Genomic DNA, 142503 nt, shown 5'->3' on the forward strand with positions numbered 1-142503 from the left:
TTATACTTTAAAAGATACAAATACCATTTCTACATTGAGGGAATTCTTCTCCCTTACCAAGAAAATACAAACTGTACAAAATCCAGAACCTGTGGCACCATGAATGCTTTAAAATAGAGTGGCAATAATTACTCAATTCATCAGCGAGTCAATTGACAGAAAATCAACCAGAAACACTTTTTTAATGGTCATTTTTACATTTATTTTCTTGAGCAAAAAAGCTAAACAATCTGTTGCTACAGCCTATCCAATGCAAACATTTTCTATCTTTGGATTTTGGAGATAGTTGAGACATCACTTTGGACTCTATTGTTACTATTATCATACTCTGCTATTTTCCAACTTTTTAGTCAATACAATATTTGGCAGTTCAATTGAAAACTTGTTAGTTGCAGCCCTGATTTGAAGTCTCCAACACACCAACAGTTATTTTCAACAGTGATGAAGCTGCTCCACTGCCGGAGTATTGCTTACTTTTAGACTTACTTTCTGTTGCTGACCTTTTGTTACTGCAGGTGCTTAGATGTTCGCTGCAAGCCAGCAATGTCGTTTTTTATGACTCGCCAGGCAGGCAGAACTAGTAAGTTTAGGCAGCTGCTCCTCAGGTTGTTACTTCACCCTCCACTCATTGGCCACCCTCTCCATCTGCCCGGCCTGTGTCGACTTGGCAAATGTCCAACGAGCTGTGGGTAACCCCTCCTTTAGCTGCCGCTGCATCCACATTGGGAATGAAATACCTACAGTGGTGCTTTTATAGTTTTCTAAGGCGCTGAATACCCCAACTGGCTCTCTGGATGAGAGGTTATGAGTGTGGTGATGCACAAAGACCCAGCTTCCCTTGTACTGAAATGTCGGACAAGTTAAACTCACCTCTTTTGACCATAGTAGCCTCTGTGCAGTCCTCAGCCCGCTTTCACTGTGACAGCTAAGTCCCATCCCAATTGAGCTGACAGGCCTTGCTAGCATCAGGTTGTGATCCCTTTGACGAGGGAGCTTTAACCTACCTCGCTCAAAGACACGTCGGACTCCAGATAAGTTGCAGAAGGCAGCTCAGCCCCCATCTTTTTCATTGTGCTGCAGAGGTGTGAATTCCCTCAAGGTAGCTTGGACTGCTGCCCCATCCAGTACAGCAAGCACACTGATTGTGCTTACTCCCAGCCCCTGTAGCTTCACTCTTTGTTGAACTCTGCAAAATTTCAACTTCACCCATAAGCGGAAACTACTGTTACTCCGAGTTCCAGCTATATTTCTTGCCCTTTCAATTCATGGAGTTGGATTTATTGGGTAGTCATTTTACAAAGCTGTCAAGTCACCCCCCCTGCTTTGCACACCGAGGGGAAGATATATGCTACTTGCATAGACACCTGTGTGACTGAAGCGATCACAAGCATCTGATTTAATCTTCAAATGCACTGTATTTAAGATCGTTATATGTTGTCTGTGTCAAAACTTAATCTGAAAAGTGATGTAGTTGTCAGATCAATGCAGTGGAAATAGAAATTAGCATAATGTAGAAAAAATACGCAAGTATTGTACAAGTACCTAAAATTGTAACCCTAAGTACATGTACTTCATTACTTTCACTCGCTTATTTGATAGTTTTATGATACTGAATTTACACGATATCATGTATCAAATGTTCTGCAGAACTATTCAAATCTTATTGCCAACACAAATTAATATATATTGTATTAAAAGCAAGATTTCAAAACAGGGCAAGACATTCAGCAGAAACCATTTATAGAAATATTAAGTCCCAGATAAGTTCAAATTGATCTAATTTGTTATGATCCATTATTATAATCTTTTTTTAGCTTATCTATATTTTTAATTACTATTCCCTGTAAGGCTATGCCTGACTACTACTGTAGCACCAACCACTTGCCTATTAAATTCCAAACAACAGGGCTATAATTTGCCCACTTGTTTACATACAATTACTAACTTTATATCAGTGAATAATTGATCTAAAGTTATGCTTCCCGGGCCTTGTCCTATCTGCCATCACAGTTTATTCAGCTGCTGTCTGTGTTTACTTCATTGGTATTGATGGATTGTCACCCAGGGCACACCCTGGATGAAAGACACACATTGGTCGACACCAGTTCACTGTTATCATACTCTCTTGGGATCTGTCCTTATTGGTAGATGCACAATATGAGCCCCTTTTTGAACTGCTTGATTCAGCAGGTCTGTTCGTGGTATCTTAAACTGACTTCTGACTGTTCTTGGCTCTGCTTTGCCAAGATACTATTTGACTTTCATGCACTGTCGGCTCGTGCCTTCTGTACCAGAGCACAGCCAGAGTAACTGTTACACTATATCCTATAATTTGTGTGTACTCATCAGGCTCTTAGCTTGTCTTAAAAAGCTGTTGCTTTTGATTTGGATGTCTTTTTCTCCTCCTGCGTTTGAAAAGAGCAAAGGAGACCGACTGCCTTGTGCATACATGACACATATTTGAGGCACATACTGGCCCTTAGCTCATGCAATCAGCTGTTTGCTTGCTTTGTAAATCCAGCTCAGGGCAAACACAGTTGGAAACGCTCTTTGTCCCTTTGGAGCGTGCATATTATTACCACTGCCTTCACTGCTAGGGGGGCTGATTGCCTGGCAGCTCTCACATTCACTCTCACACAAGTAAAAGCGCATCTTGGAATTATTTAAATGACTTTCATTGAGAGATGCCATTGATGATAACTGTGTTTCACCTTAACACATTAATTAGCTACTAGCATGTGAGTGTGAGAGGTTTCCATTAACCTTCCTTCTTCTCTTTGCTGAGCTGCCAGGGTTTGTCAGAGTATTATACCCTTTTATATCCTTCACACAATCACTGTTACACCGAATGAACTGACCAAAGTGGAACGCGAGCTTATCTACATAACCCCACTTTCTGGAGAGAGAGAAGTGAGACGCAACAGTTGGCCCTCCAATAGCCCTCAGGACTTGGTGAAGTGCAGAAATAAACTCTGAAAGTAGGCAAGTTACATGAAATAATGATTCACAGCAAAAAAGGCAGGACCTTCTGCTGACACTCAAGTACTTATCGGTCCTTAGGATGCACCCTCACCCACACTGAACTTAAATCATCTGGAACACAAAAACCCCAGATGATTTAACTTGCAGCTGTCCTACAGCAAGCTGGTGCTGTGCTACTTTATGCTGTAAATAACCTCATGGTATTTATGTAGTTACAGTAAAAGAAAGATATCTTGTACAAGCAAGAATGTAAAATGATAGATGAATTGCGTCAAAGTAGCTCTGTAACATAAAATAGATAAAACCATAAGGTAGTTTCTGGCCCATTCCAAAGCATTTATTTGGCACTGAAGCACAGTAGTCAGGTTGTCCCAGGTTTCAAGGATTATTAGGTGAGTTTGTGCTGTCAGGGACGGCCTGTACTAAGGCTGTTATAAATGGTGTGTTTCACTCAGGGACCTGTATCCTATCAATCTAACACTTTAGAGTATCATCAGTACTTTAGACCTTGGTGTGCTCTGCAGCTCACAAGAATTGGCTTTCTTTTCCACAAGCTAAATCATAATAATGCGTCTCGTTTTTTATTACTTCACCATCAGTTAAATGTATTTCGGACCCTGTGCTGTGTTGCTTTCTCGTGTGTTTTCCCGTCCCACTGCAGCCACTGCTGAATACCTCTAATTTTACACCAGCACAATGCTTAATATCTTCATTTATGCTTGGTGATATCTGTGTTGCTGTTCAGAGAAACTAAACATGCGTGCTTACTGCTGTAGAATCTGTTTAGTGTTGCATCTCAAAATAAATATTTCCTTTGAAATGCAAATCATGGCATGCACAAAAGATTAAAAAAAAACATGTATGACTGTGTTTTATGCTACTCCCTGTTGTGCGTACCCTGATCTTGAACACGGGTTGGTGAGGATGCTGTTATCATTTATGATGTCAGGCTGCTTGCGAGTGGGAAATGCTATCTGAAAGAGTATCTAATGAATTTGTCCAGCATTTGTCTGACCACTACCTCAAAAAGCAGCATTTGCATCATTATTGCAAGTGTGAATAATGAATATATTATGCTCAGTGGTACAGTAAACAAATGCAAAAGTGTGTTTATAGTTGTATAAAATGGGTCCAGAGTGGCCCCTGCATTGATTTATTTATTTATTTATATTATTGAGACTTCTGATCTTCCAGCTGAGCTTTGCGGTAGTACCTCTTTGTACAATGACACTTCAGAAACTATTCATCCTCTCTGCCAGCAGTTTCTGATGCTTTTTTGAGTATTATAGAAGATGTCCTTTAAGCGTTAATCAGAGGAGCAACTGATCAATTGTGAGAGATGTGTTATAAAACATATATAAATGTGGTAAGAGGGTCCTCACATTGGCTGCTGCACTTTTGCACCTCCCCTCTGATTGATTTCTGTGCTGAGCGGCAGCGGAGTCACCTAAATATGTAATAGGCTGGCTATCTTCACAAGCTCAGGAAATTACAAATGGATATTTAATGAACTGCTTGGACTTCGATATATCACTTCAACATGTGCACATATGTGGGAGGAAGAAATGGATGTAGAAGGCAAATCCTGTTGGTCAAGAAATTAATGTGCTTTATCTCATCATCCAGGTCTTAAATTAGACTATTGAGTCTATAATGTCAACTCCTACGAAAGAATTTTATGCAAACTCTAAGTACTTTACGTTTTATCAAGCATTACCATGGAGGGTGAAATCAATGCGATGGTACTGCAAGTATCCAGAGATACAACGATAAGATTGCTCTACTTATTGTGGAATATTAGTCGTGTATGTGCTCTAAATGGTATTAGTCTGAAAATATTAAAGAAACAACCCATTTAAACCCATTTTTCACATACTGCAGCCTAAATTTAGATATCTCTAGTTGTAGCTTGAGGCAAAAGAGTTGAGATTCTCTTGAAAATGTCAGTAAGACAACTCTGAGGACTGCTAGCAACAGTGACAGCTGATAATGAATGGGTGGCTGACATTGTGCACAAACACCAGTATCACATATTGTGGTGATGCAAAATGAAATAAAGAAACTATGATTCATCACCGTAAATCTCCATTTCACTGGTTAGTGCTCTAATTTTGTCTCCCAGTGATGTGGCACATCAGCGCCTCGAGGTTTTAGTGTCTTGCAGCACGTTCATACACATGCTGATTTCTTGTTTGAGATTACAGCTACAACACATTTTTTGCTTTAGCACAGCAATAAGTTAAGCTGCATTACTGTAGTTGAATGGATGGTAAAATTAGGGGTGTTGAAAGCAAGTCTATGTTAAGGAATGACATCAAACAAGCACCACTTTGCCAGGACGGAGGATTGATGCTTCTGGCTCATGTACATATAATGTACATTTCACTCAGTGCTGGACATGAAGAAAATATCCTGCTTTACGTAACACTAAGCCTGATTGATTTTGTCATATGATGCCCCCAGATGCTGTAACTCCCCATAGATGCACTTCTGCTATAATCACGACGGTCCGTGGACTGCACTCCTTTACTGGCAGGGGTGCAATAGAAAACAAAAATATCAAAGACAGACCGAGGCGTTTTGTGAATTCCTCCTCCACACTCAAGTGCTTTCCCTTGTTGCTGAATAGAAATGCTTTTGATCTCAAACTTGAGGCCTTTGTGTTCTCAGATGACAATGAATATTACATGGAAACAGCCTTGAGATGCAATTTGGCTTCCTGTCCTCTGCAATGATGTAGCGTTTGTCAACAGGAGCCTAGACCACAAGCAGGACCGGAGAAAAAAAAAAAAAGCCAGAGACTCTCTGCAGACTTAAACAGGATTAGTATCGCAAATAGTTTAACTAGCCTTCGTGACAGCTGCTGTCAGCTAATTGAATTCTGTAATTCATCATTCATTCGTGTTTACTGCCAGCACAACAGGTGACAGGCTGATGAGACATCTCCGAAGAATTAAATGATGAATGAAACCTACTGCTACTCACAGTGTGTGTCGAGGGCTCCCCACCTACCAAACGACAGGATGTCTGTGTATTCGGTTACATCAAAGTCAAAAAGCTGGATTCAGGTAAAATTACACACATCTTCTGAACCTGGTAAACACCCTATCATTCGCTTTCTCTGCAGACCTCCATTTTCTGCTGTGTGGCAAAAGAAAAGGGGAAGGAGGAAGAAAAAAACATTATGAAATGCAATTACAAGTTGCTCAGGGGTCCGAACACCCACGTTGTGCATCACGTTGGGCCAAATTTTCTTTAGCCACGGTGAGTGGCTGCTCATACATATTGCACTAAGGAGAGATTATGTCACTTTACTTCCACAAGGCTTTGACATCGTTTCGCAGCAAAAACTGATGCATCTGGATTTCAGCCAAATCCCAAAAGGAAAAAAGAATTCAAACAATAACTTAATAGTTCAGGATTTCCTTTGAGTTCATCTTAACATTTAAGCAATAATACATGAGAGGGAGTGTTGTACATAATGTTTTCACAGAGAAGTACAAAGCTATGAAGCTGGTAAGTTTGTGTTGCCTAGCTGCCAGCTGTTGATTGGTTGCTAGGTTACAGATACGGATAAGTTGGAGTGACACTTATGCATCACTGTATATTGGCACTTATTCAAAGGGCTGTGACAGATGGGCCCGCTGTGCTGTGATCAGTCTTTTAAGGAACAATGACAGCATGAGTAGTTGTAAACAATGTATCTAAGGGCTGAATTTCCACCTTAGATTCTCAACCCAGTCTCACCATTAACATCCACCCTGTTCGGGCTTTCTATCTGTTTTTCTCTAAAGCTAGGAAGATACAGTTCCAGCATCTTGAAAGTGTCTGCAGATGCAGTGGCACCTGATTACTTTCATCAGCTCTTCATTAGTTATGCCTTAATCACAGATCATAGCAGCTGAGGCACCTGGGAGTGAAATGGTCTTAATATGGCTGCTGGCAGAGATGAGCTCTCCAGCTGTTTGCTGCCCTCCAAAGCTGTCAGCCCTCATTTGAGCCAATTGCCCTGTGGAACTCAATAATCAAACCTGTAATAACCTCACACAACCTCGAATGCACCGGTGTGCAGGGACAGCCGCTGCACATTCCATTTCTCTCTCCTCCTCTCTCTGTTGCTTCTTTGGCCCAAATCTGACTGTTTTGCAGGTCTGTGTGCAAATGGCAAACCGAGTATGATTAATTTCAGACTTTTGGGCTTCCGAATATGCCCAACTGAGACTACATTTTTCAAGTTAGTTCACATGGCTTGGCATGTAGTGGAGTGTGTCTTTCCGTGTCTTAGAATTAAGCGAACACGAACACTCCTAGACGGTTTGAATTTTTGTTTCATCTCAGGCCAGTTACCCTTTAGCTAACTCGCTTTGGTGGATAATAAATAAATTATTTTGAAAAAAAATTTAACATTAACTTGGATCTTAAACACTGGCGTTATTTACAACGGCAGTGAGAGAGCGGAACTCTTTTGTATGCTGACTTGCATGCCTGTACTGAAAATACCTTTTGTAAATCGAGCATTAAAGACGTTTGATTATGTTCGGAATGGTTTTCCAGTAAAACTTTACCCATCAGCCTCAGAGCAGATGTTTTAACGGGTGTTTTTTCAAGCAATAAATTTGACTGGTTCGTCTGTCAGTGATGTGAGCTGTAAAAAAAAAACGAACAAAGCATTTTCCTTGGATAAGAATGAGAGTTTACTACTCTGGAGGAATAAAATGTCATAGTGTGGAAGGGAGGTGTCGTGCAGGGACTGTTTTGAAAAGTGTTTACTTAATTACATCCAACATAGAAGAGTCTGACTTTGAAGATCCCACATCTCATTATATCTAAAGGATACAGTCATTAATGCACCCGACCTTTGTGTCACTTTAATGCAACGGTAGTCTACTTCAAATACGAGCATTTCACAGGGGTATTGCTTTAGATGCCTATTGTGGTTAATATGTTTCATCCTTGATGAGTGCATATTATAATGCAGTCGGTTGCTTTCAGAGAGCCGCGGTCTCCTTCGTCACATGACTTTACAACACGGAGGCGCCGCCTGCCTTGTCCTGTAGTGTTCTTAATGAAAAGAGTTTAATGCTTGAACTTTTCTGGACAGCTTCCCTTTTCTACTTTGCCTAACAAGGTAGGTATTCCATTTCGCTTGGGAGCTTTCAGATACGTTTTAGTCTCCGTGGTGTGATGAGGTGCCAAAACTACCGGGGGAAGGCAACTCTGTGAAGAGTCTGTCAGTGTGCTAAGGATCAAAGCCATTTGCAAAGAGCACACACACATCAAACATCGCCGTGCAACGTGTTACCTAGCAACCTCAGACCAGGTGTTGCAGAGAGTAGGAAATATTAAAGCCCACATTCTTCCTGTTTTCTGCAAATACAATTTTAAAGGAAATCGATAAAGCCGTGAATGTGTACTGCATGCGAGAGAAGTGGAGGGGCTTTTTTTCTTTTTTTTCTTCTGCACTACGGCAGACAACAGGGGTGCCAAGAAGATAAGAGTGTAATATCAAAACCTGAGGCGGGAGGAAAGAAAATATGAAAGAGTGACGCATATCCTCTGATGGATCACACAAATAATGCCCATATCCTGTCCATATAAGGAAATGCACTCTGAAGTGAGCACCAAGAAATCGTGACAGACACACACACCTCACCAAAGACAGGAGTGTCATATGTGAAGCTAGAAAGGCTCAATTCCACTGAGTGGCCATGTCAGAATGGAGTTAGGCAATTATGTGTGATGCAGCAGAGTACTGAAAGGGAGCGACGCTTTGAGCGCTAAGGTGAGGCCGCTGGGTCCTTATGCATCACAGGCAGCCCTTTATCATGATTAGAACACAGCTGTCATATTAGTAGGAAATTAAGCAGTGCTTTAGTCCTACAGTTGAACAAGGCTGAGCAGCGGGCATCCATGCCTGCTGTTACTGGCAACAACTGTATCAAACCTCTGGCAGTGTATGAAGTCAAGTCAACCATAAGGGATGACAAAGCCGTAATGTTGTTTGAAATGCACCACTACCGCCGAGATGCAGGTGAACGTTGCATCAATAACGGCCGCGTCCTCGTTTGTTTGCTCCTGGTCACGCCGGGGCAAGTTAGCTCTGTTTACCCATAAATGGTGATGGTCATTGCGGGGAGCTAATATGATAAGCATCAGGAACAATATGTGTGTGTAGCCCCCTTAGGAACACTTGAGAGCGCAGAGAGTGATGTGGTGCCGCAGCCGTCCCAGCTTGTCTGTCTTAGCCAGCGGAAACAGGTGTAAGCTGTGAAAGTGCTTGATGAATGTTCTCTTTAGTGCCGGTGACTGACTGCCCTTATTCAAACAGCAGACAGCTCCTCTGGCTAAGTACTCTGTGAGCAGATACTGTACATGGCTCACACAGGCAGATAGTGCAACCAGGCACACACACACACACACACACACACACAGATACGTGAACATGCGTGTAATTATAGACATTTGTAGCATGCTTTAATATCACACAACGCCCAGTTCTGCTCCACTTTTAGAAGAGGACACTCACTAGGAACGACATCTCTGATTGATTTTGTTTGTTGATGATAAGAGACACGAGCACCCCACCTGTAGCCTCCCCCGGGGGGGTGTATGTGGCTGTGTGTGTATGAGATGCCTCCATTATGATAATTATTACACTGCAAGGATGAATAAGCTGCGAGAGGATAAAGCTGTGCACATGACAACTTAATCAAGCCGCACAAGGACAAAAATAGGATTAAAGAGGGAGAGAGGAATGTGAACGACGTCTCTCTCTTCATGATCTATGAATAGAGTCTGAAACAAAAGGACAGCAGTGGATGGAAGGCCTGCGTGATGAAGACAGACGGTTCCCCTCTGGGCTCAAGGGATGACTGACAGAAGCACGGGGTCGAGATCTGACTCCAACCCCCCCCCCACCGCCCCCCCACCCCCGACAAAGGAAATAAAGAGTCACATTTATACAAAGAGCTCGTCATCCAAACTTAGCTTTCATCTCGTTCGCTCTGACTATGAGACGCATGAAAGGAAAATATGCACACACAGATGCACCAAAAGAACAGGCAGGCAAATCAACAAACACCCACTTTTAGAACAGTGCGTCCTTTATTACGTTTGGGTTATTGCTTTTTCTTTTCTTAGCTGGCCTCTGACCCCCCCCCCCACTCCCCCCTCTGCACTGAACATTTATTCAGTTTCCTTTTCATCATTTTTTTTAGGCAGCATGCAATTATATCAAATGTAGAAGCTAAAAGCAAGGGGACGTTTCTGCAAGTATTTCTCTGCCAGGCTACCTGTACTCACGGAGATAGTAACAGCAAACATGATGTGCATGGTAGATGATGAGGGGTTCTTAAAAATGCTCATTGCTGTGGGGAGCTGCATGTCTGATGGCTCTTGTAACCTTTCTGTTGACACCCTGCCACATGTCCCAAAGAAACCAATTACTCCCTTGTCTGACGCTTTTCCGCATCTCCATATGCCAACTTTTATCCAAGCACGCTTTGGTCCAGGGCAGTAGTTATTCATTATTTAAAAATGTATTGCGTTTTTTCTTTTCTTTAGTCTTACGCAGTTTGGTTGCACATACATAACAAAAACAATGTTGTGTTGCCAACTTTTGTGCTTACAAATGATAAAAAAAAAATAAATCCTTTCAAGCACAATTGAGTTCATGAAAATAATAGGCAATTAGGAAACACTGAAAGGGTTTGTCAAGTGCAGTAATGTGAACGTAATGTGAATTTGTGTTTGTGTTTGCTTCACTGCCCCAAACAACTAACATGGTAACTGGATCACTTGTTCCAGCAGGACAGCCGTCATGCACCACGGACAGGAGACTACCTACAGTACAGTATCGTCCTGGATACAGTAAATACAGGCCACATTCTCACGCTATGTGTATTCATGCATCATGTTATATAATGCAGTGCAACTGCACTTCATTAATCGCAGTTACACCAATTTCAGTCTTGATACAAAGAAAAGGAGTTTGTTGTGTAGGTTGGAATGGAAGAATAGTAGTAGTAGTAGTATTTTACACCAAATAAAGAGTTGCATATCACAAAAAGAACACTATACACACTAACTTTTCTTTCTTTCAAAAGCTTCTTGGGGTCTGCAGCATGAAAGCTTTTGAGAAAAAGATTCTTCTTGATCTAACTTGATGCAACCGAGCTTTGCACTGGGGGAAAACTGCACGCGTATGTAGCTTTGGTTGTCACAAATTTCTGGCAGGATGGTCTCAGTAGTGTGTGGATGATTAGGGTTCTTTTCTTATTCTATCTTCTTAGCTTAAATATTAATTATATTAAGTAACTGGTGTTTAAAAGAGTTAAAATAGTCGTTGTTATGGCCCACTTGAACGCAGCTTGGCAGAATCTGTATGAGACGATGGGTATATCCTTGTCCGAAATACGAGTGGACGATGCAAATGTAACTGTATATTATTAGAAAATTGTAATTTAATGTGACCTCGTGGTAAACCAGCAAAGTCAAGACTGTCTATTAATGTCGTTTGAATGGAAAGAGAGAAAAGTACATACGCTGATCGTCATACTACCGTGATTCAACTTGTTGAGCCCTCTCATTTCATGTTCTTTCACTCTCTTTCATACCTCTCTTTTCTGAAGCGTTCTTCAAAGATCCTCACCTCAAGTACGGCATGATTGAAAGCATTTAAGCTAATTCTCAGATTTGCAGAATTAAACCTGCCTCTTATTCGCATGCCTTCTGCTTCTTTTCAGGCCACTGCATGATATTAATTCACTTGAAAGTGATTTTCTACATGCCCTGTATTTAAAATGCAAGTTTGTAATACAACATACCCTGCTGTCATGTGTGTCACTTGCACCAACTAAGCGTGTATGTATGTTTCAAACAACTAAAAATACTTCGGCTTTGGCAGAGTAACCAGTTCAATGACCCCAAAACAACATTTCTATCTGTGAGCAGACGCATGCTTCATCAAACTTTAATCACTCCCAAGTGGTGTCCTCCTCTAATCGAACGCTCTCAGGCCTCTGCCCAGTTTGTCACAGAGCATGTTGCTAAAGCAGAAATGTTATGGTTTGCCCTTTTTAAAATGAAACATTATATGTATTGCAAATGGTTGAAAAGATATGACAGGATCAGTCAATTCTCTTATGGCGCTTTTGTCATTAACTGCGGCTATTACACGTCCAAGGTAGAAGATCCACCTGGGAAAAAACAACCAAGGCTGATGATGCTATTTTTATAGATGGGATTACATTGTTTTTTAATACGTTTAGTATCTTGTAGTGATGAAATTTTGTGCATTCTTCATCTGCGTTTCCTTCTGTCCACAAACATGTGGGTCTTGTGAATTGGAAACTTGATTTCCTGTAGTGGGTGTGAAAGTGAGTGTGAATGTGTTTGTCTATATGTGTTGTGATAGCCCTGTGATAGACTGGTGACCTGTGCAGAGTTCACATCACCTATTGGCTGCAGCTCCCAGAGACTCTGAACAGGATAAGCGGATACAGAAGATGGACTGATTGATGTTACATGTCAATGTGTATTGATTTGATTCGTATCAATGGGAGGCTGAGGAAGTGTCGGGGCTTAAGTGTCACATCACTCAGACGTGTCACATAAAAGCACAGTGTCATTTGTGAGAGCGTTAAAGGTAGAGGTAGAGAACAAATATTTTGTTTTTCTAACAAATACTGCTGAAATAATCAGATATGAATGTTATGGTATTTTAAGTATTTTAGTTTTATCAAAATTTTGATTTTTTAAAATCTTTTTTTACATGTAAAATGTTTAACTTGTATTTGTATTTGTTTGCCAAAGAATGATGTGCACAACATAATTGAATTTTGGGAAGTTGGCCTCTATCAACATTAGCCTAGAAGTTTTAGATTTGGATGAAATGTCACACAGGGAAATTAATCAAAAATGTAATTTTGGTACCAAAGCAACTTCAAATTTGTTGGAAGGAGTTGTATGGTTTCGTTTTAATACTCAGACCTCTTTGAAAAATCAAAGATCCAAAGTCCAAGATTTTAAGTGAGCTTAAGTGCAGAAAACTGGCTGATTTGAATTGCAGCTGTATGCGACCACAGCGCGGTCAGTGAGTGTCCTGTCATTGCTGCATCTAGAATGGCAGTGTAATCTCTCAGGGTGGCGATTAATTGTGTTTTGGTCTGAAATGCAAGCGGATAAGTGCTTAGGACACAAATGGCACATGTGCCTCAGCCAAACCAAGAAAGCCCCACTTCCTGCCACTCAGGCTACACCAAGGAAAATAAACCAAATGGCCACTTGTGACCATGTAGCGGCATCATACAATGTCAACAATCACGTCTGCATTATGCAGAAAGTGGGTAAACAACAGACTGAGGGACACAAATTGGCTCAACACCAGCTGTCTAATTAGCTTTGTGCTGCTCTTGAAAAGCAAACAAACAGTGAAAGCGGGACGGTCTGAAAGCCGGCCAGGCATTCGGTTCTAAGTGTTCTGTTCCCCCAAAATCATATGGGGCGCTCCAATTCTGCTTGCACAGAGAGAGAGGGAGGTTTCAAATAAGACACACAGATTAGATCATACGTTAAGTCCCCAGAAGGCCTTCGCTCGGTTATTTTGGAGGCACTGTAAAGACTCACAAGAGGCTCGGGTAGAATTTACATTTTAATGAAGCCTTAGCTGATTGCTATTACGTGGAGTTCCCTGCAACTGCCTAGTTTAAGCTTATGTGAAGCACACAAGAAAGCATATATGCACACACGCACACACACACACACACACACACACACACACATACACACACACACACATACAGCCTGATTCACATGTGTGTGCACAGGCTGCAGAGATACACATGCCCCACTAATTTAACACACTCCTGCTGAGAGGTTGTTGCAGAAACAAATTGTCCTGTAAACATAGGGAGAGAGCAGAGAGGACACCCAGGGGTGCATTACATGGGAAAAACACATTCTCTCCAAGCACAATGTGGCCGGGAAAAACATTTGCAACAATTTTTCTGCATTAGAAAATGTACAAATAAAGGCTTTTAATATTATATAGGACATGGGGCGATCCAGTGAGAAATATTTGGGGGATCAGGGAATGGGGTCGTCTTTTTCTGTTGTAGCATCACAGTGACAGGCACAGTGATGAGTGGCACAGTGACGAGTGTTACTGACGAATTTTGCCCGGCGAAAGACGACATGTATCATGTCAGAATCGTCGGGACTCATCACTTCACTGTCATTTAGCAACAGCCTGTGTGGGAGTCAAGACAAATCCACAGTCCTGCGTCGTTATCAGGCACGCCGCAGTCGGAGGCGCGAGTAATGATTAGTCACGTACAGTGGTGGCTGCTATTCACCAGTCATCACTAAAAAACATCAATGGCAACTTGAAATTCGTGCCGTTAATGACATTTCTGGTGAGTGGCATCAAACACAACAAAGGCAGCTTCGTGCTGTGAAAAACAAATCCAGTTTTGTGCTGCGGGATGCGGTGAACCAGAGTCCTGGCAGTCCTAACACTTCTTTAAAAATGATCAGTTCCTGCCTTGTAAATGGCAGCGGCTCCTGGCTCATCCAGAGTAGGAGACATCTTATCTGCAGCACCCCTCTTATCGCTCAGCCCCAGTGGAAACTATTGCCAGGTAGCAGGTTGTCATATGACACACAGCGCTGCCACACAAGCCACAGCTCAGCATAGTTTCCCACACCACTGGCAGCTCCCCTTTGATAATACATAACACAACAGTGCGGCGGGGTCTCAGATAGCGTCGAGGGGAAATATGAACCCAGTGGTGATTTATATCTGCCTTATTAAAGAGCTGACCTTGACCATGGGGAAAACTGAATTAGTCAGATTTTTTAACAAAGACATGGGATGACGTTATACTGTTGCAACAAGGAGCCTCTTCCCCTTCACGCTCTCTATTCTTTCGCCTCACTTTCTCTGTCTTGCATTTACTAGCATCCAGCATTCATTGTCCTGTTAAACAAAAGGAAAGGCTGATGCAACAGTCTGTGGCCAGGCGTCTCTCCCTGGCAGCAGACACTGACTCGGCACTCGCTGTGGGGTAACACTGCTTGAGCAAACACAACACACACGTGCCAGCCGTGCTACCTCGCTCGTAGAGACGAAACCTGATGGAAGGATCCTGGAGGTGATTGAAGGGATGAGTAAATGCTGCACACTGCAGCTCATGTGAGGTATACAGCCTTTCTTTTTCTCAGCCAGAAATGCATGAGCACATCAGTTTTCACTTTTACAAGACATTTGCGAGAGCGCTTTTGCTCCAAGACTGTAATCGTTTTTGGATAGACCCACATTTCCCTACTGCTACAGGCACTTTTAAACAGAATTACACTTGGGTAAAAGAACCTTTAATCTAAGCTTATTTCTGACACATTACAAAGTATACAAAGAGTGATTTGTCGAGCAGAAAGACAAACCCTTACCAGCAGCAACCTTGGTGATGTTGAGTTTGGTTAAAATCCATTTTGAACACTAGTAATTGTAGAATGATTCTCACAAGGCCAGTTCTTGAATAAATTAATCAAAATGTATTTACATCAGTCGGGGACATTGAGTTGACCTTACATATTATAGGGTCATTTCTCTCCTTTGTCCTCTCCTGCATGGAACATTAGCACTCCTTTTCTTTCATCCTCTTCATCTCCTCCACTTCCCTTTCTCATTTTCTCCTCTGCTCTGTGCACGGCTGGCTCCTTTTCCCTTACCGTTAGACGTTATCTCAAAGACCACATCACCATGGCAACAATTAGTCACATCGTCATCACCCACACTTGTATTTGATGGCTGTTTTTATTTTGGAGGGGTTTTTTTTTTTCGATGCACCCGTACCTCAGTGGCAGATCGCCAAGTAACCTGCTCTGGTGCTGGAGGAACAATGTTGCCATCTGTTGGATCCATGTGTTTGCACACGATGACTGACATTGAAAAACATCCAGCATTCCTGTGATGACTCATGACAGGCAATCACATGCCAATTAAGACCTTCGGCTCCAACCGAGAGCTGTATGGCTCAATCGTATTTCACAAGTTTGAAACACATCTAAGCCACAGAGGTTCCTTTTTGGAAAGGTCAACACGCTCCAAGGCATTTCTTCCCCCATGACAGTAACAGAAATGGAAAACAAAGATGCAGTCTTCCTCTAGTTTCTGAGATAAAGTGCAGCCATACACACAAAATGTTGGTATGATACAAGCCTGACTCAGGTAAAAGTAGAGTATGAGCAGCACGAAGGTAGCTTGGTTAATTAAGCATGGAAAACATTTGGGCTTACGACCAGGACTTACATTTATCCATCAGCGCCTATCATATTGTATATCTCCAAATGAAAAGAGAGCTCTCTTGCAGCAGGGTACCGACTAATGTGAGAGATAATATATTGGCTGAGATTTTGGCTGAGTGTTACCCTTGAAATCTTGGATCTGTTTCTGCTCTCTGGAGGCGCTAATTAAGTTTTTTTTTTTCCCTAAGTCTTACCGTTAAGTGATGTAATACTTCATAGTCACAAATAATTTTCCATGTGGGACAGATCATTGCTCTTTTTATTTATTCTGCTCACTCGCATCCTTGCCAAGAAAAGGGTGTTAAAATGTTTACCTACATTATCAGAATTTCTCCCTCAGATAGTGCTAAGAAAGATATTCCTCAGCACCGAAGCACAGGAGCAAAGCTGGTTGTTCAGAGAGACATAATGCAATATTTTAGGTAAATGAGCCCAGTTCTGCTGGGGGCATTTCTGCACCAACACCATAGGTGGGGACCCCTGCTAAGACATAAGCCCAGGGCTACATGTTAATTATTCTGCAGAGCTGTGTAACAAAAGATCTAATTCAACATCTTTATAGCCAGATTTACAATATGGCTTGTCCTCTAAAGATAAATGACCATGTCGCAGCGACCAGTCACTGGCACACGACTGTGTTTGCTTTCAGGTCTCCACCAAGAAAAGACAGCAGCTTCCCAGTTTTGGACCGTAAACCTCTGCTATGGCTTGCCAGACACTGGGATATAAAAGAGACAATTGGTCTGCAGATGCTCAGTGGTCTCGTGTAAATTGAGTGAGTACAGTCTTCATCAGCTCTGCAGCAGCGGAGGAGCCCCAGAAGAATTTCATTAAAACTGTCATGTGTAAGCGTGATGGTGTTACAGGTTAAAATGTGTATCTAATGTCGACAGGGAATAAAGGTAAGATAAGAGGCACAGATGGGGAGTGAAATGCACATGTTTGTTAAATATGCATGAATTAAATGGCTTTTAGATCCTGTGTCGTTCAGTTTAACACATACTCAGCTATTCCTCCCGGTTCCTTTTCATTCGGCATCAGCTCTTGAAAAATAAAAAGGTTGTATAATGTTTTCCATTTCATTTACTGTCAACTACGCTGCATTTTTAAAGTTTCCTCACCAAAGTGGTGCTATATTTGGCTGCGTAGTGTAACACCCTGCCGTGAGGTGAATGATCCCCCAAAAAACCTTGGCTTAAAACTCTGAAATTTTCTGCGTTTTCTGCTTTGCAAATTAATGCAAGCACCTCGTTTCCTTTCATTATTTATTCATTGGGAGCAAATGTTTTTCTCTGTACCCATGCGAAGGCTTTTCCCCCTTCAGAGGAGAGGGAGATACAGTAACCCAGGTGTTTAGAAGAATAAAAAAAAAAACTCTTAAAAAAGCAAAACTTTTTCATGTTTGCACACCATCTACCCTCCGTATAAATACCAGATTGAAAACATTATCTTGACATAGAGGGGTAAAAATAGTTTCTGACTTGTTTTTCAATTATTGCTGAGTTTTCTGTGTGAGGCAAAAAGCCTATCGCTTTTTTCCAGGCAGATTTGCATTAAGTTTTATGGAGATTACCAGTACAAAAATGCTTCGACTGTTGATCCCTTGCCAGTCAGTGTTATTTAGGGATCAGGCTCAGATATCTTCAAATATCCTGAATATCACTACAACATTATATAACCACATCAAGACAGCTTTGAGTTTAATCTGCTTTAGGACCCCATAGGTTGCAGACATTCATTATAGTGCCTGTTTTTCAGAGAGTCTTGAACCGACGCTGATCTTTAGGAATACACTTTCAAAACTCTGTAGAGGCTGTTGTTTGTGTGCTCTTAGCGAGCTCTTGGTTAGATTTGCATTCTTTAGAACACTTGCTTTCACCAATTATCTTCAGTAACTCATCACACCAGTCACCAGACCTTGCACAACCCCATTTAATTAAGCTAGATCGAGATCCTAACATAGACAGACTGCACTCATTGTTAAAGCCTTTCCCGAACCTTTAAATGTCTGTTGTACTAGACGTCCTCAAGACTGCATTGATCCTCTCGGGTACATTAACCTATCAATGCAGTCGGCACTGTGCATTATGATTAAGCACATGGAAAACATCCACGTTCCTCACTCAGAGGTCAGGGAGAGGCAGCTACAGTAAACCACAAAGCACAGCGTGGAGTGAAGTCCTCACATTAATATTGATGTGATGGAGTTCATGCAATGCCATATCTATCATGGAGCAAAGATTCTCTGATTAAGTGTGGTCTGCAGTGTCATGGGGGATATTAAGCCTATGGCACGCCTGTACTGTAATATAGCTGGATTCGAGGTATTGATAGGGACACATGGTTATATAAGGGAGGCGACGGGACAAGGAAATAGCCAGCCATTGAGGTGCCGTGTAATTAAAGTGCAGTGGGCGCTTGTGGCGCTGGCGGGCTCCTTGCCACGTTTCCCATTGACTTTCAACTGGACGAGGAAGGTCACCAGCAAGGTGTTTAGAGCAATCTCCACAAATTGTTGGACTGAGGCTTGATAATCTCCAAGGCTTTAATGGATCTCAGATCTGTTTACCAAGTGAGTGCACCTTACAAAGTCATTTGGCAATTGTTTTACCCTCTAACACAATAATAGAACTGGAATTGGCTTTTTGATCAATGACATCAGTGGTTAAGTTGATATATTCAATAAGCACGACAACCTTGAGCCTCATAGAATTACTGTGTGTGTTTATGCGTGCGTGTGTCTGCGATTTACAGAGCGAGATGTGTGGTCTGTTTGTACTGTACCAAACTGTACGGAGGAGTTCTTATGTTTCTACAGGGCGCATTTGTTTTCATTTTCTCTTCAGTATCTCATTACGTTGTTTTTAGGGCGTCTCTCCTCAGTCGTTTGACCTGTAGAATATTTGTGAGAAAACAGCTATTTACATACATAACAAAGCGCATTGCTGAAGGTTTTTCCCAAACTCCCCGGACAGCTGACTATTACATCGTAATTAGCTATAATTAAAACCCTAAACTGCTGAGTGTACAGTAGTATAAAATGGTGAGGAGGAGGAGGAGGAGGAGGAGGAGGAGGAGGAGGTTACGCAGAATGTTCTGTGCTGTCCTGTCATGTGTAAGAATTATTGAATTTTTGCTAAGAATGTGCAAAGGAAAGGAGTGAGTATGAGGAGGAAAGGGACCCTGGTCACTCTGCTTCAGAGTTGATCTGAGGGCTGCAATGTTTCCTCTGGTCTAGTCTCAGGCATTAATGGTTGAATGGATAGGATTGGACATGCCCGAAGACCCAACCAGCCTCTAGATTCGCTCCCAGTCAATCTCAACAGCCTGCATCTTAAGCTCAAATAAGCACTGTGGTCACTGCCCTCCCAATAATTTCAACAACTCCCAAGTGTAAAAATCCCTTTCTCATTTGTAGCTCATTTATCAGATAGTTATGCGGTTTGCTTAGACAGAGACACAACAAGAGAGAAAGAGAGAGAGAGAGAGAGAGAGAGAAGCAGGGAGGGAGAGGACTGCCACACAACCAGCCTTAAATAATCTCACTTCTACAGCAACAGCTCTGACAGGAAAAAGGACATTCTAATATACACATTATTTGAAGAGCCAATAGCTAATAGTTACAGATGGTTATTGCCTATAGAATTGCAGGCGTTCAGTCTCTCAGGCTGACACAAGGAGACGGGGAAGAAGGAATGTGCAATATGGTTTCATAAGTCTTTAACAAGAACTACTTATGACTTGTTACGCCGCATTGCAGCTCAGATGCAGTTGTGAAATATCCACCCTTTGGAGAAGAACCCTTTAAGACAGGATTCTTTTTTTCTGCCATTTCTTTGTCATCTTAATTTCACTGCAGCAATATCCATAATTCACAGTGATTTTCCCGTCCTCCTTGTCTTTCCCATGTGAAAAAGTTTGGAGATGGATTCCCCCCTAAGTTTCATAAAAAAAAAAAAAAAAGTGTCAGATTCTCAGGCGAACAATGAGAACACTATTACAAGACTTGGCACAGAAAAGCCTCAAAGGCCTTGGCACAAAAGCCTGTACAAATTGAGAAGATAGAAGTGCAAACTCATTAGCTTACCAGGTTTCCAATCACAGCATTTTTTATATGCTGGATGTCTCAGTCTGCAGAGCTCTCATCTGATGAGAGCCATTTTGCACGACTTCAAAGGGTGCAGTTCTGCCTTAGAACTTGTGGCTCATGTTTCCAGCGCTGATACTTTTTGTCAGAACATATATGGCGAGATGTGTTTCACCTTAAAAACTCCTCAGTTCTTGTTAATAAATGTGGCCCATTACCTTCATCGCCAGAGCATGTCATCCTGCCTTCTCCTACCATTTCCGCGAGCCCAGAAAATGCTGCATTGTCCTATACAGTATACAGCCGCTGTTCTGAGCCTGTTTGGTGCTTTTGCTGTAGTGTGACAAAGTTCCTCCACCACACTTTCCCCAAGCACTTTCGAGAGTGTGAATCTATCTGCCCCCATCCAATATAGAGCTAAAAGACGACCAAGATATTTCCCAAATGGCATTCGGTACAACACAGAAACAGTACTTGACTTTGTGTTTAGGGGCAGAGACAATTGGAAACTCGGATGAATCAGTCAGTTTGATCTGGCTTCATCATGCACTTGCAGCGTGGAAAATTTGAAAAGGCCAAATCTGAAATAGCAAAGTGTGTCAGCCTTGTAACAGGTAGAGAGTGCGTTATATTTGACATGAGAATACTTTTGATATCACCTGCCAGCACGGTGCACAACAAAGCAATGTTTGATGACACACAAATCACAAATCTGCTGCTGTAAAAAATGCTCTTTTTGATGCAAATGAAGCCCTTGTAAAAAGATTTTTTTTGGCTTATCACGTGTTAGCACATTTGATATTTGCTTTGCTCCATATTTGCTTTCTGTTAACCCAGCTGAATGTCTTTGCCCCTGCTGTATCAAGTATTTAATCTGCAGTTTGAATATTATGATTGCACTCAATCCTGGATTCATTTACGTAAGTGACTGGATTCAAAACTGCAGCCATACGCACATACATTCATTGCACCCCAGCTATCAATGTGCTCCACTTTTAATCGTCCCCTTGGGTACACCATATGGGAGATGTTGAAAGATATACTGCTGTCATTCATGATTCTGTCTTTTTTTTTTAAATGTGCTGCCTTGCACAATGATGGTGTAGGTAAGATATTACCCTATTATCCCATTAAGGTTCGTACCTCAGAATCTGCAGCGTTCATTTTCAGACAGCTCGTCTCCTGCACCATTTTCATCCTGTTCTGAGCGATGCTCCTCTGCGATGCTGCACTACCATCTGCTGGGGAACCAACAGGCAGAGCCAGTCGCAGCAAATGCTCCACTCTCCTTCGTCCTCCCTCTCTCTCTCTCTCTCTCTCTCTCTCTCTCTCTCCCCCTCTCTCTCTCTTTCTATAACAGAGATTGATTTCTCTGTCTGTCACTGATGACATTGTACGACTGCTGTGTTTAAATTAGCTGCAGTCTGATAAAAGAATATAAATGAATGAAATCTCACTGGACTTAAAATCTTATAATTCATTGACAAAACACATTAAAGTGCTGTAGCGGTTACAAAAGCCCCATTGATATGGCTTAAAATTGACAATGACCTGTGACAGCTCCCATTTATGATTAGGCTGTTGTCTGGCAATGTGCTAGAGGAGAGTGCTTGACTCTGTGCACAGCCAATAGCCACAGCTGTTTGACTCCTCTAAAAGACAGCACAACACATTATGTAATGCAATTATGCATCAACATTAATAGCAGGCAATTGTGCAGGCAACCAGCCAGCTGGGATGGGATGGGTTTATGTAACTGCCAAAAATTTACAAATCAAAGAAAAATGGGCAACCTTTTCCTGTAAGGAGCAGATTCACAGACAAACACACACATGCAGGCACACAAAAACCATAAGTTATCCCTCTGTTCATGCAGCCAGCCTTGAGACAGTTTAACAAATTGCTATGACATAATTGTAATATTGCTTCCAGTATGTCACGTTGTTAATCTGTATAGCTTGGCTTACATTCAGGTGCTGTATATTGAGTTCAACCACTGGTGAAAGTGCTCTCACAGAGATTCGTTGAATTAAGCCTGCATGCATAAAGAAGATGGAGAATAGCTTTGAGCACTTTGTATGTACAATTAACATAATGCCTTTAATTTTAGCATATCCATTATTATACCCAAAGGATAGTTCGATCAGCAGACTGCACACATACCCACAGTGTGTATAATGCATACAGTGGATCACTAAAACAAATATGTTAACAACAAATGTTACATAAATTAACACACATTATCCAAAGCGTCTGTGTATTCTTCAGAGATGTGGAGAGGTCACAGCGACGTTCTCTATGACAAATACAGACGTGTGCAGTAAACAAAGCACCAGCCCTCTGCAGCTGTAAACCGAGCACACCATGACATCCGCAGCGTGTGTTGAAAACCCACATTTTGCTCTTCCACCAGAGTTCATCTCGAGCCATATTTGGGTGTCGATGCAAAACTTGCTGGTCGCACACGTGCACAGAGACGCATAGACTGTTCAAGGTGATGACAGCGGCGTCCAGCTACATCTAATAACAGCTGCACTTCATCCCCGGAGGATGTCATACACAAGTAAATATTTCATTCTGTGCAACCGTGGGTATACATTAAACTGAATCGATTCATGTGTGTCTTGGGTTGATATGTACCCTGGTTAGTGCTGTGAATAGTAATCACACCCCTTCAGAGGAGGCGCAGTCTCTGCTGCCACCTAGAGGTGCTGAGGGCTGCTTTACTTTGCTGGTTTATTCATCATTCTTAAAAACGCCAGGCATGTTTTCTACTCAAAGACCTGCAGCAAGCACTACCCCTCCTGTTTTTTCCCCTACAGTTTATGGCAGACTAAAGAATATTAATGCAATCTGATGCGGTAAATGTACCCAATCATTTGTGATTGCTTCAAAGAGGGAGTAAAACTCAGATTTGAGGTCTCTTACAGGCAGGGTTTTATTTTCACTCAGCTCCAGAAGGTGGACGCAGTGTGTGTGCTCATGCCACGGGGAAATGACTTGCAATCCAAACAGCTGTAAATTTCAGCTGTAGAGCGGCCTGGGCCCATGTCAAGATTTTATAACTCAGATTGATTGGAATTATATAATGTTTGGCATGACTGACTGACTCCACTGAATGGATCTGTAAAAGGAAAAGCATCGTGCAGGAGCTCGGCTCATAAAGAAGCCATGATAGATAAAGGCGGGGTCACCGGGGGCTGGAAGGACCGCTGCCGGCTGAGGGCTGAGAAATCTGACTGTGCCAGCGATTTTTGGAGCTGCACACTGGGAACGTTTTAGTTCAGAATTTATTTCCCGGATTAGAACACATGGTGATCTCCTTTATTTTTGGCCTGCTGGGTCTGTGGAACTGGTCTGCTTCTATTGTGCTCTGCTTCTCATTCCCACTTTTAACCACCCGCACCAACATGAGCAGCAACAATCTTCTGCTGTGGACCACTGAGCATACCTCCTGCAAAAACTGGAGGTTAAGAAGCCAATTTTATTCAATTTTCAGGATTTTGATTTCAAATGTACCATGGCTCATGACAAGTTGGGTTTTCAAGGTGTTGTGCAAGTTAATGTAGTGTAATAAAAAGGTATTTGTTAAATGGTTTGGAAAACCAAGTCCTCAAAGGCTCAACGCCAGACCCTTATATAGCAAACAGCAGGCTCCTCTAATTCAAATAAGGTAAACCTGCTGAGAGAAGGCTTCACAAGGTGCTGCTCATTAAAATGCTGGTAACTGGAAAGATTAGGAATTCTTCACAGAGGGGAGCCAATCAGAATCAAGTCCAGCTGCGATGTGTTAACTGGAACTAGTCCAATAAATCTGAACTGTTTTTAAAGAAACTATAACCATTAAAACTTGATGATGCTTAATTGTGTATTGTTATGTTATGTATATAACAGCATTTACAAGCGTTATCTTTAAAAGGCCCTAAAGGTAATGACGGTTTTAGGGATGCAGCTCTTCAGCCGCCGCACAAAGGCGTGTGTCAGACACCTGGGAAAGAGTGGGATAAAAGGGGCAAGTCTTTGAAGTAGTGAAAGAGTGGAAGAACATTGTAAATTCACGCAATCAATTTCATGAAATCAATCAATGAAACTGGCTAAGATTTGTCAGTTTAGTAGCCAATTCAGCACGGCTAGTGATCAGTTAAGTATTTGTTCAACTCGTTATTTCATTTACAAGATTTGAACCATTATTTTTACTTTTACTTTACTTTTACTATTAGAAGTTCTGAGATTGTGAAAGCTACAAAATACACTTGCCTTGAGAATGACAAACTTAACTTATATTATTATATGATTACGTTAGCATTTGTTAACTTTGTAGGATGCTCTTACATGACATGGCATTCATTTGGCAAGTGCTTTTGTCCAGTATTCCCAGCATGCATTGCATGTGAGTTAACCTTCCAGAATCCTACTTTACCTTGAATTTAAATGAAGTTACATGATGGAGACTTGCGTGTCTTTTCATGTATGTTGCTGAGTCACTGGTATCATCTTCCGTATTCATTATCAGTATTCATGTTATCACTTACCCCCACAGTCATTAGTCACCTCTGCTGCACATGTGAAGTCTGTGTTACTAATGCTGGTCTGAATGATGAGGGGGTGTGTGGTATGATAAACTGAACCTGAACATCCATCATGAGAGAATGATTGCAATTGGGAACCAATCTGACAAGTCAGTCCGACATAACAGCTGTTAGCAGAAGTATCTATGCAGAGGATGTTGAACCTGGTAGATGGACTTGGCGAGTAACTTTAAAGTGCTGGAGAGTTCATGTTTTTACTGAGTAAGTGACTGGCACATATTATTAAAAACTGCACGCGCAACCCAGTGGAGCGGACTTGAAACCCTGCCAACTTGTACATTTTAGCAACAGTGTCTACTAGATTTGGCAACAGGTTTGGTTTCAGATCCCTTTAGCGACTTCAAAAAGAAGCTTGGCGACAATCTAGCAGCTTTTTGGCCATATAATGAATACTCTCCTTTGAGGAGAGCAGCCTAGTGCTCGATGAATCTGCAGACCTCCTGCTGGTTGTGGCTGAGGCTCAGCAGCGTCCTGTGATTGTGAACCACATAAAGTACGCTCGCCTAGTTTTGTTTTTAGATGAAAGAGTGTTTCGGCTTCTTTTGTGTTTTCACTGTGAATTTCTATTTGAACGGCGCCTCACCACAATTGTCACTCTGCTGTAGCTTTCATTTCATCAGTGTGTTTTAATTATTAGAATTCACTGTCGAAATTGTAAATTACGACCATGACTCATTGAAAATGTTCCACCCTCTCAGCTCTACAAAGCTGTCAGCTTATCTTGATAAAACAGTTGCAGGGGAGAGTAAGTGGGGCTACTGAAATAGTGGCATACTTCAGGGATGAAAACATTGGTTATTCCTTGAGCAGTGGGCTTGGTTGATGAAACAGCTCACCAGGCATGTTTATTTAACCCTAGAACAGTTAATAACACCATCACTAATGTCGGGTATATATTACAGTACAACAATACTATATAAAGGCTCTAAAATCAGTGAAAAATTAGGGAATCCTTAACGAAAAATTCCTTAAAAAGAAAAAAAAAAACACACAATGAAAATCGCGTTGGGGAAAATCACCCGACGTTAGTGTTCTGGGGTTAAAGGCAAACTCAGTGTGCATTACATTAAAATACACGTGCACACATCCATTCACTCATTTTGACCACGAACTCTACCTGAATTGGGTTTAATTTGACATTAATGTTGTTGGTGTTGATGAATTTAGTAATACTCCTTTGGATATTCTTCATTTTCACCTAAAGCTGCCAAGATAGAAATAGAAATAGATAGAAATACTACAGTAACCAGTTACAGAGAGTCCCTGTTACTATAAGAGCACGATGACGTGGTCTCACAAGCAGCTCTTGCGTTTGATATTCTCATTTCGGCAAAGGATGCTGTAAATGCAAAATGGTCATCATGCTATCATCACGGAGGACCACAAGAGGGCAGATGCGGCTCACAAGTAAAAACAGTCTGTGAGGAAACCAAGATACTAAATTCATCTGCTGCACCTGTGGGCTGAAAGCAGCTTGGATCCAGACAGCTGGACTAGGAGTGTGTAGCGTTGGCTGTAGCAGATCAGCACCACGGACAGAGACACACTCATTTCAGGACCTTGGACAGCACCTGAGTGCTGCTGTGTGGAGGAGGAACTGGTGTTTATACACACTGTTGCCCATAAAGTTGGAATAAAATGTTTTTTTACCTCTTCTCATGAAATGATTGTGACAATGTGATTTATTCTTGATGATAAATAAAGTGTTTATCTTCTCAACTTTATTGATCAAACTCTTCCGAACATATCACAGTGAAACTTAAACCACAATGAACCTTTGCAAACTGTGGATTCAGGCTTTAACAAAATTGGGGGTGTTGAACAATTATTCCAACTTTATGGGCAACAGTGTAGTAAGTTATTCACAGGGTGAAACACAAGATCATGATGATTATCTGATTCTATGTTTCCCTATAAATAGACAAAATCCATAGGAAGAAAACGTGTATTTCCTCTCCTGCCGTACTAACGCATGGGATGTGGGTGTTATAGTTTAGCTGCTAAACTTGCTGCTTGTCTTTGAGGGACACTGTGGCACATAATGGGGGGCCACAGCCACAGCACTGCCTACTCATGTTCACTAGGCCCAGATGAGACAGGACAGGACAGGACAATCCAAGGAGATGCTGCTGTCTGGGATTTCCTCAAACAGGAGGGGAGAGGGTGGGGGGAGAAGGAGGGGGAGGATTTCGCAATCACTCGCCCACTACAACGAGGATGGCGTCACTACACGTACGTCAGAAAGGGGGTAAAAAAAAAAAAAAAAAAAAAGAAAGCAGGGGGGGGGTATTTAACCACCGCTGGGGCTGCGAGCTGACTCAGTGGAACGAGTGGTGTCCAGCGGCAGCAGCATTAGCCCGGTTTAGCGCGCACTGCTCCTCCCCGGTCCTCCCTGCTGTGACCCTGCAGACAGCATCATGACGTGATGGAGTGTTCGATACTCCACAGATTCGATCTGATGTCATCCTGCGCTCTGATTGGCTGAGGCGCGTTCCCTTCAGGCGTAACGCGGCACACGACACTCACGAGCTCCAGACTGCATGGCGTTCAATTTCAATTAAATATCCATCACCTCGTGACGTTTTTAAGAGTGGAAAATATAAAATGTTTAAAAAAAAATCCTTTGGTTGGTGGAATTATTTAATTAAAATAACCATCACGCGTGACTTTGTGTGTGTTTTTCTTTTTAAAGGATCGATTAACTTCTCCAGCTGGTCCAAAAAGATCAATGCACTGCCTTTAATACCCCCCCCCCCCTCCCTCCCTCTCTCTGTAACACAAAATGGTATCACTCTCAGATCAATGCCGGTCTACGCATGTCAGCATTGGTCTCCACATGGAGTGAGATGATTGGTTTTAAACGTGTCCCACCTCACCACAGCCCACAGTTTACTGTGTAGGGCTCTAAATGAGCTGATTAGCTAATTGGGGCAGTTAAAAATAAACTATATGACATTACACTTTTATAGGGTGCTGGTTACACCTCAGAATGGGAGACGGTTCAACCTGCACCAGCTTTCTTCGCATTGTTCAGTGCAAGTTAAACCCAAAATGGACTCAGCCAGATCCACTGGGTGAAGTGGGTCAAGTGGGCTGGAGGAAAAGTTAGTGGTGGTGTTATTTAGGAGGTGATAACTGCACCCACGCTGTCAAACAGACAGTAAAGACTCCATCTTATTGTACTAAACTGAGTTAATATAGTATAATATTCACATCACAGCCACGGGGCTTCTGCTACAGGAGCTCCTCTGGGCTCATCTTCCGTCCTGTGCCAGCTGACATCTGAGGGTGATCAATAGTGGAGGGAGCCAGTGATGGAGGAGGGAGGGAGGGAGGGAGGGAGGGGAGTGAGGGAGGGAGGGGTGGCGGGGGGACGTGATAGTCTCAGCCGCACCGTGAAGGGGGCCGTCCCTGTTGGTGGAGATCAGCCCGAGGAAGGCCCACCTAGTGATCACTTGAAAATATCTCCCGTTTAGACGATAGTAGGTCTCGACTGTGCGCCTGAACCATAAGGGGACGAGTTGAAGACTATTTGTAAATAGGTAAGGATTCCTTTTTTATTCTGGTGCTCCTTTATTATTGTCATTTTTTTGAGCTTATAGAGGTCACCACCGTTTGAGGACCATGCATGTGAGCGTCGTCATTGCGAGGCACAGGTTTGCACCGTGATATTCCCGCTGTCCGTGTCCGATTATTCCTCATTTGAGTGTGAGAGGCGAACAGATGCAGCCTGGCTCGGATGGCAGAGTGAGAAATGGTCGGCGTCGTGAATTGTACATGTAGTAACCAAAGGCTTGACCTGTTAACATCCAGGATGGGGCTGTGAATGGCTCTGTCTGATCTAACAATATAATTCGCGCTGTTATCCCGCAGCCTTGTCTGTTATTGTTGTTGTTTTTTGTTTTTTTTGTTTAGTTTTTTTTATTAAAATGTCCCCCTGAGTGTGACCGGACAAGCTCACGTTGCATCCACATGATTCTACGTTAAAAGCGCGATGCGTGCAGATATGATAGTGGGAGTCGTGCCTCCCTTCCCCCAGCAAGTGTAGCTCTTGCAAATACATCCACCACCTTCCAGTATGATGTGCTGCACGGTCCGCTGAAAAGGCCTGCGCTTTTTTTTTTTTTTCCACATTTGCAGCACTGTCACCTCGCTGCCACCGAGAGTAGCATTACAGCCGAGCAATAATTAATGAGCGCCTCAGCAATTAACCATTTCATTGAAATCTTTTTGCCTTTGAATATTTCATGCTTTGATGAGGATGTGAAAAGGGGGTTGAACGCATGAGTGAACAGAGGGTTTTTACTACAGCCTGATGGCTGGACTGCAGCTGTCAGGATCTACCACAGGAGGCGGTGCCGCCTTCTCTTACCACCACCTAAAGTCCTCTCATAGACTGGTGGCCATAGAGGTTTGTGGAATTACATGGGAGTGTAATGAGTACAGCTGCTCATTAATAATAGGAGATATCACATGCCATCCATGCATATCAATAAGATAAGAACTCACAAGCACCCAGTGACAGCAGCGATGGTGACTGACAGCAGGTGTGGTCCGTCTCTCCACAGGCCAAGATGGATGTGTTTATGAAGGGTTTGTCTAAAGCGAAAGAGGGGATGGCTGTGGCCGCGGAGAAGACCAAGGAAGGAGTTGCGGTCGCGGCTGAAAAGACTAAAGAAGGCGTCATGTTTGTAGGTAAGACGATCACATGCGTCTGTTTGCGGGTTTATTACACATGCAGATCAGACACAGGCCCCATTGAGGCTGCTAACGGTCCTGCTGGGTGCAGGGAGAGAGAATATCTCATGATTTAGCTCCTGCAGCATTCCCACACGTCCTGGAACAAATGGTTAAATTATACAACAACTTCCTTCACTGGCGATAAAGAGCAGAATCCTGCCTCCCTCATACATGGAAGAAGCCAGCAGACTCTGTGTGCTGCTTAGTTTATAACCTATAATACACCATTGTAACACAGTTAGGTGACAATAACACACTGTTATGGTTTCCTCTGTATGACAGATGCAGATGTTTTATTGTCCTCAGTGTGTGGAGAAAGTTAAAATGTCTGATATTTCACAGTGCACGGCGTGATGAGTCAAACTGAATGTGCTCCCTTGGTAAATGTAGAGGAGCATATTATAGCAGTGGTTATTTCATAAATTGGTTAGTCTGACAGTTGATCAATTTGATCCTCATTTTACTTATGCAGGCTGATGCAGTATTAAAATAATTGAGTGTTTACTCCAGTATGAGTAGTTTTAAAAAAGATACACTGGAACACGTAGTTATTTTGACGGACATGATGTGATATGAGGCTCTGAATGTCCTTATGCCCTCTCGCCTGACTTGACTGGGCTACAGGCAGGAGATGGGAGCAGGGGTGGGGGTGGGGCAGCAGGATGGTGGGAGCAGCTCTTGCCACATGTCCCTGCATTGGACGGCAGCAGATTGTAAAACAGTCTCAGCCCGCGGTCACCTCCTGCACACAAGCAGACTAAAGGCCTCTTCTTTTGTCCTTTACAGTGCAGCTTAATTTGTAATGGACACCATTACAGGTATCTGCACAGGTCGGTGCCTCCCTCCCCCCCTCTTGTGATTTTAAAGTGCAGTTGGCAAGTACTGTATGTGCATTATGTTATAAGGCCAGTCTATTTCACTTGATTTAGGTCATTGTTTCAATAAACACGTGACATGGAGGTAGAGGGACACCTGGAAAAGGTTAGCGAGCAGCTGGGCAAAGGTACAATAAATAGAAACTGACAAAAACATCGTCTGAGTCTCTTTGATCATCTTGTGTTCAGAGCTAAACGTGAAAAAAGACCAACTCATATTCACTCGTGAAGGCAGTACCATGCATAATTTAATTATCTTTGTTGCTGGGCAATAATTCAGGGTTATTCTTTAATGGTGTCAAATCATTGTGAAATAATGAAATTTTAATGTCATTATAACCAATGCTAACCAGTTCTATTGTCTAAATAATTAATATCAAGCCTCATAAATTCAAATGTTGAACAAAATGACACCTGCTATGTTCTAGAGAAAACAATGTGAGGTATTATGTTTTGGTTTTAATGTATCTCAGGCTCAGCCGATGATTATTTTCATCATTGGTTAATCTAAATACTGAAACGCTGTTTTCTGTATTATTCAGTTAATCATTTGATCTATAAACTAAACACTTTTCCCTAAGAGTGACATCTTCAGATTGTTCCTCACCAGTTACATGTACATGTACATGGTTACATAAGATAAAGAAAAACAAACTTTTCTCACCATTGAGACGCTGTAATGTTTGGAGATTTTGCTTTGAAAATGTCTAATTTACCACACGTTTATTGTAATGAGCATAATTTATAATGTGATTTCATATATTTTACCAACTGTGTACCTATACTGACAAACATCCCCTTTTTTGTGATACATCTTGTCTTCCACACTGGCCAGCTCTGCTTGTTGGCCCACAGTTGGTCTGTACGGGGTGAGTGGGGAGGCGGGGGTAGTTGCGTCAGGGGACTCAGAGCTGGGCACAGGCCCTGGAACCTGCCAGCCATTACAGATATGTATTTTGTCAGTTGTCAGAGGGCCCAAACTTCCTGTGACACCCCTGCTGGTAGGACTACAGTCCCCAGCTCGGACTGCTGATCTGGTGACGCTCTGATTTCTTGGGGTATTCCAGGAGAAGCTGTCAGATGTGTGTGTCTGCATTTGGATGGAATCCAATTAGCCCACATATTTAGCACCATGGCTCTGTCACTCATCACGACAGTCAAACATGTCAGTCAAAACATGTGCAGGCTCATTTTCATCGTCTCCATGCTTTGTCTTATCTTGCCTTTTGCCTGTCGTACGCAGAAAGCGAAACGAGAAGAGTTTCTGTGACATCTCTGTGCTTCTGTGTGTCGCGTGTTGAGCATGGTGGTGCCCTAGAAAGCTGCGTATGATTTGCTTGAAGGCCCCTCTTGGAGGAGGGGTAAGAGTGATCTGATAGGTCTGTGGCCCACCTTTTGACAGCTGCTGCTGCTGCAGACCGCCCACCCAGCTGAGCTGAGCAGTCAGCCTGAGTAAGGCAAGAAGGGGAGGAGGAAACCAGAAAGCCCTGCTGTACTAGCTGCCATTCAATCTCACAACGAGCAGTCTCATTCATAGAGCATCCACTGTATGAACCCCATTCTGACATGGTGGAGTATTTATAGTGCTGCTTTAAAACTAATGTTACTCATTTTATGAACCCTTACGCCGTAGCAGCCAGAGTTTAATTCAATACAACACAATTACAGCTGTTTCTAACATTTGCTAAACCATTGCTGTAGCCTTAAACAGCATTACAAAATAACAACAGTCTTATCATCAATATGATGCTAATGTGTAGGTGTTCATAATGTATTTAATGTAGAAATTAAACTTTATTTTTTATGTTTTGTGTGTATCAAATGTCTTCATTCCATAAACATCAGGTTCTAGCTGAGAAAAGAATCTGATCTGAGAAATGAGAAAAAAATTCTAGTAGGTATTCGTCTGGGTATTTTATAACCACTAAGAAGTCTTAAATCTTTCTTCCCCTTCAACATATTTTTTCTTATTTTCCAGTAAACACTTAATTGGCTCGAAACACGTTTCTCAAAAGACATCGTTAAAGCTGTTGTCATTAAAGGAATTTGGTCATTTGGTCCTAAGGGTTTTTTCCTTGAGAATAGTAAGTGTTAAAATAGCAGAAGTAACTTGTAACTATTATTATTTCTCATTTTCACCCAGAGCTAGCATCCATTTGTGTCACTGTAGCTCAGTAGCTGCACTTCACCAAAGCTGATGCTTAAATGGATGCATCTCTTAGATGTATGTTTTGCTTTGAGGCCAGCCTTTTGTAGTGAGGGTTCTGTACTTCATCATGATTTCGGTTCTCCTCGGCTGGCTTTTAGAGGCCCTCGGGGACCAATAAAGCATGTGACTGCTGCACAGTAAAGAGGATGACAAGGCTTGAGTGATCAGGACCAGTGGGCACGCAGTAGATTGCCCAAATAGCTCGCTGGAGCCCTGTGTGGATGGATGACATCTGCCAAAGGTCAGAGAATTGAACAATGCAGTGGTCTTGTTTTAAACGAGCTGCGAAGTTTAATAACTCTTGACAATGAAAGTACCAAGAAACCACAAAGTGTTGCAGCCGTGATTGTCCCCTAGTACCTCTGCAGCAGTGACAAACGGTGAATAAAATCAAATTGGCATTGGCACTTATATGAAAACCAAGTGGTTGTTTCAAATTCACAAATTTAAGCTCACAGTTTGTTTTGAACAGCCAGGAGCAGGATGCTGCAGAGCTCAATCTGTGAATTAATACTGTTCTTCTTCATGTCACGTGTTTCTTCACTGTGGCATCGAGGTGTCATGAATCATGTGTCAGGTCGATGACACTTCATGACCTGCCAAAGTGTTAAGTCGCTCAGAAATTGTGCATTTTAAAAAAGTACAAGTCAGGTTAAAATGCAGACTGCTCTGACTTTTGTTAATTTTACTGTGAATGAATGGTAGTTGTACCTCAGTGGTTAGTTTCAGGCAAATGTTAAGTTCCCGTATCTGCACACTCATAAAACAAAATTAGTCTTGAAATGCGAAGCGTCAAGCGATCCCTGAGCGAGCCGAGAGCTTTTCTAACAGAGTTCTTTTTTTGTTTATTCAGGTAACAAGGCCAAAGACAGCGTGGGCACAGGTGAGTTTTCTGTCTGTTACTTAAACCTAAACGTCATTACTGCAGCTTAGTTTCATTACAGTGAAGGGACACATGAGTGGGTGAGCGTATGTGGTTATTACGTACAATAATCAATAAAGAAACAGAAGAGGGCTAACATCATGCATTTAATTTGCCTGCTGAATGAGATATTGTTACATGTGTGTGTACATGATGTGTGTGTGTCTCTGCAGTGGCTGAGAAGACCACTGGGGCCGTTGGGAACATCGTAGCAGCGACTGGCCTGGTGAAAAAGGACGAGTTTCCTACTGACATGAATGTACGTACACCGTTACAGTCACCGTCAGCTCCCTCCTAACACACACCGGTTTAGTGTCCTCACTGTGCTCCTGTTATATGTGACAAAGTATTGCAGTGTGTTCACATCCTGTAGAGGAGATCACATCAGAGGTGACACAGACGTATATACATATATAAAAGTATTGTCAGTGGTGGTCAGTGTTGCATTTCTTTGATCCTATTTTTAAGTATATACAACCAGGGCTGCAACCATCTATGATTTCTATATGAATCTATGCGCTTTCGTCAAACATCTATTTTTTATGATTGAATCTATACATAAAAAATTCAGATGATTCAATGATGTTGTCAAATTGCTTCCCACAGTCCAAAACTTAAAGCTATTACATAAAATAATAAAAGAAAACACTGGAAAAAATACTTACTAATTAGTGGATCGACTAATCACTGAGTAATTGTTTGCATCTTTTCCCTGGTCCCTTATTCTGTACATATAATATATACAATATACTGATGTAGTAGAGCTGCAAATATAGTCAATACAACTTCAAAATGCATTTAAAGTCATGAAAAACTTCCACCAGATTTAGGGACTCGCAGGACACAGATTTAAAAAAGACCCTGATGACATCAGTGAATTGCCCCTTTAACTGCACATTTATAATGAACTGACTGCAAAGCCTGTGTTGAACATGCATGGTAACAGTGCTTATCATCTTACTGGTATTCTTGATTGAGCCTTTGAGCGTCTGTGCACATGTGCCTGAGAGCAAGAGAAAGAGAGAGAAACCTCAGCTTCAGAGCCAAGACTCACTTACAGTTGGCATCCGGCTGTAAGTTGTGATCATTAAAGTTTGGACGGGATTGTTGTTGTAGCAGAGCCAGATTTATGCAGAAGGAATAAACACAGTTAGAGTTAGTGGTCCACATTTCATCTGACCTGTTCCTCTGCTATCAGCAAAGACACTTACTGTACTTAAGTTTCTCTTTTTACCAGAGGAGGTTTGTTAGACATTTGTATATTAAAGTTAAAAGTTGCACACTCTTAGCCACGGTGTAAGAAAATTTATTGAAATACATCTTGGGATATTAAGGGACACAACGGCGAAAACCACATCAGAGAAGCACGATAAGCTTGATCAAACGCTTAAGTTACCACAGCGCGTTAGACAGCAACACCTCCATGTTGTATTTCCTGTATAGTGTTTGCTGCCGTGTCCCTCGTTACCCCGAGGAAGGCTCTCGTGCTGAAATGTCGGTACACTTAAAATCAATTTTCATGCGTTGTGGCTACGAGTGTGCGACTTCCCATCTCCCACATGTGTATTTTCATCGTGGTCAGCACGTCTCCAACACCAAGTTAAAAGCATGTTTCTCAACCCTGGGAAGAATAAAACAGAACCCTCCACAGCATTATTCTGCACCGAACTGCTGATTGATAGATTATATACAGCCAAAATAGGGGGGAAATTGCAGTAAGCTTTGTTTAACAGTGGTTTTATTTGAGGAAGCTTTAGGGTTTCTGGGGATGAATTGTTGTTCCACAGTCTGTTCTACACACAGAGCTGCCTTCAGTCTATAATATAGCCTCAGTTCACAACCTATTTCACTCCTCAGGTGCTTTAAATAACTTGAGCCGTCTCTCTGTGGGACTATCATCTCGCCTCAACACACAACTTTTCCATTACTGTACTCTGATCCCCTGCAGGCCTCTGCTAATGTCACAGCCTCCTGTCAGTTCATCCACACTGCGATCTTTGAGATGCAAAGAAAGAGGTGGAACAGATTTGACTTTCCACAAACATAAATCAGGCAAAAATCAACTTATGACCAAGGAAATTTGACGCATTTTATTCACAGACTGTTTTTTGCTTGTGTTCGGGTCTTACGCTGTCAGCATGTTGAAATGTCATCTATCTCTGTCAGACTGTCAGTGTAACAGGGAGGTCCTCGTCCTGTCCTAAGCCGTCATCCCTCAGAGTTGGACCCTCTCCACTGACTCGCTAATCTACTCAATCTGACAGCCTGCTCTAATAGGCTTCTCAGAGGCACTATCTGAGTGATAAAACTCCTCATTTCTACACCCTGTGTAGACCTTCACCACACTGTTAACCTGTTCATATTGTTAGCACATGTGCAGCTCCACTCTTTGTTCAGTTCCAGCTTGTCCTGGGCTGCATATCCACCCTGTATTTCTTCATTTTAAAGGAAAAATAGGTGTTATTTTGCACTCAGACATCCAATCAAAGACTTCTTTTACAATATTTTAAAAATGTAATTTAACATTATCTTTTGAAGGTGAGGCTTGTGCTGCATGGCCTGAACATGAGGCTTCTCTTGTGCTTAAGTCTCGGCTGAATTCAAACGTGTGACCAATTAGACTCAAAACTTATCTTTCTCCTCTGTTATAATCACATAAACAGCCTTTTCTTGTTCATTTTTTCCCAGGCAATGATCCGCATGATTAGGTGTGTCTTTGTGGTGATTTGCTATTGTGCAGAATTTAAGGCCATGCTAATCATATTGGTGGGCTTAAAGCAATAACAGCAGCTTGATACAGTACAAAGGATTATGGTCTGTTCTTTTCTGACCTAATTGACTTGATTAGTGCTGGGTTTAAAAATAAATGTGTGGTGACCCACTAGCTTTGTTTTCAGGGCTCATAGTAGCAGGTGCAGGAATGATGGAGCGCTGTCTGCTTCAGGAAGCTCTCAGAAGGAGATGGAGTTTATTTACACCCACTGTGGTCAAGTTATTAGATTTTTTTATTAAAAGATAAGGCTGGTGATATTCTATGTTTTTCATATAGTCCATGAAACCCATGAAGACCAAAACCAACCATGAACAAATATTGTCTTTATGTCTTTTTCCTCTGTAGTCCAAACATGATTTAAAACACACCATTTAGCCACATCATTGCATTTGGTAACACATTCCTTCACAACAATTAACACAGACCACTAAAGTTTATTTACATACATACATACATTGTCCTGTCCCTGTAAAAACTCTCTAGAGCATCAAATATGTATTAGTCCACAGCTGAAAATAGACCCCAATAAAAGTATATCTTTCTCCTGTTTGTGTAACACGGTGCCCGGCTGCATCAGGAAATGATTTATCCTTTTTTGAAACTATATATTTGTCTTCAGGTAAAACCAGCTGACTGACAGGAGAGAGTGATGCTGAGAAACTAATGCGTTGTTGGTTTCGGTCGTTTCTAGGCCAAGTTATTGTCTCTCATCTGCTACTGTACCGTTACACTGAAGTCGTAAGGCTATGCTAGCGGCTCTGTGAGGCCGAGCTAAGGCACAGCTGTGTGTGCATGTCAGCTAAATGTCAACATCACGTGCATGCTAACTTGCTCACAATGACCGTGCTAACTCATTAGCAGGTGTAATGTTAACCACGTTTGCCTTCTTAGTTTAGCATGTTAGCATGCTAACATTTGCTACTTAGTGCTTAACACAAAATAGGCTAAATCTGACTCATCCAGAAAGGGACATTAATGAATTTTGTGCACAAATTCATGGCATCCGATATCTGTTCAGATATGTAAATCTGTATCAAAGTGGTGGACGGACTGTTGGACAGACTGACACTGCCATCCCTTTAGGCAAGCTGTTAGCATGGCTAAAAACCCACAAGGACATTTAACAACACTTAGTGCTGTTCTGAAGGTATTTCCAGGGGCCTCTTCTTACCATCTGGGTGAAGGAACATTTTGTCCAAGACACAGTAAAAAAAACAAACATTTTTATTGTGATTCAAGATGGTAGCTGGAAAAAATGACAGATGTCCTGGCTCAACTTCAAGATTTCTATCACTTATATTTGTGCATAATGAAATACATACATACATACTACATACATACATTCCCAGCTACCTGGAATAGGAACTACCATCTCCACTAAAGAAATAGTTCTAAAAAAATCTTTTTTTATTGTGCAACAGACAAAATATTTTTTCCTGCAAATGTCTTTGAGAGTCTTAAGGGATTCTGGAAAGAGTTCCTGAACAGATGTTTTTGCTCAACCACATCAGGTATTCATTTCTGAAAATCAGACGCTTAGCTCGTGATTTGAATGCAATGAAAATGTACGAGAGGCACGAAGGAAAATATGGAGTAATGCCGGCATTATCCTTTATGTTCTACGGACATGTGTGGTTGCTTCTGTTACTGTAGATCTTTTCATCCTTCATCTCTCTCTATCTCCTCTCTGTCTCTGCAGCCTGAGGAGTACGGGCAAGAGGCCATGGAGGGCCAGGGAGAGGCAATGCTGGAGCCAGAAGGGGAGACATATGATGAGACCCAGCAGGTAATCAGCCTACATGACACAAAGCTCATGCATGTCTCTGCTGTAAGTGGACGTACCTCATGTCTCTGCGTTTGAATAAAACTACATGGTTTGATTGTAAAACGCTTTGTATGAAAAAATGAAGCTGCGGACTGTCGTCCATTCACTTACAGTAGATAGAGGCTCATCGGTATTCACCCAGCTCTGCATGGTTACACGTTTTAGCTGTATTGCATTTCAATAGCACTCCACACTTGCCCTCCACTTGTGTCCCACACAAACACTACAGCTCACGCCGAAGTAATTCTTCTTTTCTCTGCAAATGAAAACAGAGGGCTTAACAAGCCAATTGCCACATAGCGAGTACAGTGAATATAGCACCACCTACCTACACTGAGCGTTGGGTGTGTGTCGGTGTGTGTGTGGGGGAAGGATGCGAGTCTGACACAGATGGTTATTTTTGGAATTTGGCTGTCAGGGCCAAGACGAACTGTGCAGAACCTCTTGCTTTGAAAACAGATTTTTAAATAGCTAAGAGTAAATAAAAATATCACACAATGTACATAATGTTAAAAAGATCAGTACATGCACCTGTTATGTTTTGAGCCAGAAACCTTTATATTCTATATTCTCACAGAATAATAATATATTCAGAAGATTTATTGTGAGATGTAGCGCAATCTACATCTAAATCGAATTATGTTAAATTTATTCAGTGCATGTGGTCGGATTTTCTTTTCATTTCGTCTTACAGCCTCCCATCAGCAGATTATTGTATTAATCACTTAAAGGAATAGAATGGAGATTTTCCCTGAGATGCAAATTAAAAGTGAATTTCTCAGAGGCAGTAGCTTGTATCATCCATGTCCTCCTGCATCTCTCTCTCTCTCTCTCTCTGTCCTACTCCTCCGCATCTCTTTCCCCTCCCCCATCGACTGCTATACCAGCGACGTGCGAGCTCTGTCTGAATGGGTGTGGTGATGACGCTCTCTGCCTCTGTGCATTGTGGGTAATGTCAGGGTCTCCCTGCATTGCTGTAAATATGGAGTCTAAGTGCTGCAGAGTGAACCAAGCCCTATTAGGGCGGATTTGGAGATAAAAATCCCATCTCATCCGGTATCAGTCTTGCTTTTGTGAATACATCAGATGACCTAAGACTGTTGAACATTCCTCGAGGCTGTGATATTTATTTATTTATTTTATCATGATGTGTGCGGAGGAGGCGTGTGCAGGGTTACAAGGATGTTAGGAATGTGCTCACGACGCGTCCTTGAAGCTGGTGTAGGCTCGTGCTGCCCTCTGCAGGCTGGAGTGAGACACTGACGCAGCACAGGAGCTCACAGCTGTGATGGAGTGACATCATTGCCTTCAGCAGACAGCGATCAGAGGCTACCATGAGCCCTCTGTCATACATAGCCGACTTAAACTGATTTAAGTTCAATATCATGTGATTAAGTTTTTAATCAAAGTCTTGAATTCAACGCTGAGCTTCTCTGTGCTGCAGATTTGATCTGCCTGTCACTAAAAATGGCTTTTTCTTTTTCCAGGAGAGCCAGGACTACGAGCCAGAGGCGTAAAAGCATCAGTCCAAGCCACCACCCAACCAGCAGCACAATAATATTTCTAATAATAAAAAGGACAAATGCTGAAACTATTCCAATTATACCCCTGTTGCAAAAAAACACAAAAAAGAGAAGCATTCCCACTGCAAAATGTTCTTCCTTCAAAACAAATCTTTTATTATTATATATTGTAAATGTCATGTTATTAATGTAATGTGTTGGGTGTAGGTATTTATTGAGGTGTAGGGTTTGTCCTCTCTATCTCATTTCCTTGATTCCCTCCCAATGAAATGAGACCAGAGCCGGGGCTTGTGACTTTGTACCTGTGTGTATCTGTATTTAGAAATGTGCAATAGATGTTCATCATCTTCCAATGAGACATTGGGAGTGGAAAAAATAAATATGTCCGGTCGCAAGCAGATATGATAACAATAATATCCTCTTAAGTGTCGACAATGCCTGTTTGTGGGTTCTTTCTTTTTGCATTTCTTTGGAAATTTGTTTGAACATTTTTGAAGTAAGAGTTTTTTACATTGTATCTTTATAGTTGCTTGTGAAACCATTCCAGTAAACTATCTGTTAGAAATGGACAGAGTATACATGTTTGTGTGTGCGTGTGTTTGTGTGTACTGAAGATTTTAACAAGTTAAAGTCAATATATTATGTCTTGAGATCATAATGGTTGTCATATCAATATGTGCTTTAAATTGCAGGACTTGTCAATATAAAGGTTTATGTGTTAAGCCAGACATACATTCCTCTGTAAATAAAAAGTAAAAAAGAAACCATTTGTTACTGTTGTTTGATGATGTTTAAACTCTCTTTTGATCACGCTTTACATTTTAAAGCTCTTGTGACCTCTTTTTTTTTCTGCCTGATGGTCTAAATGAGGATCTATTATGCATCGTACTCACGTGTCTCCGTTTTTTGCTCACTCTTGTCTGGTGGGGTTTGATTCCAGGATGTGTAAAATCTGCTGAGCGGGCTCTGGCCCTGGCAGGACGCTGCCATAGCTGGAATGCCAGTCTGATCGGGTCGCTTTGGACGGGTTTTGTTTGTGTTAATCCGGCTGGAACGTGCGGGCTCGGTGGTGTCGGGCTCAAACAGAGGGTATTAAACAGCCGCTCCCTTCGCTCTGGGCCCAGACGGATGTGTGGACCCTGCGGGGACAAATACAGGAGCCATGGCCTCGTTCAAGAAGTCCTTTGAGAGCCTGAAAGGCACGACCCACTCTGCCGCGAAAGGAGTCACAGACACTGCAGGTAGAGAACCACAGCTGTACGGGCTTCTGTCCTAACAGTGCTTTGTTTTTCTGTGTTGCCAAAAGAAACAACTAGATAGATAAAACTACTAAATCATTTTATTTTTTATCTTTCACATGTTTTAAATTGTCTTTTCCATGTAAAGGTTAATGCATGTAGGGAGCTTTTACTATGAGATAAAGTCCTCAAAGGCTAAATCTGCAACTGCAATAGTTTTTTCCTCCTGAGGTCGGTCACTTAAAGTCCCTGTGATGTGTTTCCAGTGCAGGCAGCTCAGGAGGCTGTGCAGCAGGTGGCAGACTCCTCCAAAGAAACAGCCAACACAGGTAAAGTGTGTAAACTCTCCTCTGCCTGTGAAGCTTCACCATGTGACGATGTAGCTCATATTTTGGGCAGACAAGTGCTAAAGTGACTCAAGCTGTCAGAGGATGAAAAAACGTCGCTCCCTCAATTAAATGTTTAATGGTGGATGGCAGATAAGACGTGAAAAATTACTCTGTCTAAAAACTCCATTCATCTCTGAGAGCTGTAAAGAAATGAAAGTAGACTTAAAATGTTAATGATATTATTATAACCATATTATTTGAGTTGCGTAACACTGTGATAGAGATACTGTAGAAACACAAATTCTCTCAAATTTGACTTGGCTGTCAGTGGGTTTGGAGCGTGAGTCCTCGTAATGTTACATGAATAGAATGAGATGAGAATGAGAGTGATGCTTACACTCACAGGTGTGCATGTGATAGTCCCAAACTTCCTTCAGCCTAATGGTGATGATTAACTCCCCGAATGTTTCTCCTCTGCTTCACTCTGACTCTTTGAAGCTACTCAAGAAGCTGGCAGACAGACTCAGGCAGCCATAGGAAAAGCTGCGGACAGAGCCACGGACACCATCAAGGTGATCGGACAGAGACTGGAGACCAAATGATGCCTAAGAAATGAACAATTCCAGCTGAAACGCCGGAGCCAACTTGTCTGATCAGCCCTAAGTTTTAGACAAGTAATGAAGTATTTTGGCATCAGAAAACCTGACAAAAAAAGATGTATGCATCATATATTTATACATATATCTCCACACAGCTAACATTCCAAAGGAAATCTTCATGAATTGTCTTTTTTTCTTATCTTCCATTTGTACTCCTTGCTTTCTAATAGATTACATTACATGTGACTATTTTGGGAAATAAAAACAGATACCAACTTGCTTCTCAGGCATTTTAAAATGTGATATCCTGCCACACACAACAGAGATAACAGTGTCACCAGCTGTAGCAGCACTTTGTCTGTCTGTCTGTCTGTGTGTGTGTGTGTGTGTGTGTGTGTGTGTGTGTGTGTGTGTGTGTGTGTGTGTGTTGCGGAGAGCTCTCATCACCGCTGTCATTATCACCAACATGTTGCAGAGAAGATGGCCTTTGGCAGGCTGTGAGCTCCTGATGAGAGTATGATCAGAGATGTCTACCTTGGCCCTCAGCAGCACACCTCCCTCCGTCACACTACGCGGTTGCCAGGCAACAGATCTCTGTGGCGGGCGGTGATTGGTGGAGGCCTCTGAATTAATGGTGAGGATACCTCCGTCAGTACACCGTGTTCTGGCCAAGCTGCAGTACAACCAGGGAAGGGGGAGATTCTCCAAAAAGAAAAAAGAAAAAAACACGAGAGAAACACTTATAATTATATCTTCTGTCCCACTCAATTACTCGAGGCGGGCAGAATTACTGAGGCTCTGGAGAAATGGCTGTGGCAAAGCGGAGGGGTCGGATGGAGGGATGAATGTGAGACGTGGTGGTTTACAAGTGTTTGTGTTTGTGTTTGTGTGTGTGTGTGTGTGTGTGTGTGTGTGTGTGTGTGTGTGTGTGAGGCGCAGCTCTGCTCCCTCAGGGCTCCTTCAGCTGATATCCCCTGCTCTCCTTCATACTCTTTCACTGCTGCAGCAGAACTCACTTTTAGTAATGTTTGACACATTTGCTCCATAAGACTTGAGTTTATTTTATTTTATTTATTTTTTTTGTGCATTGCTTTTCTGGTCCTGTAATGAGCCAGTGATGATCTGCCTCCGCACAAGTGCCTTTTTGATCTTTTTATGGACACAGAGTGGTCAAATACACGGGGCCTTCACACACACACACACACACACACACACACACACACACTCATTGACGTAATGCACTCCCTACCTTAACCATCACACCTAAGTGCCTAACCCTAATCCTAACCTTATCCCTGAAACCAAGTCTTACCCCTCAAATGGCCCTTTCAAGTTGTGAGGATCGGGCAAAATGTCCTCACAACTATGGTGTAAAGCCAAAATGAGTTCTCCTAACTATCCAGAGAAATGCGCACACTGCTGCCTTACTTCAAAGTGGTGATCCATTAAGTAGAAGAATCCCTCTTCCCTCCAGCGGCCCTCACACTGATCATCTCCGCTGACACGGAGGCGTTTATCTCCAATGATAGATGATTTCTCTTTACACTTCCCAGAAAATCCAACCTCACCATCTCACAGGTTCATCAGTCCGCGCACACTTGCCATTGTGTTGCTATGAGAACCTGGAGTTAATTACTATGATTTAGTGATGATTAGAGAGCTGAGCAGAGATTTTGTCATTACATTACCACACACTGCCAGAGCTCTGGCCGTGGTTTCCAGGGAAACTGGAAATGTGAAGCTTTTCAATAGACAGAGCCACAGCTTAAAGAGCGAGGATTGCCTAAGATAGATTCTTCTAGAGACAAACCTGTAGCCACTGCGATCACCATCAATCAGCAGCAGAGACGCACGGACAGATGTGGGGCTCGATCCGCGCTCACATCTGCGATGTTTGACCCAAATCTGACAGGGAGCTGTGGAGAGACTTCAGTCTGACATGGACTGCTGAGGTATGTCTGCTCCTACTATTTCTCTCTCTGTTTGTTGACTCTGGATTTCTGTGCATGGCCGTTTTTTTTTTTATGTGATGCATTGAAACAGAACTTGGACATGAACTATGTGGATGTGATTTTAGGATAGAAAGGCTCAATTTGAGATGGGATCAAATATTCTTTAAAGATGCAGTTTCTTAAGCATGTGTTTCACACTCAGAATGATCCCAGATTACAGTATGATGATACTGAACAAGCCCGTGAATCATTTCCATCAAATAGTTACTATGATGTAACTTGTCAGTGTTTGGATCCTCGACATCGATGTGACAGAATATTTTCCTCCCCTCATGCTGGGGCTTGTTCTTATAGTCACTGATTACAAATTGCACAAACAGTGTGTCAGTGCTGTGTTGTGCCTCGCAGGTGCTTCGTTTAACGCAGAGACAAAATGGGGAGCCTGAAGGACGACATGAGAGGTCTCAGGGAAGACCACAAGCCTTGCGAGAAGACGGATGATGGAGAGCGTCCAGGCGGCTCAGCTGGCAGCCCGCAGCCCGAGGGAGCTCAGACAAACACGAGTCAGGAGTCAACAAGTCAGGAGGACCATCAGCCAAACGCTCACGTGAATGACGACGGGCCAGCATCCAAAGATCAAGTGGTGTCAGGAGGGCTCGGTGGCTCTGGAGAGTCTAAAGAGGAGAAGGACTCAGCACAGACTGCCGCCATCCCTCTGATACAGCAGTCTGAAGCCGGTGAGACAGACACACATAACGACACCACAGTCTCCAGTAAGCTCCAGGGCGATGGAGGTGGAGGTGGAGGTGGAGCAACGTCTGAGGTTGAAAGCATGGGTCATGAGGGAGAAAAAGAGGCAGCAAGTGGGAATATCTCCGTGCCTGTGCCATCAACTCCGGGCCCCTCCGACCCACGCTCCCCAGCCCCTGTTGGCCAGCACCACATGCGCACGCAGGTGAGCCTGGAGGTGGTCCAGTGCCGCTCCGCAGCCACCAGCCCCATGACGCCTCCGGAGGGCGCACACTCCTTCATCTTCCCGAGCTCCATTGGGAGATCCGTGGGCGCCGACACTAAGGATGCTGAGCTACAGGTGGGTCGGCGTGTGGAGTTGTGCTCCGTTGCCACGTCCCCCATGACCCCAAAAACGCCCTCCACCTCAGCTTTCCCGGAGCTGGTCGGGAGAGAGACGGTGCAGAGGGAGGAGAGAGTGCCAGGGGGTGAGGGGCAGAGGGAGAGTGGTGAACAGGAGAGTCTCCCGGGAAGGAAAAGTCCAGCAGAGGTTCAGTCACAGATGACTGGAGTTTTGAAATTCAACACACCAAAGGAGCTGAGTGAAGGCTTCAGCTCAAATGCATCTCCAGAGAGCTGCTCCGCTGCTGCTGCTGCTGAGGATGGAGGTTCACAAGTAACTCTGGAGGATCGTAAGCAGCTGAGGATGGGAAGTATGGATCAAGACATCACAATCCTGGTGACCCACCATGGCAACAATGAGGAGGAGGAAGAGGAGTCGTCTTTTCATCCCATCGAGCCAGAGATGGTCAAAATAGACGAACACGAGGAGCTCAGAGAAAACAGCAGTGATGTTCAGGACGCAAACACCCCCGAAGACCCCTCTGTGTCTGCCATTGATGGAGCAAAAGCAGATGTCAAATGTGAAAACAAAGGTGCATGTGAAGAGGTCTCTGTGGCAAAGCCGACTGTCCCCGAATCTCCAGCCCCCTTCGGCTGCCACAACATCCGCACCCAGGTAAGCCTGGAGGTGGTGCAGTGTCAGTCTGTGGCCACCAGCCCCATGACCCCTCCTGAGGGAGAGCAGGCCTTCTACTTCCCCAGCACCCTCGGGACGTGTGTGGGTGTGGCTGCAGAGACTAAAGACGCTGAGATGCAGGTCGGTCAGCAGGTGGAGTTTCGCTCCGTCGCTACAGCACCCATGACCCCCAGAACACCCACCATCCCAGCCTTTCCTGAGGTCAGGAGGGAAGCAAGCATAGAGGGGAAGATAGTGGAGGAGGAGGAAGAGGAGGAGGAGGAGGAGGTGGAGGATACAAAAGAGCAGGTGGTGGAGGACAAAGAGGAAAAAGATGAGGAGGAGGAGGAGGAGGAGGAGGAGGAGGAGGAGGAGGAGGAGGAGGAGGCAGCTGACAAGCAAAAGGTGGCTGATGAGGACGCAAAGGAGGCAAGAAATTGTAAGGAGAAATGTGAGGAGCCGGTGCAGGAGGTGAGCTGGGACGAAAAGGGGATGACATGGGAGGTGTACGGGGCGGTGGTGGAGGTGACCGTGCTGGGCTCAGCCATCCAGAAACACCTGGAGAAACAGGTGAAGAAGCAGAAGAGGCAGCCCTCCATGCCTCCCCCTCCGCCGCTCAACCCCTCAGCCATGCCCCTCTCCTCAGAGTCAGCCCAGGAGGGTCCGGGCGTAGGTTCGGGTAAGGCCCGGGCGGGGAAGAGGGGAGAGCGGGATGGGGAGGTGTCCCGCCGCAGAAGAAACCCTTTCCGTCTGATGATGGAGAACATGCAGCAGCCACACTGCTGCTCCAGAGCTCACACCACTGAGTGACACAAGAGTAAACAAAACAGCTGGTCGGAGGATAAAACCTGAGCTCGGATCACTGATTCACACATTGTCTTTGAACGTGTGAGCAGCAAATCAGCCGCTCACGTGAGACAGAAAAAGCACAAAAGCATTTGATAGATGACTTCTATCAAGGAGCATCGATCACTGAGAATCAGCCATACAAGATGAGGGTTATTTTTTGTTGTCATTTTTTTTCTTGGAGTTCCCTGTCTCCATCTTTGGAAAAATGAGGGTTATATATCAGTGCCGTTGTTAGCTCATCTCCTTTAATGTTCCTCACGCAGACCATTCACTTGTCCACTGAGTCATTTTAGCTGTGGAGGCTTTTTTAAACGCACCTCAGACAATGTGAAGCCTTGGCAATCCTCCTCCTGGCTGCTCGCAGGCTGAGCGTAGGTCCGCCTGGCAGAGTGATGACGGCAGACAGCTTCTGAATGTGGTTTATCACCTGGAGGCCATTTTGTTTCGAATGTTTGGAAACTAAAATTGACCTAAACGTTGCCTTGGTCTGCGTGTGAGAGGAGCCCCACCATTAGTGCAGGCTTTTGTATGTCTTATATTCTGCTTTTAGACTTGGCACAACATTTTAACTTGTTTTTATGGTGAAAAGTATAAAAATGTACTAATAATGAGCACAATCAAGATCAATCGAGGAAAATGATGACTCCTGACATGAGGGTATTTTTAGTCACCTACTTACTGTATTTTAATGCCATTGTTAGTGATTCAGTTGTAAATGATGTGATGACGCTTATTTTCAATGTGTTTTGATTCAAAAGTTGCCGCAGTGTCAGTGATGTCGTGTGTTCATACATTAACTTAATGAAAGTGGGATCAAATCCACATTTGGAGAAATTGATTTTATTCACAGATTGCCCTTGTGATACATTCATTTAGATGTCAGTAAACAGTGTAATGTTTTCGATCTGCTGCTTGTAGGAAGTCATCATGACACACTGCATGACGTTTTATTTTAGCAACAAGTATCTCAAATGCAAAGCAAACTCACTGACTAAATTACACACACGTAAGGTTAAACCTTTGCGCTGGCGTATGGTCATAAATACGGATACACATTGACATTATGCAATATTTTCCTCTTTCCTTTTTTTTGGATTTTATTTTGTAGCATTAGCTGCAACAAAAATTAGCATTGTGTGTTGACATAACTTATAATACAGTTTATTTCAAAGCGAACCAAAACATTTTTAAATCGTCGCTTACTATATTAACAAAAATAAAGTGATTCACATGTGCAACAAACTATTGTTTTGTTTGCTTTACCCACTGCTTTTGTCCATTTTTATTATTTGTCCAGACGAGGATTATGTAAAGACCCTTTTAAAGGAAGGTTTGGGAAATACACATGCTGAGATTTAGCTCTTCTCTAAATGTAAAGCCAGCAGCCAATTAGCGTACTTTAGCAATAAGACCGAAGAAACAGGGGGAGACAGGCTCTGTCCTAAAGTGTCAAACTATTCTTTTACTACGTAAACAAAACACTTATCATATATCATATATTGTTATTATGTTATATCACTTTAGATGCCATGAATTTTGCGTGTAATATCAGTTATACATTACTATTGGTCAGAGCAGAAGGCTGTTTAAAGACCTTCAGGGACAATACCATCAATACTTTTCACTGGCAGTTTTGGTCAGCCTGATTACAGAGATGCAACGTACAGTCAGTCCGTCTGAGGCCTCTGGTCAGTGTCTCTCCCTTTCACAGGTCTGTAGTGCTGAATGCAGGGTTATCAAAACCCACATGATGATTGTTGGGGCCTTTCTTCTGGCCCCGCTGGGCCAGCGCTGCACCCAGAGGCTCAATGTACTCTGGTGGCCCGTCGTCCTCCTCCTCCTCCTCTTCTTCTCGGATCATCTGCTGATGAGGGTTTGAAATTAGACCGTACTCTAATGAGTGCAAATGAAGATGGACTTTGAAATGTAAACTCACCATTCCAAGTTTTGAATCCTTTTCAGGAATGCTCATGTCATCACTGTAGTCCAGGGAGTTGAGGCTTTAGTGGAGACAGAAAAGCAAAAGGGGCAATTGATATCTTCACAAACACATTTCACAAATTAGTGTTCAGGTTTTTTATGTAAATAAAGGTCGCACACCAACGCCGGGAGCCAAAAGCCAGTGCTCCATCATAACCTGCTGCAGTGAGCACACTGGGACAAAATGTTTGCCTGGAAACAGTCACAGCCTGTTACCCAGCACTGCCACAGAGTGGAGAGCGAGGTCGTGTGTCACTGCAAGCCACCGCCTCGTCAGCCTGCGGTGATCGAGATAATAACTGCCATCAACAGATGGACAAGACGCTCACAGAGAGCTTTTCTTTACCTGACTTTGTCCACGTCTGAGCTCTCCTCGCCCAGGGCCATGGCGGAGTCGATGTTGAGGTTAAGGACGGGATTAGCCCTGTTAGCGAATGACGGCAAGCACGTAGAGACAAAGACAGTCAGAGATGTGGTGGTGATGGTGATGATTTATTCATTCATTTGCCCTGCTGTCTGCTCACCCCTCCACGGTGTACTTGTTGGTTCCAGGAACCACAGGACCACTTTTCTGCTTGTCAGAAGTCACCATGGATGCAGAGTTCATAGCTTTTGCTGCCCTCAGCTTCCTCCTGTAGCTGTAGTGTGAAATGAGTCGATGAGTAGACACACACAGTAACTCTTACAGATCAATGCTCCTTTACTGCAATAAACTGTTTGGTTGATAGTTAATTGTCCTGTCCAATCGTGTCCCTAACTTTATTAAAATCCCTCTTCTTACTTTCTGCGAGTGCACATCAGGGAAGTGATGAGGACAGTCAGCACGATGACGAGGCCTCCAACAATCCCCATCAGGATGTACTTCATAGGGTCTATGTCTGGTTCGATCGCAGGAGTCTTCCCCTGAAACACAAGTAAGAAGTCTGTCTTCAGTATATCGATCTCTGTGGTTTCATTACAAGGTTTCATTCACACTACATAGTGTAATATATAGATCCGGCACATTATGCGAGTATTATCTATAAATTACACTGAAATGTAAGAAACAACAAAAACATATACTATAGTAATATAAGAATTTGTTGTATCTTTAGCTGTTTTATGAGCATTTTGATTATTTATTCTGCAATAAACTCATCTGTCATTAAACATAGACTTTTTGTAAATTAAAATTATAGTAATGATTGATGGAAAACCCTGAAATCCATCCCCCTGGCTGCATCTTTGTTCCTGATTAACAGTCCGTTTAGCTAAACAGATCCCAGAGCCAAATTAAAGTACAATTATCATTGTAATCTTAATTTTAGTGTTCTTGGGCAGTTAATATGACTAGGCAGCAAAGTCTAATGACATTGTCATTACTGTAGCTTCTAATGAGTCTCAATATGTTGCAGTTTTGCCTAATATGTTTGTCATCAACAGATTTCCCTCCTTTTGTGTCCTGCAGCAAATGGTCAGGCTTCTTCAGTGATTTTTTTACGTATGACAGTTTCTCCTCAGAGTTGTAATTTAGACACAATAAGACCAAAAAAGCCCTGTGGCAATTTTAATACTACTGTAGAAGAAAATCTCTCCCAGCACAGTGGAAAATGCTGCATCAACAGCAGTGGGAGAAGAAATGATGGAAAACTATGGGGCATGTGAAGCTGCTGTAATGAGTCTGATGATGTAACCTGAAGAAAGTCTAACGTGACATAAAAGAGACTCTTTCAGAGAGTAAAGCTTAAGCTCTAAAACTGCTCGTACTTACAATGTTCTTGAGGCCAAGCTGCGTCAGTGCAAGATAATGTTCAGGATCAGAGAGCATTGCGTCCACTTCATTTGAGGTAAGAGCCGTCCCATTGGTGTAGACAAAATATGCCACTACGATAGTGCTACTCTGGTCCCTGAGAGGACAATAGAACTCACTTACACACTCAGAATAATGAACATTTCAGTTGTTTTCAATCTAAAATCAAAATCTTTATCTGTTGCTGTCTACACTTATCAGCAAATCATTTATTATCAACAGCATGATTGTTTACAGGCACACTAGCACCACCTAGTGGACAAAAGTCTGTGCATGCAAGTGAAAAGCAGAAGATTATTTAGAGGAGTTCCTAAATGATCTTCAGCCAGTGAGCCAGCCGGTAATTTTATTATCACTATTTGTATTCACTGTGTGTGCTATTCATTTTGATGTATGATGTGGGGCGATGAGAAAGGGAACTTGCCTGGTTTCTGTAGCACCCCCGATTGAAGCAATTTCAACAGCAGCCTTGGTGGCAGCAGTAAGTGCCCTGGAAGTGTAGGCATCAGAGAAGATATCAAATCCCAGATGAAAAACAGGGCAGGTTTAAATGTTGACTAAACACAAAAATATAAAAATTGAAGCGCTACTAAAACACAGCGCTGCACGTACTTGATGATGTTATCGAGATTTTTTTCAACTTCAGCTTTGGAAGATGTGAATTCAAGTTCAACCTTAAATGATTCATCAACTATGAAAATCTGCAAATAAAAAGAGCCGAAGTATTAACAGGGGCTGAAGTCTGTCTGTCTGTCTGTCTGTCTGTCTGTCTGTACACTGACAGGATTGTGCTTCACTACAGGTCAGGTCAGTCATTTACCTCCAGTACGGTGCTGCTGGAGAGGTCGCCGGTGTCAGTTGCAGTTACTCTTACCAAATACTTCCCCTTCAGTTTCATATCAAGAACCTCTGTGGTTCTGTGGAAAGAGGTGAAAGTCATGAGTGCAGCCATAAACAGATTGTGAGGCCCCTGGGCACAGACATGTGTCAGTCCACCCCAATCCACCCTCCTAAACAGGACCAGGGCACCCAGACAGAGAGGGTGAGACATTTTGTCTCTTTTGTGTTGGTTTTGTGTCTCCTTGAAGTCATTTTGTGAGTCCCTTGCATCTCTTTATGGTTGTGTTACATCTCTTTGTAGTTCACAAAGCTCTTTTCAGCTGTTTTGCATCTTCTTGTGGTCATTTTACATCTCTTTGTAGTTGTTGGATTGACTTTGCCAGTAAGACATATTACAGTAACAGTCACCTCAAGCAGAGGCTCTGGTCCAGGGAGCCCCCCCTATCGATCCCCCTGGGCCTGTGCCCGGTAGGCTCGTTCAAAAATCCACCCATGAGTGCAGCAGCTGTGGGGAATTTTAATACTACTTTTAATCACTACTTATAAAAAGGCCAAATATATAATACTGTGTGCCTTAAACTTGTACTAACAACACTGTATGTAAAACTAATTACCGAACACTGGATTTGAATTAGCAATAATAACTGTATGACACACCTTAAAACACCTTAAATGAGAGAAGTTGCCTGTCCTTCATCGAAAAAAACGAACACGCGACACAGCAAACACCAAAGTGTCGTGTTGCGCGAACAAAAAAACACATGTTTAGGGCACAATGAGATCTGGCAGCATGATGCTGATGGATGACTTTGTACTCACTGAATAATTCCAACATAAATGTCCTTCTGCTGTGTGGTGACAGCCTCAAACAGTACCCTCCAGTTCTCTGTATGATTGTTGGTGTCTTCAAAGTGGACCGTTACAACTTTAAACTTAATCTCACTGTTTACTCCGGTGTCACGGTCTGTAGCCTGAGAACAGCAAGAGATACAAGAGAGAAGGTCTACAAATCATGTCACGAATGAGCTAAAATCATGTCAGTTATTTGTTTTTTATTTGTACTCACAGTGACTCCTGCAACTGATGTCCCCTTACTCGCACTTTCAGACACCACAACTAAAAACCAAAGAGAGAAATCAGTGTTAATCTTTATACTGTTGACAAAACAGGAAATCTTTACTGAACAAAATATTATTTAAGTTAAATGTGAAAACACAGCCTTTGGTCTAACTGGTCATAAACGTAGGTCATGAGTAGACAGGCTTCAGCTCAAGGGATCACAAGCCAATAAAATGCCTTTTTAGAAACATTTTGCTTACAGTCATACAATCTCAGATATAAACTCACCAAATACAGACTCCGGATCAGAGTGAATGAACTTTGGAGCATTGTCGTTGATGTCTTCAATGTCGATCACCATTTCTCCTGAAGTAAAGTGACAGGAGAAGTTTGTGCTTTTACTCATTTCATTTCTTTTCTTTTAAAAGATTTTTTTTTACTGTAAATGACCCAGTGCTGACCTGTTGTGACACTGTTGTTCTCTCCTTTCTCTGTGTACTCGTCCACCACCTGAGCCTCTATCACCACCTGGTCACATTCTTCATAATCCAACGTGGTCTCCGGGTTCAGCCTGACTTCCCCCGTTGGATCCAGGATGAAGCTGCTGCAGGCTGTCAGAGAGCCGTTGCATCTGCATTTCATGGACTCCAGCTCGTAGATCAGAGAGTGGTTTCCGTCTTTGTCCTGCCCCATAAAATTCCCAACAGTCCCGTTGATGATGGTGTTCTCCTTCACTGTCACGGATTCCATCGGCTTGAACTCGGGCCTCTCATCATTCACGTCAATCACCTCCACCTCCACCATCACTTCGGCTTTCTTCTGTTCCAGATCTGTTGCTTCCACCCGCAGCTTGAATTGCTTGCGAGTACTCTCATAGTCCAGCTCAATGTCGGGGTCCACGGTGATATTTCCACGATATCCATGCTTGTCTTTAAAAGTGCGAATGATGAAGCTGCCAAAGCTTCCATCAATGATGCTGAAAGATATGCGGTTAAATTCTGTCGTTTGGTCCAAATCCTCAGCATAAACAGAGCCCACATATGCACCTGATTGGAGGGGAAAATCAAGTTTTTTTCAATCTTTTTAACTTTAATCCAGCCACAAAGTTATGAACACTTCAAAGTGCTTTGCAAAGATAAATACTGACCTTTCTCCCCTTCTTTGACCGAGAACTTGTAATGTGACTCTTGAAATTGTGGTGTGTTGTCGTTACTATCCTGGGATGCATCAAAAGAAGACATTGACAGTTTTCATCCTCACCAGCAGCGGCAGCATCAGTAGCAACACAGCACCAGTATTTTGCTACAAACCACTACAGACTCACCTCTACATTGATGATAACTGTGACTGTGGCGGACAACGGGTCAGCACCCTTGTCAGTGGCAGTTACGTTGAGCTCGATTTTCCCATTCAGCCTCGGGTCCAGGGCCTCACGATCAATCTCACCTCTGTTTCTTAACACACCCGTGTCGGGGTCGATAGTGAAGTTATCACTGTATGTGCTTGGATCGATTTGATACACTATTTGGCTGTTTGGCTCATTGGCGTCATCAGCATCAGTAGCCTGTCCAAAAGAGAGACGTTAGAAGATTAAATATTGCAAGTACACCGCATTGTCAAATGTATGTGAAGAACAACCATATGTGACGTCCTAAACTATGGTCATGCTTTATAGCTTCTACGCTTCCTTGAAGGCTTTCCACAATATTCTGGCGTTAAGTCAGTGTTCCTGTTTATCCCAAAGATCTGAGGTCAAGTCAAGTTCTTTCACACCAAACTGAGGAAACCATTTCTTTATGGCCCTGTCTTTGTGCATTGTCATGTTGATAGACAGTGCACAAAGTCGATGCAATGCTGTTGTCAGCGTTATAGAGTAAACCGATAGAGCACACATTTAAGGCATCTCTTAATTGGAAATAGGAGTATAAAGCCCAATTCATGAAAATCACTGCCAGACTGAAAGGAAATGAAAACATGTGGACAAAAGCGTCCATATCCTCCACCCATACAATTGTGAAAATAAATCTTACTATTTCTATCTTCTAAAGTTAAGATGCACATATAAAGTATTTCTATTTTTCATTAACATAACAAAACCTGTGAGATTTAGATATTTAGTCATACCAAGAATCGAAGAAATCAGAAATCCTGTTAAGAGCAGCATCAACACCGATGAGCTGTAAACATGTACCTCTATTTTGACTTCAAGCTGTCCACCCTCTGGAACAAACACCACGTAAGAGTCTCTGTTGATGACTGGAGGCTGGTCGTTGATATCCGTCAAAGTGATCTCCAGCACTGTGGTGCCGGGCTTGCCGTCCGTGTCTCTGGCCTGCAGAGTCGCTGAATACAGAGATCTGACCTCGCGATCCAATAGAGTTTTGTTTTTCACGTAAACGGTGCCAGTATGTTGCTCCACATCAAAATACAGGAGTCTGGAACACACACACACACACACACACACACACACACAGACTGCTTAGTGGTGTTGACAGTGGCTGCATTCAAATAACCAAAATAAGTGGATGACGTGCAGACATACATGCTGTCTGGAAGAAGTCTGTAGGTGATGTTTTGATCCATCGTGTCAGGATCCTCTGCCTAGAAAAAAAAAACATCTTACATGCGAGCTCAAAGTGAGAGGAAGAATCCGGATAGTGAAGGACTTACAGTGATGTTGGCCACTATTGTCCCAGCAGGAGAGTGCTCAGCCACCTTCAGCTTATACGTGTCCTGTTTGAACTTGGGGGTGTTGTCATTGGTGTCCATGATGTTAATGGTAACTGTGGCCATGGAGCTGAAGCTGGTTTCTTGATCTTTGGCAATCACCTGCACCACACCATGAGCGCAGGAGACACATCAGACTGGTACTGGTAAAACTAATATTATTATCACAGACTCATGGCCTGTTTGTAACTTTTCTTACCCGCAGAACTATTTGCTGTTTTTCCTCAAAATCCAGGTTTTGGGGCTGCTTGACCAGAAGCTGGACAACGCTGTCTGAGATGGTAAATTTAGGCTCCACAGAAAAAATGTCCTTGTCCTCTCCCTCCAGGCTTAGTTCAGTTTTGGAAACCTGTGAAAAACCCCATAAAAAAACAAATCTAGATTCACTCTTGATTAAAGTAATCACTTACACATGCATTACAAGAAAGCCTTACCTTATCCAGATCTTTGACCGTCATGTTGATGGAAATGGAGCCAAACGAGTGCTCGGAGACCTCTCCTGTGAAGTGACTCGCCTCCACACAGGAGAGCTCGTCTTCTGAGCCTCCACACTTGTAAAACTTTGGCTTGTTGTCATTGACGTCGATTATGTTGATCTGTACGCTTGCTGTGGCGCTGGCATAGACCCCATGGATGTTCTGTTTAGACTCTCTGGCCTAAAATCAAACAAAATAGAGTAATTTGCCAAAATAACTGTTCTGAATTAGATAAGATTCTCAAGACTGAAAAAGGAAGTCGGACTTGTTTTTTGTCCTCAGCGTCAGTTTTGAGTTTGTCTTGAGAGAAATCTGTCAAATGCACTATGTACATCAGGCTAAAGAATGGTAAGTGATCTTTAAGAGACTGTATATAACATTAGTATTAGCTAAAGGGAGTTTGTTCCTTCTTTCCCATCCATAAGAGGCTTTTTTTCCTGCATGTTTTGGGATACTCTGAGTGAAAATGAGCAACTAATTTAAATGCATAATTGTATAGAATCACACCTTATTTGTTGTTCAGTTTCACACACTAACGCAGGTGGTTTGGTTTGGTGTTCACGGGCAAATTCCTGTGTGCCTGTACAAGTGTCTCTAACCGTGTCCTCACAACCCACACTACCTTCATCGCCTGCTTCTCTCTCATTAGAGGAGCCACAGGAGGGACAGTGAAGCTACTAGCTTATCAAGACGCCGCCCCCATGCCGAGCCTCACTCCCTGGGTTCCTTGCCACCTCCTCCTCCACCTCCCTTCGACCTGTGTTCATCTCTTCATGCTCAAACCCCTTTTCATAAGAGAAGCAGACAGAAGACCACCCCTTCTGTCTCTTGACACATTCTCCAAGGTGAGAGGAAAATATTTCTACTCTGCCAAACAAAGCTGTCGATATATTAGTCTCCATTTTCCTTTTCCATCTCACAGGTGTAGCTCAACACGTTTGAGAAATGCACTGAGAAGTGGCTTGTTGTTCTTGTTTTTTTTTGTTATTTTATAGGAATTTATGATGTATTACTTGAAAAACAACTCGTACCTTTACAATGAGTGTGACAGTGTCACCAACAACTTCTCTGTCAATTAATGATAACACAGATATGACGCCATCATCTCCAGAGATTTGAAACAGGCCATCTACGGTGGAATCTGTCAAACAATGTGGAAAAACACAAAAAGGCACTCAGTGCAAACAACAAATTGATTTAACTTTGTTTTTCTTTTTAAGTTGATGAGGCTCACTTTCAATGCTATAGATGATATCATCATTGACTTCTGTGTCCTGGTCCATAGCAGTCACTTTGAACACAGACTGGTCCTGTCAAAGGAAAAAAGATTTTCTGAAACAAGAAGATGAAACTCGCCTCATTTACTCAAAGCAGGCTGACTGCATGTAGATTTGTGTCATATCACACCACGATTGGCAGCAGCCTTCTCACACAAAATGGCCAAAAATATACACACATACTGGGCTTGCACAGGAGCTACATGTACAGTCCATCAGAGTTAACACAAAGAAATGTGAGTATGCGTCATTTGTTTTTTAACTGATGGGGAAATACACTGGATGAAATATTATATCTTTCACTCATATGATCTTTTTCAATTACATATTATTAGTCATATTCCTATTATCGGTACTATAGTTGCTGTTTATATCTGATGCTGCTCATGTGGGGATTCTTGAATCCTTAATGTTGAATTCCTGAATCGTTGGGTCTCTCTCTTAATTAAAGAGTTTGGTCTAGACCTGCTCTTTATGGAAAGCGTCTTGAGATAACGCTGTTATGAATTGGTGCTATATAAATAAAGATTGATTGATTGATTGATTGAATATTGAGCGCTAGTTATTTTCCATTTCATTCCCTTCTTGAAAATTAACATCAGCCCAGTTAACCCTTTGAGGGTCTTCAGCACTTTCTAGTGTGTTATGATTTTTATTTTTAGCATATTTTATCAGTTTTTCATGCATATTGCTTATAATTTTGCAAGATGGTGAATTTTTCAGAGTTCTCAATTTTTTTCATGTATTTTTTGTGTATTTTAGACCATAAAATGATGATGAAATGATGACAAAAACATGGCAATTTAAGGGTTAATTTTTTAAAAAACTAATTAAAATTTGATATGTATGATTAGGGCTGATGCTGGTCTAAAAAACTATTTAAAAAAAATTTTAAAAAAAGAAAGATTTTTAACATTTTTATGGCTTGTTTTTATGCATACACATTTATGTGTGTAAGGATCTTTAACGTGATTATTTCTGAGGACCTTCAAGGGGTTAAGCACATTTTCTAGTACAGCAGTCTGAATAAAATGCATCAGCACTCACCGCAGGCGAATTCTCTTCAACTTTCCCCACATAGGGAAGGCCAGTGAACACTGGATCGAGGTCTGGGACGTCCTTGACCGTGATGAAGGAAAAGACATCACTTGAGAAATACGTGATGTTGTCATAATAACAGCGGCCTCCACCATCCTGTACAGGACACACAAAGATGTAGAGACAGACAGATGAAGAAACATAGTATAGTATAGTATAGTATTACATGAACATGTTATTTGGCTTGTTCAAATACCTTTTTTACTGAATCAATGACATAATGAATATCAAATTAATCTATTTTGTCATACATTTACAAAGGTACACAAGATTTAAAATTGTATACCTTGATAAAGCTTCTTAAACTTTTCATGTGAAGGTAAATGTACATGAAATAAGTAATTAATCATGCATGCGAGTTAAGCGGACTGTGCCACTGACATTTTGAAAAATATGCTTGTTTGGTTTCTTGTCCAGAGTTAGATGAGAAGGGATTTGTTTCCACTTGTTCCACTTTCCTTTAATAACTGTTAATATCACTAAGGGTCATAATATGAAACCCAATCTCATTTAGAAGCCTAGTACTTACAGCTGCCACAATCTTCAGACGATAGAGAGTGCTCAGTGAAGTAAAATTCAGACGTCCAATTAATTTGACTTCACCAGTTGTGTTAACAATGCTAAACATTTTCATTCCAGCACTTGGAGAAACCTAGAGAGCACAGTGCAATATCAGCAGTGGAATATCAGAATATATTATTAATAAATTACATGGTTGAGGAGGCTTACTTCATCAATGCTGTAGTGAACAATGCCTGCATCTGAATAGTCTCTATCAGTGGCAATCACCCTAAACAGAGATGTACCCACAGCGGTATCCTGATGAATTAGATGGAGGGGGGGGGAACAGGACGTTAAACACACAGACATGTCAGTGTTAACAACTGCATCAGCAAATTTTGACAATGATAATGGATCGGTAACTTCCTCTCACAGAGACTTGGAGTACATGGTTAATGGTGCAGTAGCTAGAAATAATAAACAAATAGGTTTAGAGAAAATGATTAACTTAAACTTAACTTATGTTTGACTTACTTCTGGGATCTCAATATCATATGAAGACTCCTCAAATATGGGTTTGTTGTCGTTGGCCTCCTCTAATATTATAGTTAAATCTCTTTGTACCTGGAAGACATTTCATGATGTACACCATGAATATGATGAAATAACTGGCAAGAAAAGGACAATTAACACCAACTGAAACATTACTTACAAAATTGGGACCATCAGAGACAGTGACGGTAAGGAGGTCCATTATATCACCGCTCTGGGATAGATAGATAGATAGATAAAACACATATATAGAGAATCAAAATAAAACTGTAGACAACTAGACAACTGAGGGGTTTTTAATTCCACCACACCATACCTCTCTATCTAGATCATTAGCGACTGATACAACCCCAGTTTTTGGGTCAACTGAGAAGTATCCAGCATTCGGGCCGCCGAGGGAATACGTCAATTGGTCGCCATCTGCATCTGTCGCATTTATAGTAAAAGCCACCTTACCTATGAAAACATCATCAACATTAGTGGAACATAATAAATGCGTGCAGTATTTGTTGAGGTACGATATCAAAAAAGTGAAAGAAAATAGCTTTCAATAGTTCAAACACTTAATATACCTTTGGGGGTGTCCTCACATACTTTATAAACAGAAGATTGGACAGTAGGACTGGTATTTGCTGTAGAAACACACAGTGTAACACACAGTATCAGCACACTGGGTGGTAGTGATGCAAAGACATAATCACAATAAAAAGAAGTGAAAACTCACCATTGGTTAAGCTGATAAAGCAAAACAGGCACATTAGCAACATACTTCCTGTTATCCCCTCCATGTCTGCACATGAAAAGAAAGCAATCTAATGATCAGAGTTCATACGGTTAATTGATTAATACTGTAGATTAGTTTATTGATAGAAAATGAGTTCACAACTACAATCGATTTGACGTCACTTGTCAAGTGGAAGATGGTAATAGTCTACTGCCATGCTAGTTTCTCTGTGAGGTTGGTAGTTAGTCTGTGGTGCTTTGTGCTAAATACTGATCACAGGTCGTCATCATCTTAGTTTAAAATGTGTTAACGTGATAACATTTGCTAATTAGCAGTGAACACAAAGTACAGCTGAGCGTGACGGGAATGTCAATTGTTTGTGTGGTCAAAGTAAACAAATGGTAGTTCTGTTAAACACTGTTGCAATTCATCCTCTGGGAACCATGAATGTTGGAACCAAAGTTTACAGCAAGACATTTTTCACTAAAAACAAAAATATCAACCATGTGGTGGCGCTTGAGGAAAAGTTCAGGGGATCATTAGAGGAATATTGGATTCATCCTCTAGCAGCTGTTAATGTTGTTTCAGAACAATCTGGGTTCAAGCTTGTTGAATCCATTCAGCAGTTCTGCTGCTTTACTCTGAATTGTAAGTTTAATGTTTTTGGTTGCAAACTTTTGTTTGAACAGAACAAGCAGACTGACTTACATTGTGATGGGCATTTTCCACTAGTTTATGACAGTTTATAGACGAAATGATTAATCAGTTAATTGACATATTAATCAATAAGATTAACCAGTAATGCAAATATTGGGAAATTCCACTGCTAACTAGCCTCTGGCAAAAAAAGATTATGATCATTTTAACGAGAATCCAGACATTTCATTTATTCATTAACTAATTTCATTTCTGATTAAAGATACAGACATTCATATTTAGAGCAAAATATTCTATTCTTCCAAGTAAGCATCATTTACTCCAATTACTTTAACTGCATGATGTGAACCAGTCAGGTGATATATATATATATATATATATATATATATATATATATATATATATATATATATAATAACAGATGTTCCAGTTTAGCAGCTAAGGGAATCACACAGGCCTTGTCCTGATTAATATGGGTTGATATTTAACAACATGTTGTATATGTTGTAATCAGGATCCGCTGTGTGGGATTTTCTCTTCAATATTGATAAAGTTAGAGAAGAAGATAGAACAGAGGTAACAACAAAACATCAGTCTAACGCTTAAAGAAAAGCAGAAGTCAAACTTACCGGACTACATCTGCACAGAGGCTTCTCCTTTCTTGATGTCTGTGTGAGACCTTTGGCTCTTGTTCTACCTTGTGATTAAAGTTGTCATAAAAATAAATGATTAACGTGTAGAAACATACAGCCAACAACACAGCATTATACCTCCTCCTTGTATGTGACTTTGCACAATATATCCGTCTGTTGTTTGCTTTCGCACACGGCTACATTATGGCTGTTTAAGCCTGGATAGTAATGAGACACAGGACCAGGCAAACTCCTCACCCCATCATTGGCTGGCCAGGCCTGTGACCAGTATTTTATGGCATCGTGCCACACTGGGCCACCAGTGTCCATACCGTCAGCGTCTGAACTGCTCTTTTGTTTGAATGGGTGCTCCTGTTGTCATGGCAGCAACAGAAACCTGATGTGACCAGGGGGACTGTCTATAACGTGCCTCATCAGAACCAATCAGTGGGCCAATGCCTTTTTCAGAGAGCACAGATACATGTGCCTCCCTGATGAGATCTTCCCAATAATCCCCCCCACCACCCCTCTTTCGGCCTGCCCTCCTAATTAAAGGGCATCACACAAAGGATTATGTTCTCTTGTGCCCGCTGGATTCATTCATAATCAGACATGTGCTTCCAAACAAAAGCACAGCCCAAGCTAGTTCACTCTGACAGAAAACATTTAACGGTACTTTCACCCATATCTGATGGTTAAAATCATCGGAGTGGAGCTATACTCTTGGAAACCAGTTGTTACCAAACAACCAAATAACAGTGGTTATTTAGTTCAACCAGGATTTTTTTTAGAAATAAATCCCTTTTGATGCCACAAAAGTAATTATTTCTGTTGTTAAAAGTCAGGGAAAGATCGGGAATTTGGCTGAATGAAAATGAAAAATCTTATGTGTGTTCTAAAACAGACCATGATTTTTCCCTTCCTTAACCAGTGCCTAAACATATCATTAATAAATATGATATGAGGAGATTGTGTATTGCTAGATCAATTATTTTGGCAGAAAACAGATGAAATATGGTGACAGTTTATTGCCAGGTCTGTTAATTAAGAACATTTCCACATTATGTTAATAGAAAACATAATCCAGTCTGCATTACATTTCACTCAAAAATGTGTTTAGTGTAGTTGTAAATTAATTGCATAAAAACATTAGAAGACAGAGTTGGAAATTCATCCAACAGTTGTTGGGATAACCACAAATGTCAACCTCATGGTGGCACCATGAGAGGTGGACTGACTGGCCGTGTCAAAGTGGGTTAGATTGGCGAATAATAGGACGTCTTTACTACCCTGATGAAGATGAAGATGAAGTTTAGCATGTATGAACAGAATCTGAATCCTTTTATTAAGAGAAACAGCCAGAGGTACATGCTAATATATCACAGGAATATTATCACCCACACATTCATAAGCAAAATGAGTCAGTTCAGATATCCCAGATATATCCTCCTAAAATCTTATCCAATTAGACTTTGGTTTATGACTTACAGCGCTGAACTCAACCTCCTCATATAAATGGGAGGGAATGTTATAAAGCACTGCCAAAGCAATTCCTGTAAACAGAAACATAGTTTAGAAAGAAATCTAACCTGAGTGACTGCAGGGTTATTCAGGGTGTTGTCTGTCCCCATAGACAAGATTATAAGTAATGGCGTTGATGCGTGACGAACACCGGCTAATCATAATGCAATAGATGTAACAGTTAACTCGTGACAGCACATTAGGGCACTTGAGGGTTTTACATAAGTGTTTGATAGTTACTGTGCCTGATATCATTTATTTATTTTTTCTAGTTGGGTTGTGGTGGCTTCTGACTTCCTGTGTATTCTACACTCTTTTGTCTGTGTATTTTTTTCTTTTCTTTTTCAGGACTCTTTTTTTCCTTCCTGTACACATTACATGCATTATCTTTAGTTTCCTTATAGAGAAATTATATCAGACTATTGAAGTGTGGCCTCATCCACATCCTTAGCATTAAGAACATCTGTCCTTATGGCTTTTTGCGGAGATAATTGTGTCTCAGTTTACTTTTTTGTTCTATATTATTTGTATTTATTTCTATATTATTTGAGCAGGTGTGGAAAAAAAAAAAAAAAAAGCATTTGTAAGGTTCCTCTGTGGAAGTAACAAATAGTGCCATAAAGTAAATTAATATGTAAAGAGGTCAGTGTCCCTTTAGAGTACTTTTCAGTTTAATGTAAAACCTGTCTTAAAACATATAGTATTTTGTCCAAAGTGGAATTTAAACTGTTCATATTAACCCTGGATGGTATCTAAAGTCAACAGAATCTATTACACAGACACATTATTACACATCACACATACTGAGGAGCAAAAGTAGGCTAAACAAGTAGGCCCTGGCCTCTAGTCAGGCTTTTGGTACATTTTGCACTACCTGTGGACACTTTGTACATTACATCAGACTGCATATTTGCACTATATTTTATTTTGTACATTTCTATTTTGTATTTTTTTGTACATTTGCATTATATTTTGTATATTTGTATTTGTATTTTTATTTTTCAATTTTTTAAATCTCCTTTTCTTATCTTCGATTCTGATGTAGCTGTTGTGAAATGGGAATTTCCCCTCATAGATGCTGAATAAAGGTGCATCTTATCTTATCCTCTTATTTTAGGTGCACTTTTGACACATACTTTACTTTAATCTCCTGCTAATGAAACAATAAATTTTTTTGACTCCACTACATTTAATCTGACAGCTACACTCAACAGGCACTTTGCAGATCAAGGTTTCACATTTAACACATTAGATCAAGCTATGATGCGTTAGAGGCTCCCAATAAAGTAGGTCAAATGGAAACACACTTGTATTTAAAACATGTATATTAGTGACAGGCCAATAACACATAACTAATGATGTAACACTAAGGAAGGGGCCATTCGGCGTAATGAGTTTCTTTAAGTCAGTGTTGTCGGTAATGCATCGTGTGCTTTTGCGTAATTGAACATCTAAATACAAGAGCTTCACTTGCAGCAGAGTATAACACGGTGTGGTACTACTGCTTTTACTTAAAGAAAGATTCGGACTCCGTTTCGTTTCGCTGTTTCCTCTTTTCCACCAAATTTCCTGAAAGCAAATGAGAGCTTTTCAAAGACGACCGTGAACCTTGGAGTCAGACTGGATCACTTTTCTCTGCCCATTACGGTAAAATGGCAGCATGGCGCGTGCTCTCCGCTCTGGAAATACGCAGAAATGGGGGTGTAACAGGGAGCTGCAGAGACCCAAAACTACCGTGGGGCTGGATCACCCTTTCCAAAAGCTAAAAATGGCGATTAGAGAAATAGTGTGGTGGGTTAAAAAACCATAAACCCGCGCAAAACACAGAGAGGCTGCGGTGATAAAACGACAGTCTCATGTTTAGCACCTTTTTTCACAGCAGTGGTGAAACCCACGGAATGTTCCACACGGGAACAGCTGACCATAGGATGCCGCACTTAGCCTAACGAGATGTGAACATTACAAGGAAAATATCAGTGATCAGATGTTTGCATATTAACAATCAGGTAACTACACTCCTCCTCTTCTTATTGCTTTGTCTCGGTTGGATCTCGGAGATTGACGGTGCGTGTTTACGGCAGATGGTTAGAGGGTTATTAGGGCTGTCATCCTGCTCAACCTCCAGCCCCTCCTTGTTTTGCTGCTACCGAGAGCGATGTTGTAATGTTTACATTTAGTCTATGTTGCATACCACCGCTGCTCTCCTTACTCAGCTTTTCAGTCGGTGCACAGTTTTTGGGTGCATTCACAAGCCCAGATATGGTCCGGTGTTCTGCAGCGAAGCCTTCAAAACAGACAAAGACATTATTTATTAACTCCTGCTGGAGTAATTGGGCCCGATGGGTAGCTTTTAAAGCAGCCCTCAAGTGCAGCATCACACCAAATCCTTTGCAGCTGCAGAGCGCTGGCCCATATAAACATAGCTGAGAAATTTCGTATGAGAGCTGATCCCACTTGATCATGCAAGTGAAATATTACATAACCGGCTGGGTAGTCTACATGAGGACACTGTGGCCTCCAGTGAGAGTCAGAACAGACTGTGGGCCACAGCAGAGCTACAGACCCACAGGCACTGTCTCCATCCTCAACATTAGAGCAGCTGGACCTCTTTCCAAATGAGGACATTTGGAAAGAGGTCCGCCTGTGGAGACCTTTCCTGATTATTTTGTACTTATAAGTGACTGTCAGTTGTGGAATAAGTATTGGTTGATTTACTCAGGTAAGAGCATCAAGTCCTGTATTCAGATTTTCACTTAAGGGAAAGTACTAGCACCTAAAGGCTCCTAAAGTATCTAAAGTAAAGAGTAATCATTTTGTAGAATGGCCCCTTATCAGTGTTATTGTGTATTACTGGCTCATTGGCAGTAATGCATTAATATGGAAGCAGTATATTAATTGTTTTACACACTTGTGTCTATAGCAATGCATCATATTCTTTAAAACTGATTCTGTCCGCAAAGCTGTCACTTGAAAAAGCTAAGTTAAAATTATGTTGTGGAGTACAAGGTGTTTTGATTTTGGTCAGAAATGTGGCAGAGCTGAAGTATAAAGTAGCATCCAAGCATCTCAAGAGTGAAGTGCTTGTGTAGATGTACTTGATTACTTTCCTCCAGTGCTGGCTGTGATTTCATTTAGCATTATGTAGCTGTTTATGCTACCAGGGCTAAGGTGTTCAGGCAGCAGAGGCACCAGAGGTGAGGTACTAGCTTACTTTAAGAGTTAGTGGTGTGCAGTTGAATAATGTTTTTTTGCAGAAGCTGCTGGTGAGCCTGCACCCTCTCAGGGAGCTCTTTGTTAATCAGCTGGAGCTTGTTTTGGTCCTCAGTAGCAAACACTGTCTGGATGTCTGCTGTCTGTGTTTGCTGCGCGCTGATTGGCCGCTCTGGAAAGGGGGCGTGGTTTCGTCATAACAATGCATTTCAAGGAGCACACACGCGCCAAGGAATGTTTACTGTCGCTGGCTCGCTAACGTCACCTTTTCGCACGTTACACGGTGTCACCTGCTCAGGTAAACGCTGCCGGTGATCACGGCCCGTGGATTCTGTGGAGGAAACCGAGATCCCCATGCAGCAGCGGGACGCGTGTGTTAGCTGCTGGCTAGCATTAGCAAGCTACTAGCTGCTCCGTCCGACATTGTCAAACATCCACCGGAGGAAACAGCAGTCAGTTGGTGGTCAGGCATCGTTACAGTCTCCGCCGGACGGTGCTAGTCGGGTTACGTGCGAGGATAACTTGATGGGACGCGACGTTTCGGAGGCTGAAACACCTGCCGTCTCCTCTTCGCACCGAGTGAGCAAACTAGCCAAGAAAGTAAGATGTGTTGCTGTGTTGTTGGCCAACTCACGTAGCTAACGTTCAGCCTGTCCACACAAAGCTCGTCTGTGTCTGGTCTGTGAGCCAACCTGTCACTATAGAGCACGCGCTGATCACAGGGCAGGTGTCCTAACATAAAATGAGCTAGCACTGGCTAGCACTAGCCCGCTAACTACAGTTATCTGCAGCTGGTGTCTCACGCTATGTTGGACAAAGCGTTAGCCTAGCTTGGCTAAAGTTAGCTGCTCTCCTTCAGCAGGGGACGTCGAGTTTGTCCTGGTACTAACAAACCAGCGGCTGCCATCTCGGTACCGTGTGTGTGTTTTCCGGACGTGGTGTGTGTGTCACGGGTTTGCATAAGACTTGAGAGAAGCGGTGTGACGGTACAGTGGCTTCCTTAATTGTGTGGCAGCGAGCAGTCCCGCTTGCTACCACATCTTTTGTTGTTGCTTTGTCTTTTGAGCACATGGCTTTCATATTTTTGTTCGGGCAGGCTACAGCGACCCCTATTTATTCTGTCCCCGAACGGACCGCATTAATTACTCAGCCACTTAAACACCTCCTGAATTCACTGGATTTTGCTTAATTTGACATGTGAATCGATAAAGTCTTTGCATCAACCTCAAATTAGAATTATATTCAAGGAATGTTTATAACTGAGCTAAGATCTTAATTAGAGATGACATGAATTTAGTTAAATGGCCCAGATCTTGATTTTTTTTCTAATTAGGCACCAGAAGCAGATGACATACTGTTATTTGCCATATAAATGGAGATAACACTGTCTGTGTTTTCAAACGTATGAACTTTTTCAAGTGTTCTTTCCATTAATAAAACATCCCACTGGGATCGTAGAGCAAACTAAATATGAATTTCTGCACAAATGTTTACGCCACCCAGCAGTCATCGTTGGATGCAAATGTCATCTTTGAAAGAGAGGAAAGGCAATGTGAAATGTTATCCAGATAAATAACCAGAAGACTTGGGAGTGTTTTTTGGGGCACTGCAGCTTTCAATGTCAAAAGTCATGTAGAAATGGGAGAGAACTGCTCCTGCAGACCGGCTGTATGTTAATGTATCTAAATAATGTTGGCATCAGTCACCATGCAGATACAGAGACGTAGTCTGAACCGTGCACAGTGATTGTAATCTAGGCCATTTCCAATAAAATATAAGAAGCCTGAATGAGGTCAGTGAAACCGAAACGCAGCGGTGAAATAAATGATTCCCTGAACATACACACGAGCCCCTATGCTTCATATGTGCTTCAGTAAAATGTGAAGGCACATTTGATTTAAAAGAACTCCTACTACTAATGCTTTACAGTACAGTTGATGTCAAATTGGATTGCTTAAGATGTAACATAAACTGCAAAGTGGAGGCGTTGTCACCAATGCAGGGTCCAGTTACCTTTGAGAAATGACCAACAATTCAAATTGAATATTATTTCAACCCCTATGTTATGACCACATAATTACATTACATTCAATTTTCCTACATAATATCCAATCCCACCACAGGGTGTGGTTTAGAACACAGATCTGAAAAGTGGAAAGAGTGAGTAATAGAAGCTGCCGTTATTTTATTTTATTTTTTTTTACCTCTAATGACTCGACTGTGTGCTCAGTTGATGGATAAAGGATGTAAATAAGCTCTCTGCCATCAGAAGTAAGGTTGTAGCTTTGTCAATTGGTGTTTTTTTTTTTTGTTTTTTTTTGCAGGGTTAAGACAATCAGAGGCAACATACAAGTGCCTCCTCTGCACGGTTTCCTTTCCCAGAGTGTGACTCGTCTGCACGACGTCACCAATGCGACCATGGGAAATAGCAGTAAATAGGCTGCCACCAACAGCCCCCTTAAACCCGAGGAGGTTCCTTGGAGAGCCCTGCAACGCCCCAGTGCACCTCAGGAGAAGGTAATAACTCTCCGCTTGGTTTTCCACAGCACATTTTTCCTCTTCCAAGATACATCGTATGAATTTTGTCATATCTAACATAATAGAATTCACATTAAAATTGGGGTGCTTTCAACATCATCCAAATCTAGGCTCTGTGTGTGGCTCATGGTGTGTCACCCATGGGCAAAAAAAATTCAAAAGCATCTTTCTTTTTGCTACGATAAGACAAAAAATAAACAAGATGCTTTCTTGGCATATGTGGCTAAAATTTTAAGACAGAATAATAGACCCCACATATTGGATAGAAATACATATTAACAGGGTCGTGCAGTGATATTTTTTCCCTTGAGTTTAAAGCCCGGCTCTGCGATGTCAGCCAACACGTTACAGGGTTTCCAGTAGCATCATCCTCATCAAGTGCATTAGAACCTCCAGCTACAGTTTATTTTTACATGCAACTACAACTACACACTGACTCTTCAAAATAAGAGCAGTTTTCAAGCACCATAAGCCCACGTGTAAATATGCCCTAAACTAAAACTCAAAAATATGACTCACTTCACTCACAAGATTTTTAAGATGTCAAAAAAATGTTGCTACATAATGTGTTTGAACAGTATGATAGTTTGTGGCATATGCTCCAACTACATCAGTGCATTATGATATTTTTATTTGGATAAACAAAGCTGTAATATAAATATCTCTATGGTAACTGGCTAAACCGATGCCTCTTCTGTCTCTTCTTCAGCAGTTGTGCATTTAGACCAATGCAATTTAGAGCTCATTTTAAAGAAATAGCATGCAATGTAAGCCATCTGATGAGGGCCTGTCTATAGGTATAATGCAGTGAACTACCTGTGGCAATTATTTGTGTGTGTTTGTTTTTTTTTCATTCCCTGTATGACGTTACAGCCCACCAGTGAGACGCCAGTGGGGGAGACGAGACAGACCTGTACTGCACAGTTCCCTGGTCCAGGATGAGAACTTCCACCATCTGCTTTTCTCCCAGCATCACCAACAGGTTCCTTTAGATGAGTCCAGACAATATAGCCACACCAGCACACCACCACGCATGCTTCACCCTGCTGCTCACCTGCCCCAGCAGAGCCCCATCATGGTGGATCTACACGACCAGGTAACAGAACAGGACCAGCCTGATGGGTGAAGAACTTCTAGCATTTATTAAACGGGATTTGCTGTATTTTCTGTCGTGTTTCTCGGTTTAATATGAAACATGCACTGTGTTGTGTAGTGCCATATAGTGAGATGGCAGATGGACCTCTGTTTTAGGCAGATTGTGGATTCACCCCATCTCTCCCCCACCCCTCTTCCTCTCTTAAAAGATGCACCAGGGATCAGTCCCGATATCATACACTGTTACGACGGTGACGACCCACGGATTTCCCATCCACACCGGGCAGCCCCTTCCAGGGTGCAACACTCAGCAGCTCCCAGCATGCTCGGTAATGTTCAGCGGACAGCTCTCTCTGCTCTGCTGCCTTCCTCCTCCTGTGAGTTTGAAAAGGAAGAGCCCAAATGTCAGTGCCATCCATGTAGCACACCATACCAGCCATGCAATCTGTCGCTGTTCATGACTAACAAATAAGCTACTGCTGTTTACCGTGCAGGATTTGTGGTTTAATCTTGATGTTAGCACACATATTGGAGACAGTTAAGCAACATAAAATATGGTTCTGTTGTACATGTAGTTTATTTGTACAACCAAACAGACGTCAGAATGATAATTAGTGTGGTGTTGTGGCAATACTGTCAGTGCTGTGGTTTTACGTAATGCATTGCTTCTGTTCACTACATGCTTACATGTTTTCATTATAACTGCCTTTCTGCAAACATAAGGAGCAAATTTGCTTTGGTTAGGCGGAGTGTTGAGTTCAATTGTTGACATGAATGAATCAAAGAAACTTGACTTGACTTGACTATGTCCATTCTTGTGTTCTTCTGTTCTCCTCAGCTCATACAGGCATGTACCATGCAGCATATGCCAGTGTCTTATCAAGCCTTTCCACCCCTGATCTCCAGCGAACATTTTGTATTGCACCCAACCCCATCTGTACCCCCCCACCAGCCGCCGCACCTTACTCCTTTGAGCCAGTTTGTCCCTTTACAGCCTCAGCACCCACGCATGGTGAGTAGTCCACAGCGCACGCATGTTGATTAGCGAGTACACTGTAGAATGTAATTATGTGTATGTTCATTTACATACACATGTCAGGTCTAACGCCAGCCTCTTCTGCACATCTCTGTCCCCTCTCAGCCTCTACAGAGGGTAGAGAATGAAGTTGACCTAAGAGGGGACCAGCACCCATTAGGGACCTTCTCCTACCCTCCATCTCATCACCCACCAGCGCTGCCTCCTTCTCTGCCCTTACAGTATCTTCCTCAAGAGCCTCTGCATCAGGAGCTTCCCTTTGGAGTGGTAAGACGCCCTCTGAGACGTTCTCTTCATTTCCCAGAGACAGTGAGATCACATTAATATAATCAGTTATATGCTTTTAGAGGTATTGCTCAATACTGCTGGAAAGCATTGACAGAAATTTGATCATCATACCTGTGGTTGGTATGATTGTAAAACGGGTATTAAAGTACATTGAACAAAACAAAGGCTTTTTTATTATTTTTTTTTTTTTTTTGAAGTTTTAAATGTAAGTGTATTCTCATACTTCTGGCCAGTGAGCAGCTTCACTGCAGCGGCCTGCAGGTCAACGGCACATAGGTGGTAGTTGGAACAAGAGTGTTTCTTACCCAAGCTAGTGAATATAAGCAGGGGGTGAGGGGATAAGTAAAACACAGGTTAAATAGACATTACTCACTTTTTTTTTTTTTTTTTTTTTTTTTTTCCCTAACCGATAAACAGTAATTGCTGTATTATAAAGCAGTAATTGCTCGAATGGCTCATTAATGCTATTAGTTCCGCTTGTGCTCTTCCTACTATGTCTGTGAATTGAGTTAATTAATTTTGGAACAATATTTAGAGTCCAAGATAGACAAACCGTTGACAAGGAAGACAAAAGAACTGGTGAAAGTAAACAAAAGCAAACACGTCAGTTAAATCCAGAACACGAAGAAGCTTAGCGTGCTCTCAAGTTCACTTTGACTTAGCAAAGCAATAAGCAGATAATGTCATTGTGTCTAAAACGTCTAATTTGCCTTTTTTTGTGTATAAGACAAACTCATGACAAGTATTTGTGGTAACACATGTTCATGATGATGATACTTCATTCATTGAATGTCAAAAAAAAGGTCATGGAGCCACGATCTCAACCTGCGCCGGGCATGTTGTTCACTTCACTTCTTACTCATTCATAAGGGACTTGCATGACAGCAGAAGTGATTACCCATTATTACATTAGCTGTTGTTGCTCAGCTCAGTCAAAGGTGCCGTCCAACAGCTCTAAAGCTGCCACGTGTTGCATCTTCTGTATTTAACAGCTGTAGAAATCACTCATCTAATTACTGACCTAGACATTGTAATCCCACCTCACATTACTTCTTAAGAGCTTTTTACTCCCTTTGCTCACTTTTAAACCTAACTGACATCCTTTTTAAATGCAGTTAGACTTTTCTTAAACTTGCTATAATCATTATAATGTGAAGTGGAAGGCGATGGTTCACTTCAGTCACAGATTAGTGGCCAGTCTGTTTTACATAATTGCCTTAATCTCTGTGTCTTTCTCCTCAGCCATATCCCCACATGCTGCCACGGCGAGTGAACGGACAGAGATACCGGTTGCAGCAACCTCTCCCCCCTCCTCCTCCCCCTCCATCGTACTACCCAGGCTTCCTCCCTTACTTCCTGTGAGTACCCCCAGAAAAAGCAGCCCGTTTATGAAGTATAGCATTCTTATTATTGACTTGAATGTAAAATGCCTGATTACACTCGGCTGCAGTGTTCTGACACGTAGTAGAGTAGAAGAAGAAGCCGGACAGAAACAAACTTAACTCTAGTTAGCGCTCCGTGCTGGTATTCACAGAGCGGGTGCTGCTGACGATCACAGTAAAGCCGCTGTGATTCTGTCGACGCTTGCTCAACAAGTTCTGCCTCCCTCTTTGCTCAGGTCGATGCTCCCTGTGCCTCCAACAGCGGTGGGCCCAGCCATCAGTCTGGACCTGGACGTGGATGATGTGGAGATGGAGAACTATGAGGTTAGTGTCTAATGTGTTTATGGAAAAACAATCTTTTTTTTTTCACACACCGAATACACAGTATATACTGAAGGGATGTCTGGACTCGAAAAGCTTAAGAGAAATCAGGCAAGGGACAGTGCTGTGCAGAAAAAACAAGCGTTAAGAAAAAACAAGACAAAGACAAGAATAATGAAGGAAAGAGCTTTCCAATGTCCACAGGTGAAGGGGACAGGGACAATACACAGGATGACAGAGAGACAAATAATCTATAGTCTGACACAGAGAGTAGAAGAGGACAGAGAGGAATAGAAGAATCCTGTGGGACAAAGAAAGAGAAAAGTCCACTGAAAAACTAGAAGTGCAACAGAGTCCCCAAAATACATGACAACAGAAAGTACAAAGCAGGCCAACATTTATGGATAGAAAATATTTTCCAGTCGTGGTGAGTTTACACACCATGAAGATGAAACTAGAGAGGAAACTGCTTTAAACTGCACCCGTGAGGCAGAACTGCAGGTGTAGAACAGGTGAGGCCTATTTGTCCAATTTAGTGACACCTTTTGGTATTGATTTAGAATCACAGCCTCATGTTACAAAGTGGAATCACTGGGCCACATGGAAGCCAAAATATTTTTATAAAATGAATGAAGTATTGGATCATCTGTCCAATAGCCAACTTAAAGCTAACACCTTGTATCTACAGAAACACTTTAATTATACTCTCACTTTCTCTGTGTGTGTGTGTGTGAAGGCATTACTGAACCTGGCAGAGAGGTTGGGTGAAGCGAAACCACGTGGACTCACTAAAGCAGATATAGAGCAACTTCCGTCCTACAGATTCAACTCAGAGAATCATCTATCTGAACAAACGCTGTAAGCCTTTCCCCTCTGTAAATCAAACCACTTCTATGAGGTCAATATGAATGCATCTACATCCTGGAAACTCTTTTCCTTCCTCCCCCTCAGGTGTGTCGTGTGCTTTAGTGACTTTGAGTGTAGGCAGCTACTTCGGGTATTACCTTGTAACCACGAATTCCACGCAAAGTGTGTGGATAAATGGCTAAAGGTAAGTGGATGCCAGCTTTACCGCTTGAACCAGTTCATCGTTATCGTGGTAATATTTTTATAAAAAAGTGCTCAATGTCTCTATGTTTCCACTCAACATCCAGACCAATCGCACTTGTCCTATCTGCCGAGCCGATGCCTCGGACGTACACCGGGAGGTGGAGTGAGAACTGTCTCTGAGTGCTGAACTGGAAAGCTGCACACACCAGAGTCTGTCCCAAAAGCTGGGGACACCTGCCACCTAACCTGCGTCCTCCAGTAAATATAGCTTACCAACCCACTACTCCCGCCCCTTCCTAAATAATAATAAGCAATCCAGGATTGTGTCTGGAGCCTGTTGTACCTCTGCTGTGCTTCATTGTCCAAGTCTCATGAAACCCACTGCCTACTGCAGCCTATAGCCAGAGTTCTGGGATTGCCAGCCAGTTCTTTCTCTGCCCCCTCGTTGCAGATTCCAAAGATTTTCCCTACAATGCATCATTTGCTGCTTTTGTTTACAGGGTTTCATTTTTATTTAGTGGATTTGGTCGTGGTGTTCATGAATAGTGGGGGTCCTGCATTTGAGGAAGAGGTGAGTCGGGAAGCCTGGAGGATGATGAGGCTGGACACCGTGTGCAATTAGCAGAAAAATAATGGGAATACTTCAACATGGGTATCTGTGTTTGGAGGCCACGTCTGACCATCATAGATGCATGTTTGTGTAGATGTTGGGCAGAGTGACTTGTTAATAATGTATGTTCTGCGATAATGTATTGATCATTTCAACAGTTTGACCCCTTATTTGTTTTAGATTTGCCAACGCTATTGTGAAAGTGTGACTTGCTGTGGTTAAATGCAGATTCTGTTAAAGCCTGAGGCTTTGGACTGCAAGTGATGGGACATGCAACTGTGGGGTATGTCCTACCCCAGATTATCCACCCTGGAACACAGATCTGTACAAAAGCAGTCATGGATTAATGGACTGCGCCTTTTCGAGGTCACCTGGCATAACTGCACAAGTGCTACATCCACCCTCCATGTCAGCATTGTTCCTCTGGCAAGTGTGTACGCGTGTGTGCAGATTGTGTGTGTGTGTGTGTGTGTGCGCGCGCGTGTGTGTGTGTGTGTGTGTTTGTCCTGTTCACAGAGCCAATGCATTGTGTAACCACTGGATACAGGGCAGCATGCTAGGATTTGCATGAACTCTTGATTCAGACTAGCAATATTTTAATCAAGCATTGCCACCAAAATTATCAAATTTTAAGAAAAAGAAGAGACAAAGAAGCATACTAAAAGAACTGCTTGCTTATTCAGAGAGCGCCATGAGGGAAGACTAGCATGTGGTTCCAACCCCGACTGCGTTTTAAGGATGGGAGTCCTCGTCCGAAGGCTATGCTGATGCCATAGAGCTCTGGAGGCCTGTGCAGAAAGCAATATGTGCAGTGAGTGACGAGTTTTAAATGAACTTTCTTCCCCTTTTTTAGGAAGACTGGGCTTTTTATTTCTTTGTTTGTGAGCCAAATCCAATATACAGATATAGCCTATACTGTTCAAGATTTCAGATCTGCCTTCTTATGACCTTGACAAGCACAAACCTATTACTAATCCTGAAAATACTTTGTCATTTCCACTTGTTTTGAAAGTATGTCGTTTTTAAAAAAAAAAGAAAAAAAAAAGGTTTATTTATTGGTTTCATCTTCTAGAGAAAATACATTGAAGGAAACAGTTGGAGCACTAACAATGTTTGTGTATGGTATGTGTTATATTCTGGTAACCTGGTCAGGTCATTGTCTTAGGCCATGGTAATGGTGTTGTAAAAGAGCAACTGTATGTATAGCTTCAGTGTGAATGCTTTTAGATAAACGTTTGAAGACAGAAGAATGTTGAAAACCCTTGTAGAAGTCACTGGTGATGCTCCACGATGCGCCAGCTGTCTGTATCCCACGGTGATCAGGACGGGGTTCAAACGACACAGAGCTGGAGTGTTCAGTAGTGTAGAAACACTGTTACACTTATAGTTCCCTGCTTGTGTTCACACTAAAAAAAAAACAACAAAAAAAACCACAAAAGAAAAAAACAGGATACATTTTGGGGTGAGAGGGAGAAGAGCAACAACAAATGGACTTTTGCTTTGGATTCACTCTTGTCTCTTAACTGCCCCAGTAAGCACTAACAGGCAGTTTTAACCTTTGCTTTTGTGTGTAAAGGGATCCTTGCCTTTTCTTTACTTTTGTTTCTTAAGTGAATGTGAGTCTTTGATGTGTGTGCCACCTTCAAGAGAAAAAAAAGAAGCCATTTAATGAGTTAAACCCACAGCTTTGAGAATTAACCTATGTGTACATATCTATTCGCTGGCATATATTGTAAGTTAAAAAAAAAAAATCACTCAGGGCCTCTCGGTATATAAAAATAAAGGAGAACAGTCCATTTCAAATGGAAAGGATGCCATGAAAAGGGTATATCTGACTTTAGTTTGGTCGTTTTCCTCAGACCATAAATAATTTAATGTAATCAATTATAATATTCTGTTTTGTCAGAAATAGTAGATATTACATCATTTAAAGACAGGCATGCAAGAAAAAAAGATCAGTAAATATGTTATTAGTATTCACTGAAAAAGAGGCAATGTACACTGCAACTCATTACAAGTGTATTATTCAAACCTGTTTGACCTTCGTTCTTTTACTCAGACCACATGTTGGACATAGCGGTTGTGATCCCATTTCTGAATGTGCCGCAGTGCACACTATCCTACCTAATTCACTCCCAAATCTACTTCAGAGGTGTTTGCATGACTTTAGAAAAAAGAAAAAAAAGTAAAACAAGTGTGTTATAGTGGAGGATATCTCAAAAATCTGGTGGGGACCTATTTAATGGTGCACAATATGCATGCTTGTCAACCAGATCCCAACTGATTTTTAGCTCTAGTTGGCTTTGGGTTCTGGGGGTTCGGATCTTAACGCTCAGCTGATAACTGCCATGCATTGTACTGCACACATTTGTAATAGAACTGAATGACTACAAGATTTTATTGCGCTAACTTCATTTTATAGGGAAAAAAAGCAACTGGTCTTGAATCCAGAAATTCTTACATACATTGTGTTACTGTTATTGCCCTAACGACTGAAAATTACACGCTCTGAAACTACTGTAGTTTAACAAAAGCCATAGTGAAAAGGTGCTAGATGTTCTGCTTTTAGGTATGAAAATCTCACTTGCGTGAATGCAATAGTTTGTCATGGACCCCATGTATTCTTAAAGCATGTTATACTAATACCCCAGAACAATGTCCGTGAAAATCAATATAGTTTAAGGGATGAAAAAAAGAATAAAGTGTTGTCATACTTATTTCAGTGTAGTACTGTACCTGCCTAACAGGCTCTTGCTCTGTGTATCAATATCTTAAAATGTATTGTTCACATATAGATACCTTAATTCATGTTAATGTTAGAACTTTTATTTCTCAAGTAAATATTTAATTGACAATATCCAGCCGACCTACTAAATAAAAAGAGAACCTCCCACTAAGGCCTAGGTAATGAGGTATTTTTAAATGACAACTGAGAATAGAGTCTTGTAGTCTTTCTGTTAAGAGTTATTGAATAATCTCACAGCTTGTGTGGTGCAAAAATGTGTTCCAATAAGCAGCTAAAATTTATTTAGGATTTGTGATTGATTGCTCCGTAGACGCCATTTATTGTTTACCAATGACTTTTGCTGTGGTGGGATAGTGGTTTACTGTTCTTACTCTCCCTGGCCTCTAGGGGTCCTTGCCTGAACACCAGACTACCCACCCGCCAACAGAGCCAGGGGCATGTGTTCTGTGTTAGGCAGATATTTTGCTTTGGTACTTGCACATTTACAGTTACCTCATTTTTTCCATGTTTGTATTGGGGGGTGGGGGGAGAAAACAACTAATATATATTATATATAGGAAATGGTTCTTATTAATGTTATAATTTTTCATTCCATTGGAATCATATTGTTTGTAGCATTTAACATAACTAGTTAGTGTATTATATATACATCTGTATACTGTTTGAAATTTTTAAGATTTGTACTTTTTTTAAATGAAAGTTGCTAGTTATGCTTTACCAAGTAGTGCAATCATATTTTTTTTCAATTGTTGTGGCTGATTTGAAAGGGTTGTTCACTAATAAATGTATGATGTATACCAATATCACAACTGGTCTCATTTGACCTGAAAGGTCAAAATGCAGCACGTACAATAACTGACACTAGAGTACTTCTAACTATTCTCATTAAGATGACCGTCAATCTCAAAACTACTCAGGAGGAAAAGGCTGTGATGCAGCGGTTCCACAAGCAAGTGTCATACATTCTCAATAAGCCCACATTTTTAAAATGTTTTTAATTTATAGTTGGAAAATTACATCTTTACATGAGCCCATTCAGATGTTACAGGCAAAACAGGCATCTATGAGTAACCACAGGCACACTATGGGCAGACTCGTACTATACTAGATAAAGCCACATGTAAAAGCTGTGGCTTCTGTTAAATATTGTAATTTTAAACTTCACGAGCTCGAGGCAGTCTGCTTTACATAGTAACCAACCTGCATTTGGTCATTTTATGACACAGATGAGTCAAAAAAATAACAAAAAAAAAAAAGTAAGGTAAATTTGGGGTTTTTAAATATCTAACTTATGTACAGGTCATGGCTCATTTAGAACAGGGTTCCCATAATTCCTTTCTGTCCGAATCCACCAACCTGCTCTCTGAAGTGGTACAGCCGCTCTCCACACCACAGGGACTAACGGTCACAGAGGTACCAAACCCAACTCAGTTCTGTGCTCGGCAGTAACTGTGGGGGGAAGCGAGTGAGCAAGATGTTGAATTAGGACAAATGGATCAAACATGAAGTCTTTGACAAAGAAAATGGCCGAGGTTTCACACAGACATAGAAATCCATACTTCTCCACACTGCAGCCCGTGTGTATCAGTAGGTATTAACACAACCTGCCTTCCTCAGTTGCCCAGACATAAATTAATTTGGAATATAGTTCTGTTTTCGCACAACGTTATGCTACTGTTTCAGTAGATGATTAAATCTTTGCTGCAACACTTACTGGTGAGGAAGGACAAGAGTTAACTGGTAGCTAGTACAGACAAATAAAAAACAAACCTGGATACAAACATGAGCTCAAGGGAGGACTTCAAGAAATATTTATTTGATAAAATTCAAGACTTTCCAGGCTATTGGGAACCCTGTAAACACAACCAAACAAGGACTGGATGCAGGGTGGTTAAATTTTTCCAGGCTAGGATTTTATCTCAATGATCCCTTGTGCATAATGGCCATTTAACAAAAGAAGAGAAAGAAAAGGAGGAGTGGGTGGGCATCGGAGGAAAATGTGTTTCCATGTAGAGGAGGTATGTCATCTATTAATCGTCCGTAAGGTCCTGAACAAAAAGGACCTCGGAGCGGCTGAGTCCCGCCTCCTTCAGTGTGGGAGGGTTGGGCTGGTCTTCAGTCGGAAGGCAGGGCAAGACTCTGCGAGGGAAGTTTGTAATTATCTGAAACTTCTCCGGGGATTCTTTCAAAGAGAACAGGAAGTCATATATTACCTGTGAAACAAGAAAATATTCAAGTGAAATAGGCAAATAACCACAAGTGGAAGCGTTCTAAAGATAAAGAGAAGATGCATTGCGAGTAGCAGCAGTTGGAGGAGGCTCGAGAAACTTGGCTGTACTTTACAAAAAGTGGTTTGATTAAACAAATTAATTTGAAGTCTGACATGTGGACAGACACTGACAACCGCTGGAAAGGATTAATTAAACTGGTATGATGTACACAGAGTCTTGACAAGAGCGGTACTCACCGTCAGAGACTGCCCGAAGAGGAATCGTCTCTCTACTCGTGTATCATTGGGCAGCTTAAACACTATTTTGACACTTTCTGGATCATCTGCAGGCGGCTCTGGGGGAAGACATTCTGACTTCCTCTCCTTCTCCTCTTCAAGTGTCTGGAGTCAAACGACAAAAAGTGACAACGTTAATCTAAAGAAAATTGTCTGTATGTCGAGAAACGACTGATTAGTTTAGGTCTGCAGTATAAATAAATAATAAAAATACAACTCACTCGTCTTCTCCGTTCCTCGGCAAGAGCACTCTGTCGAACCTTCTCCTCCTCTTGCCTCTGCTGCTCCTCCTCCTCCCTTTTCTTTCGGTCCTTCTCCTGGTCGGCACGGAGGGAGGCCAGATAGGCCTCATCCTGCTGCTGCCTTAGCACTTGGGTCTGGTTCCTCTCCTCCCTGAAACAAACGGTTGTCTGAGCTTATAAACTATGAAACATTCTGGTGGACTAGTAGAGTGCCGTGTTAAACAGAAAGAGATTTAATGTCATTTCTGCTTCAGCCGAATACGTTTCAATTCAACTTGTGATCACTGAATCACAAAAAACGACAAAAGTGAGGATATGATTCATAACTGGGATATTCAATTGGATTAAAGGTCTGTGGGCACTGAACACTTTTGGGGAAAAAAAAAAAAAAGCAGCCAGATAACCATTTGTTTAGACTGGTCTAAAAAATGTCTCAAGGCCTATTTACCCTGTGAAGCACTTTGTAATGTCTCTGCTTTTAAAAAGGTACTATATAAATAAAGTCACTTACTAGTCTGCATAGAGAAGTATTGTTTTGGACTGTAACAGAGTGAAAATTGCTTGTTCTGCTACAAGCTGTTGCATATTGAGCTTAAATTCTTATGTGTAAACAGATGAGATATCTCATGTTAAGAAATCTAGTGTACATCTAATGACTTCTGTTACCGTTCAAGGCGCTCTGACATCAGATGTGTCTGGTTGGCATCCATGATGAAGGTGAGTTGATTGATGAAGTCCTCTGGCTGAATGAGGCCCTCGAGCCTGCCCACCACTGTCATCTTGCGGTCCTTCAGCATTATCATGGCCAGGAATGGGTAGGTGTTCTCCCGCAGTGCTTGGGACACTGAAACACACCCAAACATTATACAATCAAATATCACCGCTTCGATTGAGATTAGACGGTGAACTCATCCAAAGAGAGCCCTGTTTTGCAGTTAGCATACAAACAGTTAATGTTTTAGGCGACTCTATGTACCAGTGATACTTATAAGATATTTATAGTGATCAGACCAACCAATGCTACGTTAAAAGGTGGCTAACAACAACAAAAGGTAGGTTACATAACAATATATTAGCATACCTCTGTAGCCCTCAGGCTTGCTGGTTGAGCATGCCCAAAAGAGCATTCGCGTGTTGAGGAAAGTTATGACCTCTTCTGTACATAATGTGGAACTAGAAAGGGACAGATGAGAAGCACAAAACAAACCAATTAACAGGGAACACATTTTAGGAAACAGGTTTTTCATTAGACACACGCACACACACTAACAACAGCGACTAATATACAAATGTTAGACCAACAAAGTCTGATGGCTGACACTCAGATGATGCAAGTAAGTTCATAAATACTATACCGGCAAAACTCGTCAGTGTCTTGATGATCCTCCCCATGAAGGTACACTAATAAGTAGCGGAGCTCCCGTTTGGCATCGTTCAGTGCCTGCATGTTTCAGGGTGAGCAATAGCAATGCAATTTTACCTTGGCCACCAACAGAAATGGGCTCAGACCATAAAAATGTGTTTCTGATTGGGCACTGGCACTCCGTATTAAGAACTCACCTGACTGTATGTTCCCTGGTAAAATACAGGGTGTGACCGACCATACTTCTCCTCAAAACTATGGATGAAGGACACAACATCTCCAACAGGGTCTGTCACACGACCACGAGGATCTGGCCTGATGAACCGCAGGGCAAACCTTCAAGAAAAATGCATTGTTAAAATCAATTACCTTCCTGCAGCTACAACTTCTAGGACTGACCAGCTTAAATCAATGTGCTTGACTTACCTGAATATGTCCAGAAGTGTGTAATATGTAAATCTGAAAGGTAGCATTATCAAGTAGTAACTCCATCCTAGTAAACCCTGAAAAGAAGAACCAATGCAGTGTGTTACCATTTAAACAGTAGAAAATTGTATAAAAACAAAACTTTCAATATATCTGAATTAAAGGAATTCTGATTCTGATTCTTCTAAGTTTATTCTTATTCTTTTGGAGCTATGTGTAACAAAAAGCTATTTCCCTTTGGGGATTATTAAAGTAATTCTGATTCTGATATCAGGCACGTTTTGGGCCATAATGCATTTAAAAATAACATTAAGAACATTAAAATATATACAGATGAAGACCCGCTGGGATGTGTTGAGCATGTGTAATAGTTTTAAAGAATATTGTAAGAGAAATCTAGTAACTTATGTCATGTGGTACAAATATTTCACAGCAATGCAGAGATTTCCTTGAACACATTAAAGGAAGCAGCAGACCTACCCTTGGTTGTGGCCTTGAGACGATGTAACTATATACTCTATGGTCTGCTGTATTGACCTGCAGTGGTCTGGATGGTGGAGGGTTGAACACACTGGGCACTCCTTCCTGCTCATTGAGTCTGTCTTGTACTGCAGCCTGGAACACATCAGGTTTATGCCCATCAGACATGAGTCAGGACCATTGATAAACCAACAGGATGACAGCAAAGCAGCACAGTTCACAGAATCTGTGCAGGAATTAAAATATGAACAGAATCGTGAAAATCCTGCTGTAAATCCTTTACCTCAATGTTCCAGTTATGCTGCTCTAATGTTCGGCGACATTGGTCCATGGACTCCAAACCAGTTAGGTCCTGTTACACATAAAGGGAAAGTCAGACTGGAGACTCAAAATGCTCAGGAAATCAGAAAAGCACCTTTGTATACAATCGTGGCTTCCTTCAGTAACGTCAGCTTAATGAATACTGGTTCGGTGTGTCAAGTAACTCCTTAAAAAGTTAGTATGAATCATTCAAAATTAAACTGTCTCGGTAGCTCTCCGAAAAATCGTTTACATCCAGTAGGATGACGTTAAAATGTTAGCTAGCTAGCTAGCTAGCTGTCCAAAACATCAACTGGTCCTCACGGCTAATTCATTGACTGCATACGAAAAACCAGGCCAAAGTCAGACTAAAAGAGGAGTAACACCGCATCACCCTTATTGTCATAACAGCAACACTTTCATTTAACCTGAGAAAATAACCCAGTGGTGTAGCTGAGACAGTTCAGTGACAGCTCGGCTAACGTTAACTCAGCAAGTGTTCAGAAGGGAGCGTCAGTGGAAACAAAACGTTAGCAAAGTTAACCGAAAGTCAGAAGTTACAGCAAAAACGCAGCATGGGTGGCGTTGATTAGCAAAGTTGGGTTGCGTATGTGTCTTTGAGTGAAATATAAGACACGTTGAGCTACCTAAGTCCACCTATGGCCCTTAAAGTGTGCTAAAATTTAAGCTAGCTTAGCTAACGTTAGCTCGCTCTGCTAACGTTAGCTCCGCTCAAGTTGACGGCTAACGTTATCGAAGTTGACTGAGCAAAAAGCGTTTTAACACGCACGGTTCCGCCTCTTTGCTTAGCTTCAGTGTCAACGATAACGTGTTGCTATATGAGGTCTCACACGGACCCGTGTTAAGTGTTGAATTTGGGCTGTCTACCTGAAATTGAAGGAGTTTTTCAGTCTGCGCCTGAGATAATTCTGGCTCCTCTGGCGCCGCCATCTTACCTCGCCAATCATCTAGCAAGGCGTAACAACGTCAGCTGTCTTTTCCTGATGCTGCCCGAACTGCTGCGGCCTCCGCGGGCTGCTGCCGCCTAGCTCCCCGGAGGAGCCCGCGCCTCACCGGCCTGCGGTACCAGAGTCAACACTGACGGTCGACCTGTATTTCTGTTTTTTTATTTTTTTTTTAAATCAAGTAATCTTTTCTATTTTAAGTAAAATAAATTAATAATAATAAATCCTCTGTTCAACTGAGGCTTTGCTGCTTTTGCTTGTCTGATGTGAACTGAAAGTCTGACAGAACAATGTGGTCACAGTTAGAACATTTTAGAGGAGATAATAATCAGCAGATTAACTGATAATAAAGATTATCATTAGTTTGCAGCAGCCTCTCTAAGTTACCAAACTTTATTTGTAACAATTGTGACTTTCTTTGGTAAATATCTGTTTTCTCCAATAGAAACAGTAACTTAACAGCCGATTATATTATAGAAATTCTGGTGTTACAATAGTATAGAGTTAAAGTGACCACCATCATGAATACAAACACATAAATAAGCAAAATAAAAATGTACAAAATGTTATTTCTAAAATCACTGTGAGGGTAATGCCTCCCGTTCTGAACTACTTTAAACGTTTTTTTGAAATGAGGTCAACATTTCTTATTCCACCACTTTTCTCTCTGTCACTCTCTCACATTCACACACAAACAAACCTCAAACATTTTGTACTACTTGAGTGAAAATGCATTTATTTGGCCGTTTGTGGTTGTGATTTCTACAGACTTTATCGAGTTGAAAAAGAAAACCCAGACACACAAGGATCATTTGATTTTCATGTTTTGTAAAATATAAAGCAAACAATGTATTGAAAAGGTATGATCAGGAGAATCAGTTTCACAGTATAGCACACTGTAGAGTTTCTATGTCCTAATATCCAACGTTGAGCCGTCCTACATCACTTTTTGCCCTCTACCATAATAATGTGGTACCCAAACTTTGTCTTGACAGGAGGGTCCGTGTAGACAGGCTTATCCATGGAACTGACAGGGAGGGCAAATGCTGCGTCCTGGAAAGGTCCAACCATCGAGCCTCGTGTCATCCACCCCAGATCTCCCTGCCATGAACACAACAATCATGAGGGAAACACATAGTATCTGCCTAATAAGGCTACCAGGCCAGGACAAAAGCGACTAAGCATGAGCAACAAAAGGAAAAACTGTTCATAGGGTTCATCGTAGTGAATTAGTCCACTAATAAGGGTGTGACGTAAAAGCTTTGTCACATTGTAATGATTCCAGCAACTCAAACGTTTATGTGGTGTCCCTGAGTAAGAATCAAATCTCCACTGAAATTTCCCAGTAAGGGGGGGGCGGGGCAGTGTGGCTCCTCTGGTGAGGATAAGCAGGAGAAGATGAACAGAAACTGTGAATAAGAGCACATGTGCTCAGCCAATTTCTGTGAGTAATGAGGCAGTAAAAAAATATTATTCACCAGTCTGGAAATTTACTGTGTGACAATCATTTTATCCAAGCCACCTACCACACAGGATGATAAACACTGATCACATGACTGTAAAACATTTCCCATTTCTACATTTCATTACTAATAATAATAATAATAATGATAATAATGCATTTTATTTGTAGTGCACTTAAATTAGCAAATCTCAAAGTGCTACATAAAACACCAATAGGCAAATCAACAATTGAAAAATCAGTCAGCATCATAAAAACAGCAAAAGACACAGGCCCGGTCTCCCAGTTTTGTCATGGGGATGTGAAGATGAGATGAGTTATTGGAACAGAGGGAGCGTGTTGTGGTGCGTGGGGTGAGCAGTTCCTTGAGGTGGGGGAGGCGTTACTGTGGATGCACTGGTGGGCAAGGAGGCAGATCTTGTATTGTATTCTGGCAGGGACATGGAGCCAATGGAGGGAACGCAGGACTGGTGTGATGTGGTTGTGTTTTTTGGTTTTTGTAAGTAGTCTGGCAGCACTATTCTGGATGGACCGGAGCTTCTGGAGGTTTTTGTTTGAAATGCCAAAGAGGAGTGAACTGCAGTAGCCCAGCCTGGATGAGATAAAGGCATGGCCAAGTTTTTCGGCGTCGGGCAGGGTGAGTAATGGACGAAGGCTTGCAATGTTTTTGAGATGAAGAAATGAAGTTTTGCACAGGTGTTTAATGTGGGAGTCAAAGGAGAGGTGGGGTTCAAACCGGACACCAAGGTTGGTGACATGGGATAATTTGAATCAAACAATAACACTGCAAACACAATCAGCAAAAAAGCAGACCGAAAGTGAGCAAACAAGTACAAGTGCATGTTCTTACTCCTTGTCTGGCTTTATCTTCACTATATTGTGACGCTACTTCGCTGAAACGGACTCCAGCCTTCAGTTTCTCCATGGCCTCCATGCATTTCCCATGTTTTTCACAGAGGATATGTCGAACCTGGGTGAGAAAAAACACACACAGATCAAATTAGAACAGGAACAAACAGTGGCTGGGATGCAACCTGTAACTACTTAAACTCACTGTAGACTCAGCAAACACAGAAAAATAATCCCAACAGTACATCATGTATACAGGTTACGATGTAGATCTTCTCTGTGACCAGTAAAACAGGAAGTTTGAATATTTCTTGACAAATAAACTGTTCCTCTGAATCTAACTAGGTGCCATAATTGCCAGCTGAGATGTCATGGTTAGAGACCACCAAAGGGAAAAAGGTTGGGAAAAGATACCTAGTGGAAAAGATGGGGAATCTCTAAGGTTGTTCTTTGTCTATTGCAGAACACAGCATCACATCCTACTTCAATTCTCATCAATGAAATCTGCTCCCATCTCAGCCACACCGCCTCCTTCCCTCCCAAAGCAGCTTTAGAGGGGGAGGAGAGGACGAGGACAGTCACCGTTCACTGTTCTGTCACATTTGACTTGCAGCGGTGCAGCTTTGATGTAAAAACATAATCAGGTTTACCTTCACAGCAGTGCCTCCCTTTGGTGCCTTTTCTTTCTTGTCGGTATCCGCGCTTCCTGAGGCTGCTCCTACACAGTAACGAGGTTCAGTAACAACACGATAAACCAACGAAAAACCGACACCGAAACAAGCAGCATGACCATGTTAAATCCACATCATCACATGGGAGTGAGTGTTGCAGGTTTATGCTACTAGTCAATGTAGCTAACAGCTCATTACACATGTTTAACAGCGATAACTAACGGACCACTGACCTTTACCACCCTTGCCACCTTTTCCCTTCGGCGGCATTTTAGATGAACATACAATAAAATTCAAACAATGATGAAAATGGGAAAAAACTGGAGTAGCATGGGCTAGCGCTGTGTTGTTATTAGCATGTAGCTCAAAGTGTTTCTTCTTCTTCTGTTAATTGTCGGTAGATCTCAGCCAGCTGACGTCCACGGCGCCACCTGGTGTCATGTCCCGATACTGCGCCTCAGAGAGGAGGCTGCGGCATGCGTGCCTCTAATTTAAATACTAAGACAGACAGACAGACAGACAGATAGACAGACAGACAGACAGACAGACAGACAGATGACTTTATGCACCTGCAGGATATCATCATGCTATAATAGTAGTAGTGAATCAAACTTTCCACATACAATAGATCACACAGTTCATTTAATAGGCGGTAAAATGAAATATTAAAACACGCCTGTATCAGCACGTGCACAGGTGACTCAGTTGACTTTACCTGACGCATTCCACGGCGTCAGAGCGAGGCGGTTACCAAGGCAACGGCGCTGAACACAAACGGCCCGTGACGTGTGTGGCAGCTAGCTCCACAGCTAACTGCTTTGCTTTTTTTTTTTTTGAGCCACTTTTCCGTCTGTTCCGTCTGTAAATATGGAGAAGTACGAGAGGGTTTTGTGTTTGGGAAGGGGAGCGGCAGCGGACGTGTTCCTCATGAGGCACGCACCGAGCAAGAGCCTGCAGGCGGTGAAGAGGATCAAGGTGGAGGACACACGGGCAGCCAGGACACAGCGGGCCGTCCTGCAGGAGGCAGAGATCATCAGGAGGCTCCATCACCCTCACATTGTGAAGTGCAGCGACGCCTTTGTGGACGACGGATTCATTTACATTGTGATGAAGTACTGTGATGGTGGGACATTAGATGACAAAGTCAAAGAGAGGAAACCAAAGGAGTTTTTCACTGAGGCTGCTGTGATGGGCTGGTTTGTGCAGGTCGCTGTGGCTGTAACTTACATACACACGGTTAAGATACTGCACAGGGACATCAAAACCTCAAACGTACTGCTAACAAAGCAAGGCGTGGTGAAGTTGGGGGACTTTGGGATATCCAGAGTGATGAGCAACACAGCCGATATGGCCTCCACATGTGTGGGGACGCCCAGCTACCTCAGCCCGGAGCTCTGCCAGGACGTCCCGTACAGCTCCAAGTCTGATATCTGGGCTCTTGGCTGCCTGCTGTATGAGATCTGCGCTCTCAGGCCTCCGTTTGCAGCCACAAACCTCCTGAGTCTGTTCCACAAGATCATCAAAGGAGAGTATGATCCTGTGGAGAACATCTACTCTGACGACATGGCCTCTCTGATCCACACGATGCTCTGCCTCGACCCAGAGAGCAGGCCAAGCGCTGCCTGCATACTCAGCAGTGCCTATGTGCAACATCACCTGATCAAACACACAGAGACCGACTGTGTTCCTGGATCTAGAGGTGAGAGCTGCAGCATTAATATAGAAGGAAAAAACACACTGAGGCCAGAGGTTCCCACTCAGGCCCACTCAGGGGACGAACACAGTATGGAGACCAGTAGCAGTGACGTGGAGGAGGGAGATCACCTTGGTTCATGCGCTGCAGGACAAACCTACTGTGACTGCCACTATCCTGAGGACTTTGACGAAGACGACAGTTTGTCCTCACACAGTGAACACTCGGGGTCCTCAGTGAGGAGAGACTCTGCTGGGCCCATTGGTAATAACACACATCATCACTGATGGAAGAAGCACTCACACCTTTTGTGTATGTGAAAAAAACCCAACTTCAATAAAAGTACAGGAGCGCCCCCTCAAAGGGTCATTAAATAAATCTTAAAGGTGTTGAGATGATTAATGTGCGAGGAGAGAAACAAAGCTCTGATAAATGGATTTCTATGTATTTTTAGTTTAGTTTTTTTCTCAAACTTTAATGTTGACTAATTTGACCTCTCAGGTGTCACACAGTTGTTTAAATTAGACCATCTGGGAGGTTCAGAGGGGAAATCCCTCTTTGGAGGAAGTTAACAACCCACACTATTGCAAGAGATGCTGCTTTGATGCAGCAGTGAAATGAAACTAAACTAATTTACTCAAGTTCTGTGCTAAAGGGCAAACTTGAGATACTTTTATTCTTTTTTATTTGAGTCTTATCTTTTCATGCGAATTCATACTTTCACTCCATCACATGTCAGAGGGATACAATGTATTTCTAATGCGCTACAAAACATATTGAGAGGTTATAAAATACAGTGTTTTACAATAAATTAGAATACTATACATAACAATATATACATGTGACACTAAAATGATTAGGTGATGAACGGATTATGAATTATGAAAATTACTGTTTTGATAAATAATGATTTAAGTCACTTTTTGTGCAAAAATGCCAAACTTTTCATGGTCATCAGCAGATTAGTCCAGAGTGAAAATCCAATACAAAGTAGTTCCACCTCAACCAAGTTCAACAGTAGCTTTGACATTAATGTAAAGGAAAAAGGATAATCTAATGATATGATTTATAATAATATATCACATCTATTGTAAGTAACACTTTCAGCACAGGACTTAAACTTGTAATGTTTAATGAGTGTTTTTACAGTTTGTTATTAGTGGGATACTTTTACCTAAATAAAGGCTCTGAAAACTTCCTCCACCACCGTTTTTTCAGTCAGCGAGTCAGGAGCCAAAAAGGTTGGGAACCACCAGTTGAATTTTCAACAATATATTGTATTTCCTAAGTGTTTCTAGAGAAAATCTTAATCTGAAAAATGTGCTGAAAACAGTACAAAAGTGGTGGGATGAAACATGCTGGGAAAATGTTTCTTTTTTTTGACATTTTATTCACTGTACGATTAATCGGTTAACTGGGAAAATAAGATTCATCATTTGTTGCAGCTCGTATCTCTTCTTCATATCGTGGTCAGTGGAGCAGTTTATACAACTTTTTTCTCATGTGTCTTCAGTAGCTTCTTTTGTTAACTTGTGGTTTGCCTTTTGATGTATATGAGCTCCTTAATAAGTTGTTTTATGATGTCTACGCGTACAGGAATGATCAAAACAAACACAGACTCTTGTCTCTCCTATAGTGTTTCCAGAGGCTCCTGATGTCTCTGAACAGGTCGAGTATCCGGATGACTTTGAGGAGGACGAATGTGAGGATGAAGCAGCCTTAGTTCACACGGCTGCGCCTCAGCAGCTCCGTGATGACACTCTGGAGGAGGAATTTCAGCTCTGTGATGCTGGAGGATTGGCCATTACCCTGAAAGCGTTGAAGGAAAAAGCCTAAAAACACCCATGAAAACCTCACAATGCAATGGACCGAAATGTGGAATAGAGAGACCTTATTGACTGGAACAGTGAAATAAGTGTTTTATGGCTATTAAAAAGTTGTTTGACAAAAGTTAAAAAACATCCGAGCTAAAACTGGAAGCCGACCATTTGGGAACCTGCTGTCTTGCACCATGAGGCATCATGGGATGTCGTTCTACTGCTAGATGATGTCCAAAACACTTGGTGGGGCTAGAGAGAATGAATGAAGGTCTGCTCAGAGTGTGCTGTTTGATTAGAAGTGGTCGCAATGACGAATGCAGCATAAGTGAATGGATTATTTTATAATAAATGTTATATTCAGCACAACCTTGAACAATATCCAGAATCACTGTGATGTTTTATTAAGTACACTGTTGCCCATAAAGTTGGAATAAAATGTTTTTTACCTCTTCTCATGAAATGATTGTGACAATGTGATTTATTCTTGATAAATAAAGTGTATATCTTCTCAACAAACATATCACAGAGAAACTTAAACCACAATGAACCTTTGCAAACTGTGTATTCAGGCTTTAACAAAACTGGGGGTATTGAACAATTATTCCAACTTCATGGGAAACAGTGTATGATAGTTAAAAAACAAAACAGCAGGAGCCAAAATGACACATAACTCACTCCAACAACGAGGAACAAGACAAAAATCTGTTACTGTGTTGAAACATTTGTAATTCTCAGGGCACGGTACCAGGGCAAAGTGTCAGTCTGTCATATGCATCGAGATGGGAAGCTGCTCTCTCTCTTTATAACTCAGCTCGGTCCTCCTCGACATCTTGCATGACAAAGGGTCTCGTGATGACATCCAAGTGGGCAGCATTATCTTAGTTTAGACAATCAGGCCAAAGTTGCATCAGACAGGATCCAGCATCATCGAACACAATGTCCCTTAAACCTGCTCTAACGCCTCCTAACTTTCTCTGTCTTTTTGTCTGTCATGCTTTTCCACAGCATTTGAAATGATATAACTTTTTCATCAGGGTTTATCTTTGATAAAATCTTTATCTAATGTCAAAATTAGATAAAAGCACAATTATGCATGCAACTATGCCTCCAGGAGAAGTGTGTGGTATCTGCAGCTTGCCACAAAGATGTTACGATAATACATAATGATACAGCTAACATTAAGATGAAAAGCCAGATGTAAGAAACGCATTTAAGAACTGAAATACAAACTGGACAAACAAACTCGTGCCCCCTTGTACAGAAGCAGTGACAGTTGTTATGCTTCTCCATTCAGATATAATTCTTTTTTTGCTGAATTCGTCACCTTTGTGTGTTTACTGGAGCTGCTTGTGTTTCAAAGAAACGGCACCGGCATGACTACTACTAGCATCAGGAGCACAAAAGTGTGTCTTCTGCAGTTTTTTCTGAGAAGCTTTTTTTCTGAGCTGTACAATCTAGTAAAGCTCCTGTCATGGTTGATTTTCTCCTTCATGTTCACACTTGAATAGCTTTAAATAGATAACCAATATTACGTCCGTACCAAACTCTGTACCTCAACAAGTACAACCTAGTTTATTCTTCAGATTGCAGAAAGTGGTTTTGATTCTCAGAGCCATATTTTAAACCTCACTTCCACACTCCGCTCCTCCAGAGTGGATGAAACACTGATACACACTGATGATGACAGAACTCTCAGATATGAGAAACTATCAGAGACAATAGAGACATAAAAACATGTGTCATTACCTGCCTGTCTACCTGCACACCTGTCTACCTGACGGTCTAATCTGTGAACTCTTTGCACATGAGTGGCTCTACTGTAAAGCTGGGCAGACTTATTGCTAAGGCTGATGAGCTGGTCGCACACTCAGATTATTGCTTTGTCCTTGTCACCAAATAAGATATCAAACAGGGTCATGTTTTGGCATTAACACATTTAAACTTCCCACAATTTCAAGTTCATTTCTTTAAAATCCAGTCATGATGGCTATAAGTTTTGAATGTGTTAAGATCAAGGATAAGAACAACGGAAATGTAAGATTCATGCTTTTATCAAGACACGATCTCTTGTGTGTTGACCAAAGTTTTTCCGCACTCGTAGTCAGCAGTCTCAGGTTCACCCACTTACGTAACATTCAGCCTACTGGTAATACGACATACAGGTCCCAGTCTGAGAGATCAAACACACACAAGCACCGACAAGCACTTTTCCATGAGTGAATATGAGGCACACATTACTGCAAAGGCTGCTGTCTGTTCCTCTGTGAATCTCTACCACACACAGAAGCAGACTAGGTGAAATGTTTCCCACATGAGTAGAAAGTCCAACCGCGTGCATTATCATGTGATCACTGTGATGGTGAAATCACTGATTATTGTTAGCAAGCACTACGACCACTGGTGTTTGTCCACAGCCGTCACTGGAGGGGCCTCGAACCTTTTTCTGTAAACTTCCCTCTGCGCAAAGATTCCCCTAATGTGCAGAGAAGAACGCTAATGTTCCCCTCAGTCCTCCTCAAATTGACACCCACACACTCATCTGACTCTTCATCCACTGATCGTGTGGAGACAAAAGTGCCACATTAACTTCCATGATGACAGCTGCAACTTGTCAAAACCGCTTTCTCATGTTAGATAAAATATGAGTCACAGAGTTGCCTGTTACGGGTAAAAGGAGAAATAGATTTAGATAGATAGAGAGAGGATCATAGACTTTTGAGATCTTAACTCAAACTGCTGTTTCTATTTCATCTATATCTGGTGTCAGCCCATTGTCAATTTATTGACTGGTAAAGGCTTGTTTAACACTAGAAAAGGCCAAACTTTGGTCAAGTTTGGAAGTTTGAAAGGCTTTTTGTTAACAGCACTGCACTTTCTGTGCATAGTCACGCCTTTTGAGTTTTAGTCATCCTCGTCGTATTCGGTCTACTTCCAGGGAGGGAATAAACACCACTTGCTAACAAGTAGCCGTTCTTCTAAGGAAATCATGGAATTTTTTCTTGAGAATTGGTGTTATCTCATATGCTATTTTGTGATAACTAAACTGTGACATGGTGGCAACGAGCACTAACAGAGACAAGATTAAAGAAAAAAGTTTTTCATGAATATGGGAGGGTTCATTAAGGACAGGCAGTGGTGTAAATCTTCTAAAAACGAGTCTGCAGCCAGGCAAACATATTTACAATGACAATGCTAACGTGCTGATCTTTAGAAAATATACTGTTTACCACTTTCACTGTGTTAGTTAAGTACAGCTGAGGTCAATGGGAATGTCTTTGGTTTTTCCGTGTATTTAGCTGTACACCAAAGTATCGGCCAAATAAGAAAATCACCTGTTGATGGCACCCGATGAAAAGTTAAAAGATGTCTGGCGGACAATGTCTTCAGCAAATTTCATGGCAACCATCCAATAGCCGCTGGCTGATGCTGCTAGCATGGCTAAATGCAGGACTCAAACTTTGCAAATCAGTGAATAAGTAGTTTATATATAAACAAGGAAAGGTTCCTCTTCTCTAGAAAAGTGTACTGTATATTATTGCATAGTACTGTTTATATACACTGTTGCCCATAATAGTTGGAATAAAATGTTTTTTACCTCTTCTCATGAAATAATTGTGACAATGTGATTTATTCTTGATAAATAAAGTGTATATCTTCTCAACTTTATTGATCAAACTCTTCCAAACATATCACAGTGAAACTCACAACCACAATTAACTTTTGCAAACTGTGTATTCAGGCTTTAACTAAATTGGGGGTATTGAACAATTATTCCAACTTTATGGGCAACAGTGTATTATAAGTGGTTTGCAGAAGGTTGGCTAGTTATTCTATCTTAGATATTGTAAATGCCAAGCTGCCAGAGGCAGTAATGCAGTTTGCCTAAATGTGACTTTAGAAAGGTTTCCATTATGTATTTTGAAGCTAATGTTGACTTTCCTGCTAGCTGTACCTGAATGCAGCTCATGTGGTATCTGGGTTTATGTTTTTTCCGCCACGGAAGGCATCCGTATGCTTCAATCACTGTGTGTTTGTTGGAACAGTGTCTAAAACACCGTCCCACAGAAACAGACAATCCAACGTGCACAGACAGACAGGACAGGATCTCTCTCTGGCTTTTTCTTTCATTCTTTACACAATTAGTTACCTGATCTTTATACGTGCGTACAAACGAGTGCAAAACCATGAATCCCTCTGAGGGTGGACACAACCTCAGAACGGTACGATGTGGTATGATGATGAAATCACTGTGTTTTTTGACATTTCAATGTATTAGCCCACCTCTCATGAATCTAGTCAATAGTGCTATTTTATGTTGCCAGCTTAAGATAAGATAAGATAATAATTATCTAACATAAGATGTAAGATAATTGCTAGTCAGACAATAAATGCAGTTAGCTAATGTAAAGTCAGTCCACCTACATTTAGCTCAAATGAATTGCAGTTATAAGCATTATCTAGCTAGCAGATCTGGACATGAGTGCTCGGCTGTGCGGGTGAGGTGCAAATATCTCACCTTCCCTGCATGTGAAAAGGGACTTTCTGTAAAAGCAGCTAGTGGAAGAATGCAGTAGCTACTTTGTACTGTGGCCAACATGGACTAACACGCCACACCGGCCTTGAACATTTTCATCAAGAGAAACGTGTCGCAGTGTTAGAAATGATGCAAATTCAAAAACCATGAACCAAAAAAAACCAAAAAACTATCATACTGTATGTTGACTATAAGTCAACATAGCAATAAATGCACACTCTGTATTAATATGTCCCAAAAATCTCTGCAAATATAGTCACTGCTGCTGTTTGTTCCACTGGGAAGCATTCAAACAGATGGACAGTGCGGATTTGTTTGAAACCGTTAAGAGCTACGTGAACCATGTGAGGTGAGCTGGTGAGATCAAAGTGTGCTGCAAGTGTCTTTCTCAGCGGGTCTGTGTTGACCTGAATGCACTGACACAAACACCTTGTTGTGAGCAGCGAGGACACAGTTGGCAGTGCAAAAGGATGCAGATATGGCCTGCATCCTTTCTTTGGAGTCAGTAATCAATGGCACTAATTACATGTTCTGGTCTGTGAGCAAAAAAACAGGGCAGCATGGTGGTGCGGTGGTTAGCACTGTTGCCTCACAGCTAGTAGGTTCCAGGTTCGAATCCCGGTTTGAACCTGGGGTCTTTCTGTGTGGAGTTGCACAGTTCTCCCCATGGGTTCTCTCCGGGTAGTCCGGCTTCCTCCCATAGGAATGAGTGTGAGAGTGAGTGTCCATATGTCAGCTGGGCAACCCTGATGGTATAGACAATGGATGGATAACAAAAAAACAAAAAACATGGAAATCGTTCTAAAACTCACATGAACTCGTCTGGAAACACCAGACATGTTTACAGGAAGTGTCAATACATACATACAGCACCTTATACAAAATCAGTTCATTTTAATAAATACATTCACTTTGATAATACTAATCAGACATTGTACATGTTTCAGTTTCGTAGGAGTTTCCTGGTGAAACTGTGACAACATTAATTATATGGTAGATGTTATCACTGGGTGCTGTCTGTGTGGGGGATCTCCCCACACGCCTCCCCCCACCCACCTACTCTTAAGCAAACCTGTTACAAAAATAAACAAGAAAGTGCCACTAGCATACTAACCATGAGTCATCTGTGTTACTAATCCACCGGACAATGAAACTATGAAATCACCGAGACTTGATAATTACACTGTGGCACATAACAAAATTCTTAACTATATTTTCTGACCACAGGAGGTGTGATGACATTTTGGGGTCGCCCACCTCAGTTTCATTTGCTCTTCCAGAAAGTACTTCCTTATATATATATATAACACGCAATTGGCCTATTTTGCTCTTGATCATGCTTCCTGTTGTCAAAGATGCATCAGTTCACCCGAGTTCATTTCATTCAACACTTGTAGTACTGGGCAGGAATCATTGGCAATCTGTTTACTGGTTACTGAATAGGTGTTATCCATGAGATGTGGTACGGTTATAGTCAGAAGTAGTGACCAACCTTCAGCACTGACTAGTGAATGAGAGAGGAAGTTAAAACACGACAGTAAACCAAGTCCAGTTGACAAAAAAGGAGTGCAACCTATCACTGAATATCTATAGATAAACCGCTGTGAAGTGGTGCTGGGTTGTATCTATACAACCCAGCATACACACACACACACACACACACACACACACACACACAAACACATATATGTATTTGTATAGCACAATACTGCTTTATATATATGTATATATGTGTGTGTGTTTATATATATCACATATATATAATACACACACACACACACACATATACATACATATATACATATATATATCACATATATATCACATATGTGTGTGTGTGTGTGTGTGTGTGTGTGTGTGTGTGTGTATATGTATACACACACACAAACACATATATGTATTTGTATAGCAACATACTGCTTTATATATATCACATATATATCACATGTGTGTGTGTGTGTGTGTTTATATATATCACATATATATATACACACACATACATATATACATATATATATCACATGTGTGTGTGTGTGTGTGTGTGTGTGTGTGTGTGTGTGTGTGTGTGTGTGTGTGTATATGTATACATGTATATGTATAGCAGAATACTGGAGGCCTCTTCTATTTATAGAGTTGTGTTATCTAATCAAGACTGTGCTCTAACAGAATGAAGTGAAACAAGAATGAATTAACATTCACACAAATCAGAGGCGACAAAATTACTTTTTTCTTCTAGATTAGATTTCGTTGCATATTTTTGTGCAATTGTTGCATTTCCTTAGGTAGGTATATAACGATGACATCACAGACTTCCTTTCCCTCACTGACTTCTGTATATAAGATGAATGGGCAGATACTGATCACATCAAGACTCGCACTTATCACGACGAAGAGAAGCTGACAAGGAAGAGAGAGAGGCAATTGCAGTATGATGAAATGCGTGTTTGCCTTTCTTGTCCTGTGGCATATTTGCTCCAGTGTGAAGCCCAACATGGACTTGAACACAGAGATCATGAACAAACTGATGGCAATGGAAAAAAACTACAGAAACAAAGAAGTCAACATCTCATCTGTAAGTATCATATATTGATATTATCACACTTGTTATTCATTTAACACTTTTACAGTGGCTTCACTCTCAATGATTGTTAATGTCATAAAGTTCCACTAAAGAAATCCAATGATGACATTCATTAAAGAAACTTTCTCTCCCCATAGCCGGACACGCTGCATGTGCCATCAACAAAAATGCAAAAAAATGCAGTAAGTCTAAAGCAAGCATTGCCGTCCTGCTTATTTTGAGCTCAGCACATGATGGAACATGCATTTTATTGGCAACAGCCTAACTCGGCCGTGTTGTTTTTCCATTGTAGCCCTCCTGTGTACGTGTCTTTATCGGGAAGCTGAGGCACCTTCTGAACAACGTGATGGTACAGACGGACAGCCAGAATACTCTCCAGGGACTTCAGGAAAACCTGGCGGTTCTGGAAAACTTGCACACCCCGGGACAAGAGCAAAAGGTTAGCCAACAAAATCTGATGGATGATGAGTTCTTACTGCTGTGTTGGTGGTGCGTGTCATGAGACATAATCCCAAACCCTCTCTGCTCCTCTTTCTAGAACGGCCACAAATGCGTTGTGATACGTTGGACGATGGGCAGTCCTTTTAAGCCATATGCTACTTTCATCAGGTATCTAAGCAACTCAAAGAAAAGATGAAGACTCCAGCCTGTTTTCTGTTTCATACAGGGCAGCTTCAACTGGCTGGAAAGTTACTTTCAGTTACAGTTTTAATTATTTTTTTTCATTAAATAAAGTGACAGATAGGACCAGTGAATACAATAAATATACACTTTTATGCAGTTTCAAATTCAAAACTTTTAACAGAATGGCATTGTTTGTATTTACCAGTATTATTTATGTCTATTTATTTCACAGTTTATTTATTTATTTATATATATATATGCAGACTTCAGACAGATTTCACATGATGTAGTAATATGATGCAAAGTGATATTCACAATGTGAAAAACATCATAAATATTGTGCTGCTGTCGTCAAATAAATCAAGTACTTTCATAAATTCCTCTGTCCTTCATTGAACTGCTGCCACGTTTAAAGAGCCAAGGTCACACTGTTTTATGGGTCAGCTAAGGACAAATCTGTGTGCAACACACACACAAAATAGTAAAAACTTTAAAAAGTGTTGAGTTGCTATAGGCTGTAGTGCCATGGAGGGCAACGAGGAACAGTGAAATTATGTTAAGACAAAGCCAAAGTGAATGTCTGTTTTATCTGTTCAACCCCTCTGGAGACCAGTAAGATTTATTTACATTCCAGCTCTCCAAACACACACATGGACTTGGTAATCTGCACAGATATGCATGGCTGATAAATATGAAGGACTGTGTACTCACGCATGCACTCACACACACGAAGAGCGAAGGACAGCGACGACAGAGGGCGGAGGTTTTCTACCGTTTTGGATCCTAAAACAGCCCATCTTGCTCTCAGCTGTCTTACTCACAGCGCTTGTGTGTTTTGCGGGTGGCTGGGTACCTGTCAATCCACATCAGGCTAAAAACAGTCAGGAGTTTCTGTCACGATTTGACCGACTGCACAGGAGATCTTAGAGAGTTTAAAGCGGTACCAGTCTTTGTGCAAGCATGCCATGATAGTTAAGAGGCGTCTGCAGTTACGGTTTGTCTTATCTGTCCTCACAGGTCTCCTTACTCACACCTTTGTGGCTGAGGAGATTAAATTACTCAGTGAATCTTAACGCTGTTCATCAGATTAGTAAGATTCAGAGGAACTGATGTTCCTGAGGTACTTTCGAAAACCCATAGTCACAGTGCATGCAGCAGCCTCTGTGTGAGAGCCTTTGAACTGCATGGGACACAAGTTAGAGGAGCAGCAGCTGCACCCTTGAACACAGAACAGTAGCAGAGCAGAAGGCAGGTGGACAGAGGCGCTCTGAAGTAGGCCCACAATGCACCTCTGCCTGCCCGTCCACCCTGGTCTCACCCCTGGCCTTTGAATTCTCGACCCTGGCCGGGTGCTGCGTCTTTGATGTCCTCGAAGCAAAGCAGCACTCACAGTGTGAATCGCAGAAGCAGGGCACACAATCATTATAAACAGAGGGAGGAGAGGACACTGATGTTTCTGTAATTCACAGGTTTTTGGGCCAATTTGTCTTTGGTGGGAAGCCGTAGGCAGAGCACTGATACTGAACAGCTGCCATGTTAAACATCTGATTAAATGACAGAGCCAGGGGGAAACAACTGGCCTGGCTCTGACAAAACGTAACAAAATACATCCAGCAGCACTGAATCTCACTAATCAAGTGAGTATGAGGACCAAAGGGTTTTTGTTTTGTTTTGAGGAGGTTAAGTTCGGTGACTGCTTCCGGTCAAGAGATCCAGCATATAAACCCTCATAAAAGCACAAATTATTGTTGCTACTCTTTATTTTTCAAACAAATATAGTATAATGTGAGCCAGACTTGCTGTTTCACCCTATTTCCAGCTTCGTGCTCTGCTAAGCTAAGCTAACTGGTTACAAGGTGCAGCCTCAAATATGAAAAGTGGTTTCTCTTCTGGCAAAACAAGCATATTTACCAAATTGTTGAGCCTGACCTGTAAAGCATTCCTGTATATAATAACTGACCTAATGCATCCCCATCTGTCCCCGTCTTCCCTGTTAATGTTGGGACGCTTGAGTTTCCTGCTAAAAACAAAACCTGGTATGTTGGTGCTCAATACACTTCTTAGGAAAACTGGTATTGATATCAGCATTCCTGAATACAGGTATTCATTAAATGCTTTGTCTATAAAAAGTTAGAAATTATGAAAGAGATTCTTTGAAAATTCAGTTATTCAGTTTATTGTTCAAAATGAAAAGCTAAACCCATAAAATATTTACCGTTTAAGCCAGAAAGAACCCGTATTAATTGATTCATTATTATGAAATTAGTTATTGATTGATTTTCTATGGTTTGACTCAACAAACGGGGGATCAATACTTAAAAGGCTAAATTTACATCTAAAATAATAAAAGCATTAAAAAGACATTTAGGTATTATTACTATGCCATGATTTCATACTGAAATAGTCCCTTTTATCAGGCTTTTTTTACAAGTAGTTTATTGTTGTATAATTTGGATTCTACATATATGTTTGGGGTCACACACAGCTTGCTCTGTCTAATTTAAGCTCCCCTTGAGTCTCGTGGCTCTAACCCATCTATTAAACGTCTTGTGCTGTGGATGTTTGGAAAAGGAAAAGAGTGGAATCTGATTGTGCTCCTCCTGTCAGAAGAGCTCACATCACTGGAAGGTGACAGCTGGCCTGTCACGATTGTCTCTGGGTCCCACTATGCTCTGCGTGCAAGACACCAGCTTGAAGTGAATAAAACAACTGTGGGTACGCTGACAGATATTGCCAGGATTTCTTTATTTTATTATTTATTTATTTATTTTTTTACAAGCGAGGCACGATTCATCGGTCAGGGCAGCCAGAGATGATGAAGGTGACATTGGTCTGCGCATGAAAACTCTGGCACGGCTGGATGAAGAATGTGGGTTTCTGATCTGATCTAATCTGTCTGAGCATAAACCTGTCTTTCATAAAATCTCTGTGTCATTCATTAAAATGCTGCTCTGAAGTAAAATCCCTCTCATGTGGTTTATGTCCCTCCAGCTCGGTTTCCCTCCACAGACGCAGTTGTAATCTCTCTCCGTTAGGTGGCCTCAGCGACCCGCTGGCCCTGCCTGTTTGGCCCTTGTCCCGATTCAGTTTTATAACCCGCATCTTAATTTAATTAAACCAGGCCTGCACCATCATGCACATTTAACTGGGTCAAATTAAGAGCAAACGCCGCCGATAACAGGTGACGCCTGTAATCTCTGCTGGGCTGTGTTAAACCTCTGAACTCTGCTCAAGAGGAGACCCACAACACACCAGGTGTTGCTGCATCGTGCTGCACATCAGGCGCCACAGCGGAGGGTTTGCTCCTGCCACAGGGTCACATGCTTTCATTCCCACTTCACTTTCTCTTGAATGGGACAACGTCAGAGCGCCGGAGCGCACGGTTTCCAGGATCTGGCCGCAGATGCGCGCCGAGGCTGCAGGAGGACGCAGCGAGAGCGCAGATGGCTGAGTGACATTTGAAGACTGTTGTGTGTGTTATTTATTCGTGAGCGGGCGCATCGGAGGATATAATCGGACTGTTTGGCTCGTTTTTGGACGCCGGATGCCCTTTTTGGATGGACTTTACGCCGCGAAGTTGATATGGAAACCGACGTGGGACATTTGTTTTGAAATCTAACATGAAGCTACAGCTGGTTGGTGACGAAGAGGTGAGTAGGATGATTGAGATTAAAATAGTGTAAAAGTGCATTTTGGGTAAAGACAGGAGAAGGTGTGACTCTGGATTAGTCATGCCCCAACAATTACAATGCGCTCATGGGAAAATCCTGCTCTGACAGTTGTGGGTTGGTGTATGCTATTTGACAAGCAATAACACCACGAATGACAGACACAAGCATTTAATCAGAGTTTACATAAGACAGAAACCCAAACACAGATGAAGTATTTTAACCAATTGTGCATTTTTATGATAGGAACCACTCTCTACATAAACCCAATATCGTATAATTAATTTCTTTAATCCACAGGGCAGCTGATGACTCCCTAAAATTACAGCTGTTTGAGACCTACAACCTGGGCAGACAGAAGAGCTCAGGGCCTCGGTCATTACACCGAGGAATCAAGTTACCATGACCTCTTCAGTACTGCAGCTCAAATGATGTCTAATCCAATTTACAACGTCAGGATGCAAATGTTCGTCCTGGAGACAGCGTGCCTTAAACATCTCATCCTTCATCATGTATCAGAAGGTACAATGATGGAGATTTTTGGTAAGGCGGGAGCACAGGAGCCTCCAAGATTCTAATCCTGTGGATATAATGTCACAAAAATCTTCAGTATGACTTAGATGAACGCCCTCAACCCACCAATGTTCAGGGATGGATCTCATGAACTTTACCACTGTCATCGACAACGGGTTTTTGGGTGAGGCTCCGTCAAGCCGAGTCCTGACTGGGTGCTTCCTCTCGCTGCTCATCCTCTCAACCTTGCTGGGAAACACGCTTGTTTGTGCCGCCGTCACCAAGTTTCGACACCTGCGCTCCAAAGTGACCAACTTCTTTGTGATCTCGCTGGCCGTGTCGGACCTCTTGGTTGCCATCCTGGTGATGCCGTGGAAGGCGGTGACGGAGATCGCCGGTTTCTGGCCGTTCGGCTCCTTCTGTGACACCTGGGTGGCTTTTGACATCATGTGCTCCACGGCGTCCATTTTGAACCTCTGTGTCATAAGCTTGGACCGCTACTGGGCCATCTCCAGCCCCTTCCGTTATGAGAGGAAGATGACGCCCAGAGTGGCCTACGTGATGATCAGTGTGGCCTGGACGCTGTCTGTGCTAATTTCCTTCATCCCGGTGCAGCTCAACTGGCACAAGGCCCAAACTAAATCTTACACCCCTCTCACAGGGCCCTCTGGCTCTTCAGGTTCAAACGCGTCATCTTACCGCAGCCCAGAAAACTGTGACTCGAGCCTGAACAGGACCTACGCCATCTCCACCTCACTCATAAGCTTTTATATCCCTGTGGCCATCATGGTGGCAACCTACACCCAGATCTATCGCATCGCCCACAGACAAATCAGGAGGATCTCTGCGCTGGAGCGAGCAGCCGAAAGCGCAAAGAACCGACACGACAGCATGGGTGGAGCCTCCAGCATCGCAGAGTCCGAGAGCTCTTTCAAAATGACTTTCAAGAGGGAGACCAAGGTGCTGAAGACGCTGTCGGTGATCATGGGGGTGTTTGTGTGCTGCTGGCTCCCATTCTTCATCCTCAACTGCATGGTGCCCTTCTGCGAGCAGTCGAGCGGGGGGGAGGCTTTCCCCTGTATCAGCCCCACCACGTTTGACGTGTTCGTGTGGTTCGGCTGGGCTAATTCCTCCCTCAACCCCATCATCTATGCTTTCAATGCAGATTTCCGCAAGGCCTTCTCCATCCTGCTGGGCTGCCACAGACTGTATCCAGGAGGCCACAACATAGAGACGGTCAGTCTAAACAAGAAATGACTCATGACTCTCTCACAGCACTGACTCATCCTTAATGCTAAGAGTCCAAGCGTTCCTGCACAGGCCGGTCTGATCGACTTCAAACGAGGACGCTGCTCCCTGTGCTGACTCTTAGTGTGACTGAAGGATACGGTGACCCTGTATGCAACTGTGCTTGCATCAGGCGAATGGCCCGTCTGTGTGCAGACTGTCGGAGTGAGCTTGCCGTGCTCACCGTGGTTGCTACGCTGTCTCCAAAAGGAAGAAGCTCCAAAAAGAGGAGAGGGGATTTGAGGGATTGAGATTAAGACTCTCCGCTGTTGTGCCAGGGAGCTGGGAGCGCATCGGTGCTGACACGCCCCTGGGATAGATAATCCCATGACTGGGCAGCACACACCCTAATGCTGTCAGACGCTGCTCTCTTCAATACCATCACACACACGTACACAAACACAAACACTGTCAAAACACGCTCCTCCGTATACAGCGCAGCACCCAGCATGCACACTACAACAATTTACATGACAGCACACAGAAATACAGTTTCTCCTTTCGCTAACATCCTGCATTCTGCAAGGATTCCAGCAGAAAAGTGTCAAACTGAGTCATGTTTCTACATAGACAAACATGTAGGTAAAATACATCCACATGTGACTTAATATCAATATTAAAGTCGTGAGAAGCTGACGCTTATGAAATCTGAATTTGCCTTGGAGATGAAAATATACAGACATGAAAAATGCAGACTGCAGGGCTGATACTAGTTCAGACTTCTTATTTATATCTCATCCAAATGTCAAATCATTATAACTTAAAACCAAATTTACTTAACAGACATCTCATAAATGATTTGTTTCACTGCTTGAAAGTGTTTTCTGGATGAGTGTCTCATATCACTTTGCGTGTCCTGTATTTTTCATAAACAACAGCTGATGGCCTCTTTAAAGGAAAAGGCAAAGACCTCAACAAAGGTTTTGCTTGACTTGTGGTGTCTTCAGATATTGTGCTTATTTACAAGCTGATAAAGAATTGTAATTGCCTGAATTATGTTCAGGTAAATCAGTTTTAATTTGCTCTTTAATGTGAATAATTAAAGGATACTCTTGGTTTATAACTACTTGGGTCTTATTTTTTACAGGTAGGGCTATCATTGCTATCAGTTATGACCATGTACTCAATAAAGTAGTGGCTGACAACTGGAAATACTGACATCACCACAATGAAATCCGACAAGCCAAGAAACACGAGCAGCCGGACAATGAGGCCAGTTGTAAACCAGACCTCTGTACCGGGGCTGTCGCTCCTTCCAATATTTAGGTTAGAAAGAATTAGAACAAACACGGCAATCAGCAAATTAGAAAAGAGCCTCACCCATGTCAAATGTCACATTACAGGGTTTTTTTGTCAGGAAAAAGAACAACAGTAGCTGAGTTTACACTGTTTATAGGACTTTATAGTATGACTATATATATTTTTTGGCTATTTGGGGAAATCACCTATTAGACTTCCTGCAGTGGTTGGCAGCCTCACTCTGAAGTCACTGCACCTGGTCAAGAAATAGTCCCAACCTCCACCAAATAAGATGTAACAAGTGAAATAGTTTTTGTTTAACCTTCAGACAGAGCCAGGCTAGCCGTTTTCCCCTGCTTCCTGTCTTTATGCTAAGCTAACCATCTCCTGGCTGCAGCATCACGTTTGATGGACAGACGTGAGGGTGGAACCAATCTTATCATTTAACTCTCAGCAAGGATTTTTACTGAAAAACTGTTTTTCCCAAATGTCCAGCCATCCTTTACCTTTAAGAGTACATTACTACCGTGACTGATTGATGGCCAAAACTATGAAAATAAGACCCAGGAATTATCCTACAAAGTGAGGCGTTGCATTATGGAATATGAAGACCACGATGCATTATCAACAGTTACCTCTAATTTGGTGTACTGTATTTATTTTGTTATGTGCTACTTTGCTTCATTGGTTGGCTACAGTGTGCATTCATGACATGACAAAGCTGTGGGTGTTTGTACCTAAAACGATCTGTTTAGAATATCTGACCGATGAATATATATTGTTATGTTACATTCATAACAGTATAGCCCGTCAGAGGAAACAGTCGTGCAGTGTCTGCTTCAGCCGTGTGGAAATATCTCAGTGCACAGCTTAATAAAAGTGTATTCGTCCATCTTTGTGTGGTGTGTTTGTGACTGGCTGCACGGCTTTGACCTCCACAGATCAAACTTCCCGAAGCGCATTTCACACCAGAGTCTAAAGGGTAAAACTTAACAGGACCAGCTGTGTCTCGTATCCAAAAATTTCACTCTCAACACTGGTGTTCATGTGTCTGTTCAGTCTGGTGATGTATTGCCATCATTAGCAGAGTGAAAGGCCCAATCTGGAGTCATGAATAGCCTGGAATGATCAAGTAAAGCAACCACTGTGGCACCTCATTATCCCCACTGTCAGCTTTGCTTCTTTCATTAATTGCGCTGAAGCCGTTTTTCCACCCTCAAATGAGTGACTGAGCTCTTTAAACAATAGCTAACAATGAGCATGAATAACGTAATATAACCCAACATGGGTTTTGGGTCGCGCCTGAAACGCAGAGACTGAGGAGATTGTAAATTTCAGTTTTCAGTGCTTCAGTGACTTTGTGTATTCAGGATGCATCTGTCACGAGAACTTGCACGCCCTAATCTGTTCAGATGCTTATGGGGAGTGAGAGGGAGATTGAGGTAGTTAAAGTGTGGCAGAGCAGCGACAAGGACATGTGATGGATTTTGTTTTGCCAGGCCCAGTTAGCCCCCCCCACACCCCCTCACACCCCTCCACCTCCAGATCTGCCTGCAATTTCTTCACTGATTAATTAAATCAAAATCGAAGTTGATTTGGAATTAATTTTCTATTTATCAAAGATAATGAATGTCTCTGAAGATGTGCCCGCTCTTCAATAACCATAAACAAGATGAATTTCAGACTAAAACGGTTTAAAGTGATTTAAGAGTCAAGAGCAACTGTCATTAAACAGCGAGTCTCAAAAGATTTAGAGGATAAAGTTTATGCTCATTAGAAGTATGAAAAAGTGTAAATACAGTAATGATAACTCTTTGGCTCTCTGAGACACACACACACACACACACACACACACACACACTCACACACACACACACACACACACACAGTCGTCCTTTAAAGCCAGCTTTCTCTGGGCCCCGGACTGTCCTTGCCTCTGTGAAACCTCCTCAAGCGTGCCACGGGAAGGGAACAGCAATTAATTTGACTGACATCATTCAGGATGATGGCTGAGGTGGCAACAAGACAGGGCGTGTGTGCTTATGTGTGTGTGTGTGTGTGTGTGTGTGTGTGTGTGTGGTGGAGCGCTACTATCACCTGCTCCAGCGCCCAACCCTGCAAGAGTCCCTGCAATGTCAACCGCTCTGTAAACACAGAAAAATTATTTCCTTTTGCGATCTTTTTGTTCCAGCGGATCTTGTGAGATTCTCAAAGCGATACTGTCTTTTTAGATTGGCACATCGAAGAAGCGATGTTAGACGTGGCAACTTCAGATGATGCTAATGACTGGCCCTGGGGAAATGATTTACTGAGACAGGGAGAGAGAAAGAAAGGGGCAAGGAGAGAGAGAGAGAGAGAGAGAGATTCTTATGTAAGTATCAAGCAACTTCAAAAAAGAGACTCAAAGGATGCTCTGTAAATATCACATAACCCACAAGTATCACCAAAGTCAGACTGCTGTCACATCTATAATGAAGCATCCTCTGTGGTCACATGCTGTTTGCTTATAGGCAGGAAACACCTGGCCATGTCAAAGTGGATTTTTCATGTAGTCAAAGATTTCTCTTTTTAGGCAGGATCACGGGGAATTAAAATGCAATTAAACAGTTTGCAATAATCTGTATTACTCTGCATTAAATATGTATTATTCATGACTGGCAGAGCTATCATAATTGCGCTAGAGTCTAATGCATTTTTAATACCTCACACAACACCAAGATAAGCATAATTGAGAGCGACCGTGTTGGTGACTCCAGCCAAAGTGCGTCAAACAGAGCTACATGTTGACAGACATGAATGCACTTTGCATGTTGAAAAATGCTTCCTGTCTCTTTGTCCGTGCCTGGTCTCCTCGGTCGGGATGCTCTGTACTCATTTTCAACTGATTGAGATGGGAGAGATCAACAAGACAAGCGCACGTCAGGCCACTACAGCAACGCCGCGTCCTCGTCTAGGAGAAACGTGCTCATTAAAGGGGGTTGAAAATTAGCAGTCCTCTGAATAGATTCAGAAGGTATGCAAACACATGTAATCACAGGAGAAGGCTATTTCATCCAGTGTTTCAAAAATAGATACATAAGCCTCTGCCAGAGATCGCTCTGCTCATCTTTTGACCTTAGGTGTTTGTCCTTTGCAGTGAAGCCCCCCCATTCCTCCTCCTAGTTTACTCTTGCTCTTCATTTCTCTTTCTTATCACACCCCTCCGCTCTCTTCCTCCACCCTCGCTCTGTTTACTGTTTGTGCTGCGGGCCGCTGGCAGTGCCGTATTGCCATTCGTCACTCCAACTGGCTCCAGTGGAGAGGACAGGCCCTCTGACCCCACCACTGGGAAAGGAGCAAGGGAACGAGGGGAAAGCAAGAATCACAGAGGGCTCTTCAGAGCCGAGACAGAGGAGATGAGTTATTACAGAAGGACAGAGAGGGGTTGGCTTAAAAATCAGGGACTTTCTGACTTCTTCCACAAATCGAAATGTAAATCTGAGTATGCAGATGCACAACATATTTATGGACATAAACATAAAGGGATTTACTGAGGTGTTGGGCCACCAGAAAAGCTTCTCTGTGCTTCAGCATCAGACCATCCGAGTGTCTGGAACTCTCCTGGATGTTTTCATGATGGTGGAACCGGTGAATGGTGTCCCATAGGTGTTCACTTATGTGCTGCTCTAGTGACTGTGAAGGTCAGATCTTATGAATCACACAATTTATTTCATACTCAACAAACCACTCAGTGACCTGCTCTGTGTGGATGCATTTGCATTCATTATGTTGCTTCACATGTTTAATCAAGCTGTTCCCTTAATTTGTCGCCCATCTGTAAGAGACAGGAAGTGAGAGTGAGTGAGAGCTGCTGCACGCGGAGCTACAGCAGAACTAAAGGGCTTCTTTATGAGAAGATCACATTAATCCACTTAGCTAACTACTTGTTTCACATCTCACTGCACTCTCTCTTTTATATTCAAAGCCATGTTTTTGTTATATTTTTAGGTTTTTGTTCACTGGCACAAACCTCAGAGCACCAGTGCTGACGCCTAAATCACCTGAACTAAATATTAGACAATATAATCCCTCATAAACTGATACAGCTAGCAGTGTCACACTGTGTCATGGAGGGACCTCTACTGGAGATGGGCCGAAAACGGAGATGAGTTGACCTGGGTCTTTCTAAAATCAGCTCGATCAAATCCTCCAGAGAAATGAAGACAGATTCCATGTATGGGCTGCATAATTGCTCATATCACCCTCATCTCTGGCCTATCACAGATTGTCAGTGAGGCGGAGTAGAAAACATCACTGAAGCATGTTAAACGAGTACAAGCCAAGTCAGCGAAGGCATATCAAATTATACAATGAATAACAAGCCGAGTGCAAATAAGGCTGGCTGATAAATACTGTTTTCAACAGGAGTGACGTCCACTCCAGACACACTCCGCAGCTTAGCTGAAGAGAGGTGCTGTCTGGCAGAGACCACTCTGAGAGGAGATCGTGCTATTAATGATGCCAGTGTTCATGCTCATGCTGGTAGGATGCCCCATGGGTGAATTGTGACGAAGCAAATGCTAATCAGCTAGCTTGTGGGGGAGAGCAGATGTGTCTTATTTCTTTAAGAGGACAACATCAGCAGCAGGAACTGACAGAGACGGAGCAGCACAGTGATTACTGACAACTACGCAGGGAAGCTGTGAGATGGTTGTCTCTTCCACGTGGGGCTTAGGATAGGTGCATTGCACCATGTGTGCCAAGCCACGCTAATGCAGCGCCAAGACTCTTTGTACAATGTTAAATTGTTGGCCTGAGTTTCAAAACTACAAATCAAGCGATATATGATGCCTCTTTGCCAAAGGCTGCTTGGGAAACACTACACAAGTAAAGGTGATGTGTTACTCTCGCACAGTTTCATTTTTCACGCCCACATGAAGTGGTTACACATGGCAACGCTTGAAAACATCTGGTGACAAACTCTTGCTTTCTGCTTGGGTACAAACACGATCTCCCTCAGAAAACTTTATTAGTTTGAAGTTCTGCTGTAGTGCACTTTATCTCTGACCTTTTCTAACCAACTTTTACATTCCTCCAGAGCAGAGTTGTGGCTCAATTCCATACCACGGATTTATTTTCACTGATACTTTTTTGAATATGTGTGTTTATAGTGGAAAATTGATGAAATTGAGTAATTCAAAGATGTCAGTATGCATACTAAATCAGCTTGGGGTATTTTTGAGAGTGTTGCTGTTAGACACTACTCTCCCACACACAGGAAATTGAGAACCTAAATCAGGCCCAGCCTTGTTTCAGCTGACAGTAAATGTATAACTGGGTCAAACATCGGGCTACTTATAGCTCCTGGCTTGTGTGACTGGGGTAAAAAATGTAAATAATTGGTAATTACACTGTAAATCACTAATTAGAATATGTCTCGTTGGAATACAAAAACAGACACTGCACAGAATCATAGCCGGGGGGGCCACATCTCCCGAGAGAATATAAAAGCCAAGCATATTTTTTAGGTTCTGCTCTGTGCATCTGAAAAGGGGATTAACAGAGCGGGAGGGTTGTACAGACGACCACTCAGCAGCAGACATCCCACTCGAGTGATGGCACAGTAACAAGCTGAACAAACATCCCCAACAGAGAGACAGAAAGAGCAGGAAGGAGGAGAGGGGAGGGAGATAAGGACAGCGGGACAAAAAGACTGCTTGAGAGTTTCGGAAGAAACTGGGAACAGACTGTGACAAGGCGTACGATAAGGAAATAGCTTTAGAGGTGTTACTGTCCACTCTCTCCTTACACTAAAGCTTTGGCAAAAATGTACATCTGTGAAGTACAATTTTCATACTTAAAAACAAGGTGAAATAAATACCAGCCAAAGAGGAGAGTCAGAACAACACAGGCTCACTTGAAGGATCCAGGAATAGAAACACCTCAAACATTCATTATTGCATCAGGATGGGACTGTGTCTGTGCATCTGCGCGGGTTTTTCCAATTCCATAGGACGGAAGCAGACGGCAGATACAATTTGATCTATTTTAGGAAGGCACTTGTCAAACAGGAGCACAGCAGGAGCATTTTTTACCCCCTGGAAAGTTCAGATGGGACCACGCGAGCACGAGCAGATGCAAACGCACACACACACACACACACACAGAAGAGACACAGCTGGGTGACTGTGGGAGCAACACAGGATTTTGGATCCTTCATTTGGTCGTAATGAGAGAACCAAAAAACGTTTTGCAACCTCGGTTTCTGCCACATAACTGCTTAATTGAGCGTCACACTCCAAGTCTTTTCTCTCACCTTCAGAGAAGAAAGAAAGAAGGGGGCGGCCGACAACTTTTCTGTGGCCTTCACCTAACGGGCTGTTTCTTTATTTTATTTTATTCTAACAGCCCTCCACTTACACAGTCACCTGTGTACAGCAGCTACATGAATAAAGCAGAGAGCAGAAAAAAAACCTCATCGCCAGCTGACCAAATGCTGCCATAACCCGTGTAACCTGCTATAAGCAACTTTAGGGCTTACTGTGCATGTAACATAATATGACTCCCATAAGAAAAAAATCTCTTTTTCCTGCTGCTCCTCCACTAAGAGGACAAAGGTCGAAGTCGGCTACAGAACAGCCTCCCTGCAGCCAGTGAGAATTCAGTGCTGCTCAAGGATACCACAGTAGGGTGAATGCTTGGGGTCTTGAACCTCCCTGATGCCTTTTTACTCCTGCATGACAGGAGTCTGCCTGTTAGTGGACAGATCTCTCTTCAGCTGTGTCTGATGATGGCACTGGATGAAAAATTTCAAAGTTGTTACAAGTCATCCTGAGGGGAACAGGAATGTCTGAACCAAACTTCATGGCAAGCCACTGTTGACACGTTTTACTCAAAGCCACAAATGTGAAATGTGACTCTGCTGGTGGAACTAAAGTCGAGGGGATCACCACAATCATTAGGATTCTTCATCTGGGAACCATGAACGTCTGCACAAAAATTTGCACCAATACATCTAGTAAATGAACTGATTTTTTCCCCCCCAGAATAAGTGAAAACCTTGACCTGGTGTTGACACTGGATTCAAAATCAGTGGATCGCCAAAGTCTGTTGGATCATCCTCTGGGGACAATACAGTAAATATTGAGATTTGTTTGTCTGTAACCACAGCAGTAACCAGTGGACATTAAAGAGTCCCCAGTGTGGCTGACGCTAAGGGGGTAAAGCAAATACATGTTCAACTGCAGCCCTCAGTTTAATAACAGAATCTGCATTCAAAGGGTTTACATCAACATTGGGGAGCAAGAGAGGAAGTGGAGATGAACGTTTTTTTCGGAGGACTATGTTAATCTTCTTTAATTGTCCCATCTGGAAGTCTGCTCCCCTGCTTAGCCCACTTTCTGTTTATCAATAATTCAATATGTGACCAGACAGGGGGGGTCAAGCCTGCTTTGCTGAATTATATGCTTTACAAGACTGGTTACTAGGGCATACTCACCACCATTAAATCTGGTAAATGTGGACATGTTTAATGTGAATGGAAAATGGAAAAATTAAGCACAAGCCCCTCTCAGTCCTTTCATGATGTACCAGAGAGACCACATGGGCCAAATTGCTGGAATCTGAAGTCTGATAACTTCAATTGAAACCACAGCATCACTGGGAAAGCAGACTTATCTTTATGACTTCGATCCACCACAGAAAAGATATATATCTCCACAGATTCACTGAAGACAAAAGAGGAAACATGTAAGCGGCTAAACGGAGCCAGCACTCTCCCATATTTACTAAAACTCAGATTTCGCTGTCTAGAACATCTGTGGAATTTAATCCCCATCGCGTGCGTCCGTGTAAATCAGTTTTTCAGTGTATCTGGGTGCATATCTCATGTCAGCGAGTGTGTTATTAAGTTACCAGAGAGTGTTGGAGGGCTAGGTCTCCTTCAGTACAATAGAGGCCATGGGGGAGATTGATGACTCATAGGATCTCAGGAGACGGAGCGGATGCACAGATCTGTGAGGAGACACGGACAATGGTGAAGGCTACAGATGGCACTGCTCTGAAAAGGCTCGAACAGGGGGGATAAACCTCCCACGGGGCAATGTATGGATGTCACTGCAAGACGCTAATTCAGCTGACATTGGTGTGTCCTGTCTGGAGGAGTCACTTCTGAACATAAAAATGGATCTAATCTTAAAGGTGTGGTACTTTGGAAGCTTACGCTGAAAGAAATCTGGAGAAAAGAGGGCAGTATGTACAAGAGGTACAGTACAATAAACAGTCACTAATGTAAGGTCATGCTGTTCTTCAGTCTCAGAGGTCACCACCAATGCTGTGCCCGGATGAGTTCATCTCAGGCCTTCAAACAAACATCGGGGCTCCGCAGGAGTAGACAAACATACAGTCATGTCAGTGCACACAGTATTGAGCTGCTGCTGCATAGGGGGTGTGAACAGCTTTCCTACAATAACACCCTGGGAAATAAAAGAAAAAAAACACTGCACAGGGTTTAGAGTTAGCGAAGACAGAAAAATATACAGGGTGAGAGAGAGGCAGTAAAAAAAATGTCCATGTATTTCAAACCTTGAAGATTAGAACAAATAAAAAAAAGAATAATATCCTGGAGTGTATTGTTCTCATTTCTGTGATGACTTCTTCCCATTGTTGCCATCGCTGCCCCAGATCTTCAAAAAACAAACAAACACAACAAAACCAAAAGAAACAGACATAACCCCAGAGAAAGCTTTCTGTCTTGTAACCTCAAAGCCAAAGCTTTTAGGTGTGTCTTTATGTTTAAGTGGGTCATGCTGTTTGGCCGACCTGATTGAGGGAAATGTCTCTTGAAAACCAGTTGAAAGAACGAAACAAAAGACAGAAACTGCTGGAGGTGGGATTCCTCTGAGCATAGAGGACGCGGCCTGCCTCTGTGTGTGTGTGTGTGTGTGTGTGTGTGTGTGTGTGTGTGTGTGTGTGTGTGTGTGTGTGTGAGCATGCGCGTTTCAGTCAGGACTGTTTTCTCCCACTCAGGAATCTGACAACTTGTTACTGTATATAAAAACCCAGCGCCACAGTTTGTGCAAGTGGCTTACCGGCAAAGTGACGACTGGGGGCCAAATCGTATGATGATTGTTACACTTTTGTGCAACATGAGGAGCCAGAGTGAACTTGAGACTGAGAGGCAGAGATTTTTATCCGCCTCTCTGTCTCAGTTTCATGTCCAGAGGTGTCCAGAGATGCAGAACCTGAAAATCCGCAGTAAAGGTGGAGGATAGATAGAGCGGGGATTGTTCAGGCAAAACACACCTGCTCCACAGCTTTGAAGACGAGATGAAAGCATGTCCTCTAATTACAGCACTTCGAACAACACAAATGTCAGTGCTTTACTGCTCTGGCCTGTGAGGTGTGCAAAAAAAAAAAAAAAAAAAACTACTCTCACTCTTGCCACCTCCTCTTTTATTTGTCATATCTCACATTACTGCCACCCTTGTGAGAAGTGATCCTCAAATTTGTGTGTTTTTCTGCAGTGCGATGAAGCGCGTAGTGTATGTCAGCTTTGCTCCTGTGTACAGTTAGATGCTTTTGCCTAACAGGCTGGGACAGGAGAGGAGAGGGGCAGCTAGAAATCTGCTTTTTTTTAAAAAAACACAATGGCTCTGACTGCTTTGTTTTTCCTTGAGCACATTGTAACAAATTAAATGGCTCCATAAACTGTGTGCGGTCATGTTTAATGAAATGCCGGCGGGACAGGAGTGATTAGAGGGCTGCATATCATTGTGAATACCTGCATTTATGACAATAAAGAGAGGGGAGGAGAGCTACACAGTGTTTCACAGCACTTATTCTAAATCAGATTCAATCTTATTCTCAATCTGAGCAGAAGTGATGCAACACTGCTTTGCAATGATGCATGTATAAGGACCCAAATGCTTCTGTCCTCGCAACACTGAACTCTAGAAATCCCCAATTCCCAAACTCGTGCTATTTACCACCGGCACAATGGAACAAAGCATAAGAGTTTCATCTTTTATTCACTAGGGCACTCATGATGAAATAACCATTAGACATTATCTAAGAGCCTGTAAGTTGCAAATTAGATAGCATGTAAATCTCTATCTAAGATGATATGTTGTTACCTAAAGGGTCCGGAAATGTCTTTTAAATGCCAAGAATAAGTCTATTAATATGAGAGTAATCAGGGCTGTGTGGCCTCACATCAGTGAGCAGCAACAGATGGGAAGCGGCTACACCTAGTGGATTTATGACAGAACCACAAGACCTTTAAGTTTGGAACAGGGTGTCTGTGCTGCCATGCTGATTATACTCTTTGAAGAGCTACCAGTGTTGCTCCTGTCCATCCTGACTGGCCCTGAACACATCGCCTCCTAAAGTGATTACAGTGTTGGGGACAAAATCCACAGTCCTCACTCTGTGCAAAAAACAAAATGTAAAATGTAATCTAGCGTTCAGCCAGGTTCCAGTCATTTTAGTGCAACATTTCCTCTTTAAGTTAATGGAGCAAGAAATCGCTGCTCAGGCAAACACTAAGAGGGAATTTAGTGCTAAAAGCACTGTACCACTGCAAGATACACACTCGATTTGTCTAATTCACACTGCTGAAGCCTCACATTATCATCGGATGAACTTTAGAAAGCATTTCTTCACAGAGGCAGTGTGACGACAAACAACAAAAACTGATTCCATGCCCTTGGATAGACCATTCAGCCTCTGCGTGCTCTTCTCTGCCCCTTGCTCTCTTGGCTGAGGATATAAAGCTCGCCTGACTTGAACCCCCATTGACTATTCAGCCTGTGAGACTTAGATTAGCTCAGTCCATATCTAAATAACTTCTTCAATTTCCATAAAAATAATGTGATTCAAATTTGCACGTCTGTTATATTTATGTGCTTAATCTTTAGAAGACCCAACTTCTGTTCTTCTTTATCGGGGCTCCGCTGCTCCACACCGGGCAGTGATCATTTCCTCCACTCAGGTTTCACACTGAAAACATTTGAAAGTGGAGGCCGGGGTTATTGGGCAATCAAGGCCATTAAAGACCTTCCTATCAGCTTAATGCTGGGTTAAATTCAAAATGGAGGGGAGCAAATGGATTGTGAAATATGTGCTAATGGCAACAAGCTTTCCCCAAGTTTATAGAAGGGGAGGGAAAGAGGGAGACCTCATAATGCCCTGTGCTGTTATCACTCAGTCTACACATATAATTTCACAGAGTTTTGGAGTCAGAAAGCAGGGACAAGGACAATTAAACCACGGACTGCGAAGGGACAGCCAGGTATAATGCTGTGTTACAAAGTTCACAGGGAGAGACTGAGTTCATATAAAGTATACAGTTTAAAAATACTGCTCACATCAAGCGAATGAATCTCAGCCTCTGTGATCTCCAAGAGCTACATGGAAACACGCGTTTGCAATTAAGGCGGCGTGAGATGTGTTATTTGTAGAAAACACTCATTTTTGAACATAATTTCACATCTTTAGAGGAAATTTGGCTGGATAAATGTTTATTAAAGAGTGCAACACCTCCTCACTGGGGCCACCCAGCTGAACATGCACCCATACGACACACGAGGCGCAGGAGGCCATACAGCATCATACCATGCTTTCACTGTAAAGCTCTAGAGAAGATTAGTAAGATAGAAAGTTCAGTGGTTCGACTAATATGTTTTGGTTTGTCGTGCGCAGTTCCTCACTTCAAAGGTTCTTTGATTAATAAAATACAGAAGCTCTGCAAAGCTTGAGCTTTTTAAAGTCTTTAAAGGATACCATGACTTCAGCGCCCAGATGAAACTTTGTCGGAGCTGCAACGTGTAGGTCATTTTCATCAAGGCAAACAGCGTTTCATCGTCCGACACAAAGCTGCCCTGGAACATTTTTGTTTAAATTCAGCTTAAGAGCATTTAACACATGTTAAGCATTCAACATTGCTACACTGTTGTTGGGCCAATATGATTTACAGTTATTATGCTATGGACAGCTAATCCGCTTACGTAATGCCAAACACAGATGGGCTTATTTGTAAATTAGTATGACTCAACGCACTGTAACCTAAAAAATGACAGGATTTGCATACTTTCCTGAGCATTAAATCCAAACAAGAGTAGGAGAGGCAGGTCTAGTTGGAAATGAGCACGTGTAAATGATCACATTCATGCCAAACAGTCGTGGCTTATACGCCACCTGTGCTTTTTCTGCAGTGACAAGTCAAAGTGTCCACAGTTACACAGTAAGATCATAGGAAATGACAGCTGATGTTTGGAGTCACTTCCAAAGAAGATCCATAACACTGAAGGTCATCGGAGAAATTCATCTGCTGTGCTGTGGAAGGGAAGCCTGGAAATATCAGCCCCTATAAGCAGATACAACAGATCTCACATAGCTTGTATGTATGTATGTGTGTGTATGTGTGTATGTGTGTGTGTGTGTGTGTGTGTATGCCACAAACGAGAAAAAGACAGAAGGTTAACTAAAAGCTTTAATGTAATGTCAAACACATGAAATATTAACTTGTAAAAATTTAGACATCAATGAATTTAAGGACCACCATAAATAAATGTGAGTCATTTGGGAATGCTTAGGCTTTTAAGGAAGCATGCGCTTCATCAGAGGCGTCATTCACCTACTGTAGTATAATAGTATAATAGAAAACATCCCTGCATATTCATGGCTAACAAGTAAAACATAATATTGACAATATAACGCTAGGATCTTTCAGGAAATACAAGAAGAGTACCATATACAGTCTGGTATTCTGGTCAATAATGAGATAGACGTGGCCTGATCAATATTCCATTCATTATCAGTGACCTGTGCTGAATCAGCGTTGGCAAACAGCAAAGTTTCTTCTCGATGCTGTATCCTTGTCCTTCCACAGAGTTTCTTGTGAAAAGTAAAAGTTTGGAAAGATGATGAAGATTCAGCTCATGCTTCAGCTAAGGCGCATGACTGCCTGATACACACACTTTATCTTATACACATCCAGCTGCACAGCATTTCGTCTGTGTACCGCTGCTTCCTCTCAGGAGAGGTGGAACAGGCTGCGGCCGACCTCTGAGGCATACATGGCCAGATGAGCAGCCGGCAGAAAGGGGCTTCGGCTGTATGAGCAGCCCAGTCCGTAGAGTGCTGCTGATCCAGCCTGCAGGCCAACACTGAGGGGAAGACCGAAGGATGAGAAGCCTGGGTGGAATACTGCTTTGGGCCCGATGCCGGCCACTAGTTTGAGTTTCTCCACCTCTGCCTCCTGAAGCCTCTTGGCTTTGGCTCGTCGGTTTTGGAACCAGATCTTGACCTGGGTCTCAGACAACGACAGGGAGGAGGAGAACTCGGCCCGCTCAGCGATGGACAGGTACTGCTTCTGACGAAACTTTCTCTCCAGGGCCAGGAGCTGCGTGGTGGTGAAGGGAGTACGAGGCTTGCGGTTGGTTTTGTGCTTCCTCAGGGGGCAGACTGTCGGACCGAGCTGCCCTGGAGCACATGAGAAAAATGTGGGGCCGAAATTTGGCTGATTTAGACTTTAAGTCAAATTTCAACATAGTATTTGATTTTCATATCCAAATAACTGAAATAAGGGTTGAAACGATTACTCAGTTATTCAGTTAGTTGACTGATGGAAAGTTACTTGGAGAAGAAAAAAGATATATCATCTCCGTTTGATGCTCCTCAAAATGTTAATCATGTCATATCAATGCATCTACTGAATTATCTTTGGGTTTAACTATGATGGGCATCTCTCACTGTTTTCTTTTTTTTTGAGACTAAATGATAAATCATAAAAAATGTGATCACAACAAATCAATCTGTTTTAAAAACAGATTGATTTGTTGTAAAAACACATGATCAGAAGCAGCTCTAATCTGGCAGAAAAAGGAGAAATACATTTTTTAAAAAGTCATGAAAGACAATAGAATTTACTATTTTATCAATTTGTTTATTGCCATGCCTTTCATGGGTATTTCTTAGCTTTATGTCTTATAAATGACTGTCATGTACATTGATTTCTATTTAACGTAAGCTTGCCTGTATTTATCAGTTTTGACCTTAAATCCATCCTTTTTCTCCATCTGTTCATACAATCAATCAGGGCGCCAATCATCAATAAATCTTTGAAGGCATTAACACGGATCACTCACGGGCTGGTGTGGACATCTTAATGGGGCTGGGTTTCCAGGACGCACAGATCACTCGCTCCGATGGCTCTGATTTGATAGATACTAACCGGTGAGGGTCCTTCTGATCACCGTCCACAGACTCATCTCCCTCCTTCCTGTCCGTCCCTGTCAGAGGCCTCCTGTCCCTCATGAGCGCATCCACGCTGAAGGGCAGGCACGACACCTGCGCCGCGCGCCCCTTCAGCCGCGGTGGCTGAGCGTCCTCATCTGCTGAAAACCCATCTCTGCAGTCTCCAGGGGAACACATGGTCTCGTTTTTTTGGGGGGGGATCAATATCTAATTCCAGTCCGGAGAGCACATAGCTTCTTGTCACGGAGCGCAAACACGCGGCGTCCACGCGAAACTCGGAGTAAGTTGTCCTGGTGAGCTGTTACAAAGTTGACAAAAGTGGAGCAGGAAAAAGTTTGGGAGGTACTCCGGACTTCCAGCCAATGATGCGTCCTGCTCCCGGCGTTGATGAAGACTTGTGATTGGATGGTGTGTTTGGGGCGAACTGGACGGGATCAGCTGCGCATCAGGCTCGTTTAGCAGTAATTAGGCAGGGAGATGACTGTCTGTTGGCTCTGAGGGTTTTAACAGTAACAGACTGTATTTTATCCACTTTGCAAACTTCAAACCCTTAGATGGCATTTTAAATGCAGGAAAACAGCCCTGCTTATGTCCCGAATTAACGCTGGATGAGGCTGAGGCCTGGTGTTTAGTAGAGGAAAAACCAAACTGATAATATAAGTAAATCAGTCCCGTCTGCTAAACTCTACTCCATCCTGCAATCAGGCTGGTAGATTGTCCTGCCTGTGTCTGTGATGAAATACATCAGCATGACATCTCCTGAGCCATATTTCCACTGACTAAAAGCTGACAGAGCTCCGACCTCAAGCCCCAACTTGCAGGACCTGACACACCAATTGTGGGAGTAATCACAATGGGCTGATCAATGATAGTCATGGTGCTTTTAAATTTCACATATCACCACACACTTACATGTGAGAGTCAGCTGGCAGATGGATTATGGTTTTGGGCTTTCAAATGACTGTCATTACATTGTTATTATTAACACCTTGTAATTAGGTCTGTGGAATCCGGTTCTTTTAAGCAGGATTTAACGGTAATGATGGAAAATTGCTACCTTCCTGAGGTGTGTGGCGCCCGCTGCGATTAGTCCCAGTCTCTGCTCTGTCGGCTGAGACGGAGGCGTCTCGTGCCTGTTTGAAGCTCATACCTGTAGGGCTCCAGAGTATTAGGAAACATCATGAGAAGTACCACAGCAGCTCTAGCCTTCCTAAACATGGCCTGTAAACACTCACTGCTGGGATGAGGCGATGCAACGTCCTGGACACCAGCCAAAAGGGGTCAGGAAGGTTAAAAGTGACATGAGGAGATGAACGGCAGAAAGTTTAATGTTTAACTCTGGGTGAGATTTGCATGGCTGTGTCCTATAGTCTGCTGCATGTGTCTCTCTCATATATACAGAAGCCCACGCATACGAGGGCCACCTGTGAGGTGGCTGGAGAGCGCTGTCCAGAGCTCTGTGATCAAAGACACTGTGTGCTCTCTGTAATCAGCAGGATTAGGGCGCCACCAGGGGCTCGACTCCCCAGCACCTCCATACCATTAGTCTCCATATGAAGCAGAGCGCTCACACAGCACGAGCTCGCTCTCCTGTAAACACATGCATATCAATTAAGTCTGTCATTTCAGGGTGCTTCCTACAGGTTTGTGGAGGCCACGGACGGGTGGGTGTGAGTGTGTGCGTGTTTGAACAGCTACATTTCTGTGCAATCCACTTGGCTGGAGACTGTAAGTTAAAATGTTATCATCACATTGATCACACCGTACCACATTTTGAATGTCAGGGATTTTAGGCTGTTTGTAATACTAGCAGTTGTAGACAAAGTAGTGTTGTTTCTTTGGGGGTTAAAGCTATAATGTCTGTAGTAGCTGCAGATGCAAGGATTGCACAAACTGTAGTTGTAGGAACACCTATGGGAGTTTGAATTTGCAGTATCATCCATAGAACAGGAGTGTTGATATGTTTAGGCTTGATTGGCTAGTCTACCACAAGTGTAATCTGTCTTTGTAGTCTCTACTCCAGTAACCAGGCCCAAACAGCTCACTGCTGTCCACTGTCCAGAGGTACCGCTGGGTCTGTCTTCCTTTGTGGGGGAAGACGACGCATTGGGGAGGTTCCTGACAGGGCTGGTGTGACCTGACCGTCCATGCAAAGTGCAGAGGGATAGTCTCCTCCTGCCCGTATGGTCAGAGCAGCAGCAGACCAGAGAGCTAACGTCCTCAGCTCACATCGATCAACCCGAGCCCCCCAATTAGCACTGCTCTCTCTTCCGCCTCGCTTCACCTGCACGAGTTCTGCTTGCAACAGTGTGGAGTACACACACACACACACACACACACACACACACACACACAGGAAGCAGACAATTATAAATCATGAGTTATGTCACAAAATCTCCATATGGTCATATAACCTTTCACACAATTTAGCAAAGAGTGAGGTTTGTATCTGCTGTCACCATGGCGTTGTTTCTAGGTCATGCTTCATCATGCTCATCGTTGCTACCCACAGCAACCCACAGACTTTTTCACTACAGCCATCACAGGCCAATCAAGACTGAATCAATATTTCATCTGGAGACAGTCAAAATAAACTACCCATAAAAAAAGAAAGGCCCAACCACGGACAACTTCAAGATAACCCATGTTTAATGTCGTTATAAGTATAGGGTAGGATGGATTACAGCTAAAAGTAAAATGAGCTCTTGAGATGTTTTCCTACATCTAAGGAGAGGAGTTTATTTGGGGTGCATTTTGGCCTGCACGCCTTCAGATGAGTCCTCTGTTGTAAAGCTGACACCCACCACTCCCCAAACTGTTTATGTACTGCCGCAGGGTGGTTACAGTACTAAACTGCATTTTTGCTCTGCACCTCAATGTATATGGCTGCTCTTCTTTGCAATAACACATAATAACACACTGCGCCCTCTTGAAGATGATTTAAATTAAAGTTGAATCAACGCCAAAATTTGAACTTTGAAAAGGATCCATTGTGAGAACTGATTAGACATTTGTGAAAATAATTTTTCTGGACATTGCTATACAATTTAAAATGGAGATACAGGATTTTAGTCTATCACGATTAAGCTGAGGTGACAAAAGTATAACATGTAATCAATGCAGAAGACTATGCATGTTTATTTTAATGGACAAAGTGGAGACCAGCTTCAGTCTGAGAGGGTAACTGTCTCCTGAGATGCTGGAGGTGGTCACATGTGTTTTCTTTATTATTGCTTCTTGCGGCCCCCCAGTCAGTGCAATCATTGCTTCATGGTTAGTTGATGGATCTTTCAGTGCTTCATTGTGTTTCCACACAGGTAAATCAGTTTATAATAACAAATTAAAGCAGTCCCCTGACTGATGAAGGCTACACTAAATCCCGGTCTGGCCACAACAAATTGCAGTTATGCAAATGTGCAGTATGCATGTGATAAAGTATCTCACACATCGATGTTTTGAACTCACATATACAGTATGACACTAACCGCAAAAAATACTCAGTGATATGATCTCACAAATCTACCATTCAAAGCGTCTGAATACGAGCTGCGGCTTCATTAAATCACACAGCACATTAGCAAAATATTAGTTATCACAGGATAAAGATCACAGTTGGAAGAAATATTACTCACATGACCACACAGAGTACGTGTGCTCCGGTGAGGTTATTTATGCTCAGCGCTGCGTATTATAAGTAATGAGGAAGTGACAGCAGCTTCATGTCAGTACTTGGAGGCATGTGATACAAGAGATATATCTAAAGATTAAAGCTAAAAAATAAAATGCCATTTAGAGGATTGTTTCAGCTGCCAGGGTCATTTGAAGGGTAATTTGGGAAACTCTACACGCCTTAACATTTCAATCTGAAGTGAATACAATGTAGATGAGGGTATTAAGATGAAGTCTGTAAGTGAACCTGTCACAACACATAACCAGCTACATATTCACCTTGATCGAGACAAGATTACAGAAAGCATGAACCACTCCTTTTTATTTTTGCCTGCACTCTGTATTTGTATGGCACAGTTTACACTGCCAGGCCTGGAAGAAAGCCTACTCGGTTAACGTGTCTTCCGTTTCCCTGCAGGTGCCACCAGAGCAAGAAGAGATGCCTTAGTTTAACACTTCACAGCAGTTCGCACTTGGCTTGCGGGGGGATGCTGCCTGTTGCCTGAATTACAGCTGATGAAACTCTGTGACAGCGTTTGTTTTCCTGCAAATTTGGACACCCCAAAGTCTGTCTGGCAGTGAAAATAATTAAATGCTCTTAAGGAGTTGCTATCTATATAAAACATACACATATAAAGCACCATGATCACTTTGTAATTCAGCAAAATGTCATGGCTATAATTCCTCTTCGTATTTCTTTAATTGTTTCAGAGATGAAAGAAAGGGACGTGCTAATATTGTGCCAAACCACACTTTTAAAAATGTTGTGGTTGCTTCTTCTTCAGATTTGATTTTCCAAACTATTTCCTTTCTTGAAGCCACTCCAACCAATATTGTTAGGATGACAATGTTGGTCTGTTGGTCATTTCACGTCTTAACAACCAATAGTTGGATTACCATGAAATTTAGCACAGACATTTCAAGTTCTGAAATGATATATTGAAATGACAGTGACTTTTCCACCGCAATGAGGTGTTAGAGGACATTCCCACCAGCCTCATCTGTCCTTTATGTTCGGTGCCAATTAGCAAATACTAGCATGTTAGCACGTACCACTAAAATAGTGAACTTGGTAAACATCATACCTGCTAAACATCGACATTTCAGCAGTGTTAGCATGTTAACACGCAGCTGTTAGCTTTTAGCTCAAAGCACCACTGTGTCAAACAACCCCATGGAACTGTTGTAACGCAAAAGGGGTAACTCGTAACAACTCAGTTGAACGTTGAGTAACAACAGACAGATATTTCCCTCAAGAGTTGGTAGAGAACAAAACGGAGGTAAAAGGAGAATGAAAATTGGACTTACCAACAATGCCATCCTTAAACTTGTTGGACTACAACAACATGATGGGTGATAATATGTTAAAAGTTTGTTGAGCTGCCCAGAAGTGGCAAAAAATACAGGTTATATTAGAAATTTACTTTATATTTCTAATGACAGTCAAACCAATATGTCCACAGATAATGTACATATCTGTTGTCAAAGAAAGGTAAAGGTGAGCCCATTTATACTGCTTGCTAGAGGACATGTAAGTGCTACAGGGAAGACATCAAAAATCACCAACATTTTGCAGTGGATGTGAAAAAGAAGAAGACATGAGACATCACATGAGCTAGCTCGCCTGATACCCTTTTGCTTTCGGCCGACAGGCATTGTTTGGTGTTTGTCCTGCTAAAGTTGCACAGCTCTCAAATCTGCTGACATTACCAGGTCTCTCACTCTGATTAACAGGTTTCCCACGCTGAGCCATTTCAGTCAGGATGTGGTGCAGTAAGTTCTGAACCGTAATGAATCATCCATCATCATCAGATGCAGAAGCACCACCATGCTGCTGTCTAGGATGCCTGCACCAACCTGAGAAAGCTGCTCAGAATCCAAATAGAGGCTTTGCATTTTAGAGCTGCAACAACTCAATGTGACTTGATGTAAACATGAATTCACAGCTCGACCCAAACAATACTTAGCAGACAACATATTTTGTTGTTTTACATTACATTTTATAGCTCGGCGTCTCCTCTCTGGCACCGTTTCGGCTGACTGTGCTATTTTTCTGAACAGGTTTTGTACAACACAACCAGCTTGTTTCAAACTGCACAACATCCTGGGGCCTCTGTCCATGTAAACAATGCAGCAAACCGCTGGACAACAGGCTTTCTCAGTGTGGTCTGGAGGTACAGCTGCCACAGTCTGCCAGTCTCCTAGCAGACCGCAGCCCTGATTAAAAGTCCTGTTTAACTGCTAATCACCACACCAACAGCAATTTATCCTCAATGCTGTAAAAACACTCTCTATAAACCGCTTGTTTACCGTTTCCAAACCACCAGCTCTCTTCGCTGCAGAGTACAACAGCCTATGAATGTAAAGATTCATTTCTGAAACAAAGCTGAAGCGTCTTTGGTTCTGTGTTAGCACAATCCGGCAAGGTGTTATGACACACAACATAGTTTTATATGAAGTTTTACATTGCGGCAGGAACTGTTAGAAAGCAGTTAGTCTGAAAGTGCAACTTGTCATCAAACTCCTTTTGAAGTGATACATGTTTGACTAACGTGCTGGGAAATGAAAGAAGTACTCACATTAATGAGCAGAGGTAGCAGGGCAACACAACACTGTCTTAAATTCAGTGAAAGTGACAGTTACCTATGAGCCTAAAGCAAATGTCTTTGTGAAAATGTGTTGAAAATATTCACAGCTGTTGTAAATGTGTGTCCCTCACAATCTTACTACTTAACAAAGTAACGTACTGTACTCGCACAATGAACGTGTCTCTGAACTTCGGTGAGAACTCTGATAAGGCTGCCATGTTGTGTTCAGGGCAGATTAACTGGCTTCTAAACACGGACGCAATGAGGCTCATCAATCAAAACATTAAGAAACTGCACAACAATCCAAAGCAAATTGTCCATGGTTTAACAGCAATTATTTTACAGTTAAAATAATCACAGCCATATGCTGCTCTCTAATTGACTCACTAACATAAGTCCTGATAATAAATCCTGAGTAAACTTGAAGCATCTTCTGACAGATTCATCACTGAAACCTTTGGTGAGCAAGTTTAGGTCCTCACTACAAATATTAGACCCCACTTAACTGATTGAACTATGACAATAAACCAAGCCAGTTAATGCTACTAAAATCACAAATAAAAAAACTCTCAAAATTCAAAAGACAGGTTTTGCTATCAAAAAAAAAGTTTGCTTTTAAGACAAATTTCTACAGGAAAACATTTTTCCTGTAGAAGCGCAACAGATGTGTTTGAAATGTAAAGCACATAACTTTTACATTGTGACAGTACTTATAGAAAGGATGCTGCACCACCCACAAGTACAGACATTCATTAGTTTCTTGCTGTCACGATAAAATCAGCAGGTGACATTTCTGTGAGCAAAAAGGAGAGAGACTACAGTAAATGACTATACAGTGTTGTGTGACCAATAACTGAAAACTTCTCCAGCAGACATTGATATCAGAGGAGGTGCTGCCCTCTGGTGGAGAATTAAGAGAGTTTTATCAGAGATGATGTAATGGTCATTCCTGCATCAGGCTGAATTAAAGTATCATCTGGTCAATCTGTCTGTGGTGGTGGAGTATATGATATTTTATCCACCCATTGTCATTGAGGGGGGCAGCATATTCCAGGTACATGTTAATCGAGTACAGTGACTCCGTGACAGACAGCAGGAAATCTTACATTTTAATTTGCCAATATTATAAAAGTATACCAGAATAGTTTGAATAAAAACTTAATCACAGAAATTTGAACACAGACCCCTTTAATAAAATAATCCTGTCCAATGAACCCTGAGTTAAAGTTCTTTTTGACAAATAATATATTTCAATGCAGATTGCTTTATGGTCTCTAGCCATCCCTGAAACCTTTGCACATTACAGAACATTACCAGTAAGCACAAACACAGAAGGATCAACAAATTGTGCCATGTTGAATTTCAACACCCCATTCTTAAGGAACTTAATGTCTCCACTAATTATAACTTGAGGAGAAACACTGATGAGGTCTTTTAGATAAAGTAGCAATGAGTGACTTGCAGTGGTTGTGGCCCATTACAGTCAGACAGTGCCGCCTCAGTTGGCCTGGATGGGGGCGACCAGTCTCTGTCTGATAAGCTGGTTCTCCTCCAGCATCTTCGAGATGGTCCTAAGAACCGCAAACTTGGCCTATCCAGGACAGAGGACACATTCCCAGGAAAAGAAAGATGGAGAAACGGTGCATGGAGGATGAGGAGGAGCGCATTGTCGTAGTAACAGAATGACGGACGTTACTGATGTTCCCAAACTTTTCACAGGATTTGACAGAACACACACTCACTTTGACCTCTAGTGGTTAGTTTTATAACAAATAGTTAAGATTGCTTTATGATCTCTAAATTGAATTAATATTTTAGTGGTAATATGTTACCTAAACTAATTTTTTTAATAAACAATATGAAATATATATATATATATATATATAGTCTACATAGTGTTTAATGATGACAGGTGGTTAAACGTGAAGTGACTGTGGCACATATATTAAGATGCTACACTATACAGGACAGCTGAGGATGTAAGTTTGTCTTGATGGGTGGGAAGCACAGCACTTATATTCTCCATTGCCATAGTGAAAGCTTAAAATTAAACTGGTTATCTTAAAACTTGCTTATATAGTTAAATATGCATACAGTGATGATTTGTTAGTTCTTAACAAGAGTTTCAAAGCTCAGCGGAAATGACGTGTCACGTTTCATGAGTTCAAGATCAAAGGACTATAAAATAGTGAAATGTCCTTTATTCAGTGTCTTCTCTTCTTCATTGCACATAATGTAAGCTTTACATAGGGCCTACCTTTTCCTTCTCAGGTATCGCTTTGCTGGAGGGTCTTTGGGAGAAAAAGAAAGCATCTTCACCAACAGAGTCGGAATCAGTCTGAGCACCTGACAACAACAAGAAATGTGAATTATGAGGCTGACAGTTTAATGTAACCACAGGACAGAACTAGTCTGTAGCTTATTCAGGCCTAGTTTGAATAAAGTGTATTTTATTATCTAGCTAGTTCCACTCTTCATCATGAACGTTTACACCACTGTCACCCATTGTTAAGAGTCTGACCTTTGGAAGCAGATCTGAAAAGGCTGTGATAAAAAAAGAAACAGTAAGAGACCTCTATCTGTGGTTAACTTGACGTGAAACAACTGTTAACTTGGGGGGTGAGCAGGATAAGTTTAATGAAACAAACCCATTAACAAATTAACTAACGAAAAACCATAACAACAAAGTAGTTCAGCTGAAGAAAAACTTTTACTATAAATAAATTTACTCTCTCATGGTGTCCACCCCTGACATGATACCATACTCATTCAGTTTTATCTGTCCACTGCCAGAAATCACTGCTAGCTATCACCACAGCTAGGCTAACTGGCTAACTGAAACTAACTGTAGCTAACCTATTCTAGCTAACTGAAACTAACTTATTCTAGCTAACCGAAACTAACATATTCTAGCTAACTGTAGCTAACCTATTCTAGCTAACTGAAGCTAACCTATTCTAGCTAACTGAAGCTAACCTATTCTAGCTAACTGAAGCTAACCTATTCTAGCTAACTGAAGCTAACCTATTCTAGCTAACTGTAGCAGTGACATTACTCAGTGTTTCTCCTCCTCGGCTCACTGTCTTGGTTTTATTTGGCCCTGGCATCCATCCTCTTCGTCTTTTGTCCTCTTTCGTCGTTTCCTTGGACAAAGTCCGGCTGTTAAGTTTTGGTAATTTGACTTTTAAGACTAGCCGGGTTTTTTCACCTCTAGCATTAACATTAGCCGGCTCCTTCCCGCGCTTGTCCCTGCGGCCCTGGGAGGGGGGCTCAGCCCGGTCCCGGTCCCGGTCCCGGGTCTGGTCCGGTCCTGGTTTGTTTGTTTGACTGGAGCCCAGCTGTGAGCCAAACTGGGGCACATACACAGTGGTAGCTGGCGACATATTTACCCTCTAAACGGAGACACTTGCTCTTTGCCTCGGCCAACAGTACTGTCCGGGTGCATGTAGCTGTCAGCCGGCAGGGGGCGCTAGCCTCCGGATAATGAGGTGTCCAAACTGCGGTTCGCGTCCCTCTGTAATGATCTCAAAGAGCCACATTTGTGTGAGTTAAATAATTCTTCACTTGAGTAAAATTACATTTATTTTTTAAATTAATTTTTGTGAATCCTTAGACGTGTTCTTAGCACGAGAAACTACGGCAGCTTTCCGAAAAGGAAGAAGTAATCATATAATTTAAAAAATATGCAGGCGTTATCAGCAAAATGTATTACAAGTACAGAAAAAATGACCCCATGTGTCACATTTCTGTACAATTAGATAATGATTGCTGATGCATTAATGTGCAAGTTGCTTTTAATTGTTGCATACTGTCCTGGTGGATCAAAATTTCAGAACTGTAAATGCATCACATTGTACGAACTCATTACTTTTGTATAACAAATCTTCATTTGTACTGTAACCAGGGACTATTGATAAATGTAGTGGAGTAAAAAGCATAATGTCATGTGAATTATAGTATTGAGTATTCTTTAAAAAAAAAAGGAAAATACAATGAGTTTGTTCTGAGCAGAGGTTTAGATTGAGAACAAAACTAAATGATTTATTTGTAAGACCTCCCTGCTGTAATCAACATCTCACTGCTGTTAAAATAAATTCAGCCATTGTTAGGTGGAATTGTGTTTATACGTATTTAGGTTGTAAAATCTATGACCTCATTCATTTCATTTTGTTGCCTTTTCGCTTGAGAGAGAAAACTACAGGCTTTTATTAGACTAGAAAAGGTTTTGTCGGGACAAAAGACAGAAGGTTTACATGAGCTAAATAGCACTCACTAAGGCCTGAAATAAGCCTCAGCCTATAAATACCTCTGACCTCATTTAACTCAACCCGTCAGATGTGCCAAAAAAAAAAAAAAAAAAAAAAAAAAAAAAAAGAAGGTGCCGTCAAACAACAATGGCATCAGGTGTGAGATTCACTGGAAAACCATCAGGGGGTAAATCAATTAACACAGACCTCTCAGAGGATACTGATATACTTGTAAATCAGCACCAGACATACAATTCTTCCTCACAGCTGTTTTATTCGTTCAACATCTCACATTACAAATACTTCAAATGTATGCATACAGTTACAAACAGTTGGCGGCAAATGAATATATGACATTAGATCTTTGTTTTACTTCAATACTACAAACCAACTATAAAAACTGACTTCTGTATTGTAGCGTAAATTAATCAGGAAGAAAATATAAAAATTGGAACTTACGTATAAATGTGAAATGACTTAATAAAAATCAAAATGATATCAGGTAAAAAAAAAAAAAAAAAAGTTAATAAATATAACCTTCCCAGCATACAATTAAAAACTATTGAAACTTTGCAATCAAGTAATACTAAACAGACATAATCAATATTCTTTTCATCTGAAAATGTGGAGCACAATACAGCAATTAGAAAAACTAGACACGTCAACGAGTTTAACACATCACCCCAAAAATATAACAAAAAATCTGATCAAAATGATAGTTATACATTTCAATTGAAAATATAGCAAATGCTAAATACATTATCGACCTAGTATATACAATGTTTTCAATCACAGTAGCATGGTAGTAGCAAAATAAGTAAATAAGCACAAAACTAATGTTTAAAAATAAATTCAGGTATAAATTAGTTTTTTTTTTTTCTTGCAGACATCAGCATGAACAATAAGAAACAAATAATGTGTAAATGACTGCATGATTTACATGGGTTAAATGACTTACACTGCAGAGACCTGTTTCCGGAAAGAATAAGTATTGCACATAATGGCTCAACGTTAACTTGCAACATTAAATCACATTCAGGTTATGTCCCAAAGCATGCCACATCACAAAGGGGGTCAAGTGATCAAGTCTCCTCACCTATGTCCTAATGAGTGTCCTCTACGTTACAAAACGCATCCAAAGTGTTGTCACTGTGTAGATTGCATAAACATCATGTCTGTGTAAGGAAGGCAGACTCCATCATGTAAAGAGAGGCTACAAGAGAAGTGATCTCAAAGAGGAAATGAAAGTTGAAAAGGAAAAAGGAGATCTAGTGCATTACATTAGGTCCTGCATTAACACTAGCCATGTTATTTCTGTATTACATTATGCATGCCAAGAATAAGTAGAACTTACAGGCAGTCCCAGAAAGAGGATCTAAATATTCAAACAGCTGATATCCACTCCGGTGATAGAAGGGAAGATTTCACATTGACCAAAGCCAAAACATTTACCCTATTGATAATCTTATGGACTACACCTAGGAGAGAAATGTCAGAATATATTTTCAAGACTATCAAAATCAGTTTAGAAAGGTCTTGTCATGCCTTAGGATCCTGTAATTATGTTTATTAGGACAGAGGAGAATCCATATATGACTGGCTAATGCTAGCCTTAGTTTTTTTTTGTTTGTTTTTATTATCTACAGAATCACACCAATGCACCAGACAATTTTCAGATTTACCAGCACTTAAATATATAAAAGCTAATTGAAAATTATATTAATATCATTCATTTTCTTTTTTAAATTAAGTTTACCATAAATGCAGATCTCTTAGTAACAAAGGTACAAAATTATTTTTCACCAAGTGAAAAAAATGAGGTATTGCAAAAGGAGTTCTCCCATCTGTGAAAAATGTGCCTAAAATGACTATTGAAAAAAATATTTAGAAAAGTAGTGCATAATAAATGTATATATGTTCATGACAAAATAATCAGCTATAAAACACTGTACAAAAATCAGCAGGCCATGTATAAAATAATATCTTTATCTCTGTGACAGCAAATTCTAGCTACTACCATATCCAACCACAACACTTGTGATAGAAGCTCCAGTCATGGTAGAGCGTGCAGTGGTACACCATGAGGACAGCTCAGGGAGACTGGACTGTGCATTCCCATTAGTTTGTACTACATTAGCATGTTAGCTTCCAGTGCTAATATCCCTGACAATATAAAGTGAGCAAATACTACTGCCAATACCTGAGCCCTGAGGGCTGTGTCTTTATTAGCCGACACCCACAAACCGAAACTCCAGACAACTCCAGCCTTTCCCCCGCCGTATGACGAGAGGACACAACATTATCCTGAAAACCCTCAGATCAACATCTGCTTTTGATGACGCGTATTAGGCCAATCTTTGGTTTGCCCTTTCTGGTTACAAAGTGTCGACTTTTAAACCAAGACCTAAAAAACTCGTGCCAGCAATCTAAACGTGTGTGTCAGACTGAGGGGAGATTTTGTTTTGTGACGTGGGCCAGATGCTATACACCGAGCTTCCTGGAGAAAAACAAAAAACAAAAACTCAACCATCTGACCGTCTGCAACGGTGTTTCCTCCTCTGTTCAACCCAACCATTTGCGCTCAACCTTTGGTAAATGGTACAGTTGTTCTCTAATCCTGCAAGCAAAAAGTAAGAAAATGCACCCTTCTTAAACTCAACTTCCATAGTTAGTATACTGATTTAGGTATGATGAACCTCACTTAAATTTTATGTTATTCTTGACAACAAATGTAAGCAGCTTTGCCAGCTAACACGAAAAGAAAGTACAGTCAAGTCAGAAAACATCTAAATCCAAATCTAATGCATCCATATGCTCATGCACACTTAAAGTCAAAACATAAATGGGATTTCACTCTCTTCTTTAGCATTTACTTCTTTTAGAAGGCCGAATTAAAAAAAAAATAAAAACAAAAAATAAATTAAGTATTTTTTTTTTTTTTTTTTTAAACTTAAAAGAAAAGTGCATTTATTTTTCACATCATAGCCCGTACCCCTTCCCCAACTACCCCCGTCTCTCAATCCCTCCCCGATCCTGCGTTGTCTCCCTCCCCTGCCCTCTCGCCTCAGTTCCAGCGAAAGGAGATGTGTCGTGGTCGGTCCCCTCCCTCCTTCACCAGCGGCTTGTGGAACTCGCGGCCGGCCCGGGAGTGGATGGCTGCCCAGCAATACTCACAGTAGTACTGCAGACAGGTCACGTTGGCGCAGAAGAAAGGAGCAAACTTCCCCCCGCAGCGGGTGCCCTGGCACTCATCGCACAGCTGGTCGTCCAGGACATATGGCTTCACTTCCACCTGAAGAAGAAGAGAGACGAAATGGAAGGCAGGAAAACTGGGTTAAAATGGAGGTCGGGGGGGAAAAAAAATCCAAATGCATGTGCAGCAGCATGTTAGATAGGTGGGAATTAATATTTTATGTACATCCACTCTTCGTTCTTAAGACCTGAATAGTAAGCCGTTAACATCAGACACACTCACCCGTTTATCAATCTCTCCGTGCTGCAGTTGAACAAATCGGGCACTAATGGCTGCAATGTAGCTTTGCTGATTGGAGAAGGCTACTCGCCCCGCCCCTTTTGGGTACTTGAGTTCAGGGTCGGTGTCAATCCCAGCGTAACACACTCCCCCATACAGACGGTCCATGATCATGGCAAGCTCCACTGGAATAACCATAATGCAAGTTAACAGAATCAAAACAATTTCAGCCCCAAGAATGCAAGACACTTCGGGTTCGCTGCACACACGTACCTGCACGCAGGGGACGAGGGACACCTCCTACAAAGATAGTTTTCCTTGGGTCCAGTGGCTGAGAGCCGTCCATAACAAAGTCACTGTCATTTAGGTTCCAGGGCCGGATCTGGACCTACAAAAATCAAGATGATAAAAAAAACAATGTTCATTCTCTCTCAGTCAGGCTCGGTTCATTTGTGAGTAAGATACATTTTGGACTGTGAAAATGAAAGCGGCTTGCTGCTTATGTAATGTGGATTAACACACTTTTTTGGTGGCAGGATGTTGTTGGTGGTGGTGGCCCAGGATTTTTACAGGAACCTGGAATAACTGAACAGTGGTCACCATTTTTACGTTTGTCTCTTTTTGTGCTGTGGAGCAGAATACTGCGACATCTCGATGATATCACAGAATGAAAAAAATAGCCAAACAAGCATTACAGTTGAAACTAGCCTTGAGATTAGTTGTACCGATCATTTTTCGTGGCTTAATTCTGCACTAAAAATTAACAGTGCAAAACTTCTACATCTGATGAATTATTCTCCTTAGTGCAGACAAAACAAATGGAGCTGACATTTTCCACTTTTGTGAGCTACAGTGACCAGACACACTTCAACACAGACTACGTGTGTGAGACTATGAGTTAAACATTTGTGTCAGTGCTTGTTGGGTAACACAGATGCAGACGAGAAGCATGTAGCAGCTTAAACAGAACAAACTCACAGGTTTGTCTTTGATGGTGGGACTGGAGACACACAGGTAAAGCTTCCCATCCTCCTGAATGCAGGCATCAATCAGGGCCTGAACAGAGCTCTCGTCTTGAAACAGCAGGAAGGCATATCCTGGAGAAGTCGGGCGTACAGAACAATGAGCATGTGCACGACAAGGGAATGCTCTTAAATCAGAACGCTGTAGAGTCGACGTGCTGGCAGAAATATAACGTTCAGACAGTTTGACTCACCTTTTGGTGGAAAGTAGGACTTGCTCTCTGCCTTGTGAGGCCAGTCGACAAACAAGTGACCGAATCGGCGGAAGCTGGCAGTGATTTCATCTGAAGGAGGGAACTCGGTTAGCATGGATGCCATAGAAAGAAAAAAGTTCAATATGGTCATTCTAGCTTTTGATCTACGACGACGTAGATTAGAAAACTGAGGCTAGAGAAGCATCGTCTGTAGCCGTAACATGCCGTTACCTTCATCTATGTCTGGAGGCAGCCCTCCGACAAACACTTTGCGAGAATATCGCTCCACGCGTTCGCCATTGAGGTGGGGGAAACAGTGGGCCGAACCAAGGCCAGCAAGCCCCTGGTCACCTGACTCATCCTCTCCAAAGGAGCGCTCGTCCTCCATAGGGAACAGAGACGAATGGCCTAGCGGACAGAATGATCTGGATTACACATACTGGTTCACCACTACGGAGGCTGACCCACACTTTTAATTGTTTTGAAAATGTATTAATATCAGTGATTAGATGTGAATCAATCAAATAATGTCAAGAGATACACACAGAAGCAGCCATGATTGCTATTTTTGATGGCACGGTTGAAGAGCACGAGTATTATCACTACTAGGGGTTGGCAGGCAGCCTCGGAAGGCTTTAACGCCATACAGGGGAAAAAAATAAAAAATCAAAATGATCAGTGACACTGAACAGCCAGGCAGACAAACAGAGAGGCAAAAAAAAAAAAAAAAATCACAAAGTCATCATTTCATTACTGCTTTCTAAGTAGCACAGAAGAAATCAAGACACGTTCACAAGATTTACCTCGTCTTCTGCCATAACTTCTCGCTGCATGTAAAACAACACAAAACACTCTTGAAAATGGCTTCTCAAAAAAAGTTAGGCAATAAGAACAATTAAAAAAAAAAAAAAACAATGCCAGGGCTTGAAATTAATTTGTTGGCTCACCAGCCAAACTGGCTACTGTATTTACAGTCACTTTGATTTTCTACTAGTCAAAATACTTTAACAAAATGTATTTAAGCATTTAGGGGAAAAAAAGAAATCATTATCCCCCTATCCATATTCTGTAATGCACTCCAAAGGTGTATCACTATGTGCTGTATAAACTAGAGAGGGAGGGAGTTAAAATCAGTCATCATGACATGATGAATGGTTGCATGTAATTGTACCCCAGAGTAATTGAATGCCTCATTAATCACTTATATATGTAAAACAAATTAAAGGTGACCTGCATTTTCACTCAGTTCTACCTCTGAAAAAAAAAAAAACTACAAGTGTAAATACAACTTACAACCATAGATCATCTGCCTTTGACAGCATATTTGTGGTTTCATTTACTTGCTCTTCGCCGTCTCTGAGCCTCCCTGACAACAGTACTATTTTATGACTCGAGGAGGCCGGTCTCGTCTCTTCACAGTCAGCCATTTTAGTCGTGTACCACAGTGACTGCCACAGCAGCTTAGAAAGGTATAAAACAAGCAATAGGACTTCATTCTTTTTATGTTTTTACAGTTTGTTTTATGTTTCAGTGTGGTCATGTGAGTCATTTTTTTTGTTTGTTTGTTTTTCCATTTTATGTGAGCTCGCCAAACTCCTATATGCCACATTTAAATGGCAATGAAGGATTGCAATGTGGATCTTGAGTCTTAAAAAAAGGGGCCAGAATGAGTTTTATTTGCATTTGGCAGACATTAATTTCAAGCCTTGACTTCTGCTGCAGCGTCGCATATTTGTATGCATGTCATTTACATACCATTCATAGGTAGAGGGCCGTCTCCACCCTGGTGAGAGAAGCTGTATCGTCCTACGTGATCAAAAACAGGACAGGCCTCAGTACATCACGTCATGAAATGATTCCCAGCTGCAGTAATGATTACATTAATTCCTTTCCCTCACATATAAATTACTCCAACCCTTTGAAGTTTATATGGGACTGGTTTGGGGTAATGTATTCTATTCTGTGTTTATAGGAAAAAGACCATGATAGCACAAGTCCAGGGAAAGTATGAAAAATTCTGCAGACTGGGGGGAAAAAAATGCCTCAAATGTAGTTCAGTTATTCTTAAATGTAAACAAAACAACAGTTTATTGCAATATAGGCAAGATAAACATTGGAATAAGTCCATGACTGGACAATTATGCAATTTATTAGCAGATTTTTTCATTACTGAGGAAGCTGACTTGAAATTTAAGCGATGGAAAGCACACCCATGGTAGAAAGACTGCCAGTTGTCAACAAGAAGAAGTTTCAAAAACAGAAAGTACGTGCATGAGCTGGCCCAGATTAGCATCAGTAGAGCTGGTTGCGATGTAAAAAGGGTTCTTTCAAGATTGACTGCAACAAAACTCAACTGAAATGTTTTATTAATGAGCGAGTTAGTTTCGATCAAAGAGTCTCCACAGCGAAAAGTGCTGCAGGTGATTGTTTTCATGGGTTATGGAGAATACGGCAGAAATGTACTGTAATGCAAGACACAACTGTAAAATGTTACATTTTCACACAACTGATTCCACTGCATCATATCTATAGAGATGCTGATACTAAAAAGGAGGACTCTGCACTTTTTCACAATTTTCTTTAAAATAAAGCTGTCAAAAACAAAGTCACCTAAACAAAATAGTCTAAAATAGGCAAACACTTGAGTAAAACCAGGTTCCAGGTTGATTTAAATCAGAATCTATCCATACATGCAGTGCCAGCTTTGGTGTTTTGTAGACTCACTGCTATGGACACATTTTATTCGACACTAAAGAGGAACTGAAGAAAATCTTAAGAGACACTCCCTGGCCGTAGTGTCCTAAAGGGATAGACAAAACACCAAAAATAGTAACATCTTATACCTTGTGCTAACCTCAATACTTTTTGAACAGCAACCAAATTGCATCTGTAGAGTCCTTTTAGCGTCATGACCAAAATTCAGGTAGCATATTGCCACCCATATTGAAAAAACTGAAAAGACACTCAACCCCACAATAACCCTGCACTAAATATATGCTCACTAATATTTGGTGTTTGTTGGTGCCATTAGTTTGTTAGTTATGTTATGTTGCAAGAAAAAAATCTCAAAATCATGATGACGCATGCAACTGTATTAATAAAATATAAGTGTTATCACAAGTAAACGCTAACACTGACTGATAGAAAAAACAATAAGAGTTACTTTGACAAAACTTCAATCTAGAAATTGCCTGGCTGGAATTGACTACATTTCTGTTATTTTGATAACCCGCATTTTTTGGGACCCAATAAGCAGCATGCATATTCACACTGACGTCCCACTGTTGACAACCAGTTGTCAGCATTGTGAAAATAATACCCAATTTCTACGTGCTGTCAAATACATGCAACAAACGGCTGTATTTATCTACAGCCAGCAGTGAGAAAAACGATCCTCTCCTCGCTATTGTTAGTGTGGGAACCAACCTTTCAAGGAATCCTGCTCAGCCCTCATAATGTCAATCAGAGAGTTCTCCAGAGAGTGCATACTGAAACCATCAAAGGACCGTGTTCTCTCCTGCTGAAAGAGAGGAAGACAACAATTAGTGTCCTCACTTCCCACATCACCATCTAAAGCAGCACAAGCTGCAAGAGCCCTGACACAGTTTGCTATGATGCTAATAGCTAATAAAAAAAACTGCAGAGAATATCCCCGTAGAGACCTTCCGCAGAAAGCATTGTAAACAGAAAATGGAGCCCAGAGTACGTCACACAAAAACAGCTGCATATCTCTGCAATCTAATCACATCTCTACACCGTATCTGATCACATCAAATAAGGAAACATGCTACCTATGGAGATAAAAAACAGCATCCACCCAGGTGGGCAATTGCAAATCAATACAAATCTTAAATGACTAGCCTAAGGCATAAAGAATATATTAGCGTTTGAAAGGACAAACACGAAGCTATGATGAGTAATACATAACACAAGTGAGGGTGCTTCACTGAGCATCTAAATGGGTTGAGAGCACGTAAAGCTGCAGTAGAGCACAAGACTTCTCAAATCAGGACAAGAGGAAGGCCATGTGATCAGAGCAGATGATAAGACTGCTCTCCTTCTACGAAATGATCCAGATAAGACCTCAGACACACACACACACAATAAGTTTCAAGTCATCCGTTTAGTGGTTTGACAGTCACATATCCTGCTTTGCTCAATGGCTTATTTGTTGCATTTGATACAGATGAGCGTGTTTAATAGGATTAACATTATTTGGCCCAAAAGGACAAACTAGACATGTTAACAGTTTTTGCGGTCTCTAAGTCTATTGCACTTTTTAAGTGAAGAGATTTTAGTTCTATCGGGCTTCACACCAGCCTGAGCGTTACCTGCGATGCGCTCACCTGGAAAGGGTAGACACTGTCACTGCGGCTCATGCTGTCCTCCACCCAGCCCTTGTGATTGAAGCCAGAGCTGTTTCTGGGGAACTTCTGAGAGGGAACCTGTAGGACAGTTGGATGATTGTCACTCCTGACCACATGTACTGTGTGCTGTAATATCAATTAATGCAGATATCTGCTAACATGTATTAGCGTTTGTGGTGACTTGTGACGATCTCATCTACCTGGTTGTTAGGGAAGGACTTCTTCAGTGGGGAGATCGAGTTAAGACCCGTCATCCCTCCGCCTACCCCCCGCCGGTACTCTCGAACCCCCTGCGTGCCTCCCCAGCCACCATACCCACCGGGGCTCCAGGAGGTGGATGTGGGAGTGGAGGGGCTCTGGTAGCTTCCCCAAGGTGAAGGGGGTTTGCTCTGGGCGGGAGCAAGGTGGGGCAGCTGGGTGAACGGTCCAGTGCGGTGGGGGTGCGGAGGAAAGGAGGGCTGGGGTGGGTGAGGGCTAGCTGGGGAGCGCCGGTGCTGCTGTGGGACCCCCTGACCGTGGGGGTGGTAGTGCTGGGGGTGAGGCGTGGGTGGGTGGTGCTGGGAGACTGGTCCGATCTGCGGGGAGAAGCTACCTCCCGCTCCAAAGCCAGGTCCGGCGTGGTGGGAGAAGTTCTGGAACAGCAGGGGAGGCCCGTTGGTGTTGGAGCCGGCCGGGCCGAAGAACCCCCCGACGTCTTCCCCGACCACTGGAGACTGGGTGGATGGGACAGCAGCGGACCAGTTGTTAAAGCTGGTCAGCGAGGAGGAGGAGGAGGTGGATTGTGCACAGCTTGTACCCATTCCCAGGCTGTCCTGGTAATCGAACCCACTTAGCACAGGGGACTCCATCCTCAGCTTCTCCTTCCCACCACTGCTCTCCAAAGACCCCTTCTCCAGTGACCCGTCTTCAGGAAGAGCCCCCTCAAGCTCTCCTAGGCCTCCCCCAGCCTCCTGCTGGCCCGGAGACAGGGCCTGAGGCTGGGCCTGGACCTGAGACTTCTCCTGCATGTCCTGGAGGTCCAAGGCCTTGGACTTGTCTGACTCCAGAATCTCATCTTGCATGTTACTGTGTTGGGCTACTGCAGGGAACAGCCAAGCACTGCCCCCATTGGTGGAGCAGGTGTTGTTTACGAAGGAGGGGGGGCTGGGGGGGGTTGAGGGGTGGTGTGGGTGCTGGGGTTGGAGGTGAGGAGGGATCCTTACAGGGAAAGCAGATTTGTTACCGCTGCTGTTCTTCACCAGAACTCCAAACCCGTAGTCCCCCATTTAGGACACACAGTAAATCTTCAGTTCACTTTTGGCTTTCACCGTCTTCTTTATCCTAAAATGTGGGTTGAAGAGGAGCAGGGAAGGGAAGAAAGGGGGAGGAGGAGGGGTGGGTGACAAAAACCATATAGCTGTTACACCTCAAGTTGATCTGGCCTCTGGAAAAGAAAAAAGGGAACACAAGCCTCGCCAAACCCTGTGAATGTGCTTGGGCTGCACCCTGTCTGGTCTTGTGATGCAATCAATGAGATTAAATCATTGACTCGCTTTGGCCACGGGAGGCCTGGGTGAAATATAACACCCGAATAGCAGCAAGGCGACCACGGAAAACACCCAGCCTAACCAGCGTAGGCAGCTAACAGCCTGGGCCGGTGAAGCTGACGTCTCCAAAGGTCGTTACGCAGCTAGCAGCGAGCTAACAGCTGCTCCGCCACCTTCCATGTGCCCTATTAATCATGCAGATCCCAGCAGTCAATTTTAAAGTACGTTTATGCCTCACGGTGCATCCGTGGACGCCGGAGAGCCGAGGCGGCCAACAGCACGGACACTTACCGAATAATCTTCCCTTTTTTCAGCAATGACCTCCTCATACGCAACCATTTAAATACAGGAAAATGCTGATGACGTCTCCTGTCTGTTCTGAATCTGGGGTAGTTCCCTTCACCGAGCCGCTAGGCTAGGATAATAGCCGATATACCGCAGAGACGATGTAGCACATTTGCAAACCAGCCGAGAAGCTACAACCGGAGTCAACGGCTCGTGAACGTTCCCGAAATGAACACGACACCGTCAACGGCGACAGGACGGCGGAATGACTGGTTGGAAATGGTGTGCGTCTCTTTAGACGACCTCGTCTGTTTCGTGTCCTGTATGTTCAATGTCACACAACCTACCAATCCTTGTCATCATTTTCACGTCTCGAAACAACGCAACGCGACCTCGACGGCTGCTCTAACGTGTCGACAAACGCGTGTGTTTGCTGGTGTGTCGGGCATAGCTACCTTCAGTTCGGCGTCATGACCTTATCGTTTTGATGTTGCCATATTTTAGCGTTTTCCCTTTTTCTGCATTTCCTAGGCAGCCGGTGTAAATGGTCTCCTGTCTCTTCTAGATGACAGCTGGACCAGTCGGGAGACACTTCCGTCTACAAGCCCCGCCCCCTCCACCAGCCAGCAGCCACTGGCTGTCAGGATTTCCCTCCGGAGCCCCGCCCACTTTTACTGAAATCTAACATCTGATTGGACGATTATCGTGAGGTCACGCCCGCAGCACCCCTTCTCAATGAATGGCACATGCACTCAAGACGTTCTCGTCCCAAATAAGGACGCTTTGAAATCACTGGGAGGAGTTTGGTTTTTTTCTAAGGAAAATACATAAAGATCCAAGGAAATTTCTGTCTAAACCCTCAACCAACACTATAAAAAGAAATTCTCATAAAAGAGTACTGTAAGCCGATGGAATGCACAGGGTTAAAATCCTAGGCCTAGGGTTTGCAACCATATATTCCAAATGCAGATGAGGTCATTTGGCTAAGCAAATCTTTTTTTCTTCCACCTCCAGCCTATGGGCATGAGGAGCTTGCTGGAGGCTGGTTAGGAGCTCTGTGAGCCAGGTGACTGAGGAGAGGAGGGAGGGAGTTGCTCTTGCAGCAACCAGCAGCAGGTGTTTCTCCTGTAATTTTTGGTTTCTAAGATTGTTTTAGTGTCGGTCCAGCCCTGTCCCCTTTTTCATCTGTGATTTGTTGTTGACGTTGTCTTTCTATTCTGTGTTCAGATTTTTATGAGAGTTGTGACTGCAAAGCTAATTTCCCCTTGAGGGACAATAGATATAATCTTGGACCTTCAGAGCCTCTCCTGGTCATGCAGAGCATATTTAAGCTTTATTGAGGTTGCAGAGGCACTGTTAGGGGGTTTGAGTGAGAGTCTGGGGTTGGAGACCACATCCTGGGACTGCGGGACTTGCTGGAGGCTGTTTAGAGGCTATGGGATACAGCCTGGCAGCTTGGAGTCAAGGCAGGGCCCACAGAGCATGTTGGTGGCTTTAAGAGGGCTGGAGAGAGCTGGAGAGGCAGTTTTAGGGGTCTTGTGTTCGAGTCAGGGGCCCCAGTGCACGTCCTGGGCACGGGGAGCTTGCTGGAGGCTGCTTAGGAGCTGTGGGATATAGAAGCCAGGCGACCTAGAGGCAAGCCAGGGCCCGCAGAGCTTGTTGGAGGCTCTGCCAGGGCTGCAGAGGCAGTGTTAGTGCCTCCAGCTGTTCAGGAGTGGTGTATTGCACAGAAGACAGGCCCTGAAAAAGCAATGTGATGGATAGGTAGTTAGATTTGGTCAGACCGTTATAACCTGAGTCCACAGCAAAGTACCGCATAGCAATCTCATTAAAGTAAGCTGCTGCTATTTTCAGCACGTAATCGAGATTGAGAGCTTGATTAATTTTACTTTGGTCAGATCTGCGCTGTGCTCAGATCATACCATCATATCACACCTTCACATGTAGAATACAGATGACATACTCATATTGTGAGACAACGGTGGGGGGAAGTACTGTATTTAAGTACATTTACATAAGTACTGTATTTAAGTACAATTTTGAGATACTTGATTACTTTCATTTTAAGATACTTTCATAATTCCATTCAACTACATTTCAGGGGAAAATATTCTACTTTCTACTTTTCACTATCAACCTGACACCTTCAGTTACTTTCCAGGTGAAGATTTGACACAATGGATAATATAACACGCTTTTAAAATAGGACACATTGCTAAAGATTAATTCAGTAGTTTCCACTCCTTTTAGCTTACAGAAAGCAGTGTGTAGTTGCAGTCACATTTCACATGTCTATGAACTGTTAACAGCTCCACTAAAGAGTGAATTTCCCCCTACATTTGTCAGCCAGAGGGACCAAACGAGTACTTTTACTTTAATCCTTTCACAGACGACTTTTGAATGTACTGGGACATTTTTTACATTGCTATATTGATACTTTTGCTTAAGTAAAGGCTTTGTGTACTTCTTCCTCCTCTGCAAGCCAGAACCTGACATAGATGTGCTTTTCCCTTTGCTAAAGCCAGTTCATTAAAACCCTAACGATCATGCACCAGGAGGTGTAACAGTATCCTTTTCAACAGAAGTACTCCTAGACCTACAGTATACATTACTCATGTGGGAGTAAAATTACTTGTGTCAAAGCTGCTCAAGCAGAAGGGACTCTGTTAAAAAGTTCTAATGAACTACACACAGCTGATTATGGCCACTATAAAAGTGCATAAGTCCTCCATCAAAATTCACCTAAATAAAGGTACTTTCTATTTTTTGCAGTGTAGGCCTACTAAAAAGTCTGTGAAAGTGCTACTCAATTGTGGTAGAGCTCCTCCCCAGTCTTTTGGAGTATTATTTACTGCTTGTTTGTTGAGTTAGTCTTGTTAACACAGTGTTCCAGTCCCCCTAGGCAGACCCACCCTTCATTTGTATCTTGCATTGGTTGCACACATCACCCCACCCGACTCCCACGTGCTGCAGGGCCTGTTGGGGTGGTTTAACAACACAACAGTGTGTCTTGATCTTCAGG

At 42.2% G+C, this 142503-nt stretch overlaps 11 protein-coding genes across 22 annotated transcripts; 6 read left to right on the top strand and 5 right to left on the bottom strand.

Annotated features, from left to right (window-relative positions):
• The first annotated feature begins 28406 nt into the window (after positions 1–28406).
• On the top strand, positions 28407–40594 carry sncb (synuclein, beta). Its single transcript, XM_070837153.1, has 6 exons — positions 28407–28505; positions 29532–29658; positions 33641–33670; positions 33883–33968; positions 38182–38268; positions 39795–40594. The coding sequence occupies exons 2-6, from the start codon at positions 29538–29540 to the stop codon at positions 39822–39824; spliced, it is 354 nt and encodes a 117-aa protein (XP_070693254.1). The 5' UTR covers positions 28407–28505; positions 29532–29537; the 3' UTR covers positions 39825–40594.
• Positions 40595–40992: 398 nt separating this feature from the next.
• On the top strand, positions 40993–41999 carry adirf (adipogenesis regulatory factor). Its single transcript, XM_070836296.1, has 3 exons — positions 40993–41071; positions 41335–41397; positions 41896–41999. Exons 1-3 carry the CDS (start codon positions 40993–40995, stop codon positions 41997–41999), a joined length of 246 nt encoding a protein of 81 aa, XP_070692397.1.
• A 2382-nt stretch (positions 42000–44381) lies between these two features.
• On the top strand, positions 44382–46505 carry LOC139207580 (G protein-regulated inducer of neurite outgrowth 1). Its single transcript, XM_070837319.1, has one exon. The coding sequence runs from the start codon at positions 44382–44384 to the stop codon at positions 46503–46505; it is 2124 nt and encodes a 707-aa protein (XP_070693420.1).
• A 1097-nt stretch (positions 46506–47602) lies between these two features.
• On the bottom strand, positions 47603–60918 carry cdhr2 (cadherin related family member 2). The gene is made up of 31 exons (XM_070837321.1): positions 60854–60918; positions 59568–59633; positions 59416–59475; positions 59160–59299; positions 59004–59057; positions 58826–58915; positions 58520–58609; positions 58320–58442; positions 57740–57886; positions 56650–56725; positions 56447–56556; positions 55374–55595; positions 55139–55288; positions 54883–55041; positions 54755–54813; positions 54404–54647; positions 53537–53776; positions 53360–53429; positions 52674–53258; positions 52501–52578; positions 52220–52269; positions 51973–52124; positions 51134–51230; positions 50926–51014; positions 50738–50803; positions 50275–50410; positions 49306–49427; positions 49049–49162; positions 48871–48948; positions 48481–48544; positions 47603–48408 (listed from the first exon to the last, which is right to left on the bottom strand). Exons 2-31 carry the CDS (start codon positions 59629–59631, stop codon positions 48250–48252), a joined length of 3888 nt encoding a protein of 1295 aa, XP_070693422.1. The 5' UTR covers positions 59632–59633; positions 60854–60918; the 3' UTR covers positions 47603–48249.
• Positions 60919–64094: 3176 nt separating this feature from the next.
• rnf44 (ring finger protein 44) lies at positions 64095–77456 on the top strand. Of its 6 annotated transcripts, none has more exons than XR_011585031.1 (12): positions 65807–66187; positions 67912–68104; positions 68999–69221; positions 69430–69597; positions 70059–70232; positions 70362–70523; positions 71787–71902; positions 72163–72250; positions 72984–73105; positions 73199–73298; positions 73402–74718; positions 77041–77456. XR_011585031.1 is itself a non-coding variant. In XM_070836945.1 (11 exons), the coding sequence occupies exons 2-11, from the start codon at positions 67998–68000 to the stop codon at positions 73462–73464; spliced, it is 1323 nt and encodes a 440-aa protein (XP_070693046.1). In that variant the 5' UTR covers positions 64095–64383; positions 67912–67997; the 3' UTR covers positions 73465–77456. The 6 variants fall into 6 exon arrangements, 3 of the variants coding, with proteins under 3 accessions (XP_070693046.1, XP_070693045.1, XP_070693047.1); XR_011585029.1 differs by having other exon boundaries at positions 73402–74337; positions 74591–77456; XR_011585030.1 differs by having other exon boundaries at positions 73402–74337; positions 74595–77456.
• A 985-nt stretch (positions 77457–78441) lies between these two features.
• Positions 78442–82934, bottom strand: faf2 (Fas associated factor family member 2). The gene is made up of 11 exons (XM_070837336.1): positions 82859–82934; positions 81954–82022; positions 81671–81805; positions 81191–81267; positions 80962–81100; positions 80757–80842; positions 80483–80574; positions 80068–80245; positions 79381–79552; positions 79121–79264; positions 78442–78866 (listed from the first exon to the last, which is right to left on the bottom strand). Exons 1-11 carry the CDS (start codon positions 82919–82921, stop codon positions 78684–78686), a joined length of 1338 nt encoding a protein of 445 aa, XP_070693437.1. The 5' UTR covers positions 82922–82934; the 3' UTR covers positions 78442–78683.
• Positions 82935–83643: 709 nt separating this feature from the next.
• pin4 (protein (peptidylprolyl cis/trans isomerase) NIMA-interacting, 4 (parvulin)) lies at positions 83644–86287 on the bottom strand. The gene is made up of 4 exons (XM_070836378.1): positions 86151–86287; positions 85897–85964; positions 85248–85367; positions 83644–84036 (listed from the first exon to the last, which is right to left on the bottom strand). Exons 1-4 carry the CDS (start codon positions 86185–86187, stop codon positions 83878–83880), a joined length of 384 nt encoding a protein of 127 aa, XP_070692479.1. The 5' UTR covers positions 86188–86287; the 3' UTR covers positions 83644–83877.
• A 497-nt stretch (positions 86288–86784) lies between these two features.
• Positions 86785–87716, top strand: nek12 (NIMA-related kinase 12). The gene is made up of 2 exons (XM_070837322.1): positions 86785–87616; positions 87679–87716. Exons 1-2 carry the CDS (start codon positions 86785–86787, stop codon positions 87714–87716), a joined length of 870 nt encoding a protein of 289 aa, XP_070693423.1.
• Positions 87717–101488: 13772 nt separating this feature from the next.
• Positions 101489–102607, top strand: drd1a (dopamine receptor D1a). The gene has a single exon (XM_070836955.1). The coding sequence runs from the start codon at positions 101489–101491 to the stop codon at positions 102605–102607; it is 1119 nt and encodes a 372-aa protein (XP_070693056.1).
• A 14281-nt stretch (positions 102608–116888) lies between these two features.
• Positions 116889–118288, bottom strand: LOC139207585 (homeobox protein MSX-2-like). The gene is made up of 2 exons (XM_070837323.1): positions 118003–118288; positions 116889–117337 (listed from the first exon to the last, which is right to left on the bottom strand). Exons 1-2 carry the CDS (start codon positions 118286–118288, stop codon positions 116889–116891), a joined length of 735 nt encoding a protein of 244 aa, XP_070693424.1.
• Positions 118289–131663: 13375 nt separating this feature from the next.
• LOC139206908 (cytoplasmic polyadenylation element-binding protein 4-like) lies at positions 131664–140036 on the bottom strand. Of its 7 annotated transcripts, none has more exons than XM_070836518.1 (13): positions 139937–140036; positions 137871–138990; positions 137650–137748; positions 136730–136820; positions 135059–135109; positions 134107–134130; positions 133535–133711; positions 133304–133393; positions 133066–133184; positions 132610–132672; positions 132361–132475; positions 132091–132272; positions 131664–131907 (listed from the first exon to the last, which is right to left on the bottom strand). In XM_070836518.1, exons 2-13 carry the CDS (start codon positions 138933–138935, stop codon positions 131680–131682), a joined length of 2304 nt encoding a protein of 767 aa, XP_070692619.1. In that variant the 5' UTR covers positions 138936–138990; positions 139937–140036; the 3' UTR covers positions 131664–131679. The 7 variants fall into 7 exon arrangements, with proteins under 7 accessions (XP_070692619.1, XP_070692618.1, XP_070692622.1 ...); XM_070836517.1 differs by having other exon boundaries at positions 136730–136823; XM_070836521.1 differs by lacking the exon at positions 132610–132672.
• Between the last annotated feature and the right edge of the window lie 2467 nt (positions 140037–142503).

Source organism: Pempheris klunzingeri, chromosome 9 (assembly GCF_042242105.1).
Source record: "Pempheris klunzingeri isolate RE-2024b chromosome 9, fPemKlu1.hap1, whole genome shotgun sequence".
Lineage (NCBI taxonomy): Eukaryota > Metazoa > Chordata > Actinopteri > Acropomatiformes > Pempheridae > Pempheris > Pempheris klunzingeri.

Coding starts and splice junctions, on each gene's coding strand:
- sncb (XM_070837153.1), top strand. CDS start 29,538: ATGGATGTGTTTATGAAGGGTTTGTCTAAAGCGAAAGAGGGGATGGCT. Junction 29,659..33,640: donor AGAAGGCGTCATGTTTGTAG/GTAAGACGATCA, acceptor TTGTTTATTCAG/GTAACAAGGCCAAAGACAGC. Junction 38,269..39,794: donor CATATGATGAGACCCAGCAG/GTAATCAGCCTA, acceptor TTCTTTTTCCAG/GAGAGCCAGGACTACGAGCC.
- adirf (XM_070836296.1), top strand. CDS start 40,993: ATGGCCTCGTTCAAGAAGTCCTTTGAGAGCCTGAAAGGCACGACCCAC. Junction 41,072..41,334: donor AGGAGTCACAGACACTGCAG/GTAGAGAACCAC, acceptor ATGTGTTTCCAG/TGCAGGCAGCTCAGGAGGCT. Junction 41,398..41,895: donor CAAAGAAACAGCCAACACAG/GTAAAGTGTGTA, acceptor GACTCTTTGAAG/CTACTCAAGAAGCTGGCAGA.
- LOC139207580 (XM_070837319.1), top strand. CDS start 44,382: ATGGGGAGCCTGAAGGACGACATGAGAGGTCTCAGGGAAGACCACAAG.
- cdhr2 (XM_070837321.1), bottom strand. CDS start 59,631: ATGGAGGGGATAACAGGAAGTATGTTGCTAATGTGCCTGTTTTGCTTT. Junction 52,125..52,219: donor CATCAGTTGCAGGAGTCACT/GTGAGTACAAAT, acceptor TGCTGTTCTCAG/GCTACAGACCGTGACACCGG. Junction 49,163..49,305: donor CTGATGTGCACTCGCAGAAA/GTAAGAAGAGGG, acceptor TTCACACTACAG/CTACAGGAGGAAGCTGAGGG.
- rnf44 (XM_070836945.1), top strand. CDS start 67,998: ATGCGACCATGGGAAATAGCAGTAAATAGGCTGCCACCAACAGCCCCC. Junction 71,903..72,162: donor GGCTTCCTCCCTTACTTCCT/GTGAGTACCCCC, acceptor CTCTTTGCTCAG/GTCGATGCTCCCTGTGCCTC. Junction 73,299..73,401: donor GTGTGGATAAATGGCTAAAG/GTAAGTGGATGC, acceptor CTCAACATCCAG/ACCAATCGCACTTGTCCTAT.
- faf2 (XM_070837336.1), bottom strand. CDS start 82,921: ATGGCGGCGCCAGAGGAGCCAGAATTATCTCAGGCGCAGACTGAAAAA. Junction 81,101..81,190: donor ACACTTCTGGACATATTCAG/GTAAGTCAAGCA, acceptor TTTTTCTTGAAG/GTTTGCCCTGCGGTTCATCA. Junction 80,575..80,756: donor GACACTGACGAGTTTTGCCG/GTATAGTATTTA, acceptor GTCCCTTTCTAG/TTCCACATTATGTACAGAAG.
- pin4 (XM_070836378.1), bottom strand. CDS start 86,187: ATGCCGCCGAAGGGAAAAGGTGGCAAGGGTGGTAAAG. Junction 85,368..85,896: donor AGGGAGGCACTGCTGTGAAG/GTAAACCTGATT, acceptor TTTCTCACCCAG/GTTCGACATATCCTCTGTGA. Junction 84,037..85,247: donor AAGATAAAGCCAGACAAGGA/GTAAGAACATGC, acceptor TGTTCATGGCAG/GGAGATCTGGGGTGGATGAC.
- nek12 (XM_070837322.1), top strand. CDS start 86,785: ATGGAGAAGTACGAGAGGGTTTTGTGTTTGGGAAGGGGAGCGGCAGCG. Junction 87,617..87,678: donor CTGTGTTCCTGGATCTAGAG/GTGAGAGCTGCA, acceptor GTTCCCACTCAG/GCCCACTCAGGGGACGAACA.
- drd1a (XM_070836955.1), top strand. CDS start 101,489: ATGGATCTCATGAACTTTACCACTGTCATCGACAACGGGTTTTTGGGT.
- LOC139207585 (XM_070837323.1), bottom strand. CDS start 118,288: ATGTGTTCCCCTGGAGACTGCAGAGATGGGTTTTCAGCAGATGAGGAC. Junction 117,338..118,002: donor TAAGATGTCCACACCAGCCC/GTGAGTGATCCG, acceptor CATGTGCTCCAG/GGCAGCTCGGTCCGACAGTC.
- LOC139206908 (XM_070836517.1), bottom strand. CDS start 138,935: ATGGGGGACTACGGGTTTGGAGTTCTGGTGAAGAACAGCAGCGGTAAC. Junction 132,673..133,065: donor CCACCATCAAAGACAAACCT/GTGAGTTTGTTC, acceptor ACCACTGTTCAG/TTATTCCAGGTTCCTGTAAA. Junction 132,476..132,609: donor AACATCCTGCCACCAAAAAA/GTGTGTTAATCC, acceptor TGATTTTTGTAG/GTCCAGATCCGGCCCTGGAA.